Raw genomic sequence first — 128,281 nt, 5'->3', positions numbered from 1 at the left:
ACCCATAGGCTGGGTCTTGGGGCAATTCCCCGCCCTCCTGCGTGTCACCTCCATTTCCCCATCCTTGATGAGATAACAAGCTAACGTGAAAAGCACTTGGGAGATTTCTATGATCTGAGAAAAGTGACTTCTGTGCTCTAAGATGTGTATACATATGTGTGTGTGTGTGCTACGTATATATTTTTAACAAAGGAACATCTCTCTAGGATATATTTTTTAATTCCGTGGAATACATAAAAAACCAAAATGGTTTGATTCACTGACTTTGAAGCTGCATCTGACAGTTACACCCTAATGGCTTTAGTCCCCTTGAGGGCCTGGTTGCCTTTTGCAGTTTGGGTTGTGGACTCAGCTCCTGTGAGGGGTCTGGGTAGGAGAGAGCCATGTTCAGGGACAGGGAGTTTTATCACCTACCCTTTCCTTCCCCTCCCAGTCCTTCTCAGTCTTTTTTCCCTTCCCCTGAGCGCTCCACTTCTGGGGGCAGTTGGGAGCCATTCTCTTAGTTGTGCCTCACTATTGGCAGAAAAGACCCCATGTAAAACCCAGAGAACACTGGGTGGGGGGGGGGCACTCCAGTTGGTTCTTTGTCCATTTTCCTCTGTGCCAAAGGCAGACAGGCTGAGAGAGGCCGTTCCTGAGTCAAAGCAATAGCCATCTTTTGACAGACCTGGGCTGTCTGAGAAGGGGAGAGCTCCTGGAAACTGAGCTAAAGCGTCCCTTCTGAGGCTCCTGGCGGATGTGGGAGCCATACGTGCCAAGGGGTAGGGAGATGAAAAGGTCCCATGGCTCCTGGTTGCACTTTGGGGAAGGAGGGGAAGCTTGGGGCTCCTCCACATGGGATTGCTCTTGGTCCCCTGCCCCCACTGCGGAGATAGCATGGCAGGTTCCCTTCAGGCCTGGCAGACTGGTGGTGAGGAGGGGCCTCAGTTAGCTCTTAGGGTGCCTTCCCCTCCTCCCACTCCAGACAGAACCTCTGCCAAACTGGGAACCAGCGGTGCTATGTAACTACCTCAGAGCCCCAGAGGGACCGCCCGAGCTTCCCAATTCACTAAGAAGCTGGCGCCTCTAGCCACCCTCTTCCTCTCACTTCTCCTCCAGGGGTGTGTGTGGGGGTCTCTTTTCTCCCCCACCCCCAAAGTGTTTATGGGGAGATCCTAGTGGCGTTGACATTCAAACCATGCAACTGTTTTGTCTGTTGAAAACTGGCAGAAGGAGAACAGCACAGCCTGACACAGTAATTGCAGGAAGATGGAAGAAAAACCCTCAATGCCGGGGGACATAAAGCCATTTCCCTTCCAAACAATCGATGATTTAGATGCAGAACATTTCTCTTGTATTCAGACTTAAGAGCAACACCAGCTGAAAACTTCAGTTTGTTTCTTTGGATGCATAAGCCTTCTCGATCGGGGTACAGAACTGGGAGGAGGCCTCATGACCGAAGGTGGAATTGGAGGGTGAGGGCCAGAGCCCCAAGCCTGACTGACCCTCGGCCCTGTGCACCTCCTGGGGGGCACAGTCTGATGGCACCATTACTGGTGCCTTAGTATGGTTGACTCTGGACTGACAAGACAAAAGAAAGAATTTTTGTTCTGAAATGAAATAGCAGGAAGCTCCTTGGGAGCGTGTGTTTTGAGGAACAGGTGATGGATGCTACGAGTATAAATGGATTAACTACCTCAATCCTTACAGTAAGATTGGAACCAAGGGCAGGGACCCGTGCATAGGGTAGAAATCCCAGCCAGGAGGAGTGAGTTAAGGCTTGTGCCACAGAAGGTTTGTCCTTGAGCAGGCAGCCTGCCAGGATCTCCCACTCACAATTGGGTTGGGAGGGCTGGCCGTTAGGTCCCCCCTTTCTGCCTTCCTTGCCCTGAGGTCTCATGTTTTACCCCTTTCCCTCTAGCTTGTCCCTCTGTCACCTGCTATATCTTTGTTGGACCAGAGGGTGAGGAGAGGAATCGCCGCCTCTTCTACCTAAGGGGGCTGGCTGGAGGTGAAATCTGGGGCTTGGCCTGGAACCCACCACTCAGCCCCAAAGCCAGGAAGCCTGGGGAAGCCAGAGCTAAGACCTCTTCAACAGGGTTTCTTTGAGATGCTCCACCTCCACTGGATCCCCTTCTCAGTTTCCACGGGGACAGTTGGCTCTAGAAGAAGAGGTGGAGCAGGATCCTTTGTCCTGAGAGTCTGAGGGCCAGGTCCTCTGGTCACTCAGGTGTCTTTGTAGTCGGGGGAGTTCCACTGGGCGGTCCCAGCCCCTCCCCACCCTCTAATGGACCTCCTCATAGAAGCCCCATTTCACTTTTGTTTTATCTACCTCTTAGCAAGACAATAGAGATAAATTAGGTAGTGGCAACTCCACTTGCTTAGGTTAGGGGGGGAAAAAGATTTCTTTTTCCAAAGGAAAAAAATATTACCTTAAAAATACTTTCCAAAAAATTTTAAAAAACCAAAAAAAAATAAATAAATAAAATTTTAAAAAAAAAGAGGGAGACATTTTCCAGTGACTACTGGATTATTTTAATTTCCCAAACTTTTCTCTTTTTTTCCCCCGTTTTAAGTTTCACTCTTTGGCGATTTTCTCCACTTGTTTAAGGTGACGCGCTATTTTAACAGGTACTGCTTTTACAGTCGGGCCCCCTGGCCTGCCTGCCCCACACACCCCATTCTTGCCCTGTGAGTCCTACCTGTGTTTCTCACCCGTTACCCTCCCAGCCAGGTGACTTTCGTCACCCCCCACCAAGAACTAAGGCTTTGTGTGTGTTAGGGTGCTTAAGTCTTGACTCACCGTTTCCCCCTGTGGGGGTTGGGGGGGCACTGGTAACACTTCTGTGTAAATTTTATGTAACCCACTGCGATGGAAAGGTGTTCAAAATGAATTTCAGCAGATAATGAGTTAGCATCATGAATACACATCTTCTACCGCCGTTTGGATTCTCCCCTTTATTGAGCATCTTGATCCAGGTCCCAGAAACCAGAATAAGTCAAAAGCGCCCTCTCCCCTGAGGCAGTGAATGGGTATCCAGTCCTGAGAGGTTACTTACTCAGGAGAGTTTAAAATGGTGTTATGAATGCGAATCGTGGTGGGGGCTGGAGGCGGGGAATGGTGTTAGATTGTGCTACCCTATTTTGTAAATGCGGCCACTTTGAAAATTGTACTTTGCTGGAAATCTGCCAGCCATTACCACCCGGATTTTGATTGTACCCTTTCTCCCACCTTTTAATCTGGTCTTTATTTTGTCTGGGGGAGGTGGAGCAGCTGGCTCACACTTTGAAATTTGTTCTTTTGCTGGAGGAGCACTCCAGTTTCAGCCACAAACCACTTCATTCCACTGTTTCAATTTCAAAATAAAAGGAAACTTATATGGAAAACTGAGTGTGTCTGTGTCTCAGGAGGGTTTTCTGGGTGGGGAGTTGGGCTGCTTAGACCTTCAGTGGTTCGACCTCAGTGTGAGAGCCCTGGTTTCCAGGGACCAGAGTCACTCACGTGCAAACTAGGCAGATTGCTTACATTTGCAGGACAGCAACAGATGAGCGGCTTTTAAATGGTGCCTTGCTGCCTTGCGGTTAATTTCCTTTGCATATGATTAAAGCCTCCACCATTAAAGGTGATGAAAACCTGCAGAATAGTCAATAGTTCCTCTGAAATTAAGGGTGTGTTGCTCTAACTGACACCTGCCCCAAGAAAAACTGCAGACAGCTTCTATATTTTTGGCAGGAGGGCGGGGCCTTACCTGGAAAAGGAACTAGGTCACCATCTGTTGTGACCCTGCCCTCCTATTTTCCTTTTTGAAGGCTGGATTGGGGGGGGGGGGCAGACTTGTGTGACAACCTGGACTTCTGCTTGGCCAGGTGCCAAAAAAAAAAGTATACACATTTAAGAAAGGGTGTGGGGACAAAATCCCAGAGAGCAGTTTCCATGCTCTCAGCCTCATGTGGAAAGGTTCTGGCTCCGGTAGTAGATGGCCATCACTGATTAGTTGGCCATCAGCTGTTACCAATTAGCCTTTAGCCACTGATACAACTGCCGTGGCTAAGCTAGAAAGCGCAGATTGCAAGGGGTTGGTTGGTTGGTTGGCAGAGAAGTGGACAGCAGGTTGCGGATCGTGTGGCTCCTGCTTCCTGTGTCTCCAACCCAGCCACCAGCGAGACTATAGTGGTATGACTCCCCCATCTATGGCTCCGTGGGTGTTCCTTTTTGGCCTAGCCATATCCTGCGTTGTGCGTGGAGCAGGACTAGAGACCCTGCATGACACATGGCGCAGCGAGCAGGGTTCAAACATGACATACTGCATGACGAGAAAACTATTAAAATTGAAATAATATGTACTGATTACAAAAGATGAAGACAAGTCACGCTTCTGTTATTACACGAGGTGCTCAGTGGTTACCATCAGCATCCAGACATTTCTGATAACCGAGAACTACTGCTTGAGCAACGTTGACCAAAGTGTCCACTTGTACACATTTTTTTTGGCCCCCCCAGTGTGTATGTGGGTGTGTACTTTTTTTTCCTCTGCCATCTTGACTAGATCTCTGGCTTTCCTGATTCTTGGTCCAGCCCTTTCAGCTGTGTCATCTGTCTTGACTGGATGGGACTGGCCAATGCCATGCTTAAAGGAATGTTCCAGGTTATCTACGGAGTGAATAGATGTGCCAAACACCGGTTACGGCCTTCTGAAGTCTGGTGTAAGAGAAACACTATTCATCTCCCTCCATCTTAGGTTTTATGGCTGCCATGGGTACTGAGCAGAACAGTGAAATCTGCTTCCACAAGCGACAGCGGGGACTATTGGCTAAGTATTGTTTCTCTGAGCTCTGTCTTGCCTTTCCTCCTTCCCACCCTCGTTCTCTGCATCCTTTTGTTTTTTCCCCTACTTAACTCAGTCTTGTTTGAAAAAATTGAAAAGAGAATCTGGATGGGTGAAGGTCATTAGGCTATATTTAGTGTGGTTAAATATGCCTCACCAAACAATCGGATAAAAGTCGGGACATGATTTTCAAGACCTGGTGAAGCTTGGCATAGGAGATGAATGTTAATTTGTTCCCTGCCTTGTTTTGGAAATAATACAGTGGCTTTAACATGGGGACGAAACCCTGTGGATACTTTTTAAAGGAATGGTCAGAATTTATCGAGATAAATATTGTGCTTCTTGCACACCTATAAGGCATCAAAAGCCTTACATGATGAATTACTTAACCCTCAACAACAATTGTAAAATGAATATGACTCCCAATTTATAGATGAAGAAACTGAAGAGGTTATGTTACTAAAGTCACAGACTTTTGATTCTAGAACTTGTCCCTTTGATAGTACAGCTAACCAACATTCATTGGAACATGTGAGACAAGATGGAAACTCATTTCAGCTGTAGGTTTACTAGAACACATCCTTTTTACTATTAAGTTGGGGCAAAAGTAATTGCAGTTTTTGCAATTATTTTTAACCTTTTAAGCCGCAATTACTTTTGCACCAACCTAATAAGCTAAGTCTAAAAGTGGTTCTTTGTATCTAGTACTGGTCAAATCAGTCAAACCTTGGCTTTGGCCTTCCTTTGTCATGTGTGCATGAGCTTGACAAATTTGGTGCCCAAGGTGGGGCCCATAAAGTTACAGTGCCCCTTAAAGACTATTGGAGGCCACGTGGGCCAGGTTAGGGGATAACATGAATGCTCCAGAATCTGGTAGCGCAAATCTCACCTAAGTGGTGGGTGAGAGGAGAGGCGTCCTATCCACTGTCTGTGGATGGGGTCAGGTTAAGGGATAGGATTTCCTGGGATCTGATATCTAATGCCACCTGTTGGCAAACATTTGGAGGTCAAGTGATTGGAGATAGGATTGATGCCTTCAGGTGTTAAATGAGTTTGAAGCTGAGTTAAGGGCCATTTAAAAGCAAAAGTAAGTGCAAAGCTGAGCTTGCTGGTGCAAATTGCTCCCTCAGCTGCAGCTACTACATAACTCTTGCAGGGCCTGTGTTAGAAGTCCGTGGTCTGTGTTTTTGTAAAAAAAGCCCCTAATAGAGTTTGGTCAAGAAACTTGCAGTGAAGAGAGGAAAAAAAAAGATAAAGTATTATAACTTTGCAAATGAAGGGTCCAGCTGTTCATTGTATGAACTGTTGTAAAAGGTATAATTGGTTTGGAAATGTGTCACATGTTTGAATTGTTAATGTGCGTGAAGTGTTAGAGAATTCCTCTGGTGTCCAAAATTTTCACTCTATAATGATGTCTTGTTCCGCAACTTAAAGGTCTCATTCTTAGTGGCCTTGGCTGCCTGCCAGCATGGGGCGACCACAACCTGAAGCCTCAACAAGACTAGGGGCCTGCTTGCCAAGGAAAGTGCCTTGAAACAATGGATTTCTCAGACAGTTGAGGAAAAACTGCCTTTTTTTTTTTTTTTTTACACAAAGTAAATTCTATATTTCTCATTCAAAACTTGTAACTCTTGGCAGAGTTGGCCTATTCGTCTTGATGTAAAATAATTTCCTAGGGCTGCTGTAACAAATTACCCCAAAGCTGGTGGCTTAAAACAATAGTTCTGGAGGCCAGAAGTCTGAAATCAAGGTGTCAGCAGGTCAGTTCCTCTTGGAGGCCCTTAGGGACCTCCATTCCTCTCTCTTAGCTTCTGGAGTTTGAGGCAATCCATGGCCATCTTCTCAGTGGCTTTTTCTCTGTTTTCCTGTCTCTTATAAAGACAGTCATGGGATTTAGATCCCACCTTCATTCAGGATGATCTCATCTTGAGATCCTTAGATACATTTGCAAAGACCCTTATTTCAATTAAGGTGACATTCTTAAGGTCTGGGGTGGGCATATCTTTTGGGGGGATACCAACCCACTACAGAGGCCATACTACGTGGGACTTTGGGCCATCTGCCCCTGACATTTTTAGTGGAGGTTGATCACAATGCCTTTTGAAAAAAGACAGGTGAGACCCTGCAGGTTGACTAACCAGCTATGGGTCAGGATGCTCGGATGGTAGCGACCCTGGTTGCTGAAGCATTTGGTGACAAAGGGGACAAGTGGTACTTGACTGTTGCCCCACACCCCTTATTGGTTTGGATTGGTGGTTAGAGTTAGATACAAAGAGGAGAGGACTTCATAAAGGTGAAACATAACATGCTTGTTCACCCTTTTGCAGCCCTGGGGAAGCAAAACTGCTTCCCTCTGATCCGTGAGGGTGACCAGAGATAAAATACTCCCTGGTGGTCAAGGGCAGTGAGGCGGGCAGATATACTATGGTCATCTTTTACAGTGAGTGGGAAAGAGAAACATTAAAGGTGGTTTTGGGCAAAAGCAGCAAAAGCTTAGGCTGCTATAATGGGATACGATACTGTGGGGACAGAGCCAGGAGTGCACTTTCCAGGTCTCGCCCTCACATGGAAAGGTGCTCACTCGGGTGGTAAATGGCCGTCAACTGTGATTGGATGGCCATCAGCTGTGGCTAGTTGGCCCTCAGCTGTAACCAGTGAGCCATTGGCCACTAATATAACTGCCATGGCTACGCTAGCAGAAAAGGGGCTAGCAAGAAGATGGTGGCTGAGCTAGCAAGAGTGGGTTGCAGTTAGCACGGCGGATTGCAGTTAGCAAGTGGGGTTGGTGGGCAGAGAGAAGTGGACTGCAGTTTGTGGATAGTGTGGCTCCTACTTCCTGTGTCTCCAACCCAGCCGCCAGCAAGAATATAGTGGTATGACTCCCCTATCTATGGCTCCTTTTTGGCTTCACCATATGCTGTGTTCTTTTGTGGGGAGCAGGACCAGATATCCTGCATGACACCCTGCATGACACATACATTGTGTGGCTTATAAATCTTATAAACCATGGAAACCTTTTCTCACAGTTGTGGAGGCTGGGAAGTCCGGGATCAAGTTGCCCACAGATTTTGTGTCTGGTGAGGACTTCCTTCCTGGCTCATAGATGGAGGCTGTCTTTCAGCCGTGTCCCCATGGCAGAAGAGATGAGGGCAGTCTCAGGGTTGCTTTTATAAGGGCACTAGTATCATTGATGAGGGCTCTGACATCGTGGCTTCATCACCTCCCAAAGGCCCCATTTCTAACTACCATCACATTGGGGATTAGGTTTCAATATGAATTTTGGAGGGACACAAGTCTATAGCACCCAGTGAGACGAGAGGGGTTGGCTCCTTGGCTGCAGTTACAGAAGCCATACCAGTTGTGCTGGATAAAAGAGTGACAAACACTTGGTTGCCTAATGACTGACCCTGTGCTCAAAGCCAGCTGGTCACATGCACCTTGCTGGTGACATGAGCGTGGAGGAAGAACATGTAAATACTGCTCAGGACTGGTTGCAGTCTTTACCTACCTACCCTAGGTAATGCCTACCCTAGAGGAGTTTTTGTTGTCTGATAAGCCACCTGTAGGTGACAGTAGGGGGAAGCTATAATTTCCCTTTGGGTCACTATAACCTCAGCCTGGATTTATAATGGAAAATGTGAGTGCCCAGCTGATGAGATACTCAGGGTCATATTGATCAGTTTGTTCAGTTGGCATTAATTGTCGGAGACAATTCAATCCAGAAAACTATTCAGCTAATGGGCAACCAGCTCTTCAGGACAGAAGCCTGAACATAGGTCAAGGTAAACGTGCTTCAGGTTAAAGAGGAGAAAAAGAAACTGAAGGGCCAGGCTGTAGGACAGTGCGAATGTGGTATTTATGCCAAGGAGTCCCCAAAGAGGACATTGATGGTTTGCCTATGAGGGAATTCTCACTATCAGGCCATGAGAACGTCACAAAATCGAAGAATTGGGCTATAGCAGCTGAAGATGCCTGGCGCTTTGGCATTTATTTTGGACAAACAGGAAGACCAAGAGGGCTTAGAGATCCTGCTGAGGTTGGTGCTGTTCAGACGGTGTTGGTCCAGTGCCTTCGCACCACCTGTCTACTCAGACATCAAACAGGACTAGGGCAGCCGCCAAGGTCCCTTTTTCCCTAAGGAGGGCTGGAGGCCATATGTACTGGGTCAAGGTATGCCGGGCACTTGATGGCAACCAAGGGTGCCAAACCTTTTGGACACTGAGTCACTGTGGTGCCAGGAAGCACCCACAGGCAAGGTTGGAAAATTATTGCAGCTGGATTTGGAAATAGTAAGTCTGAGACTGGACAATGGACTTCTGCCACGCTGTAAGTGGGCCCTTTGAGAGCATACACACACAAATTGTCAGACTGCTTTGAACTGTAAGGGGTTTTCCCATTGGGGAAATGCCACAGTTAGAATGTGGTCAAGGGACAAGGCCATCATCAGGAGCCCAACAGGCTTCCCCTGCCTAGCTAGCCTTCTTACTGCTGTGAACCAATACAGGAGGCCAGGAGGTGGGAGAGAGGACGGGAGGTCACCGTGCTTGCCAAGAAGCTAATGGAGGCTTAAGAGATGATAGCACCTGATAAGAGTCCTGTGTAGCCAACGAAAAAGCCACTGGTACCTGGCATCTCACCATGGACTCCCGCAAGCTCAATGCTGCGTAGTTCGCCCTGCACCTACCATTCCAGGCACAACATAACAATCCAGTGTGCAGACTGAAGGAGCCTCGAACACGGCAGGGAAGATGGTGAATGTCAGCTTCAGTGTCCCACTGCATCCAGAGGATCAGGTCGATCTGCCTTCACGCAGCTGAGATTAAAATGTTTTCATCATGCTGCAGCAAGGTGACCTAACCTCTCCCACAATTTGTCCCCAGTGGATAGGCCAAGACCTAGAAAAGGCTGAAATCTCACCAGCAAAGTCCTGGTACCATTACATGGAGACTTTCTTATTGGAAAGGCTAAGGGCAGCGTACTGATGGCCTTATGATAAGATGGTTCAATCTCTGAGCAGACAGGGCTGGAAGATTAACCCCACCGTGAATCAGGGACCAGCCACACTGCAAAGTTCTTGGGAACCGTTATGGGCTGAAATGTGTCCTCTGACAATTCATATGTTGAGGCTCTCACTCCCACTACCTCAGAATGTGACTGTATTTGGAGACAGGGACTTTAAAGAGGTGATGAAGTTAAAATGAGGCTTTTAGAGTGGGTCCTAATCCAATCTGACTGGTGTCCTTATAAGAAGAGAAAATTTGGATACACAGGGAGGTATCAGGGATGCATAACAGAGGAAAAGCCATGTGAGGACACAGCGAGAAGGCAGCCATATGAAAGCCAAGGAGGGAGGCCTCAGAAGAAACCAGACCTCTGAGGCTTTGATCTTGGACTTCCAGCCTCCAGAAATGTGAGAAAATACATTTCTGTTGCTTAAGCCCTCAGTCTATTGTATTTTGTTCTGACTATCCTAGCAAATGGTTTCAAAGTGTGCTTGGACAACAGAATTCTGTTCAATGGGCAGAATTGCAGGCTGTGTGGCTTGTCCTGAAAACACTCCCCAAAATGTACCCTGTGACCTGTTCACCAGCTCATGGTAGTGTGGTCTGGTGCTTGGTTGGGGTCAACTGGATCTTCAAGTCCCAGGCTCTACAGGGACAAACATGGCAGCAGATTGTACAAGACACAGCCCCCCCTGTTAAGGACCCATGTAGATGCCTATGGAAAAGGACCCTTCAAAGATGAGCATCAATGAAATTGACCAGCCAGTCAGATCTGTACTTCCTGGGTGAAGACCACAGCTCCCTGAATATACTATCACACAGGATCTGGTCGTCCATGTACAATTCAGGCCTGGGCCCTGAAACAAGGCCTCGTGATTCCAGCACATGAGTCCAAGGAAGTCCGGAAAATGCACCCGGGCTGCCAGCCATGTGCATGAATAGAAAAGGGAACTTCAGCGTGTATGGTCCTGGCAAGTAGACTGTACATTGTACAGGCGTCTACACTCCTCTTGGGGGTACGGCTGGGCCCTGGCTTCAGTACATACAGTGTTCATTTCCTATTGCTGCTGTAGCAAATTGCCACAAACTTTGAGGCTTAAATCAACATAAATTTACTATCTTGTAATTCTGTAGTTCAGAAACCCAAAATGGGTCTCACTGGGCTAAAGTCAAGATAGGGTAGGACTGCATTTCTTTCCAGAGGGTCTAAGGGAGAACCCTTAGTCTTGCCTTTTCCAGTTTCTAGAGGCTGCTCACATTCCCTAACTCCTGGCTCCCTTCCGTTTTCAAAGCCAGCAGTGGCTTTGATACAGTGTTTCTCGCATGCATCGCTCTGACACTGACTCACCTGCCTCCCCCTTTCACTTGTAAGGACTCTTGTGATGCTATCTCCCTAATCCAGGATAATCTCCTCATCTCAAAGTCAGCTGATTAGCAAACTTAATTCTATTTACAACTCTAATTCCCCTTGCCAGGGGAATCATATACTCACAGGTTCGAGGGATTAGAATGTGGATACCTTTGGGGGCCCATGGATGTCTTTTCAGAGTGGCACTACCATCCCCGTCTGCAGAGGAGATGAGTGCCGTACTGTTCAACGGACTGTCACGTTTTTTAATTCCCTGAACACATCCAATTAGATGACGCCATTGTCTTTGCAGCACTTGGGACATTGGCTGGACCTTTCATGCCCCATATTCCTCCCAGGCAGCATGTGTCATTGACACATGGTATGGACTTTTAAAAAAGGAAAAAACTGGAAAAGATTACTAACTGGGCAACTGAAGTTCAGCTTCTAGCAGAACACACTTAAGGTAGGTAGTTTGGTCTCTGAATGTGCCAATTCCCTAGAAGGCACCTCCCACTTAAATAAATTGCTTAATTTCGAGGTTGGGGAGGAGGGGTGTAAGAGACCCAAACCACATAACCCTTCTCACTCCAACTTTCCTCCTCCCACATCTAATCCTGGGAGACTGGGCTACTGGAATTTGCAAGTGACGAAGATCTGGGGAGGGTGGTTGGCAACTTTCACCTGGTGCTTTGTGTACACCCCCTGCGCCTGGCTACGCTTGCTATATTTGGGCAATTGTGGACATTGATGATACTGATCAAACATACAAGGTGACAACTCTTGAGGTGGTCCTGGTATAGCTCATGCAGGGGGTGGGAGATAGCACTAGGATGGTACAAGGTAAATAAGAGCTGAGCCACTGAGGAATGAGACGGGTGTGGTGTGGGCAAGACACGGGAAGACTGGAGAAACTACCTCTGCAGGGATTGGCCATATAATCACGTGGCTGTGGAAAAGGGAAGAACCTTGTCAGATAGGGAGAGAATCTTAGCCCTTGGGTTAGCTCATGAGGCTACGTCAGGCAGTGTGACAAAGCCGAATGATGCAGCACTGTGGGATGAGATTTGTGGGGCTGGGTGGGCCTCCTTATTGTTTTTAACCCCACCAAGTAGGTCTTGTTCTATTGCAACGTGATGGAGTTGCAGAGAAGTCTCCTGGTCTTCAGTGAGCCTGTCCCAGGCCTGAGTCACTGCTCACTTGGCAAGGAGAGGGAAGGCCCCTAGTATGCAGATTGTGTCTCCCACCTTTCCATCTGGTAGCCTGACGCATGCAGGTATGTGATTCCAGATGCTGTGATATTTACTCCAGTTAGCTGAACTCTGCGTCTGTCCTTTCCTGACCCACGTAGAGAGAGCCCCATCTCTGCCCCACGCAGAAGGAAGCAGAATGCAGGATAAGGAAGCCCATGGCAGAGCCCTGACAGTTCAGCAGGGCAGGTGTAGGTGCTTCTGTGGGAGGCTGGGAAGAATGAGGGTGTGGCAACGTTCCCAGCAGTGATGATTTTCAGAGTGGAGGTAAATCTATCCATGTTATTGAGGGCAAAACTGAGAGTCAGGAAGGAAAAACAAGGTGATACAACACATTTTGGAAGAGTTGGGGGTGGGGGAATAAGACAGACAAGAAAATTGGTCAAGGCTGGGAACCTAATCTAGAGAAGGCAGGAAAAAGAGGAGACTCAGGATAGGTTTACATACCATGTTTCCCCGAAAATAAGACCTAGCCGGACAATCAGCTCTAATGCATCTTTTGGAGAAAAAAATTCATATAAGACCCGGACTTATTTTACTATACGACCAGGTTTTATATAATATAATTTGATATGATATGATATGATATAATGCAATATAATATAATAGTGGGTAATAAAATATAATACCGAGTAATATAATATAATACCGGGTCATATTAATTTTTGCTCCAAAAGACGCTTTAGAGCTGATTGTCCAGTTAGGTCTTATTTTCAGGGAAACACGGTATTATTGTCATTTTCCAGGAATAAGGGTCTTGTTCAGAAGGTGCTTGTTTTCTGGACATCATCTGGGGGTGAAGCCATACATTCAGATGCAAACACCTAACTCATCTGCTTTCTCTTCTCTCCTCCTTGCCAGATGGCTTGTGTGACTGGTGATCTGAAGCTAAAATTCTAACCCAGCCTCAATCCATCACTTAAAAAAAGGATCCAGAAATTGTCCAAATAGTTGTCTGCTGTGCACTGCTAGCCTGTGAGAGCATCTGCAGGCTTCTCCCTGGGACAGAACCAGCCATGGCTAAGGGGAGAACCCCTGCATCAGGAGAAGGAAAGAAGCTTTCTGGCTACAGTGTTCTTTCTGACAAGAGTGAACCGTTCCCAAGGTGAGTTGGAGCTGGTGTTGCCCCCAGGGCAGAAGCCTTGTGATTACCCCTCCCTGAAACTGGGAGGTGGGCAGAGGATCCCATCTGTTCACTCAGTAGAGGAGTTAGTTCCAGGCAGGTTCCTGAGGAAACTGCTGAGCTTAGGGGAATTATACTCTGACCCCAGCCCCATTTCCCCCCCCAAGTCTCACAGCTATCAACTAAGTTCTTGTCCAGTCTAGAAGAAATCAGCACCTGCCTAATTCTTCTCCACCTGGACTCCTGGGGTCAAAATCACCTTTACTTTCCCCATAGACTCAGCCTTGACCTTGGCTCCGTCAGACCACAGCCTCCTTCCTGCCCTGCACTAACCCTGGGTTTGCAATCACTCAAACTCTCCCCAGGTAGAGTATGGGAGCCATACAGACCTAACCTCAAAACCAGGAAAAGGGCTGTTTACTCATCTACAAGATAGTGATATGAATATTTAAGTCCCAGGACTTCTTTGATAATTAAGAAAACAAATTACCATATTTAATCAATGCTAAGGTGACATCAATTATAGGACGCAGCATTACTTCATATATTGCTGTGAAAGGAAAGTGCCATCATTGCTTCTTTTTGTTTTATTGGTAACCATTTTATTGAGATATAAATATGTAAGATATCTAGGTCTTGCAGAAAAACATGATGGTAGAAAACTGCAATGCTATGACTGAATTGTGTCCCCTCCAAATTCATAGATTGAAGCCCTAATCCCCAGTGTGATAGTATTTGGAAATGGAGCCTTTGGGAGGTAATTAAGTTTAGATGAGGCACTGAGAGTGGGGCCCTCATCGTGGGATTAGTGCTCTTATAAGAGACGCCTGTGCTCGCTCCAATTTGTGAGCACACAGCAAGAAGATGGCTGCCTGCAAGCCAGAAAGAGAGCTCTCACCAGAACCTGGCCATGCTGGCATTCTGAGCTCAGACTTCCAGGCTCCAGAACTGTGACAACATAACTTTCTTTTGTTTAAGTCACCTAGTAGTCTATGGTATTTTGTTATGGCCGCCTGAGCTAGCATACGCAACCATACTGTTCCAGAACAAAAAGGCCTGGGAATGCAGGCCAAATGATCAAAAGGTCTCATGAGAGACTCAGCCTTAAAGCCGAGTGAAATAGTTCATCTAATTTCATTTATTTATTGAACACCTACTATGTTCCAGGCCTTGTATTGGTACTGGGAACATAGCATTGAAAAAAATGAATGCAATCTCCACTCTCATGATGCTTACATTTTATGTGGAGCAGGATGTGAGGAAGCAATAAACCAAGAAGGTAATTAACAAACAGTAAATATTAGCTAGTGATAGGTGCTGTTTGAAAAATAGTGACTAGGGGAATACATGAGTCTGGAAAACTACCCCTACTTTCTGGAAGGTAACATTAAATTGAGGCTTGAGTGACAAGAAAGGGACAGTCATGTGACCTGGAAGAATATTCCAGACAGGGGAAGAACTGGTATATAAAGGCTGCATAAGGGAAGGAGCTCAATGTGTTTGAGAAAATTAGATATGGCCTGTGGAGCAGAGTGAAGGATGTGGGAAAATAGAAGATGATGTCCGAGCAGTAGCCAGAGCCCAGATCACGTAGGCCATGGTAAGAAGTCTTCATTCTACTCCAAGTCAGTGGGGAGATACTGGATGGTTTTTAAGCAAGGAAGTGTCATCATCTGATTCACCATGTGATGAAAGAATGGCTGTTACAGTAAAGTGCAGAGGCAGAGACCAATTAAGAAAATTTGTAATCAAGAAAGCAAATAAATGATGGTAATTTGGGCAAGGGTAGTAGCCGTGGCAGTGAAAAGAAGTGAACAGATCTGCAATGTGAAGGGGACTTGCTGATAGATTGGATAAGAGGGAGCGGGGAAAGAAAGGCTTCAAGGGTGATCCCCAGATTTTTGGCTTGAGAAACTTGTTGGAAAAGATAATGCTATTTACTGAATTCAGGAAGACTGGGCGATGATCAGGGTTGGGGACAATGCAGGAGTTTTGTTTTTGACTTGTTAAGCTTGAGATGGCTGTTAGACACCCAAGTGTCAAGTAGACGATTCCCTGGGTCAAGTAGACAATTGGATATGCAAGTGTTGTGTAATAAAGGATTTGGCTGGTCTTTGTCTTTGGTCCCTACGAGGTAACCTCTAAATCCTTGACCATTTCTGAGTTTGTTACTAATAAATAGGGTGCAGCCAATCTGAATATCATTTCCTTGTTAGAAATCTATTAATACTTGTCTCTTTTTTCCTGATAGTTTTCTTTTTTATAAAGTTTTTTTTTTTTTAATTGGGGAAGGGGAACAAGATTTTATTGGGGAACAGTGTGTACTTCCAGGACTTTTCTCCAAGTCAAGTTGTTGTCCTTTCAGTCTTAGTTGTGGAGGGCACAGCTCAGCTTCAGGTCCAGTTGCCCGTTGTTAGTTGCAGGGGGCGCAGCCCACCATCCCTCGAGGGATTTGAACCGGCAACCTTGTGGTTGAGAGGATGCACTCCAACCAACTGGCCATCTGGGAGCTCAGTGGCAGCTCAGCTCAAGGTGCCGTGTTCAATCTTAGTTGCAGGGGGCAGAGCCCACCATCCCTTGCGGGACTCAAGGAGTTGAACTGGCAACCTTGTGGTTGAGAGCCCACTGGCCCATGTGGGAATCAAACCAGCAGCCTTCGGAGTTAGGAGCATGGAGCTCTAACCGCCTGAGCCACCGGGCCGGGCCGGCCCCCTGATAGTTTCAAGTCTTCCATTTTAATCCTTGATCTTCACCACAGTATGTTAATTTATTTTTATTTATCTTGCTCAGAACTGTTGTGTGCTTTTCACATTTCAGAGTTAGCCATTAACTATTTGAATATTGTGACCATTTTTGTTATTCTTTTCTGGTAGAATTCTCATTAGATGTCTTTTGGACCTTCTCACTTAACCTTCATATCTCTTAACCTATTTTTCAAGTTCTTTAACTCTCTCAGCAGCATTTTGGATTTCTTCAGATCTACGAGTATCTTCTAATTCAGGGAATCTCTTTTCAGCTAGGTCCAAATTGTTTTTATCTGTCTACTGGTTTTCATTGTAATGATTTTCTTTCTTTCTTTTTTTTTTTTTTTTTTTTTTGGTAGACCTCCTATTTGAGTCTTTTTCAAATCTATCTATTGTTCTTTTTCCATAATGTTCAGACTTTGTTTTAAGGATTCAATGTCTTCTTTATTCTCTTTGAAAAATGCAAACGCACACTCATTTTAAAGTCTATTTCAAATTGTCTTATTATTTCTAGTTCACAGTTTCTTGCATTTGTTAACTATTTCTCATGTGTTGGGTTTCCTTATATACTTTATAATTTTTATTTATGAGTTTATCTTTGGAACAATCTCTCTGAGGTGTTTCGTCCTGTGGGAACCTCAGTATTACCCTGGATTATGAATATGTCCTATTATGGTGCCTTTTTATAGTTGCCTCTTTTGGAGTCATACAAGATCCGCCTGTTCTGAATCCGTTTTTACATTAGTTTGTCCACTGGGAGTTTCTGCAGATAAGAGTGCAAACTCAGTCTGTGATAGCTATTAATTAAGGAAGTTCACATAGTTGGCTTTACAGAAAAAGGGTGAGGCTCAAAAAAGGGCTCAAATTCAAGCCCTGCCTTGGGCTAAAAGTAGACACCTCCCATTAGGGGAATTAATACCAGCTCCTCCTCTTAGGTATCATATGTGTTCCCAAGACCAAGTGGCAGTCTTTTCTCGTCTTGACAGGGACTGTGGGGTGCCTCCCTATATCCATTCTCTCTTTCTTTTTTCATGGCAGAATCTCAATTTTATTCAGAGTGTCAATCAGCTAAAAAACCAAAAAAAGCAAACAAAAAAACAGCAAAAACCCCTCACATTTCCCAGCCTTTCTTAAAGCTAGGGATGGTCACGTGACACAATTCTGGCCAATGAGATGTCAGTGGAAGTCACTGGTTTATTAAGGAGATGCTGACTCCACTGGCAATCTCAGCTCTTTGTACGTGGTCCTTCCTCCCCTGTCTCCCAGGAAAGTGGAGTTGGTCGCTCCAACCTTAGCAGGCGTCATGTAAGCATGAGGATGGATCCTTACCCTAGGAATAGTAAAGTGGAGAGGTGGAGGAACCTGCGTCCTTGGTGTTAAAAAGCCGCCATCCAACTCCAGGTTATCTTCCTCTAGATTTCTTGTTATACAAGCTGAATAGAACTTCTGATTTGTTCAAGGCACAATTTTGAGAGTATCTGTTTCTTGCAGAAGATCGTAATTCTTCACAGATACTTAGTATACCTTCTTCCCGCTGCCTGGTTTGTGAACAGCTTGGTTGAGGCTCCAGCAGCTTTCTTGTAAGTGCCTGAATGCCAGAAAACGTTTAGGGTCCCAAGGATGTATGTATAAGCTAGAATCAGATATACATAACCCCGAATAATGGGACAGCTGAGCCCTGGTTTGCTAATCTGTCACAGATAAAGGTCAAAAGCTCCCAGAACTTTTCCTATGCTGCAATTGGAGAACAATGCAGAGGTCCACACCAGCTCACCACTTTTGTTTGGTCTTCCTGCTTTGTTTGGCTTAGGGTCTCACCATGCTGTCACCAGGTACCCAGCTAAACTCTGGTATCAGGTACTCTGAAGCTTACGCAGTGCCACCTGGTTAAATAAAGTACCTTTGTAAAGTACTTACAATGAACTGCAAACAAGCACTACACACCCATCACCTGGCTACCTGGGTCACCATTGAGCCTATGAATTAACTACAGGAGCACTACAACTGAGTGGCATTCCCAGAGGAGTTAGGTTACAGGCAGATAATGCCATTAGGTGTCCTTTGGAGTGGGAGGTCATTTTGTTCCATGGCACAGAAGCTCTAGAGAAGTTGGGAGCCAGTAGGGGTGCTCTGGGATGAATGGAGGCTTTTGTTCCAAGCACAAAAGCCTCCTATGCAGCTTTGGTGGGAATTGTGACTGGTTGACCTAGTACCATGTTCCCTGTATTTGCTCTAGAAAGAGGTCAGGTCCAGGTGATACAAAAGTAAACCTAACCTGTCTCGGCCCTTGCTTTCTGTCTGAGCCTGTGCCACAGGGCAGAACAGAACCACTTAAGAGAGTCCCAGCTCTGAGGAACCAAGAGATTTTTCTTAACTTGTCCGGGGACATGAGTAGAATCTGGAGTCAGTGGTATATAGAAAGCTGACGATTTATGAATGGGTGGGTATTTAATAGGTTTTCCAAATCCAGGCAATGGGCCTGAAGTTCATGGGCGTGGTGATGGCATAAAGACCATGTGGTCCCACAACACAGACCTCGAGATTGGTGAGGGAGCTGCAGGTGCTGGTTGAAGCACTATATTATGAATACTACAGTGGATCACCCCATCATAACATTTGTGTGGCTTCTTGCTACAATGAAGGCTGGGGAATGTTATTGAGCTGTGTGTCAGGAAGAAGAAAACACTGATATTGGTGAGCACCTGTGTTCTCTGACACAGGGATGATAGCCCACTGTGGTATTTAATCTCCTCTCCAGCCATGGCAGTACCATTTATATATAAAGCCAGACAATTCAAGTCCATATATATAAAGGGTACTTATTTATGAGCCAACTCAATTCTCTTTCACACTTTTTCATGTATAGGCTACAGATTAGAGGAATTTCACTAAGAAACCACACTAGCTTGGCATTACAAAGGTGGAATAATTTAGAAATAAAATTTTTATAGATGACTTAGCTCTGAAAGATGGCCAAAGCGACTGGTGTTTATGGAACTCTGGGGCCAGTGCCAGGGAGGCACATAACTCAGAAAACAATAGAAATTGTTGGAAGGGGTTTAATAATGAGCATTTAATAATGAGCATGTCATCGTTTTCAGAAGTGTAGGAAACTGTTATTTCTGGTTATAAATACCAACCAGTGGGAATGTATGATCATAAATACAAACCAAGGGCTGCCCCGGTGGCTCAGGTGGTTGGAACACCATGCTCCTAACCGAGATAACCATTTTGATTCCCACTTGGGCCAGTGAGCTGTGCCCTCTACAGCTAAGATTGTGAACAACAGCTCTCCCTGGAGCTGGGCTGCTGCATGCAGCCGGAGGTTGGTGTGTGCTGCCACAGGCTGCTGTGTGGTGCCGCGGGCTACCATGTGCTGCCAGTGGCCAGTAGCCAGCATGAGTGGCCAGCAGCCATCGTGAGCAGCCGACTGACGACCGGCGACAGACTGCCTCAGCCCCGGGGGAGCGCAAGTCTCATAATACCAGCAGGGGCCAGGGAGCTGTGTCCTACACAACTAGACTGAGAAACAATGGCTTGAACTGGAGTGGGAAGGGGGGAAGGCAGAAGAAGGGGGGGAAAAACCACACAAAAATACAACAAATACCAACCAAGAAAAAAAAATGGATACCCATTGGTAGAAAAGTGAAACAAAATCAATTATTTTAAGTTCCAGCTGGTACTTCCTGGACCAAAAAGCTGTGATAATATTTGAATACATCTCCCGTGAGGTCCAAACACACAGATCCCAGATCCCGAATTCTGGTGTGAAAATGAGGAATACTCACAAAATTCCAAGAGCTGACATGTCTTCTTCCCAGAACCTTCCATTCTTTTTCTACTTGCTAAGATATAGGAAGAGGAGAACTGGAAGAAGAGTCTTAAGTCAGCCATTAATGAACAGCTTTGATTTATAGACTAATTTTGAGGCCTGTGACTGTTTTGTGGGGAAGGCATGGTGTATCAGGCTTATATTACTCTTTCAGTGCTGCGTAACAAACAGCCCCAAATTCAGTGGTATAGAACAGTAAGCATTAGTTATCACACTCATGCTAACAGGTCAGCGGGTTGGCGGAGCAGCTCTGCGCATGTATTTGTCACTCTTCTGGAAGCAGGGCATTTCTTTCCACCCCTCCACCATGGCAATGGCAGCAATACAGCAAAGTGACTAGAAACATGCAATGCCTCTGAAGTCTTGAACTCATTCTGACACACTGTTACTTCTTCCCCTACCCCACTGACCAAAGCAAGTCACACAGCCAATCCCATCCCAGTGGAGTGGGGAATTATATTCCACCTCTATGGGAAGAACTACAAAGCCACATCCCCAAGGGCATGGATACAAGGAAGGGTGAAAAATTGGGAACAAAAGCGCAACCTACTATATGTGGTATGTTCATCAACAGTTGGTCATGAGGAAGTATATATATAACCCAACTCTCCGTATTTAGGATTGTGAAGACACTGCTGAGAGGTTGAGAAAGGTGAAGACTGAAAAGCATACATTAGACTTAGCAACATGAAGGTCATTGGTAACTTTAGCAAAAGGAATTTCTGTGACACTGGAGTGAAATGCTTAATGAGATTGAGGAGTGTGTGACAGGTGGGAGAATCGTGACAATGAGTATATACAACTCTTCAGAGAAATCTGGCTGTGCAGGGAGGAAAGAGAATATGTAATAGCTGAAGAAACAACTGGGGAAGATTTTTCTTTTTTAATGAGAGAAGTGTGGACATGTTCAAATATTGCCTGTAATGGTCCAGTAGAAAGGAAGTTGGAGATATAGGAAATAGAAGATTTACAGGACAAGGCTCTGAGAAGGGGAAAGAGAAGGACCCAGGGAACAAGCGAGGGACCTGTTCTATAGGTAGTAGGAGGGACTCAAATAGATCCCACTTGTGATTCATAATGAACTTAGAAATGACACCTACTCCCCCATCTTTTCCACAGTGGGTGCAGGTATTCTGAGTCCCTTTTCCTGTAATGAGGCATCAGTGTTTTGGATCTGAGCACCCCTCTGGGCATTTATCTCTGCCAATTTCATCAGAATAAGCTGAGTCATTACTAGATAGAGACAAATTTCCTTTGCCTTGTTTCTGTCATCTAGTTCATTAGCTACACTTCTCTATCTTTACCCTAATTCTGGTTGTTGGTGGGAGAAGTAGAGACTTTAAGTCCTGCATATGATAGGGAAAGAATGGGGCAAGAGGAGAGAGTAGAAATCGAGACCCAGAAGATGAAATGACCTTCTCAAGGACACCCCTTCCCCCTCAGCCTAAAGGTGGTAACAGCTGCTGAGGGCTTTACCATCCCATGTAGATTCCTTAGCCCTACGCACATCCCTGTAAATAGTTCCTTATTTGAACTCCTTTCAGTCAAACCCTTTTGAGTAAACCACATGATTCACCTGTGAAGTTGACATTGACTGATGCATATGATTGTTCAAGGTAGTTTACATATTAATCAACATTTCCCTTGGCATTTAGGATCAAAATGTACTGGTTTTGTTATCGATAGAAATATGTCTCAGTTGACTTTTGCCACAATCATACTGTATAACAAAGCACTCCAACAATGCTTGTAAGAAACATTTATTCTCAAATTCTTAAGTCCAAAGATCAACTATGGGGTTCAGAAGATCTAGGCTGGCCTCATCTGGGTGACTGTTCTAGGCTGCTGGTCACCTGGGCTTGGCTCCAGGACATGGGTTTGGTTTTGATCTGCTTCCTGGGTTTTCTTCTGGAGCCAAGGCTGAAGGGGCAACAGCTACCTGGGGCATGTTCTTCTAATGGCAGATCACTGGAACTCAGGAGAAAAAGCTGATCCACACAAACATTTCAACCTCTGCTAACATCTCTTTGGTTAATGCAAATGTTATGGCTGAGCCTAGGGTTGTAGGCCATGGCCCATCCTGGGGCCATGGCAAGAGTGTGATGTATAACTATTACAGGGGAGTGAGGCAGTGGAAACAATCATTTCTTCCACCACAAATAATAAGTCTGTTCACTGAATGTAGAGCTTACACTTGTGACTCACTAAATTTAATATTAACTTGAACCCTAGTCATCACAAAGAGATTTTTCAATGACAAAAGCTGCCCTTCAAATAATAATTGCTAATACTTACTATGTAAGTATTGCTTCCTAGTAATACTTAGTGTTTGAAGCACTTGTGTGCACTTTACATGTATTAACTCAATTCTTAAAACAACCTCACCGGTAGGTGCTATTATCATCTATATTTTTACAACTGAGGATACTGAGACGCAGAGATGTTAAATAACTTGTCCATGGTCAACACAGCAGGTGGGGGCAGGAGCAGAGCCAGGCTCTGGAATTCACCTTTTTCCCCCCTTATTCACTAAACTTTATTTAATGAACAGATACTATTTTCTAATCACAAAAGACTCCTATTTCATATTCAAAAGACTTGGCAGGAGGTACAGAAAGTTCGGCTGAGTGAGCCTGAACACAGGACAGATTATTCTTCTTTAGTTGAGGGTCCTGGAGGGTGTCCAGAAGAAGGCCCCAAGGAACCAGGGCCCAACTTTTAGCCAATGACACTTGGCAAGTTCAGGGCCCAGTGTGAGGGCACTCAGAATATACAGGGATAGGAAAATGAGAACCTACTACTACCAGAAATTTGCACTGATAAAGACATTGCCACCAAATATACTACAAACATACTACAGATTTCACAAGAATGATGTTTTTACTGCCTGACGCCATGAGGTAAGAACCTAAACTTGAGGAAGGCAAGGATCTGTGAACATCTCCAAAGCCTGAATGTCTGAGGGAAATGACTGCTGGGGAGATGAAAGATCTACTGAACTTTCCCGGTTCTCAGCAGTCATTTTGCATCCTGGAAAGGAGCATATTTGCGTAAGCTCCACAAACAACTTCTTATCAAGAGCCAAAAGGGAATAGAACCAAATATACGTTTATTTCCCTGATAAGTATGAGGAGGAAGAATGGCCAAGCAGTTTGGTATACAAAGCATTGAAAAGCTTATGTTCACATTTGCCTGATTAAACGACCTTGCCATCCAGCCCAGCAGCTCACATTAGTGAAAATCCTCTCAGGGTATCCAAAGGGAAGAGAAGGTAACAAGAAAGCTGTGACTTTACTAACAATTGTCACTCCAATAAACTTTAATTAAAAAAAAAATGTATATCTTAAATACAAAAAAAAAAAGAAAGAAAGAAAGCAAGCTGTGAGACTGGGGGACATGGCCACAGCTTACATTGTAATCGCTGAGATCTTCTCCTCAGTCAGGTTCAGGGGCTGGCTAAGGATGGTGATGCTATACTCCTTGGGGTTGGTCTTGGTATAGGCTGGCCTATAAAATGGCATTGTGGGCCACGTTGAGAAAACTGACCATGGCATGCCAGCCTTTGTTGTTAAACCCACATAGAGGGCAGAGATGGGCTTTATTAGGCTGTATTAGACACGACGCTAGAGGTGCTGCACTAACAACAGCTGGTAAAAAAAAACACAAAAAACGAACTCAGGAAAAAGTGAGGAGGAGGAAGGATTTGGCAGCTGGCAGACATCTCATGCTGGATTTCAATAGGAAAAAGAATGGAATTTAATTAAGCTGGGAAAATAAAAAGAAAATAACTAGCTCACGTCAACTTTTAGCTCTAGGGCAGGTTACACAGGACCAGTACCTTAACGTTATCTTCAGTTTCTAGATGTTTAAGGAAAGCAGACATTTCTTTAGAGGCCTCTCTAGTGATGGATAGGTCCCTAGAAAACCATAATGAACAAGCAAGAGGGCTTCCCCCCCCCCTTAGCACTCATGATAATTTCTGTTTCATGGCATGTTGAAAGTCCTACTCAAATCTCCAGTCTGTTTACGTACCCCTCATACATTCATTATCTGGCCAAGGTCGACTAAAAATTCACCAAGTGCTTCCCCAGTGACGGGGAGAACCGGCAGCTTTCCTCTGATGGAAATTCCTCCAAGGGAACTGACAAGGGAAGAAGTCCTCAGCTAAGTGCCATGAGCCATGTCTGTGGTGCTTCATGCTTGCCAGAAGCTCTCTCAGTTTCTGTAGGGAAATGTATACTTTTTGAGGGAATTGGCTGGACTAGTGAGCAACACAGATCCACTTTATAAACCAACTTTTAATGCTTCCTCATTGCCTCTAGATAAAATCCTGATCCCTTCTGAACTTGGTCTCTGCTTCTCTCTCCAGCCCCTCCTCATGCCTTTCCTTGAGTGGCATATTCTGGCCATGTCCAGTCACTACCAGAGCTCCCAACAGTCTGGGTCACCTTTGCAGGACTGCTAGCTTCCCGAGGGGGCCTTTCCCTTTCTTGAGCCTAAGGCCAACTCCGACTCATCTGTCACATGTCACCTTCTCTTTGAAGTCTTGCCTAACTCTCCTCCCATCCCAACAATGATTGCTTTCCTGTGCCACTTCTGTTGGAGTTCGCCTTTTAACCAGTATACTCTATTGCCTGTTGAAGGCATTCAGACAATTCAGAAGACAACTGAGAAGAAATCTGTAGCCTCTGAAGTCAGTACTCCTTTTGCCTTGGTCCACATCAACGACATACTGAAACGGAGGCTGACCAAGTCCGGGGCTCTTGCTGCCTGCGCCGCTTGGCCAATAGACTGACACAGGAGTTGGGTCAGAGAATAAGCGTTTATTATCAGAGCACCGGTGAGCTGAGAAGGCAGCGGGTTAACATCTCCAAAAACTGCCTTAACATTTTTAGACCAGCATGGGGTTTTTAAGGGAAAATCTGGGCGGTCCTCCAGAGGCTATGTGATGTGACAGCTCCAGGGGTCTGCATGGAGCCTTCCCTGCAGCCACGTGATTCTATGGGGGAGTCAGCAACCCAGGAGCGATGACGGGATTAGCTTGGTGGACCATGAGATTGTGATCAATAAGCCTAAGGGTATTAATCATAAGTTTCAGGGTAATTTTCTGAAACAGGGAACTCAGTGCGACAGGGGACATTTGGAACTCAAGTCACAGGGGGATGATCTGTTGTTAAACTATAGGTAGGTCAAGGAAAGGTGAGGCCAGGGACGTGGAGAGGCCTTTACAATGGGGGTGCCAACCCGGTCCTGTTTCAGTCGTTCCTGACTTTCTTTCTGTCTCTTTAGCATCTCCCCCGTACTACCATGTTTCCCCGAAAATAAGACCTAACCGGACCATCAGCTCTAACGTGTCTTGTGGAGCAAAAATTAATGTAAGACCCCCCCAGTCTTATTTTAATATACGACTGGGTATAATATAATATATAATATAATACAATACCAGGTCTTATATTAATTTTTGCTCCAAAAGACGCGTTAGAGCTGATGGTCTGGCTAGGTCTTATTTTCGGGGAGACACGGTACTAACCTGGACTCTCCCTACACCCAGGCAGCACACTATACTGCCTGGTAAGGAAAGTATAGGGCATTACACCCAGCAGACCTGGCTCCAACCTCTCTATGTCCTCTCACAGGTCTCTGAGTTTCACTCTCCTCATGTGAAAATGAGACAAATGCAACACTGAAGGCTCAAGATGGTTCTGAGCATCAAATAGTATAATGAAATTCATTCATTCCTTTCTCTAGCAGATAGTTTTTATTTATTTATTCTTTAAAGTTTATTGGGGTGATAATTGTTAATAAAGTTACATAGATTTTGGGTGTACAATTCTGTATTACATCATCTATAAATTCCATTGTGTGTTCACCACCCAGAGTCAATTCTCCTTCCATCACCATATATTTGATCCCCTTTGCCCTCATCTACCAGCCCCCCGATAGTTTTTAAATATCAACTGTGAGCCAGCCCCTGTGCTAGGGATACAATGGAGAGCAAAACAGAAGTAGAACTACTTTTCAGGAAACATGGGAAACAGGCAGCAAACACACACACACACACACACACACACACACACACACACACACTTTAATATACAATTACAAAACCAGAAGTAGTGGAACACCAAAAGAGAAACCTGACCTGGTCTTAAAAAAAGCCTCTTTGAGGAAGTGACATTTAACCAGAGGTTGGAGGTAAAAGCCCAACAAAAGAAGAATGAGGGTGTGGAAGCGTTGGGGAGGGGAAGCGGGCAATAGCATGTGAGAGCTTGACCAACCTTCACAGCACACTGAGATCCTAAAACAATCTGCTTAGGACCATTCCCTTTGACAGCCTATCCCTACATATCCATAGCTTAATTCTTATCTCAAGCAAATGACACCACTTCCCTTTTCCTTGACTTTATGGCAAGGCAAGTATTGGAAGAGGTAATCAAGAGGATTTGACCGCTGGTCGACCCTCAAGCTGGGCCCAGGTTCCTCACCCCCTGCCCTGTCCTTGGAATGTACCTTCCACCCCACTATTCCCACAGTGGGAGCTATTCCAAGGCTGCAGCCCTAGCAGAGTAAGGTGTTGTGAGACCATCTGGACAGTATAGGTGACTAACTGCAGTTACGGCCTCTATACAAACTTTAAGATTCTGGTATGATGGAAGGAGAACTGACTCTGGGTGATGAACACACAATGGGATTTATAGATGATGTAATACAGAATTGTACACCTGAAATCTATGTAATTTTACTAACAATTTTCACCCCAATAGATTTAATAAAATAAAATTAAAAAAAAAGATTCTGGTGGGTGAATATGAAGATCCACTCATCTTGCAGCCACCCAAGACGAGCCTTTCATGTAAGTTCCCTTGTTTATTAAACCTGCCACCTACTAATCTGGAGTGGGCTGCCTCTTTCTTTGGACTTTCCTTGCTTTCCATGTACAGGGCCAGTTTGCAAACCAACATCAGGGTGTTTTGTCCCTACTTCAGTCCTCTGAACTGTTGACCCCTCCATCTTCTTTTTTTTCAACATACATTCACTGAGCATCAGCAAGGACTGGATTAGGGGAGGAGGTGGGGCTAGTGAAGATGTGGGTTAAGAAATTAATCTCACCACCCAAGGCAATCATTCACCAAGTGAGTCAATGATTAGTGCCTCATCTGAGCAGTCATGTGTAAAGGCCTGGGAGCCGAAAAATGAATAGGACATGACCTCGTTCCTTTGGAGCTCAGAAGTGGCTATCAGGTACCAACACGTTGGTAGGGTGTCAGAAATCATTTGACTTCTTTCTTCCCCGAGTGCCCCTCCTGTTGGCTGAGAGCACTGTTTTAATTAGACCCGGATATGCAGTTGAATTCCCTGTGGGCCATTCGAAGCTTCTCCCATAAGGGACAAGTAGACAAGAGCCGATTGTCAAAGAGCTTGGCCTTTGGCTCAGTGACACCAGTGCCAGGTGGGACTGGCTGGAATGACCAAGCACAGAAGAGGTTCAAATTATGTAAGAACTGGCCGATTTGTCAAAATAGCCAGAAATGGGTCTGCAGCCAGGGAGAAGTAGAGGTCTTGTCATGGTGGTAAAATAGTAACCAGCCACAGTGAAAAAGCTTGAGGTCACCCATTGGGAGAGGCTACCCTTGGGCTGACGCCACGGCACCTGGAGTGTGATGTGCCTAGGCCTGGCCACTCTCAGGGCTCCAGGAAGTCTTAAGGGGCCATTTCTTCTCTATCTCTCATGGCAGCAACCAACAACAGCCTGCTTGGCTCTGGGTCTTGACACCCAAGGACTATAGCATGGCTTTGCTATGGGGACCTGGTGTTCGAGCTCCTGGCTGATCGAGCTGAAAAAAAGCAAGCACATCCTCACTTAACTAACATCCCCTTCCTGCCAATCACTCTCAGAGCAGGCAGAGACACTCACAGTCACAGAGAATTCACCCTGGAACTGAAATCACAGGTCACACCATTTCTGTGAGGCAGAAGTTATGGTTGAATTAACGCCATCCCCACTTGAAAGTCACAAGGAGTTTTCCCATTTTGATAGAGCTGGTGAGTTTGAGGGGTACAGTGGAGCCAGCATTGACTGGCCATAAGGATACAACTCCTCGGTGCAAGTACTAGCTCTGCTGCTGGCCACAAAAGTTTGAACAAATCATGTAATCTCTTGTAAGCTGGGTCTTCACATTTGTGAAGCAGCTCACAGTGTTATCAGGAAGTTTGAATTAAGGAGGATAATCTATGTGAAAATCCTTTGTAAGAATGAGGTCTTTTTACACGGACATGGTAAGTACAATGCTTTGCTGGTTGGTGTTGTCCAGGAAAGCGTAACATCCCTCTTAGAGCTGTTTCTAGAAGAAAGTTATCTGCAACTGCTACTTCAGTGCTCCCCTCTAGCAGGATGTCTCTTTTCTACTGGCAGCACAGAGGCTGGGACTCACCTGCCCCAAAGTTGTAGATCACTCTGGCATTTCTTTCTACTCTCTTTCCAGGCTTATTTGATTTGATTCATTTTTCTCTTCCATTTACACGACCTGTATTTTACGCATCTCTGTCTTAAATCCTTTTTGGGACACAGTAGAGTATAATTAGGGATATACTGTATACACATAGAAACACTGGTCATTTTGCATGCCATTGTTTTGCCTACTTTAAGAAAACGTTGTGTTTGTGACTTAGGCTAGGTCATAGTAAAATACAATACACACCTGAGATGAGCCACGGGAAATCTCCCAGGACCTCACCTGGCTTATGAAAAAGGGTCCTACAAATGCTACTTTCATTAGAAATTCACTAGACTCTTCCAGGCACAAAGGCATTAAGTGGCCGCGCAGGTCTGTTAGAGGATTCAACCCACTCCAGCTTTGCTCCCAGCGTCTTTTGCCAGAGCAATTCAGGTGGCGTATGGGGTGAAGCGGAGGGCGGAGGCGGGGCAAAGGCTGGACTTCTCTAACCAAGTGTGAGGGGCCAGCGAAGCAGTGAGGCTGGTTGGCAAAGCTTAGCCTTGCCAGAAAGGGAGGGTTCCTGGTAATAGGGGGACTAGAGGTGGGTGCAAGGATTTTGTTGATCTTGAAGGTGGAGAGAGAAGTCCGATTCCCAGCTGAGGGAAAGGAGAAGAGGCCCCAGATAGAGGCCGGGAGGTTTCCAGAGCAGTGCGAGAACCGGACTGCAGCCCTTGGGCAGGTGAGCACCGCTTTTTTTTTTTTTTTTAGATTTTATTGGGGAAGGGGAACAGGACTTTATTGGGGAATAGTGTGTACTTCCAGGTGTTTTTTCCAAGTCAAGTTGTTGTCCTTTCAGTCTTAGTTGTGGAGGGCGCAGTTCAGCTCCAGGTTCAGTTGCCCGTTGTTAGTTGCAGGGGGCGCTGCCCACCATCCCTTGCAGGAGTCGAACCAGCAACCTTGATGTTGGGAGCCCAGTGACCCATGTGGGAATGGAACCTGCAGCCTTCGCAGTTAGGAGCGTGGAGCTCCAACCGTCTGAGCCACCAGGCCGCCGGGGCCGGGCACCGCTTTTAAAGCACAGTGCGAAAACGGGCTCCAGCAGGCAGCCCAGGGAGAATTACCCGGGAGGGAGAAGGGAAGCGCGAGGTGACAGCCGCGGGAGTCACCTCGCGCTCCTGGTCCAACAAGGGGCTCCCGGCTGTGCTCCTGGCCAGCCTCTCCCCTGATCATTCGGAGGTTTGGGTAAACCGGTGAATCCACGGTGAGACCCCTTCTATCAACTCGGACTATTGACGCGGTCCAGACTGGCCGGCTTGAGGGTTCCTCGTCCGAGGGGCAGAGAATGCTGTACTCTCCGAAGGCTTCTGAGTCATTCCCACGCGGTTGGAATCCCAGCTTCTGCACTTTTTAGCCTGTTTTCCTGTCCTAAAAGTAGGGCTAATAGCGGGACTCACCTCTTAGGGCTGTTGTGACGAATAAATGGCACAACGTAAGTAAAGCGTTTAGCGCCCAGCCGGTACTTAGTACCATAAGCAGGGGCTGTGGTCATTACTGACAAGTCCTCCAGCGCTCCAGGGCCGGGGCCAATTGCTGGTCTATTCGCCGAGAGGTTGGGTCGTTCCCAAGCGACAATATAGGTGCTTGGACGGACTGCGCCGCTGGGCGCACCGAAAAATCCAGCAGGTGGGCGGGGGTTGGTGGTGACGTGAGACTCGGGGACCGACCCAAGCTCTCGCGTCCTCCTCCACTTGTCCTGCTCCCAGAAGATTTGTCAGGGTTGGTGCCAGGGCGGGGTGGCTGCCCAACTCGGTTTGACCATCTCCGTCCGCCTGAGGCGGCAGGATTCAGGATGGTTTCGTGCGGGTGAGTGTCGCTGTCGCTGAGAAAAGTGGGAGGTCAAATTTGGCCAACCTGACCCACCGTCGGAGAGCAGCCAGGTGCGGGGGTGGGGGTGGGAGGGAGGGGGCGTGCCCCCCCAACGCCAGGGCCCAGGGAGGCGGCGGTTGGTCTCTAAATTGAATCCAACCTGTTCCCCACGTAGGTGGTGGCAGCACATGCGGATGCTGTGGCTGCGCCCCCAGGGAACACTGATTTTCCAGTTGGAAAATTCGACGTGGTGGTTGCGTCTCGTGACCGCGAAGGTGGGAAGAGGCTTTCGGAGCACTGGGTTCGGGTCTCGCAGCTTGGAACCCGGAGACTCTAACCCAGGTCACCGGCCTCTTTCCGCGCCCGGGACCCGGCGCCTCGGGGACGTGCGTCCTCCGGGCAGGGCTCTGGATGGCGGGGGAGCTGAGGCTGCATCCCTTCCGCAGCTTCAGAAAACACCCGCACAATCAGGGACTTGGGGGAGTCGATTTCCAGGTCCCCAAGCACAGCCTGAAGAGGGAGTGAGCGTCTGTTCTGTGGTCCCGGCATAAAAGAACCTCTGCGGAGTAGCAAAATAATTAACGGGGGAAAGGAGATTTGGAGGTCTGCCTAATGTTTATAAACTACTAAGAAGGGTGAGAAATACATCATCCCCCTTTAGTATCCCCCAAAGTTTCTTTTCTTTGCATTTCTCAAAACTAGAACCATCATTTAGCACCGACGAGGAAATCATCTCGCGAAAATGTAAAAACGTGTTAATGCGATGATGTTTTCTGAACATTGAAACGAAGCGCAAGTTATACAGAGGATGTGGCTGAGCCAGGGGAAGGAGGCAGCCCTCGCACCCATCGCGTATCCCTGGCTAAGGCTTTCTTTCCAGCGGTCTCTTTCCCCAACGTTTCCACCACCTCACATTCCTTTTTGTGTAACTAAGGAGTCCTGGCACCTCTCCAAACAGGTGCCAGTGAATTTAAAGCCAGCAAATCCTGGGCAAACTGGACTTTTCCTGCACAATTGAGCAACTAGAATCATGCACAAAAGATCTGGGTTTTAATAGATGTTTGCTGACTTTGTAGCTCTGTGATCTTCAGGTTGCTGGCTAGTGTGACCTTGAGGGAATTGAAGTGCCTCCCTCGGAAGAAACTTTCTCTTTTAAACTTTTCTTTGCCTTTTAAGTTTTCTTTTACTAAAAAAAAAAAAAAAAAATGTCTGATTTTGAAAAGGGTATTTCTGCTTCTGTCCCTCTAAGATAGGGTAGCATAATAACTAACGGGAAAAAAGGAGACTTGGAGTTTTACTTTAATGTTTGTATAAACAATGAAGAAAGATCAGAAATACCATTTGTGCATTTTTATCCCCCAAGGTTTCTTTTCTTTGCATTTTTCAAAACTAGAGCCATCATTTAACACTGACAAGGAAGTTATCTCGCAAAAGTGCAAAAACATGTTCGTGAGATAATATTTTATAAGCGTTAAAATGAAGCACAGGCTGTACAGAGGATATGTCCCAACACACACTACAGCCAGGAAACGATCTTATGTGCCGTGCAGTAAGCTTAGTAAATGGCATTTGGTAAATTCCTTTCATACGCTGTGGAGTGCTTATTTGTAATGTATAGATCCCGCTCTAGATTGTCCCATTAGTGCTCACAGCAGCACCTTTTGAAGAACGTACTCTTATTATGCCCACTCTACAGTTGTGAAAATGGAGGAAGTAAGTTCCCGGAGGAAGACGATGGAAGGAGCAAATTGAAATTCAGCTCTATTTGATTCTAAAGCCAATGTGTTTTGATTATATGGGACACTTTATTCATAATATTTTATTCAATGAATATTTTGTAACCCTACTATGTGCTAGACATCGTACTAGGTGCTGGAAATACCGCTGTCAGGACCTCCTGAAGAAGTGGCGACCCTGGCATATTCGACATAATCAGCTGATCATTTGTAACGTCCCCCCTCCTCTACAGTAACCACAGCAATTACTTAGTACGTAGACCAGCAGTTCTCAGTCTTTGGTCTCAGGACAGTTTACAGTCTTAGAAATGAGTGAGGACCCCAAAGAACTTTTGTTTGTGTGGGTTGTATCTGTTCCTATTACCACGTTGGAGATTAAAGCTGAGAAAATCTAAAAATATTTATTAAGTCATTAAAAATAATAATCATAAACCTACCAGATATTAGCAAAATGTATTTGAATGAAAAATAGCTATAATGAGCTGAAGGCTTGACTAGGACTGAGGAACCCCCTGCCCAGTTTACTCACGTGCTTATTGGCTGGGGCTTTAGTTCTTCTCCTCATGGCTCTCCGGGCAACTGACAACATGGCAGCTGGCTTCACCAGAGCTAATTATCTGAGAGACTGTGTCACCAAGACAAAAGCCACAGTGTCTTTTATTATCTCATTTCAGAAATTATAATGATCTATGCTGTTTGCATATTGGTCGGCCAGATCAATGTGGGACAGGGCTTCTTTCACTTTTCTGCTGTTGCTCACACAGGCCAGTGTGATAAAGGGCTACATAGAGGTGTGACCACGTGGACTACCCTGAAGGCTGGCTACCACAGAACTTCTGCAGCTAATACCGGGGTGCCAAAAAAATGTATGCACATTTTAAGAGATGTTACCTGTGCTCAAGCAGTAGTTCGCCGTAATCAGAAGTGTCTGGGCGCTGATGGTAACCACTTTGAGCACCTCTTGTAAATGCAGAAGTCAAACGTGACTTGTATTCATCTTTTGTTATCGGTATATATTGAATATTACAATTAATACAGTTTTTCCTTTCTTAAAATGCATATACATGTTTTTGGTACCCTCTGTGTTATGAGTGAGATTGGCTGTGATTTTTTTTATTTTTTATTATCATATCCTTATCAGGTTGAAACCTTGCTGTTTCACCAAGTAAGTTGTGGAGTGTTTCTTCTTTTCCTATCCTTTGGAAGAATAGGAAATGAAATAAAAATGAAAAATTGACATTATAGGATTATTCAGAATTTTCTACTTTTGCTTGTGTCAGTGTTTGTAAGATGTATTCTTCTCTAAGAACTTGCCTATTTCCTTTACATTTTTCAAGTTTATTGGCACAAAATTGTTCATTCATATTCTCCTATAACTTCTTTAATGGCTGTAAGGTTCAAGTGATACCCCCAATATTTCTGACATTGGTGATCTGTGCCTACTTTTGTTTTTTCTTGACCCCTTCAATGAATTTGTTAATGTTATTAATTGTTTTTAAATAAATTGGCTTTTGGTTTTGATGATCCTTTTTAGTGTATATTTCTTATCTCATTAATTTCTGCTCTCATATTTGTTATTTCCTTCTGTCTACTTCATTTGAGCCTAATTTGCCAAACTTTTTCTAATTTCTGCAATAGATGTTTGGTTTCCTAACTCTCAAATTTTCTTCTTTTCTATTATAGGTATTCAAAGCCATGAATTTCTCTCTCTCTCTCTCTCTCTCTCTCTCTTTCTTCTTCTCATTCCCCAGAAATATCCAGTGGTAACAATTTGATATATTTACTTTTATTTTTACACAAGTAGGATCCTACCATATATACCATTTTGCAATCTACTTTATTTTTCTTTAATGTCCTATTGAGGATTGCTGGATGAAGGGTACATGGGATTTACTGTACTTACTGAACTATTTTACAACTTTTCATGAGTCCATAAATATTTCAGAATAACATTTTTTTAAAACCCAATATACTTTTCACTTAAAAAAATGAATCATAGTTGTAGTGCCACTTGGGTACATTACAACTACTTCATTCTGTTGACCGGATTACTAGTATTTTATTGTTAGGATATGTGGTAATTCTTTTAACAAGTCTCCTATTAGTAGGCATTTAGGTTGTTTTCTGGTTGTTTTCAATGTTACAGTAATGATGCAATGAACAAATGGTTGCACTTTTACGTCTGGTTGTGACACAGTATGACAGGCTGAGTACCTCACCTGATTCCATTGTTCTTTTATATGAGGCATGTAGTTAAACTTTACAATCTAAATGAAATGCTGTGAGCAAGAGTTTTAAAAATATCCTAGTGTCCATCATACAGAGATGTAAAGTTCTGACCAGTTATCAGGATTACCTTTGTATACGGACATTTTTCAATTTTAGAAAGTATTTCTCTCTCTCTCTCTCTCTCTCTCTCTCATCTAGTACATAGTTGTTTACACGATTAGTTCCCCCTGTTAAATTATATATTTTTTGAAGAAAGGGACTATGGTTGGTTTATTTCTATTTCTTCGCTTCCTACAAAAGTCCTGGCATAGTCAGTACTCATTGTCTGTTGAGTGAATGAAAGTTCATTATATGAAGAAAGAGATTAGAGATATAATCTTCTATTAAATGTTTCCATCAGCTCGTGTTCTACCTTCAGAAATTGTCTCTAGGACATGAGAAGTGTCATCAGCTCATTGACATGTTACCCTGTTTCTCCTGCATATTGTTCCTTCTCCTCTCCACCCCTCCCTTTTTAAACTGTCTGTGATATTTGATAAGTGGAACCAAGCTGTGTTGAGTCTAGTTTACACATTCAGCACAAAGCTGTTTTCACTTCACATGATCAAAAATTTTCCATGGTACATGTCAAAGTAGAAGAAACCTTAAGCAATAGCTTAATAATTTTAATTAATTGCAAGGTTTGGATATTTTTTAGCTGAAAACTTATTGGAAAAGAAAACAGGAAAAGCCAAATTGTAACATACCACCCAACTCAAGCCAAATGACTACTTTGGAAGCAATGAATGAATGATCTAAACCCTCTTGGGTCTTGGAAGCTATACCTACCCTTGGAAGCTATACCTACCCTTGCCAAGAAGGAGTGAGGGAGTAAGAGCATATTGTCATTTAACCACACTGAACTCCTTGAAGGCAGGATCTATTCCTGTTCTATCTTTGTATTCTAGAAAATTGTCTGGCACATAGTGAGACAGTACATTTCTACTAAATTAAATTGGAATTTTGCAAGATTTATACATATCTGTAATATATGATTATATGTGTATGTACATATATTGTATAAATATCCTATGTGGGTGAATATTCTAAAAAAGCAGGCTATGCCCCATATCTTTCCATATACAAACTGTAAAGAGCCCGTAGTACTCATTTGTGTGTGACCACTGCTAAAGTTAATTATGTTACAGAATTCCATCTACTATGTGCACACTCTGGTTAAAGCCACTCAGTCTAGCCAATCCTTTATAATACTGTCTCTGAAACATTTTCCTTAAAAAATGATGAAATGATCCATTACGATATATACTTAATGTATACTTTTACACCAAAGCCAAGACTGGAGATAGTGCTATCACACTTCAACTGGTAAGGTACCCCTATACCACAGAGCCCACCCTCTCAGCCCAGAGGGGCCTCCACGACACCATCATGAGCTCAGTATGGTTCTACACTGTGGGTTGTTACCCACAGGAACGGCCTCTTCCTGCCATTCATTTTAACCTGTGGGCAGTCCTGATCCACAAGGGCTGAGGAAGGTGGGTGTATCTGTGAAGTTGGACTTGCATAAAGAAGCTGAGGGAGGCAGAACGTGGTGCTAAAATGGTGGTTTTGTAAAGACTCAATGTGTTTCTAAGTAATGGTTGACAAAACAGGGTAGTTGGGGATTTATTGAAGTTGTACAATAGTATATGTTTCTAAATATTGCTTTTTAGCTGCTTCCCAGAGGATTTTTTTGGTTTTTTTGTTTTGTTGTTGTTGTTTTTTGCTTTTTTACTGGGGAATATTGGGGAACAATGTGTTTCTCCAGGGCCCATCAGCTCCAAGTCATTGTCCTTCAATCTAGTTGTGGAGGGCGCAGCTCAGCTCCAAGTCCAGTCACCGTTTTCAGTCTTAGTTGCACGGGATGCAGCCCACCATCCCATGTGGGAATTGAACCAGCAACCTTGTTGTTGAGAGCTCGCACTCTAACCAACTGAGCCATTATGCTGCCCCCCGGAGGTTTTGATATGTGGTATTTTCATTATCACTTAGGTCAAACTATTGTCTAATTTCCATTGTGATTTATTCTTTGGTCCATAGTTATTTAGAAGTGTATCTCTGAATTTCCAAAAACAGAGATTTCCTAGTTATATCTTTGTTGTTCACTGCCAGCTTAATTGCATGGGGGCCAGAAAATAAATATACTCTATATTATTTAAATTCTTTGAAATTTTTGACATTTGTTTTATGACCCTATTAGCTCTCTTCTCCCCTTCTCCCCTTTCTTCTCAGTTCAGGGGACCAGAATAAACTAATCAATCTCTCTGGTTCCCCATTCCTGGGAAAAAAAATTCTGGTTGATTGGCCCAGTTCAGACAAGGTGTTCATCCTTGGTCTAATCAACCATGGCCAGGAGACTGCCATGTAATACAAACTAGGCTTGTAGATGTCACCTCTGTGGGTCAGGAAAAAAAGTCTTGGAGAAGGGAGGTTATAAAGTAGGTAGCTATCCCAAAGTTGTTTGCTCAGTTAGTGCTCAGATTTAGTAATTATTCCATTTTAGGTTTTTTCTAATTCACCACTTCTACTTGCATTGTAATTAAGTTCTTGTTTCTGCTTTTCTGAGATTCATTTTGTTGTCCTTTTTCAAACATCTTACTTGATTACCTAAGTTTTTTTTTTGTCTTGTGATTAGAAATGTGTATTTAAAGCTTCAAATTTTCCTCATTACAGTTTTAGCTTGTTCCATAGTTTTTGTGAGTAGTGTCTTTATTATCTTTATAGTCTTATTGTGCTGTTGTCCTCGATTCAAGAGTTGCTTTGGAAAGCTTTTTAAAACTGTCCACGTTGTTGTGAGAGTTTGTTAGTACGTAGGTTACTGATTGTGCTGTCAGAATATGTAATCTGAATTATTTCTACTTTATTACAGTTTTCTTGGTGTCCAAATATGTGGCCAATTTTCGTAAATATTCTAAGAACCCTTTCACAGAATATGAATTCTGTCATTTAGTTGCTCTACTGTTTTATAGATTTTTGAGACTTGATTTGCTAAGGGCGGAGACATTAGATTAGATGTGAGACTTTAGAATCTATGACTATCCTTGTACTTTGAATCCTTTCTCCTTTGATATCCTGCTTTGATATCCTTCTTTGATATCATGCTTAGATATCATTGCTTTGTGTATTTTAATGCTGTTATTTAGTGGGTAAAGTTCATCTGTTTTGTGGATCATTGCATTTTTTTCCCCCTTCTTCCACCTCCCCGCCCTACTCCAGTTCAAGCCGTTGTTTCTCAGTCTAGTTGTATAGGACAGAGCTCCCTGGCCCGTGCTGGTATTAAGAGCCTTGCACTCCCACAAGCTTCTTTCTATTCAGTGGTGACCTTAGAGGTCACATGTTGAGGGTGAAGGCTTTACAAGATGGAAAGAGCCTGAGTCCCTGAATCACCCTTTGAAGGAGAGTCACCAATCACCCAACCAAGAACATCCATAATGGTCTTTACATGAATAAGAAATAAACTTTTACTGGGTTAAGCCACTAAGATTTGGGGATTGTTTCTTATAGCTATTATTGTATGCTGACTGGTCCAGTTGTGAATGAGACTGTTGTGCTGGTTATTCTCTGTTTCTCCAGACCTATCTGTCCTCCACCCTTCTCTGCCTCGTCCTGTGCTCCCGGAAGATGTCTATATAGTCTGTATGACTTGTGCTCCCTGGTCTTCCTGCTTCCAGTTGGGTTTAGTCAATGGGAGGAACTAGCAAAAGATTAGAGAATGGAGGAAGAAAGAGATCAAAGCATTTATTCCTCCATCTCCTTCCTGTGGCTTGGCAGTGGCTGTGGTTCCTCTACCCAAGGTCACAGCTTTTGCTGCATTCAGATCTTCCTGTTCCCACCCCTTGCCCCTCAGCCTAAAGGTGGTAACAGCTGCTGAGGGCTTCACCATCCCGTGTTGATTCCTTAGCCCTACGCACATCCCTGTAAATAGTTCCTTATTTGAACTCCTTTCAGTCAAACCCTTTTGAGTAAACCATAGGATTTCACCTGTGAAGTTGACATTGACTGATGCATATGATTGATTGTTCAAGGTAGTTTGCATATTAATCAACATTTCCCTTGGCATTTAGGATCAAAATGTACTGGTTTTGTTATCGATAGAAATATGTCTCAGTTGACTTTTGCCACAATCGTACTGTATAACAAAGCACTCCAACAATGCTTGTAAGAAACATTTATTCTCAAATTCTTGAGTCCAAAGATCAACTATGGGGTTCAGAAGATCTAGGCTGGCCTCAGCTGGGTGACTCTATTCTAGGCTGCTGGTCACCTGGGCTTGGCTCCAGGCCATGGGTTTGGTTTTGATCTGCTTCCTGGGTTTTCTTCTAGAGCCAAGGCTGAAAGGGCAACAGCTACCTGGGGCATGTTCTTCTGATGGCAGATCACTGGAACTCAGGAGAAAAAGCTGATCCACACAAACATTTCAACCTCTGCTAACATCTCTTTGGCTAATGCAAATGTTATGGCTGAGCCTAGGGTTGTAGGCCATGGCCCATCCTGGGGCCATGGCAAGAGTGTGATGTATAACTATTACAGGGGAGTGAGGCAGTGGAAACAATCATTTCTGCCACCACTAATAATAAATCTGTTCATTGAATATAGAGCTTATACTTGTGACTCACTAAATTTAATATTAACTTGAACCCTAGTAATCACAGAGAGATCTTTTTTCCTTCTTCCGCCTCCCCCCGCCCCACTCTGGTTCAAGCCGTTGTTTCTCAGTCTAGTTGTGTAGGGCACAGCTCCCTGGCCCACGCTGGTATTATGAGCCTTGCGCTGCTCCCGGCTGAGGGGGTCAGTCACCAGCTCACAGCAGCTCACAGCAGCTCTCTCCAGCTGCCGGCCTCTCATGCTGGCCACCTGCCACTCATGGCAGCTCACAGGCAGCCCAGCTCCAGGGAGAGCTGTTGTTCACAATCTTAACTGTAGAGGGTGCAGCTCACTGGCCCATGTGGAAATCGAACTGGCGGCCTCAGCATTAGGAGAGTGGTGCTCCAACCACCTGAGCCACCGGGCTGGTCCGGATCATTGCATTTGATCATTATGAGTGATCCTTTTTGTCATTTTTAATACTTTTTTGGCCTTGACTTCAACCATGTTGACATTAATATTACAAACTTTACTCTTTCCCCCCCTTGGAATATTTTGCCCATTCTTTTATTTGTGATTTTTCTGAGTCCCTATGTTGGAACTTGATTTTTTTTCTATTCAGAAATCAATTCTGGTAAATAGTAGAAGATACAGGTTTAACGTACATTTTTTCCTCAAGTTATGTTCCCATATATATGACACAATATGTAATCAAGAAAAAATATTTTAATGGAATTTGTTTTTTTGTGCCCCAATAGCTCTAGATTTCCATGGCTCATCAAGATGTCCATCTTAATCTTAGGACTTGGCATGGTATTATTTACATTGAAAAGTGTGTATCTTCATGAAGAGTCGAGTCTCAAACCAGAGCTCCCTCGCCCTGCTCAGGCTGTCCAGATGCCAAAGCTTCTATCTGAAGAACGCCTCAGGAACCTCTTTACCTACGATGGGATCTGGTGAGATATCACGTGTTCTCGCTCTTCCACCTTGGCCTGACAGCTCCCTTGCTCCTCCGGTGGTTTACTGTGCCCTATTAGCCCATTTTACAGATGGTTCCCTACCTTCTTGAACCTGTGCTGTTGCTAAAATGATTTCAAATGATGGGACTAGGAAATGACTTGGTTTCCAGGGCATATTATCTGTTCTCTGCAACACCCAACTAAGTCCCTTAAAACTTTGGAGGTCCCGTTTAACCAAAACTACATGAAAGATGCTGCCCTTTTTGTTCTTCCGGCCTTCTCTTCTAGTGGGGCTGAGATGCCACTGGCATTCCCATAACTCTCAAGTTTCAAGAAGTTTGGTGCAGGGGATAATTCATGAGAGGGGGACCTTCTTCCCATCCCCCTTTCCTCCCCTCCTTGCGTCTCTGTCAGGAGCCACTGCTGGGATTCCAGGGTCTCAGGCCGACTACGACAGTGGGGATGGGAAAGGCGATTCTCAGAATGACACACTGGATTAGGCCTCAGCTTCCCTCTCAGTCACCAGCCCACCCACCCAGTAATGTCCACAGTCCTCTTGCTTGTTTTAGGCTGTTCCCGAAAAATCAGTGCAAATGTGAAATCAAAAACCAGGGCTACAACTTTCAGGATGCCTATGACCAGAGAGACCTCCCTGCAGTGAAAGTGAGGAGACAAGCTGAATTTGAACACTTTCAGAGGAGGTAATGTAGCCTGTGAATGTTCTTGTGTCCTGGGGAAGAGCAAAAGCTCTTTCTACTGTGTCCTGAGGGCATGGATTTGAAGAGAGAAGGAAGAGCTCCCCTCTTGCTGGGTCCCTGGGAGGAACTATTAGAACTAAACCAAGGGAAGAAACCTGAGGAAATAGCCTTTCAAATGAAGATTTAGAAAACTTCGCATGTATAAACCATTTTATAATGAAAAAGGAACAAAGGAATGAAGACAGTTTGAAATGTCAGTGTAATGTTGGTGGCATAGCCTCCACGCACCCAGGCGATCATAGCAGGTGACTTTGTAGTCTCACCGAGTTGCACTATCTTATGCATTTATAATTGAGAACATATTATCCCCCTGCTATGTGCAAGTTTCAGAGTTAAACACTCAGGGTGTATTGACCAGGATTGTTGGTTGAAAAGAGCAGAAATGGATTCTGGCTGGTTTATATCAAAAGGGAATTTGTGGGAAGAATGGCGGGACCTCACCAAATCCATATATAGCATTGCAAAATCATTACCTACTATTATTGTTGTGGTTTATTATTAATGTCATCATTCTTATTGTTCTTCATAGGCAATACATAATACATTAAGAAATACATAGATCGCCTTAATATTAGATGGTTATAAGTGCTATGTGGAGACGTAAATTAAAACGCTACCTGATGGCATAAAATTTCACGGGTGATGAAAGAAGGTGACCTTGAATTCTGATTTGTATATCAAGCAGGAGTTCACCACAGTCCCCCATAAAAGAATAAAAGTTCTCTTGAACCAGCCCCCTCACCTGAATTCTCTTTCCTCCCTTATATGATAGTCCCTCTTGCCAACCCAGCTGAGGAATCTGCCATAATGATTTTGGTATATATTATTCCACACTATTTCTTATACTGTTACACACAGATGAACACACATAGTCACACACATATTTACGTGTATATATATCTATATAAACATATACATGTATAACTGGTACCATAAGAAAAAAAATCACCCTGAAATTTGCTTTTTTCATTCAATGATATTTTTAAAAAGCTATCAATATATCTAGTTCACTCCTTTTGATTGCTATATGGCTATGAACTTGAGTTTTATTACGCCATTCCCTTGTTGAAAGATATCAGATTAAAAACTTTTATTCTTGCATTTATATAATTTATAATAATCATATCATATTTAAATTATTTCCTTATTTCATTAAGATTTGTATAGGGATGTTCATTTCAAACAATGCTGAAATGAACCCCCTTATACATGTCTTATTGTTTACACAGGCAAGTATTTCTCCCATTACCTAGCATCTAAACTGCTCGATCATAAGATATACTTATTTCTACTTTTTTTTCCCCCAAGTCAAGTTGTTGTCCTTTCAATCTTAGTTGTGGAGGGTGCCATTCAGCTTCAAGTTGTTGTCCTTTCAGTCTTAGTTGTGGAGGGCGCAGCTCAGCTCCAGGTCCAGTTGCTGTTGCTAGTTGCTAGTTACTAGTTGCAGGGCAATTGAACTGGCAACCGCACCATCCCTTGCAGGACTTGAGGAATTGAACTAGCAACCGCAACCTTGTGGTTGAGAGCCCACTGGCCCATGTGGGAATCAAACCAGCAGCCTTCGAAGTTAGGAGCACAGAGCTCTAACCACCTGAGCCACCGGCCCGGCCCCTTATTTCTACATTTAATAAATACTACTAAATTACCCTCAACAGGACCTATATTAATTCAAAGTTTTGTGAAGAGTGAGTAAGCATAGTACCTTACATACCCCCCCACCTACTTAATACTTGCTATCATCAAAATTTAAAACTTTAATGTAAAGGTATTTCTTTTTTAAAATTGCATTTCCCTGATTAATATTGAAGCTAAGTGTGTTAATATATTTATTAACTATTTGTAGTTCCTCTTCTGTTAATTGCCTATATATGTCCTTTTTTACTTTAAAATTTTGTCTTTTTTGTATTCCCGTAAATATTCACGGCAGTAGTTTAACCTCTCTTCCAGGTAATCTAAGGGATATCCTTGGTTAAATTGGAATCCTAAAGGCTACATTTCAACCATATTATCTTAGTTCCTCAAAGAACCCGTCTTACTTGATTGTATGATGCACTTGCCCTTGACCGAAGGCTGCTACAACAACAACAAAACCACCTGAAAATCACTGTGTTTGCTCTAAAAGTATTGAGACAATAACCATTCACACATCAAGTTTCTTGTGATATATTTTATTTTTCAGTTCAGTACCAGGAAAACTTCAAATTCTCTTCAGGAGTTAGTCTGCTTTGTTATTTTGATAATAAGACCAGAGTACTGATTGTCAATCATTTTATACCCTGGCTGCCAGGAATTTCACATGTAACTTTGGTGTGCAGCTACTGTAGCTCAGTTGGCCCATGTGGTCTGATTATTTTGTTTTGTCTTTTCTGCAGGTCGTGATTTTTATTTTGTATGTGTTTTGTAGTCAACTGCCTCATTCCTTTGTGGAATTAGAGGCTGGAAATAAGTGAAGGTAAAGAGAATGGAAGGGAGATGAGGACAACCTACTTTCCATTTCTCCCCATTGGCAACACAAGGCTCTGGGCACAGGAACCACTTTAAGAACTAACCAGGGATGGGTGTCAGGGCAGCTGCTAACAATTCTGTTTCCTTGCAGAGAAGGGCTGCCCCGCCCCCCACCCCTGCTGGCTCCTCCCAACCTGCCCTTTGGGTATCCTGTCCATGGGGTGGAGGTGATGCCCCTGCACACAGTTCCCATCCCAGGTAGGTACACCTCCATCCTGAGAGGACCTGGGCGACTTTCCTAGTCCTTCTTAAGCACAAGGGGAGAACGGAAGGGAACAGTCATTCATTGAGTACCTGCTGTGTACCCAGCACAAAAAAGAAGCTTGACATAATTGCATGTAACGTTACTGTCACTGTTTCCACCGTTGGAGATTGCCCTTAGCAGCTGTGACCTCCCTGAGGCTCTGATATAATGCAGAAGATAGAAATCTGTATGCCTCAAGGCATCTTAAGACATAATTGGCTTCTTGGTGTCCTCTAGCATCATGGGAGCAGGCTAGGCATGAGCGCACATCCAGGGGGTGGAATATTTATATCGATTAAAATTCCTTTCCATGAGGGATTTTTACACACTCCTCTAGTTCAGCCTCACAGCCCTGTGAGTTCAATGTTATTTTGCCAATTTCACAGATGAGTTTAGTAAGGTATCTATAGCCACATAGGGAGGATATGTTTGAGTTAGAACTTAAATTAGTCATATTATAAGAACAGAGATGGATTCTAAAGTGATACATTTGGGGTTAATTGTTGGTGTTTTTGAATAGTCATTTAAAAAGTGATACAACACTTTGTTTTTTATTGTGGGAAAGCATACAAAATTTACTATTCTAACCATTTTGAGTGTACAGTTCTGTTAACATTGCGTACATTCACATTGTTCTGCAACCATCACCACCACCCATCTCTAGAACTTTTTCATCTTCCCAGCTGGAACTCTGTACCCATGTAATATCAACTCCCCCTTCTGCCCAGACCCTGGTAACACCATTCTACTTTCTGTTCTGATGAATTTGACTACTCTAGGGGCCTCATATAAGGATGGTTCATTATTTATCCATTGCTTCCTTCCTTTCAGTAACAGAGATACCTGGAAGGGACTGGATTGATTTACAGCACCCATCCAAAGCTGAGGGTGGGCATCAGAGGTTTTAGAACCTCTGGAGTTTGAGTAGGACTGTGGAAAGCATCTAACAGAAACTTGGGGAGAGGGGAGTGTGTCAGCAAACACCCTGGGTAGGAGGTGACACTTGAATGGCCTCTGTCTGGAGGGATATGGAGGCAGCCAGGAAAGTGACAAGTCTCAGACAACACTTGACATCCTCTCAGATGATGTTTTTTGTCTTTTCCTGTGTCTTCCAGGTCTCCAATTTGATGGACCCAACGCCCCCACCTATGAGGTAAGAGTCCCTTTTCCAGCCTCTTTGTGCTCTTGGCATCCTGTCCTTGACTCACTGTCCGTGCACCCTTCCTCCAGGGGTGGCTTGTTTCAGATTATGACAGATCTCCCATCCAGATTAAATATTAGATATGGGTCTGAGGTGGGGTGAAGGGAAGGGTGCCTAGAGAAGGCACAACTTTTCCAGCCATGGGTGTGGCTGGAGTTCCAGGGAGGACTTCCAAGACTACACCAAAGCACTGGGCCACCAGGGATGATGCCGCTTCTGCTGCAAGAGGAAGCTGCTGCCACAGCCGTGGCTTCTGTGTTGTGTTGCCTCTGGCAGGGTTAGTGCCACCAAGATGGACTTTCTGTGCCCTGCCCTGCTTTGCACACTTAACATAGCTCCAAATCAAGGTCTTCTGCAAGTATATCTGACCGGTGGGATATAACCCTAACTGAACCCTAACTGAAAAGGAGTCTGGGAAATGTAGTTTTTGTTTTTTCACTTCTGTATGCTAAACAGAGGTTAGAATAGGTGATGAGTGAGAAAACCTGCTAAGTTACTCTATTTCCCAGAAGCCTTCTCTGTCCACACCCCAGCTAAGCTCCCCACCACCTGCCTCTGTCACTTTCTCAGTACTGTTATCTTTTTCATAGCACTTATCTGTACCTGAATTACCTTATGTGTGTCATTATATGCTTATTGTCTCTCTACCCTAGTAGACTATAAGCTTCTTGAATGCAGGGAGTCTGTCTTATTCACAACTCTTTCCCCAGTGCCTGTAATTTGGATCTCAGAAAATATCCATCGACTGACTAAAGTGTTTTCAGCAGGAGTGACATAATCCAGTCTACTTTTCCTAAAGATGACTAACCGGCTGTTGCAGAAGACGAGAAGGCCGGAGAAGAGACTAGCTTAGGGAGTAGCTTAGTAGCTTAGGGAATAGAGAGGTGGACCAATTTCAGCTACATTTTGAAGGTAGAACTGACAGGACTCACTAATAGATTGTCCGGAGGGATGAGAAAAAGAGCAGAACAGCGATGACTTCCGTTTGCCGACTTGAGCAGTTGAGTGGATGAAAGTGCTATTCACAGGGCAGGGAGAACCAGGGAGATGGTGGAAAACAGGTTTCTAGAGAAAAATCAATAGTTCAGTTTTAAAGATATCAGTTTGAGTTGTTTGTGAAACTTCCTAGCAGGGGAACCACCTAAGCACCTGGATCTCAGAAAGAGATGAGCTACGGACAGACATTTGGAAAATCTTTTAGCAAAAGGTGCAGAACCATGCCCTAAAAAACTCCACTTGGAGGTTGGGTAGAGGAGGAGGAGGAGTTGCCAATCAGAAGGCGGAAGGAGTAGTCAGTGGGAATAAGAAGACTGGTATCCTGCAAGCCAAGAGATAAGAAGCTAAGAAAACAAATGGTCCTTGAAAGCATAGGCCCCAGGGCTTGATTCTCCTCTGCGGTGGCTAGAGCAGTGACACCTTGCCGAGCTGGATGCTCGCTTTCCCGGGCGCCCAGGATGCTTCTCCTCTCACCCTAGTGTGTTCTACCCCCTGCTGGCCATGCTGGGTACGTGCCTTTCCTTGCATTTAGCATCTTTCTACTTCACTCACTCTAGGTCACACTGACAGCTTCTCTGGGAACACTGAACACCCTTGTTGACAGCCCCGACAGTGTGGTGCAGGGCAGAGGCCAGAAACAGCTGACCATTTCAACCAGTGACCAGAAGCTTTTGAATTTCATTCTCCAACACGTGACCTACACCAGCACAGTGTACCAGCACCACAGGGTGGATATGGGTGAGTTCTTGTCCTTTGATGGCAAAATGCTTAGGGAGCCAGAAAACACCACTGGGCCCTCTCAAAGTCTTCCTTCTCCAGGAAGTCTGCCTACATTTAAGATTCTTCCCTTATTCCTGTTCCTAACCCTAAACACCTAACTTCCAAATTACTGTACCTAATGCTATACCCACATTGCCATTGACCCACTAGAAAGGACAAACGACATGCCTGCTCTTCTCTCTGTGAGGACAGACCATTCAGGCTGCGCACCTGGCAACCATCCAATTCTGTTCCCTATTCTCTGCAGCTCTCAAAGCTGAAGACTTCAGCTCTGCTAGACGAAGGGCCAGTCTACACATCCGTTTATTGTCCTGGGAATTAACAGGAAACAGGGATGTGGGGAACACCCAGTTCCAAGGACAGTGGCTTTTTCTTCCCCTTCCCAAGTAACCTCTGAACCCCATCCTGGAAATTTCCAGGAGAACACTTCCTACTACCCTCAGGGCCTCAATTTTTTTCTGGATGAATTAAAGTCACGCCTTTCTCTTTTGATGAGCTACACAGAATGCATTCCCAGGACACCAACACAAAGAAATGAAACATGGGACAGATTACCCACGATCATAAACTAACGAGCGAGTTATTTCCACCTTCAGGTTTTCAAACGTTTTCTTTCACAAAATGTCCCTGTGAGGGAAAATAAGGCAGGTATTATAGTCCTGGTATTGTAGCAGGAGAAGGAGATTAGGTGATTTGCCCACGGCATTTCACATAATAAATGGCAAAGTCAAACTTCATCCAGACCCTCTGCTTCCACACACACTCCACCCCACAGATTCTCACAGGAAAGCAATGTGCGTTTAGGAGGCATTCAACAGGTTGCCCCAGGGACACACAGCAAATCCGGAGCCAGAATGCCATCGACTCTCTGGGGTCCTCAATCCCAACTGTGACCTTCTCTATCAAACCTTCACTCCACCATCATGTGGGTTTCTCTGGGGCAGTGTGGAGAGCGTCTCAGACACATGCTGCCCACCCTGACCATATTTCTCCCTCCAGTGAGTCTGGAGTCCAAGTCCTCAGTGGCCAAATTTCCAGTGACCATCAGCTATCCCGTCATGCCCAGGTTATATGACCCTGGACCAGGTAAGGCTCTTGTCCCTGGGGCTGCATGGTGGGATCCTGTAGAGCTATTGGTGACATTCAGATCCCCTCTGAGATGGAGGAGGACACTTGATCAAAATAATAGCCCTGACAACAAGCTTTGTTTGGAGGAAAACAATTCTAGAATAAAGTGCCATAATATTGCTTAATCATATTTGTCTTACTGTATGGTTGTGCTTATATTGAAAAAAACCTAATGAACTATAATATTTTAATAAGTAATAGTAATAAGAACTGAGTGATAGTGGAACATGAACAGATATATCAATGCGATAACATCGGAAATCCAAATAGACACATTGGAATTTTGCCGTATAATAAAGGTAACTTTTCAAAGTAAAGGGGGAAAAGACAGATTATTTAAGACATCATGTGGGATAAGTGTAGCTATGCAGAAGATAAAAAGTTGAATACCTCTGGATGGCTCAGTTGGTTAGAGCGTGAGCTCTGAACAACAGGGTTGCCGGTTCGATTCCCACAGGGACCAGTGAGCTGCGCCCTCCACAACTAGATTGAAGGACAGTGTCTTGGAGCTGATGGGCGCTGGAGAAACACACAGTTGCCCACTTTAAAAGAAAAAAAGTTGACTATCTCTCATAGCTCATGCCAAGATAAATTCCGAATAGACCAAAATACCTAATTTTTTTAAGTACTAGGAAAAAATGGAATTTAAAAATAACCTTAGAATATAAGGCTCCTCTAAATGTAACCCAAAACCCAAAAGCCATAAAGAAAAGGCTAAAAACATAAAATACATAAAAAATTTAAATGTTTTTTATGGCAAATACCCACCATAAGCCAAGTTAGATGTCAAAGAACAAGTTGGGAAAAAATATCTTCAATGCACATTAAAGTCCAAGGTCTAATTTAGAGCAATAATTAAGCGCAGCTCATAAGTAAGGAACACCTAATAAGCCAGTGGAAAATACACAAGTCACAAAAAATTAAATTCAACACTACTTTTAGCTATTAAAACATATTGTAGCTATTAAAATATATTTACACTAAGAAAAGTTGATGCATTCGTATCAACAAGTGTTGGACAAAGAGCGCAGAAACAGCCATTCTTATAAAGTGCTGGTGGGAATGTAAATTGGCACATTTCTGGGGGCAATTGCCAATCTATTAACATTTTAAATCTGGACCAGCAATTCCATTTCTAGAAATTATCCTACAGATACTTACACTGGTGTGAAATAATATTTGTTTGAGATTATTTATTGCAGCATTGTTTGCAATGCCAAAAACCTTAAAAGTGGGGTGCGCTGGATAACTCAACTGTGGTCCATCCAATAATGAAATGTCATGTAGTGACATTCAGAAGGAGAGAGGAGGGGAAGCAGGAGGGTTAGGGCTGTTTTAGAATTCTGATACAAAATGCTCTCCAAGATAGAGCAAGGTACAGATGAGAGTGAAGAGTAAGCTACTATTTATGTAAAAGAATTAGAGGGCAAAAACATGTATGTACATAATTGCTTAATTATGGAGAACTAAACAAGAAATCGGTAATATTGGTTGTTTCCTGGGATGAAGCCAAATAGTTAGGGGACAGGGATGGAAAAAGTATTTATTTTCATGGTATTATTTTCTATATATTTAGAATTTTGAACCCCTTGGCATTTTAAAAAGTATATTACCTACATAGTCAAAATATAATCTATTCTATCCAAATAATTCTATTCAAAATATAAATTAAATTATTTTAAATAGCATTAAATATCATGGACAATGATTTAAAATATTTAATATAACTATCTCAAAAATAAAATAAATAAACACAAGAAAATTCACAAAAAATCTTTTTTGGAGGGTGCTTCAGATTTATTTTTTAAAGATAAAGTGTTTATAGACACAATGGAAATCTCCACAATCTATTCCCTTCCCTTCCTCCAGCAACCATGATCTTCTGTATCTTTCTTTTCCCTGCTTTTCTACATCTAATATGTAGATTTCTATTCCTCCAGACACACACAGAGCATACAGTGTGGTTTTGTGCATTTTTGAACTTTTCATAAAATTTACCACATTGTACAATATGACGTTCTAGATTTTGACCTTTTGTTTGTCTATGCCTTGTCTTTTGATTTTATTTCTTGGGTCTTTTGTTATGTGAAAGTTTTATCCTTTAGTAGACTAAAATTGATTGGTTGTTTTCTTTCTAGCTTTTGCTTTTTTTGCCTTGTTCAAGAATTTCTTCCCTACACTGAAGCCATAAAGATACTGTCCTGTATCTTTTTCCAAAGTTGCATATGTTTGCTTCCACATTTAGATATTTGATCCAGCTAGAAGTTATTTATTTATTTTTTTATTTAAATTTATTGGGGTGACAATTGTTAGTAAAATTACATAGATTTCAGGTGTACAATTCTGTATTACATCATCTATAAATCGCATTGTGTATTCACCACCCAGAGTCAGTTCTCCTTCCATCACCATATATTTGATCCCCTTTACCCTCATCTCCCACCCCCGTCCCCTCTTACCCTCTGGTAACCACTAAACTATTGTCTGTGTCTATGAGTTTTTGTTTCTCATTTGTTTGTCTTGTTCTTTTGTTGTTTTTGGTTTATATACCACATATCAGTGAAATCATATGGTTCTCTGCTTTTTCTGTCTGATTTATGTCGCTTAGCATTATACTCTCAAGATCCATCCATGTTGTCACAAATGTTCCTATATCATCTTTTCTTACCACCGAATAGTATTCCATTGTGTATATATACCACAACTTCTTTATCCATTCATCTATCGAAGGACATTTTGGTTGTTTCCATGTCTTGGCCACCGTAAACAAAGCTGCAATGAACATTGGAGCTCACGTATCTTTATGTATAAATGTTTTCAGATTTTTTGGGTAGATACCCAGGAGAGGGATTGCTGGGTCATAGGTAAGTCTATTCGTAATTTTTTGAGGAACCTCCACACTGCCTTCCATAACAAGTCTGCATTCCCACCAACAGTGTATGAGGGTTCCTTTTTCTCCACAGCCTCTCCAACACTTGTTACTATTTGTCTTGTTGATGATAGCCATTCTGACTGGTGTGAGGTGATATCTCATTGTGGTTTTTATTTGCATTTTTCTGATGATTAGTGATGTTGAGCATTTTTTCATATGTCTATTTGCCATTTGTATGTCCTCTTTGGAGAAATGTCTCTTCAGGTCGTCTGCCCATTTTTCAATTGGGTTGTTTTGTTGTTGTTGTTGAGTTGCATGAGTTCCTTGTATATTTTGGATATTAGCCCCTTATCGGAGGCACTGTTTGCAAAAATCTTCTCCCATTCAGTTGGTTGCCTCTTTATTTTGTTGATGGTTTCTTTTGCTGTGCAGAAGCTTTTAAGTTTCATATAGTCCCATTTGTTTATTTTAGCTTTTACTTCCCTTGATTTTGGAGTCAAATTCATAAAATGCTCTTTGAACCCAAGGTCCATAAGTTTAGTACCTATGTTTTCTTCTATGCAGTTTATTGTGTCAGGTCTTATGCTTAAGTCTTTGATCCATTTTTTTTTTTTTTTAAAGATTTTATTGGGGAAGGGGAACAGGACTTTATTGGGGAACAGTGTGTACTTCCAGGCCTTTTTTCCAAGTCAAGTTGTTGTCCTTTCAGTCTTAGTTGTGGAGGGCGCAGCTCAGCTCCAGTTGCCGGTTGCTAGTTGCAGGGGGCGCAGCCCACCATCCCTTGTGGGAATCCAACCGGCAACCTTGTGGTTGAGAGCCCCTGGCCCATGTGGGAATCGAACCAGCAGCCTTCGGAGTTAGGAGCATGGAGCTCTAACTGCCTGAGCCACCGGGCAGCCCACTAAGAAGTTTTATTATGAATGAGTATTGAATTTTATCAGGTGATATTTAAAATATCAGGAAATTTTAAAACATAATTCTATGTATTTAACGGTTATTAATCTATATGTACATTAAATCCATTTCAAAATGTTTCTATAGAAGTATCCATTTGAGGTAAAATCGCCATTTTTTTGTCATTGAGTTGTTCATAGCCTTTTCTTATGCTTTTTATAACATTTTAATACATTTCAAGTCATGTCTCCATTTAGGTTCTTAATATTGATCTTCAATAATTTTAAGTGTTTTTCATATTTAAATATTCTCATTTCATTTATACCTGTTTTTGTTTCATGTTTTCTTTTTTAATATATGTGATTCTATTATTTATTGCTTTAAAGATTTTAAACATTCACATTTTAAATAATTTTCAGATGTCTCTGTTATTTTTAGTCTCTCTGGAGTGGGTTCATCTGCACATGGTAGATGTGGTGGCTGTTGTTCTTCATACTAATTTCCTTTGAGTTTTTGGAATTTTGGTGAGCGACTCTTAAGTAGGAGAGTTTTGCTTGCTTGTTTGTTTTGTTTCTCTCTGTCTCTATCTTTCTCTCTAGACTCCTTCCTATCTCACAGCTTTACAGTTGCTTCTATTCCCAGTATCCCCAGATTCCTAGTCCGCCCTCTTATACTGGGGTCTTGAACAATCTAGTCCCAACCTTCCAATCTCCAAGTAGACCTGTTTCCACTCGTGTCTTCCTGAGCATAAAGTCCAAGTAGGTTTCTCTCTAAGCGTTTCAGCTGATGGTAGGGGCAGGTCTCAAGTCCTTTAGATCTTCTCTCCTCTCTTTGGTCCCTGTGACCTTCCATACTGATGGGCAAAGCTCTGTGCATCTCCATTCCTAGTATTAAATGGAAGCAGGATGCAAGCGAAGTGCTGACAGGCAAGTATACAATAAAGTATTCAAACTGAAAGTAGGAAATGGCATAGTGGAGCCAACAGAACCAGGAAAAGACCTCTAGAATAGAAGATAGATCAAATTTCAACCAATTGGTTACATTGGTTATGTTTTAAATATATTTATTTTCTAATCCAATGAACAAACCCTTATTAAGCACCTACTGAGGCATGAGGCCCACAAACAGAGAAGTTGTGGCATAAAGAAACCACTAGAACAATGCAAGTTAAGACAGTGAAGCTTCTTGAAACACAGAACTCTGACACCCGCCCTTTCTTGCCCAGAGAGGAAGCTCAGAGACCTGGTCACCATTGCTACCAAAACATTCCTCCGTCCCCACAAGCTCATAACCATGCTCAGGAGTGTTCGTGAGTATTACCCAGACCTGACCGTGATTGTGGCTGATGACAGCAAGGAGCCCTTGAAAATTAATGACAGCCACGTGGAGTACTACATCATGCCCTTTGGGAAGGTATGGCTCTCCCAGATGGGGAGACACTTGGATCCTGGGAAAAGAGGGCCCAGAGTCAGGTTCTACCCTGGATGAGGTGTTTCAGTGGCCTTCCCAAGGAAGCAGGGTCCTGGAGTAGGAAGGGGTGGGACTCTCCTCTGAGGTTCCTCATTGACTCCAAATTCACAGAGAAATCAGATCTCTCGCTTTTCTATGTTCATGGGATGGTTGATCTGCCTTTCTCACACTTGATGTTGATTGAGTTCCTTCTAAGTGATTTGACATCCCAAGAATTCCTGACATTTAGATCCAACAGCAGAGAAACTTCTCATCCCTAAGATCCCTAGCTCTCTCGCTGTCTCTCTCTCCCCCACACACCTTCCTTCAAGGGTACACAGAAGGAAATGGATATTATACATACCAGAATGTCTCCCACCCTCCAACATCTTCCAGGCAACATAAGAGGAAATGGAAGGAGAGTCACAGAGACTATCAGGTGAAAAAAGACTTCAATCCATCTATATTGGCCACAGGGCCAAGGAAGTCTTTCTAGTCTTTCAGTCTTTGGTCCAGAAAGTCACTGTCCTTCTTTCATTGTTTCTGAGACATGGACTCCCTTTAACCCAGTGGTTCTCAACCACTGTCTGGGGTTGAGACAGAGCAGCCTGACTATTGGGAATTGAGAAAGCTCCCCAGGTGATAATTCTAACATGTAGTCAGATCAGGCAACCACAGATCTAATCTCATTCCACCTACAGGGTTGGTTTGCTGGTAGAAACTTGGCCATATCTCAGGTCACCACCAAATATGTTCTCTGGGTGGACGATGACTTTCTCTTCAACAAGAATACCAAGATTGAGATGCTGGTGGATGTTCTGGAGAAAACTGAACTGGATGTGGTAAGGGAGAGTTGCCAGTTTTACCCTGGTTGCAATCTGTGGAGACAGCTGAGAGAGGGAAAGGGAAGAGAAGAGAAGACAGGAACATACTTGTATGTGAGGGAAGAAAATAAGAAAGAGAAGAGGAGAGGGAAGGAAGGTGAGGGAGAGGGACCTGATGTAGAAAGTGAACAGCCAGCAAAGCTCTGAGGCTGAGACCATCACACCAGGAGTCAGGAGATGGACAAGTTCTGTTTCTGCCTCCATATTTATTTTCCTTTGAGTAAGTTATACCCCTGCCCCAATTCACCATTGTTTCATCTTCAAAATGGTGTGTTAATGTATCACTTCTAACTTTCTTCCTGGAATAATGTGAGATGAAAAAGAGCAGTGTTCTGGTTCTGTCACACACCACTTGAAAAAATGAAAATGGTACAAAGCTTTAAAAGCACACATATCCCTAATGACATTTGAAAAAAAGAAAGTAATAAAAACACCAAAAGTCAATCCACATATAGAAAAGACAAGAAAAAGGTGATGATAATTAACAATACTACTTGTATTGAAATTTGGGAAGAGGATACACCTTAAATCCTCTCAACACACACACAATAGTAATTATGTAGAGGTGACAGATATGTTAATTAGCTTGATTGTGGTAATCTTTTCATAATGTATACATATATCAAAACATCAAGCCATATACCTTAAATGTATACAATTTTAATACAGCAAAGATATATAGATATAAAGCTGTTTTCAAAAAAGCAAGAAAAAGGACCAGAAGGTAAGTGGCATTGTGACCACAGTTAACTCTTACTTCAGGTGGACAGTCCCCAAAACAGATTGACTAAGAGTTCCCTTGGCTACTCTCTAAAGACCAAGTCACAATCGCATAAATGAGACAGGAGGTGTAGTTCCTGCTCATGTCAAAATCCAAGCTGGCACTTGACTCTGCTTCCAAGTTCATCCTGGACTAGCTTCCTTCACTTGTCGCTCCTCCATCCACGTGGTCCTTGGCTGCATGGCCAGAAGAAAGAGGGAGCGAGAAAGTGGAGGACAAATGGTTTTCCTTTAAGAATGTGATCTAGAAGTTGCAGACATCCATCTTAAATCAGGCACGACTTAGCCACGTGGTCAGACCTTGCAAGGGAAGTGGGGGAATTCCATCTTTAGTTGGATAGTGGGCTGTATCTTAATTTAGTTTACTTAAAACTCAGAGGGTTCATTTACTAAATGAAAGAAGGAAAGAATAGGTGATGGGGGACGATTAGCAGACTTCGCTGTGCCACCCTGATGATTATGATGGCTCAGGAATAGATGTAGTCGATTGTGCTGTTTGGCTTGGGCTCAGACATACGATAAATGCACATGTCTCCCATGAGTGCATGGATGGCTGCTCAGAGAGGTGAGCCTGGAGCAGAGAATGGGAGGGAGGCAGCTTGAGACTAACTGCAAGAAGCTACAAGAACCCCATTAGTGGAGACTCCAAGCACATACCACTGCGTACTCAGGCTGCCTCTTGCCTGCATCCAAATTGCTCCTAATGGGAGGGAGTAAGTTAGCTTCTTCTGAAAACAGTGAGCTTGCTTTGCTGTAGGGTAAGCAGAGCAGAGAAGTTCTCTGCCCTTTGGATTTGATGTCAGTGCTTTCTGTTCCCATCAAAAAGATTTTCTGGGGTAAACAGGAATGAAAGATCTAAGGAGTCAGCAGTATGTGCTGAAGGCTGTGGCTGCAACACCAAAAAGAGAGTAACTGAGGGACAGTATCAAGGGTAGATATAGAAAAGGTGTGATTCTTGTTGTAACCAAGATTCAGTCCAGTGAGGCTTCCTGGCATGGCAACATGGCTATTGTGTCTGTATTCTCTAACATGGATTTCTCTGCCCACGGGCTAGGTGGGCGGCAGTGTGCTTGGAAACGTGTTCCAGTTTAAGCTGTTTCTGGAGCAAAGTGAGAATGGGGACTGTCTTCACCGGAGGTCAGGGTCTTTCCGGCCTTTGGATGGCTTCCCCAACTGCGTGGTGACCAGTGGCGTTGTCAACTTCTTCCTGGCCCACACAGAACGACTTCAAAGGGTTGGCTTTGACCCCCGCCTGCAACGAGTGGCTCATTCAGGTGAAGAGGCTATGAAGTGACCTCAGAAGTTTGTTCTTTCAAGGGCTATGCTCCACTGATCATGGTGGCTAGTCCAGCAACAATGGGTTTCCTTCCCCTTTCACCCCAAATTAGAGAGCTCATGGTCTCTCTGAAAGCCCTCTTTACCCTCTCTTTGACTTCTTGTCTCCCACAGGCTATTCCTGAGACAAGCTTCCCCTTCCTTTCCCCACAGCTCTGTTCTCTCCATCTTTTCCCACCCTGCTTCCTATTCTTGTTTTCCAGAAATCTTTTTCTATTTAACTGCAACTGGTCAACTGCCCTCTCTCTTTTCCCTCTTATTCCTTCCGTCCTGGAGACCATAGTTCTGTCCAAAGCTAACTTGTGTCTTTCTGCCTCTCTACCCATATCTTTGTCTGAAAAATGAGCTTATTTATTTCTTTCCAACTCACCAGCATGGGCAGGTGGCTTTGCATGGGACTGACCTTCCCCAGGGGTATAAACGTTGTCTCCTCACCCAGCTCTCCTCTCAGACCTGGAATATGGCCCTGGGTCTCAGCCTGAAACTCACATTTCCTTCTTGTGCTCTTCCTCTCTTGACAGAGTTCTTTATTGATGGGCTTGGGAGCCTGCTCGTGGGGTCATGCTCAGATGTGATTATAGGTCACCAGCCCCAATCTCCAGTGACGGACTCAGAGCTGGCCACCTTGGAGAAGACCTACAGAAAATACCGGACCAACACCAATGCCCAGGTCCAGTTCAAGCTGGCTCTCCACTATTTCAAGAACCATCTCCAATGCTCCACATAAAGGTGACTGGGCATCAGAAACATGCTAGGCCGACTGATTGTGGGTATCTGAAACAGTGGGACAGGTGGTCAGACTACCAAAAAATGGACTCCTGAAAAGATGAACATTACAATAAACCAGCTAGTGGGTGGGGCATATGGGTCAGGCTCAGTTACTGGAAAGACTAATTGAAGGCTCAGGGTCATTAGAAATGGACCAATCACCAATCAGGGCAGTGGAGACATATTAATAACAATCATTATTGGTATAATTCCTTACCATTTATGAAGCATTTGCACATACTGTATCCCCTATCATTTCCTCAGATCTCACACGAAAGAGTATATGATGGGTTGGTATCCTCGATCAAAACAATGGTGGCTTGCTGGGTCCTTGAGGGTTAATTGGTGGCAATTTATCACAATCAGAAGCCTTATCTCTAGCATCACTTCATCGACAAATTTTTATTTTGTCTTACCTCGTGACTCAGATAATGTGAATAACCCAGGGTCCTTGCCTTGAGGAGGTTGCAGCCTGGTTCAGTTCAGTCCAGTAGCATCATTGGGCAGCCAGGATCAGAGGCTCAGAGGAGGGAGAAGTCACCACAGCCCAGGCAGCTGAGGAAGGCTCTGTGGAGTGAGCTCAGCTGGAGCCCAGAAGGTGGGTGGGATTCAGGCAGTCAGAGGGAGGGAGGAGAGCACTGGGTAGTCCACTGTCTACCAGAACAACTGTTGTCCTGGCATCAGACTCACTACCACAAAGACACATTCCAGAATGCCATAGATTGAACTTGGACCCCGTGCTAAAGTGCCATGACAAACAGTGTAAGTGCAGTGACAAGCCACTGAATACCAGGGACTTGAGACCAGTTGCTGACCACTCAAGACCTATGTCATCTACAGAATGGAGCCATCACATGTTGTTGAGGAAGGCTCTTTGTTATCTTAGGAGTCAGAAGGTTCTACAATAATGGATCTAGCCCTGCCTTTATGGTTTCCACTCTTTCCTAGGATCTCTGAAGATGTGTCTGTGAGATATTAATAAAACTTAATGAAAACTATTTCGGTGGTCAAATAATTTTGAAAAACGCTGCATGCTGTATTTCCCTCTTGGAAAATTGCAATTCGCATTAGCATAGTAAAGGCTCTGAGAAGTCCTGTTGTAAAGAAATTGATTTAACTTTAATTCAGTATTTCTCAGATGTGTATATAGACTGGCAATCATTTTTTATTCTCCCAAACAGGAATCGAACACACATACCTCATTCCATTGTTGTCATAAAGATTCTATTGCAAAAGCTTTTCCAGTTTCAACTAATAGCCACAATCACCTCATGCAATAGCACATGCATTTTGTGTTCAATAATGTTAGAAAGGTCTCAAGGTCTGGGCAGTTCTTACTAAATGCAATTCTTGCTACATGTTAAAATGTAGCACAGTATTTTGTAGATGTAGCTGTAACCAGATGAGCTTGACCCTAACCCAACCAAATAAGTCTAGCCAATTGCAAAGATGAAACCAACATATAATTAATTAAAGAAATAGTGTATAAGCAATGGCTAAACCTACCTTCTGGGAGACAGTGTTTTGGATGTGAATCTCCCATCTCTTTTAGTTGCTGCAAGTAAATAAAACTACCTAATGACAAAGACATCTAGTTTATTTTTTTTAAGATTTTATTGGGGAAGGGGAACAGGACTTTATTGGGGAACAGTGTGTACTTCCAGGCCTTTTTTCCAAGTCAAGTTGTTGTCCTTTCAGTCTTAGTTGTGGAGGGCGCAGCTCAGCTCCAGGTCCAGTTGCCGTTTCTAGTTACAGGGGGCGCAGCCCACCATCCCTTGAGGGACTAGAGGAGTTAAACTGGCAACCTTGTGGTTGAGCCCACTGGCCCATGTGGGAATTGAACCGCAGCCTTCGGAGTTAGGAGCATGGAACTCTAACCACCTGAGCCACCGGGCCGGCCCCACATCTAGTTCTTGAATAGAACTCCCCAAGTGGTGAACCCCTTGAGATCAGTAACATTCACAAGCCTGGGATGGCCACAGGAGTTAAAACTCACTAGCAATTATCAAACAGATTTTTAAAGAAACGGAATTACCAATTGAGATTTAAAAAACGTATGGGGTTTCTGTCACTTCCAGTCAATTCCAGACATCTTGTCTAGACATAGTCTTGGAGACTGGGAAATCCATTCGGTAACCACAGGCCTCTACACCTTGCCTGTCCTCTGGCACACAGTTAAATAGGCTCTGTCTTGAGGTTATTCAAAATAGTCATCTAAGGTACAGAGAGACCATCTATAATCTGTTCTTTGCCCCCAGGTTTTTCCTCATTGTGGGCAGAAAATGCTTAAAGCTTTGCAATGCCATAGTGGGCTGGTCTTTTTGCTCAAACTGGTCCCTGGCTAAGTCTCCTGTTTCTGCTGGTCATTTCTCTTGGGGTAGAGAATTCAACTTTTCCAGCCCTGCAAGGCTTCAAAGTATAGGACTTCCAGGAAACTTGGATTACAAGCCACTCCTAGCAAAACCATATTACACATGCTTTAAAACAGGGAGGCTCAGCCCCAAACTTGTCTCTCTTATAGGACCATACTGAAGACCACATGAAGTCACTAACGCACCAACACCCTCCTTTGTTCCTGCCATTTCCCATTCTTGAGATTCTACAGTCTTGAGAGGCACATAGTCTGTACTGCAGACACCAGCAACAGTTTCAGGATCACCAGCTTCCCAGGAGGTCACTGCTCTCTCCTCCGTCTCTTCTGCACAGCCCTACATCTAATGACTTTCACAGGATTCATATCTGTGTATAGCTTTTTCTTAATCCTTTGCTTGGATGCTCCAATCGCTTTATACCCTTCAGCCTTCCTGCTCCAGCTTCAAACAAGTCACCTATAAAATCGACATCCTCATTCCACTTTAAATTTTACCAGCAGATTATCAAATTTTTCATTATGTAACTGAATAATCTGTTTAACCACACATGCCATGCTCTTGGAGAAAGACCCCAGCTCTCTGCATGCAAGGACGCAGAAGGTATTACAACAGAAAAAGAGATGAATACATTTGACTTGATCAAAATTAAAACCTTCTGCTAATTAAAAGGCACTATTAAGAAAGTGAAAAGATAAGCCACAGACTGGAAGAAAATATCTGTAATACAAATATTTGGCAAATGATTCACATCTCGAATAGAACAAGAATTCCTATAAATTAATAAAATTAAGACAATTTTTTTTAAGTGGGCAAAATACTTGAAGAAAAACTTAGAAAAGAAGACATCCAAATGGCTAGTGAGCGTGTTTACAAAAAAAAAAAAAAGATGTTCAACTTCATTAACCATCAGGGAACTGCAAATTAAAACCACGAGGAGAGATCTTTATACACCCACTGGAATGGCTAAATTTAAAAGATTAACAATACAACCTATTAAGTATGGGAAGCAACTGAAACTCACAAGAACGGTCATAATAGCTTTATATTAGCCCCAAAGTGAAAACAACCAAAATGTCCATCAACTGGAGAATGAACCAAGAAATTGTGGTATATTCATACAATGGAATACTACTCAGCAATAAAAATCATGCTATTGTTATATAAAGTGACCTGGATGAATTTCGAAAATATTATGTTATACAAACGGTATCATTTATCTGGCTTCTTTTGCTAAACATAACGTTTACATACAAAGTTGGGCAATTAAATCCACGCACTCATCCTAGAAAAAGTGCTACGTACCTCATTGCTGAATATCACTACAGTCACCTTCCAAGTACTCCCTTTGGGAAGTTACGCACTGACACCAGTGCCTAGTCCACCCTTTGAAGCAATTTTGGAACACTTTTGTGGAATGGCCATCAGAGCTGTTGTCATATTACCCTTGATGCTCTGAATGTCATCAAAATGTCTTCCTTTCAATATTTCCTTTATCTTCGAGTAAAGAAAGAAAGGGGACCAGATCAGGTGAGTAGGGAGGGTGTTCCAATACACTTATTAGTTTACTGGCTAAAAACTCCCTCACAGACAGTGCCGTGTGAGCTGGTGCATTGTCGTGATGCAAGAGCCATGAATTATTGGTGAAAAGTTCAGGTCGTCTAACTTTTTCACGCAGCCTTTTCAGCACTTCCAAATAGTAAGCTTGGTTAACTGTTTGTCCAATAATTCTCTGATATCAAGAAAGTTTAGCAACATTGTTGCAACAAGTCCACAAACTTAATTGTCCAACTTCCTATATAAAGTGTAAATATATATTATGTAATATATAAGTGTGTATATATAAATATATATATATATATATATATATAGTGCCAAAAAGATATATACACATTGTAAGAAAGGAAAACTGCATCAAAATTGTAATACTCAATATATACTGATAACAAAAGATGAACACACATCATGTTTGACATCTGCCATGACAAGAGGTGCTCAAAGTAGTTTTACCATCAGTGTCCAGACACTTCTGATTACGGCGAACTACTGCTTGAGCAACGTTGACCAAAGTGTCCACTTGTACACATTTTTTTGGCACTCCCAGTATGTGTGTGTGTGTGTGTATGTGTATATATATATATATATATATATATATATATATATATATATGCAAATATAGGCAAAACATTTTTTGGTGATAGAAACCAGAGTAGTGATTTCAGGGGAGCAGGGTAAGTAATGACTGAAAAAGGGCACCAGGGAACTTCTGTGGTGATGAAAATGCTTGATATCTTGATGTAGGTGATGATCACACTGGTGTATACATTTGTAAAATTGTGATTTCAGTTCAGATTTTTGCGTTTTACTTTATGTAAATATCTCAATAAAATATCATTTTATTTTTAAATTTTTATTTATTAAAAATTTTTTGTTATGAGTTTCATGTGTACAAAACACTGTAATAGTTAGACATTTATCATTTATACCCCTCACAAAGTGATAACCCCCTTCCCCGATAAAATAAAATACCATTTTAAAAGAATGAGATATATTTTACATGTACTGTTATGGAACAATCCTCAAGGTATGGTGCTAAGTAAATAAAACAAGGTATATAAGAGTGTTTTGATTTTTTTAAAGAAAAGGAGTATGCATATACATGCATATTTATATAAGAATAAAATACCCCTAGAAGGAGCGTATCAGAAATTGCCTCTAAGAAAAGAAAATTATAGTCAGGAAGTTGTATTTATCAATGTGTTTCCTTTTATACCTTTTGAATTTTGTATTATGCTCATGTTTACCCACTTAAATATTTTTAAGGAAAGAAAAGCAAGAAGATTTTTAAGTAACGTGTTGTTATTATGTTAGGAGCAAAAGCAAAACATAAAATTATATATACAGTGAGACTGACTGTGTAAAAATGCATTTTAAAAAGAGAAATGAAACACATCAAATGTTAAAAGTGCTTGTTGGGATTGTGGTTATTTTAAAATCTTCTTTCTACTTTACCGCATTTTGTACATTTTTCCATCATAGGTGTTTTATGTTTATAATCTGAAAAAATGAAATAATTATTTTAAAAAGAGAAAGTGAAAACATTCAAGAAAAAATTAAAATGTGGATGCTGCTTTGTTCAAAATAAGTAAGTGGCCAGACTTTCCCATCAGAGCCTGGGGAATGCCAGGTCCAGAGTAGGGGGCTGGGCTTAAGGGCTGGGTGGGACAAGCTGGGAGACTCAGGGCATCACTTGTCTCCCTGCACCAGTAGGTGCTGACAACTTGCCTGGCATTGCTGGAGCTCCCAAGACTAAGGCGAGGATTTGTGGCAGATATTACCTGCCTGGGTGGTGAGGACGCAGAGCAAGGCAGATTCTATCCCAGATCATTTTGAGGGGCCTCAGCATGAATGAAGAAAACCAATTGACGTAACCTTGATAGTTACTTTCTTAAAGTCCCTTATCCTGCACTTTAGCCCTCTTTTCTTAACCCCTGGCATCATTGTACTTTCCGGGGTCACTCTGCTGCAGTTCAGACCTCAGGCTAACTCCCCCTCAGGCTAACCCCACCTCAGGCAGAGCCCTGGACTCCCCCACACTTCAGGGGCCACCTTGTGGAGGTTTATAGTCTATTCTCAAAAATGTCATGGGATGTCATCTTTGGGATGGCATGCACTGTGGTTTCATGTTAAAAGAAACTAGTTATGCTGGGGCAGGGAGATTATGTGTATTACCTCCCTTTTCTCTGTTATAAAAAATAATAATAAATGTGATGTTAAAGGGTCTCTGAACACAAAACTAGAAAGTTCTTCCTCCTAAGTTCACCTGGGCTCAATGAATGTGTCTGGTAAGGTACTAGCCACATTCACAATTCAGGAAGTCCTGGGCCCTATTCCTAACGGAATTCACAGCCCAGTCAAGGAGGGGAGGGAGGAAGGATGGGAGAGACTGTGCCCAGAACGCAATCACCTATAATTCCAGCAAGTAATGACAAAAGCTGTAGGGGAGATAGATAATCCTTTTATGCCACTTGAGTAACGCATGAGTAGAGGGGTTTCAGTGAGGGCCTCATTTGGGCTGGTAGGATTTTTCTCAAGCTGAGAAAGAAGGTGGTGGGAACTGCAAAAGAAAATCTACGGAATGGGAGTGTAGAGAGTGGCAGAAAGAGGAAGTTACTCCTTTACCCTCATAAAGGAGAGAAGAACTATCTCCAGGACTCTTCCAAAGGACATAATCATCACCCTTTAAGAATTCTACAGTAGCTTTTGAAATTTTAATTTCAATACACTCTCACAGAGCCCTTGTAAGAAGGAAATAGACAGAAAGCTGAGGTCCAGAGATGCTAAAGTTGATATTAAGTCACTCCAGCCTTAATGGAGGCATACCCTTATTTCACCATAGGAACTCAAGGGGAGTTTGGTTCGGTCCTCAAAATGGAAAATCGTTAATGTTTCTTCTGACAATATACAGGTTTTTCAAGCAATACAGAAAATTTTACTCATAAATTTACTCCCCAGAGATAACTGTCATCAACAGAGCTTTTTGGATTTAGGCTAAGCAGGTTCTTGACTGTATGAAACAGAAACAGACTGTGAGTACCTTAAGCAGAAAATGGACTTATTGGAAGAATGTCAGATAGCTTATAGAATCAGAGGGAAAGCCAATTACAGAAAAATGGGCATGAATAAAGGGGAAATAGGCGACCAGAAACCCAGCCAAGGTCAGGATACTGAACAGTCTGGTTAGGACTCCACTTCTGCTGCCAGTGGACATGGTATGGCTGCCATCACTGGTCCTGTGACCCTGGGTATCACAGCCACCCCAAGCAGAAGAATAAATTCTAAAACGTACCTGCTTCTGGATTCTAAATCCAACTGGCCAAGCTAAGGACACATACTTTCAGTCTGTCTGCCAGAAGCCTGAAGAGTATGTCTATCTTGGGGACAGCCCTACTGTCACCCAGACCCACACAATGTTGAATCCCTCAAGAAAGGGAGTCAGTCAGATGACACAGGGCAAATAAATGGCAAATGTTTATTACATAAGTATACAGCATTTCTGTTTGTATATAAGTGGGACTTTATTATACATACCAATTAGTAAGCAGATTTTTGTTTTTGTTTTGGTTTGTTTTGTTTAGGCCTGTATCTCTTTTCACATTTAATACAGTAACTTATCCCCTAAGTATTTATTGTATAGATATTGTCAATATTTATTTAATCAATTTTCACCGGTGGACCTATATTTTCTATTCTTACTATTATAAACAACACAGCTGAGAATATCCTGGATATTTGGCACTTGTTCTAGTAGTCTCTTAGGACGAAGTTCCAAAAGTGAAATTGCTGAGCCAAATGGCATATAAAATTTTATCTGCCGCCAGATTTACCTGGAGAAATATCCATTTACATTCTTACTAAAACGCATGCAAGTCCAAAAGGGACTCTCACTGATCTGATCGCAACCAACATGTTAAAGGCAACCAGCTACCAAGTAGCTTTTAAAGTAAAACATGGAACTGGAAATGAAACTTGTGCAGAACTCCTTTGGCTGTAGCCACATGAGGAATCAGGCTGTACTTCCTAGCCACAGTCAGCACCTGGAACAATCGGGCCTTGAACTGATGGTCTCTCACGTGCCAGTCCGCTTCCCTCCCGGGTTGGCCAAAACCTCCCTTCTAGAGTTCGCCGTATGTAAATAAATAAACAAATACGAAACCCACGAGGCGGGCGCCGAGCTTCCTGCTTCCGTGTTGGGAACCGGACTGACCCTCTCGGCCCCCAGTCCGGCTCAACATCACAGGTTGCGCGCCCCTGAAATCTCCCCCGCCAGTTTGCCGTCCTCCCGGTTTCCCGGGGTAAGGGCCAGGACCCCTGGAGGACAGCAGAGAGAGCGGCGGCCAAGATATGACACCCTTGGACTACGGTAGTAACATTCGGGACGCGGAAGCCCTTGCTGCTCGGCTTTCACCAGCTGGTGCGGCCTGGGGCTCAGACCCTTGGGCCCAAGCCAGACTAACTCGGCGTTTGCCACCGCTCTCCAAAGAGTTCGGCGCGCCTGTCGTGTGGCTTGAGGAGGCTCCCGGCCGCCTAGAGAAGCCAGCAGGTCCCATGGTGTAATGGTTAGCACTCTGGACTTTGAATCCAGCGATCCGAGTTCAAATCTCGGTGGGACCTCTGTAGACTTTTTTGGTTCTACAATTCCTGTTTTGGGGACTGCTGGCGGTAGCGGCCACCTCGGACTGTGCCGTTTCCCTTGTGACCTGAGGGACAGCCGTTTAGGGTCCTTCCCCATCTCTCAAGATACTTTCATTTCAGGGCCTGCCAGAGGGTCGCAGCGCGCATGCGTGAGAGACAGGGCACAAAAGTCAATGTGTCAGTGGGATACTGAATGTGACTTTACCACCCTGGAGGGGACAACCAGAGGAACCCGAAAGATTTCCAGGATATTGCTTCGAGCAGGCAACGATGGCAGTCTTCGGGTCTAGGAGATCCAGCCCCCCGAAAGCTGCCGGAAATCCTCGTTCCTATTGGCTAATGCGATACATTTCTGCTCTGTGAGCCAAGGGGCTGGGAAAGGAGTGACAGACAGGCTGGGGAGGAGGATGTGGTTTGGGAGTCAGCCCGGCTGTGAGTCAGTCAGATGCTAAAGTGTGTCTGTCTTGGTTGTCTGGTGTTCAGGCGGTAGGCAGTGAGGTTGTCTGTGTCTTTGTGGGGACAGAGTCCCAGAGAGCAGTTTCCAGGCTCTCGGCCTCACGTGGAAAGGTGCTGGCTCGGGTAGTAGATGGTCATCAGCTGTGATCAGATGGCCATCAGCTGTAACCAGTTAACCATTAGCCACTGATGTAACTGCCGTGGCTAGGCGGGTTGGTGGGTTGGTTGGCAAGGAAGCCGCAGGCGGGTTGCGGATGGTGTGGCTCCTGCTTCCTGTGTCTCCAACCCAGCCTCCAGCGAGAATATAGTGGTATGAACCCCTTATCCATGGCCGTTGGTGTTCCTTTTTGGCCTCACCGTATTCTGCGTTCTTATGCAGGGAGCGGGAGCTGAGACCCTGCATGACAGTCTTTCAATCAGAAAAAAATCCTTACTCAAGCTATCCGTTCATCAGCTTGTCTCTGTTGGTCAGGGCATCTCTGCTGGCTGTTTGCTCATCATATCCATGTTGTGTTTCTCCCGAGTGGAGGACGAGGATCTCAATGGGGTTCACCAACAGGGTTGAGCGAATGTCTCTGTTGGCAAACCTGTCCTGGTCTGTGTTTTGGGTGCTGACCAGGCGCACGTGATTTGCGGGAAAGGGCTACCTCTGGGATATCTGGGAAGAGACATGCAGGAGTGTTGGCTTCTTTCGATTGGTATCTGGGTTTTGAGAGCTGTCTGTCCCTCTGGGATAAGTGATCAGGGAGCCCGGTGACGCATTTGTTATCTCCCTACAGGGTGATTGGCACTGTGATTATACGTTCCCACCCCTTGGGAGGATCCCATGGAAACAGAGGATCCTGGCACTGCTCCCTGCATCTCTCCCTTGAGCACCCCTCACCCCACACACACTCTTAATAGGTTTGAGAGGATTTGTGTGTATGAGCAATCCCAGCCTCAAAAGTAGCGATGCATGAGAGGTGGGAGGACTTTACTATACCAGATATTAGAGCTTATTATCAACTCTAAACTATAGGAATTGAGATAGTGTGATACTGGTGCAAGGACAAACATATCAATGGAACAGAATAAAGAGCCCAGATACAGCCCCAAGTGCACTTTGGCAAGTGATTTATGACAAAGGCACTGTAGAAAAGGACATACTTTTCAATAAATTATTCTGGGACAATGGGTGTCCATATGGAAAAATATGAAATCATATTCCTCCCAACCTACACTAAACACAGCAATAAATTCCATGTAAACTATAAACAATGTGAAAGGAAAAGCAATAAAGCTTTTGGAAGACAACATGGGAGAATATTTTCACGACCTCAGGGCAGGGAGCCTTCTTAAACAAGACAGAAAAGGTTCTAAAAGCTTGATATATGTCACCATAGTAATATAATATTCTATGTTCTTCTTATCAAAGACTGCAATAAGAAAGTGAAAAGGTAAGGCACAGAATAGGAAAAGGTATTTTGAATGCATAACTCACAAAGAACTTGTATCTAGATTATACAAAGAACTCCTAAAATTCAATAAGAAAAAAGACAAATAACCTAATGACTTGATTATTAGCAAAAGACTTGAAATGGCATGTCACATAATGGACCTTCTGGCTGCTTGAAATGGCACTTCACAAAAAATAACTGATATACATATGAAAAGATGCAAAGCGCCCTTAGTCATCAGGAAAATGCAAATTAAAAGCTCAATGAGATACCACTGCACACTTACCAGAATGACAATGCTGCATGTTATCATGACTGTGGAATAATGTGAACGCTCATGGGAGTGTAAATTGGTGGAAAACAGGCTGACATTAACTACTAAGGTTGAAGATATTCATACCCTATGATCTAGCAATTTGACTTTTGTACATATACCCACAGAAATGTGGGCATTTGTGCACTTAGGGACATATATAAGAGTGTATTTGGCGACGTAATAGCCAAAAATTGGAAGGAACTCAAATGCCCCCCATCACAGTAAAATGGGTAAATACTTTGCAGTAAGGCCATACAGTGGAATACTATACAGCAACAAATAAATAAGTACAGGCAACAAAATGGATGAATCTTAAAAACAATAGTATTGAGCAAAAGAAGGCAGACACAAAAGAATAAATAATATGATTTATATAGAATTTCTAAACAGGCAAACTTAACTATTTTTTAGAGCTGCAAATTTAGATGGTAAAACTATTAAGCAAAACAAGGAAATAATTCACATGTAGGTAAGGATCCCTTTATCTTTGGGGGAGAGAGAGGACGTAATATGTATGTGCACTATTCTGAATTTGTATTATATTGTTCAATTTAAAAAGTCAAAAAGTACTTATCTAGAGACATGTTTCTTCCCTGGTCACAGATGAGGAAATCAAAAAATTGTCCACAGAGAGGGACTCAGGGTAAAGATCCTTTACTCTGAGCAAGTTAATTGGCATTTGGAGGGTCAGGTTCAGTTCCAGGTATCACACAAAGGCGTTGATAAATTTCATCCTGCCACTAACTGGCTGGGTGCATTTGGGTAAGCAATTTAAATGTTATGAAATTGTAACAATGTGAGGTGATGGATGTATTAACTAAACTTATTGGTGGTAATCATTTTGCAATATATATGTAGATCAAATCATATGTTGTATACCTTAATTTATACAATGTTATAAGTCAATTATATCTCAATAAAGCTGGGAAAATTTAAAATAAATATTCTGAGCCTTATCTGCAAAAGGCAATAATGGTGCCTTTTGCACAGCAATGTTGAAAGAATTAGTAAAATAGTAAAGCCTATAAATGATAGGCTATTCATTTACTCTGCGTCTGATCCACGATAGGCTTGATAATGGTAACTGCTAGAAAGACAACCAGAATGGTGAAGAAAGACTAAGGAAACTCAGATTCTTGAGAAAAGAACACATGCTTACATGGGGAAAAAAACAAACTTAGAGGGTTGCAACAGGGGCAGAGAAAGAGAATTCTATGGATGGAAGTTAGAGAGGCAAATACGAAGAACTTTCTAACAATTTGAGCTGTCCATTAACAGAACAGGCTTGAGAAATCCTGAGTTTCTGATGTCTGGAAGTCATCTGGGGGTGCTCCAAGGTCTTCACCACCTGGGGGGTGTAGGAAGATTTCTGTACTGAGATGGAGGTTGGGCTCCACAAAAGTGGCTTTGCCTTCTGCTGTGAAGTTTGATTCTACTGTGACTCATTGTACCCACGCAGGACTTTACTCACTAAGACCTTTCTCATCATTTCTCCAGTGGCTTTCACCATTTGTTTTTGTTCATTTCTACCAAGAGTCTCAGTAAGATACCTGTTTTACATCACAAAGCAGTACACACAAACGCAAAATGGAAACAAAAGACACAATATTCACCTTTACTACATGTGGAAGTACACTCTGATATTTTCTGTTTTTTATTTTTATTTTTATTTTTTAAAAGTTGGTCACAATCTACTAAATTGATTTCATAACTCACTAATGGTTCTTAAGTCACAGTAGTTAGTAAAACGAGCTCACCACCATGCCCCCCCGCCCCCAGTCCTTCCCCTCCTAGCTCAGCTTCTCTGAAACCACCTCCACATTTTCTTCTCTTTCCACCGCAGTTGCTCAGGGGAAAAACTTTCCTCCTCTCCAAAGGTCTGAGGAGACCCTTCCAATGAGGCCCCAAAGACAGCATTTTTCCGGAAGGTGGCGCCTGTAGTATGTTGTACCTGACCGGAGTCACCAGCAGAGGGCAGAGCGTCAGGACAACCAGGAAAGCCAGTTCTGTGTGTAGCCAGGCCTCTCCCTTATGCTAGATTCCCAGGGTTGGCCATTCATTATCTTCTTTGTTTATTCATTTCTATGTGACATAATGTATATACAACACTTATCACAATGTCTGGCACATAGTAAGCTTATAAATGATAGAACAGAGAGTCATTTAACACCCATTTGTTGAGCACCTACTATGTTCTAGATGCTAGAAATACAAAAATCAAAGACTTGACCCCTGCCTTCAAGGAGCTTGAACTCTTGACTATAAATCAAAGACTAAAGTAGAGTGTGAAATGACAAGCACTAAACTCAGGAGCATATGTGGACACAAAGTTAAGTGAAATCCAACTAGGAAGGTTAAAAAAAAAGAAATCCAGCTCAGAACGGCCTGTTGAGTACTACCATTTGAGTAAAAAGGGGGAGGAAGTTTATATGTATTGGCTTGTATATGCATAAAACATCTCAGAAAGGTTACATGAGAAACGATGACATTGGTTTCTGTAGGGAAGAAACTAGGGGGAGAAAGGGAGGGAGAAACTGTTTCTTTAACACCTCTTGAATTCGGAACCACGTAATTTTGAATGACCTAGTCATTCAGTCCCAGAGGAGAGAGTCAGAGAAAGCTTACTAGAAGTGATGTTTAAACCTAGTTGTGACTTTATATGAATTAGCTAGAGAAAGAAGGGGGCAGCATGATAAGGTGTTTCAACTGGAGTCCTGGAGGCAAGTGAGGTGAGCAGTGGGGCAAGCTGAGGCCCCAGAGGGTAAGTAGGGCCCCATGGATGTGGGAAGGGTGTTGGTGCTAACCCCAGAAGTCTTGACTTGGTCTTACAAAGGTTGGAGAGTCAAGAAGGGTTTAAGCAAGGGAGCCATACTAGCAGACAAGTGGAGTGTGGGCTAGAAAGGGGCCAGGTGGGAGGGTTGTTCCTTATGAGGCTGTTGAATCATGGGGTGAGAGAGGCCACAAGTCTTTCACTAAGGGAACAAAAGGATAAACAGATGAATGTGTGAGAGATGTAGAAGATAGAACATGTAGGAATTCATATCTGGTTAGATGGGATGGGGGGAGTGGGCAGGGAGAGGCAAGTCCACTGTGCTTCTTTGTTTCTCTCTTTCTTCTGGCTTCCTTGTTTTCTGTTTCCTCAGCTCTGAGGCTATAGGTGATGGATGAGTCACCCACTTCACCCATTTCTGTGGTCTGGTAGAGAATAGGAAAATCAGAGGGGACAAGGGACCACAGAGTCTCCTCCACTACCCCAGCTTCTAACCCTTAGAAATGGTAGAGGAGGGCAGGGAGTAGGATGGTTTTGGTGCTATTTTGAACTTCACCCTAAACCCTGCTCCTGGATAAGCCTCTCACTCCTCCACCAGGCCCAAACCTCTATCTCCCCTACACAGGACTAAATACAGAATAGGCGGGGCCCAGTGTAAAATAGAAATGTGCGGTCCCTGTTCAAAAATCATTAAGAAGTTCAAGATGGTGACAGTAGAATGTTAAACCAGGCACAGAGACCTTCTAAGCAGGAGGCCCTATGTGACAGCACAGATGGAACATACCCATGAAGTTGGTCTTGTCCCCAGGCCTCGAACTCGGGTAGGGAATTAGTCAGCAGGCTCTAACTTTCCTAGGGGCCCTAACATCATGGTTGGGTAATCAACCTCTGCCTAAGGCACCAAGATGCCTTAGCACACAAGATCCTATCCCTCCAGGCTGTAGGGCTGAAATATTATACAAAGGGCACTAGGGGTGGGCGGGACTGGGCTGTCTGAGCCACTAGGAAGGATTTCTGAGTTTTGGCCAGTTTCGGAGCTGAGCCCTGAATTAACCAGTCAGCTGTTCCCCTCTTCCCCTCCCCTCCTTCTAAGGACTGGGAATCCCATCCCAGGAGTCTTCAGAGAATATGGAGTGTGGAGGGAAGGGGATATAGAATTTGAACACTGAGAATTATTCAACGTGATGTTGGTTGACCAGAAAATCAGGCATGTAAGAGCATTCCCCATCTCTTCCTCCCTTTTCCTGGCTTGGCATCATTTTACTGCTCAGAGTCATCAGAATTTCAATTGTCCAGTCTCTGCTTGGTGTCCTCATATCTCTGTCCTTCCCTTCTTGACCCTTTTCATGGCCGTTTTCCTCCACCGCAGTCTAAGTTGCTGATGTTCTCCAAGTTCTATTTTTAGCCTCTTCTGGGTTTGATCCAGGCAGCCATCTTGAGCAGTGTCACCTGCTTTTCTAGTATCCGTGGCCATCTCTCAGCAATTCTCAACAGGACACAAGGGGAAGGAGGGGAAGCCTGGGGAAATGACCTGGAAGGGAGGGCTTCTCCGCTGGTGACACCAGCATTTACTCAGTAATCCCAGAAAGAAAGTTAAAGTCATCCTTGAAGTTTCCTGGCCATCCTCCAACATCCAATCTCTAAACTCTGAAATTTTTACTTTTTCATCATCTCTCCAGTTCACCATCTCTTCTCTCCTTTTACTCCACTTTCCCGATTCAGTTCCTAATCACATCTGAGGACCTGGATCCTCGTGACCCCCCTTTCTCTGGGAACTGCCCTTCTGAAAGGGCACTGAAAGTCCTCAGGGGAAGGCTTTTCTTTCTCTCTGATTCCTGGGAAACAATTAAAACTCAGACAATCAGGTTTCAGAGCAAAGTTGAAGGACTGAAGACAAGGATATCTGGAAGAGCTATGTGGCTGGTTCCCTTAGGGTGAGCTCAGAAACTGAAAATATTCACATGTTACCAACAGGTTTACCAGAAGCCCCCCTGTAAAAGAGGCTCTTTATAATCCCACTGGGCTGACTAGGGCTCATGAAACAAAGCATCCAGAGAGACAGGAATAGAGCTTACGCATGAGTGGAACAGCATGGGCGTCCCTTCATTAAGGCCAGTGTAACTCCACCAATGAGCCAGCAATGGTGACAACCCTCATATAACACCAGACATCAAGGCAACCAGACAGTTCTCTGGAGGCAGGTCAGTGCAGGGGACAGAGACTTGTCACTGGAATAGGCACTTATTTAGGAATTGGCTTTATGTTCCTTGCCGGTCATGTCCCTGCCATCTGTGGACTTATGGACTGTCTTCTAGATGGCCACGGTATCCTAGACCATGACTATCTCCAACCCAGAAACTCTTCCCAGCAAAAATAAGTAAGATGCTACGTGTAATGTGGATCCAGGAACAGAAAAATGACACTGGTGCAAAAGCTGGGGAAATCCAAATAAAATCTGGAGCTTAACTAATAGTATTGCACCAATGTTAATTTCTTAGTTTTAATAAAAGTATCATGGTTATGTAAGGTGTTAACATTAGGAGAAGCTAATGGGTGAAAGGCACCTGGGAATTGTGTGCTATCTTTGCACATCTGTACATCTAACATTATTTCAAAATGAAACCACTGAATTTGAAAAAAGAAGTTAAGGCAAGGGGCTAATGTTGACAGGATTTGCTGATCTCACCATGTGTCCATCATCTGGAAGCTGATAACTTTACTGAGTGATGGACTGGCCTGGTAAAGAAGTTTGGAGACGCTAGGAGACACCACTTTGCAAAGATGAGGTGCTGTCAGAAGTCTGCTGGATGTGTTCTGAACCGAACCAGTAACAACATACAGTGCTTTTCTTTCAGGGCTAAAAAAACTCAAGGATGGGATAGAGGTGGGGATGGATGGCTTAGATTACATCTACAATGACCACTTTCAGAATGATATTTTTTCTTTTTTCTTTTTTTAAGGAGGGCACAGCTTACAGTGGCCCATGCTGGGGATCGAACTGGCAACCTTGGTGTTATCAGCACCACACTCTAACCAACTGAGCTAACCAGCCACCCCCAAAGAACAGTATTTCTCATCCTCTCAACTTGCTAATGTAAAGGTTTGAGCATGCAAGGAATGCTGACACCGGGGCACAAAACAGTGATGCCTTTGAGGTGGAAGGTGAGACTGCCCTCAGCCATTTGAGGCTCCTTCTGGCACTAGGAAGACAGACAGAAAAGGGGGTCAGAGTGTTGGGCTCATGACTGGCCTTGAGGCTCAGAGGTCCTAGGATTGTTATCACACCTTGGGGTGGCCAGGGAGGGTAAGGGAGGAGCCAGGAGAACAGCTGGGGTGCCATGCCCTGAGTAAAGGTGAGCATAAGAAACTGCTGCCCTACTCAGAGCCCGGCCAAAGGTTCAAACTCCTTGGGAATAAAGGTTAGATTCACTCCCCTGGAGCAAACACTCCAATCAGTAAGATTCTGCCTGAAGGTAGAAGAACAAGGGTTGGCGGTGGAAGCAGGAAGCCGTAGCCACATGGCCCATAGCTCTGTGACCGTAGCCCCTGTCTGTTTTTCTTTTCTTACTGCTGGAACCATGTGGAGTATTTCCCCTTCCCCCATTTGAAAAAATAAGAATTATTGTATTTCACTGTTTTCTCATTCCCCCGTTCCTTCTCTTCAGTGCAGGATATTGAGAGTGGCTGAATTTACTGTAAGTTGCAGAATGGTGAAGTGGGGTCCGGATGGAACTGGGAAAGGAGTGGACACTCCTCGGGAGATCCTGGACTCTGACCAGGGAGTGGCCTGTGACTTCACCAGCAGGAGCAGGACATGCCCTTGGGCTGTGATCCTCTGTTGAGGGGAGGCTGAGTGAGTTTGCAGCTCTATATTATCACTATGTTAGCTCTGTTTTCAAATACTTGCTTTCAAACCTAGCTAGTCATCCCCAAGCCAGAAACACGGACTTCATCCTTGACAACGTCGTTTCCCTCACCCATCATTCCATGAGAGGTCAAGATCTAAAACTTCATTTCTCAAAGAACTCTTCACCCCCATCTCCTGCTCCAAACTTATGGCCACTGTCTTAATTCATCTCTCCCGATTTAATAATCATTTCCTTAATTGTTTCTCTGCCTCCACTTTCCCCTTTCAATCTTATCAAAAGTCAATTTCCTTCTAAATGCAAACAGGACCGAATCACTCCCAACATGTAGGGTTGTTTAGTACAGCAAACAAGACCCCTCTGATCACCTTGAACCCCACCTCTCTAAGCAGTGAATCCTAAGGATCTAGGCTTATATCTCCTGACATGCCAACAACTCCAGTCTGATTGGTGTTTGCAATCAAATCCTGGTTCCTTTTTTCCCTTTCTCATATCTGTGTTTCTGTTTTATACTGTGCCTTTAACCAGATTTGCCATCTATTTACCCACCCATTTACAACTTAACCCTTTAGGACTCAGCTCAGAATATCACCTCCTTCTAGAGGCCTGTCCTGTCAGCTGTCCCAGGATGCAACACACACCCATTCAGCCGGATGAGGTAACCCTCCTATGGGGATTCCCAACATACGCCGTGCAGACCTCTGACGGTGCATTAAAGGCATTGTATCATGAGTGTCTGTCTGTAGCTCCTTTAGACAGTAACTGTCCTGCTAACAAGACCCAGGAATCAGTCTCTCCTTCATTGCACCCCCAGACCTTAGCCGGATCAAGACTCCCTCCTGCTAATCAAAGTCTGTCCCTCAGCTACTTACTTAAATATCTTTCTAGGCTTTGTATTGCCCTGAGGGTGAACAAGAAAGTTCTTTCCTGAGCTTCAACAAGGTCCTTTATCACTTAACCCCCTCTCCCTCTCCAGCCTCATGTTTTATCACTACCTGTTCTGCCTTTGCCCCCACTGGCCTGCGACAGTTCACAGTGACCTTGTTCATTGCCCTGAAATGTCTACCTGCCTGCTATGTGCGCCTACACTGCCCTTGACTTTCCTTTCCCCATAGTAAACTTACTGATTTAACTGTAAACTCTGTTCCATGTCTTCTCTGCTAAATTCCATGAAAATAGGAGCCACATTAGTCTTGCTACCTCTTCTGTCCCTAGTACGCAGCACACAATAGACCCACAATCATATTAAATAAATCATGAAATCATGGCTTTACAAACTCTTTTTGTCATTGGGTCATCTGGGGTGATCTAAATGAGTAGGAAGAGGACCATAAGATCAGACATGAGATGGGGGAAAAAGGGCCTTCCAACTCTGGCCCTCGACCCAAACTACTCTGATGGAAAGGCTTGTTCCTAGGAACAGAGTGTGGGGGGGAATAGGAGGGGTTCTAAGGAGGCACAAATGTCTCCTAAGGTCTGCCCTCTGGGATCTCAGGGTATTGCAGGCTCTTCAGAACCCACCACGCACAGGGCCAACTGCTAAGCTAGGAAAGATCCAAGTGTTTCCAAGCGGGGTCAACAGGGACCCAGCAGGTGGAGGAGACAGTGGAGAGAAAAGAGTTGAAAGTGGGGTTGGGGAATGAATTCACAGTGCATGCAGCCAGATACCTTTACCTACTCATTTTGTGACTTAAGAGAAGATGGAAATTTCCTGGTTCCCTGGGAGACCCGGGACACTTGGTTCTGGGTGAGGAGTGGGGCTAAGGAGGGACAGACATTCAGGGTGACGGGCTCCGTTGCCATCAGCTTATCATACAAGCGCCTTTCTCCTTGAAGGGATTCTTGTCCTCAGGGATGCCTTTGAGAAGAGGGTCGTTTCCTGCTTGGGCCTCCACATAATCCTTGATTTCTTTTCCCGTCTTAGAAATCTGTGAAAAATAAAGTCTGGTTCCAGCCCTTGTTTGTTGTTTAGGAGCCATGACTTGGTCAGTCCCAAGAAAACAGGCTTCTGGACAGGGTGGAGGCGGCGGCCAGAGAGGAGAATGACGAAAGGGACAGGCAGGTGTGAGAGGGGTGTGAGTTCCTTGCCCAGAACCCAAAGTCTGATTCTTACCTGTGAGGGACACTGGGCCAGGCCCAGGCCGAGACAGGGCTGGACACGCTGAACTTGCCAGGTGCAAAGGTTGTCTCCTGTGCACCTCCGTGGGGTCAAACCCCAGCCTCCTTCCACATCCTACCCCATCCCAGAGGTACCTCCTGCTCCTTCTAGTGCCCTGAAGTGGTCCCCCACCCCATTGTTTTTCCTGTCCGGCTCCATGAGGAACAGGAAGGGATGAGAAAGGGAAGAGGAGACTCACCGGGGCTCTTGGGTTCCTCACTTCCTTCTTCAGCTGTTCCACCTCCATCCTCAATAGCTCCTTCTCGCTGAGCTCCTGGGCCATCCTGCCCTGGAGAGACCTGGTCCTGGAAAGGATTCCGCAGCCGGAATTGCAGATCTCCTGGACTCCCCAGCTCCCTCCTCTGCACTCTCCACACCTCAACGTCTACCCTCTTCTCTGCCTTGTCCCTCATTGCTCATCATCTGTTCCCCGCTGCTCCCCATCCCTCCTCTGTCATGAGTCTAAGCTCAGGAAGAGAGGACACTTCCAGTCTGATGCGGGTGGCACCAACTCTGCCCTTGGATAAGAACCTGTCTGTGGAGGAAACAGGAATCAGAGCATGGAGAAGGGAGACAAAAGGAGTTTCTTTCAGTGGGGAAGATTTGGGAAGCAAAGTTATTGTTCCACATACAACACAGAAGTTTTCAGAAAATCCCCGGTCCTGTCAAGGGAGAGTGTCCCCTAATGGTTAAGAAAAGCGCTCTGGAGCCTGCCAGACTCTAGCTTTGATCCCGGCTCTGCTGTTTCCAAGCTGTGTGGCTTTAGGCAAGTCACTCAACCTCCTGGAGTCTGTTTCCCCATCGGCAAAATGGGCATTATAATAATAGTACCTACGTTATACATTTATTGTGAGTACTGAAAACTAATGCTTATACGAGTAAAATATTTTAATATACTGCCTGGCACACAGTGAACACCTAACACCACCATCATCATCCATCCATCACTACACGGTTATCAGGAAGTCCTGTCTGATACCTAACCTCCATAATTCTAAGACTATATCCAGCTCAGTACCACCTCAGCCCCTCTCACCTGCCAAGAAAAAAGCATGCACTTCAAGTCCCCGACTCAGACAAGATGATGTTTGAGTATCCCAGCTCCTCATCAGCTGAAAATCTTTGGATAAAGCAGATGGTCTGGAAGCCCCAATCTCTGACGCCTAAGCGGATCATAGGCTCATGGTTCTGAGCCCATCCTTCGGCCTGAGCCTCCAAGCCCTCACTGCCACCAGAGCAGACCCCCTGCCCCTGCATCAGCCCCACTCCTTTAGTGATCCTTCTGGCTTAGAGCCTATTTCCCCACTTCTCACACCCCTCTAGCCCTACACGCTCTCCTCCCCCTGCCTTCTGTCCCACGCCCTTCCCTCCCTTACCTCTGAGGGGGCGCTGAGGCTGTTCTTCCCAAAGAGGCAACTCCTAGACCATCTCCTAACTTCCCTCACCAATAAGCCTTTGTGCCCCCCATTGGAGCCCCACAATTTCACCTTACAAGGTTTTCCCAGCTCACTCTTCACTCACTCATCCAATAAAAATGTACTCACATAGGCTGCTGTGCTATTTAGCACTTGGGGCCATGGCCACCTCTAACGCCTGTGTCCGTGCTTCTTTGCCTCCACGCCTCCCTCTGGCTCCAGGGCGTGGGTCTCCCTCAGCAGTCCCCAGCACAGGGCCTATATCCTGATCTTTCTCTTGGTGTCCTCCCAGGACCACCCACGATGACAGACACTGAGCTCCTGTGCAAGCGGATGCCTGTCCAATGACAAGGGGACCCTCTCAAGGAGCAGGTGTTAAGGGACCGATATGGTCACTGAGTGATCCTCTTTTTCTCCTGCCTCTGTGATGACAGACAGCAGTGGGAGGGCCCAGCGTCCACCCTAACTTCCCGTGCTCGGGATCTGAGTCCCACTCACAGCTGTGAGCTCTAAGAATTTGAGATCAGGACAGGACCCCGGAGGTCATCTAGTCCAGCTCCCCTGTTAATGCAGGAAATAGAGCACCTACCTCCTAAGGCCAGCTCAGGGCTCGATCATACACCGCTGCTTCCTAAACCTGACCAGCTCATCCGGAAACTGAACCTGCTGCTTCTCAAAGCCAAGTCCTTCCTGTTGTCTAGTCTGAGTCTCTCACAACACACTCGGTCCATTCCACCTTGTCCTGCCTCCATCGGGCACAGAGCTTGCACACCAGATCTTCTCCACACGGAACCCTTCCGAGGCTTGATAACACTTCTCAGGGGCGCTCTGGCTGCCTCTTCCTGGTATCCGGGTTCTTCTTGCTGCGGCATTGTCTGTTTTCCATTGTGGCTACTCCCTTACTCCACAGCCCCAAGCCTGACTGGTCTCCATATCCTTTCCACCCTCCACTCTCCTGTCCCTTGGTGACTCATCCCTGGGCTTCCCAAGGAAGCCCCCACCCTCTGCCCTTTCCTCCTTTTCCATGAGTGGAAAATCCACCTCCACCCCCCCACCCCCCGCCCCAGCAGGCCAGCCCCCTTCCTCCTGGTCTCCCACCCCACCCCCCTGCCAAACATTTCCTCTCCAGGCCCAGGGAGCGATCACAACTGCCCAGACCTTGGCTTCCTCTGTTGGGAGAGATTGGGGGGCTGGGCCCCCAAAGGGGCACCTGGCTTCCCCCCTTCCTTTGGGCAGGGGACAGAGAGGCACAGGCCTAGGCAGCAGGGACTAACTTCCTCTTGTCCCGGAATGAGCACGACTGCCCTTTGCAAGCAGGTTTGGGTCTCTCACGAAGAGGAAACCAAAAGCAGCAAGAGGGAGGGAAGGCAGAGCAACCAATCAAGGGCAGAGTGAGGCACAAAACCAGCAGCTCCCTGGGGAGCCTGTCAGAGGCTGGGGGCGATGGAGGAGCTGCAGCAGCTGCAGGAGTTTGAGATCCCCACGGGCCGGGAGGCTCTGCGGGGCAACCACAGCGCCCTGTTGCGAGTGGCCGATTACTGCGAGGACAACTACGTGCAGGTAGGCAGAGCCTGTACAGGCCCCGTCACCCCAGCCCCTCCAGGGGCCCAGAGCCCATCTCCAGGGTGAGGCTGTGGGAGCCATTCTGACAGGTGCTTGTCCTGGGCTTTGGCGGAGAAATCCTCCCCCTCCAGGCCTCAGCTTCAACCCAGTCCCCGGAGACCTCTTGCTACCCACGCCCCCACTGTGCCCCGTACTCTGCCCCAAAGCCTCAGAGATGTTTGGGCAGGCAGTGCTATTCCATCCCGTTATCAGGCCTCACCCTAGGTTCATCTCCTTCCTTCCCAGCCTCTCATGCAAATCCTCAGGCCCAAAGCCTCGTCCTCACACAGATGGTGGTGCCATCATTTCATTTTCAGGCTGGCTCTAGGTAAGACTTCAGAACTTCCCAAACATTGTAGTGAACTTGTAGAGAAAGAGAGGGAGAGTGGAGAGACAGCAGACTAGTCTGGGTTAAAGAGAGGGGGTGGGGGGGATGGAGAACCTGACTGCTGGAAGCAGGCTACCAATGAAAGACCGGGATATTGGCATTTTAGAACAGTTTTCTAATTTGTGTGGTTGTCCCAGGACTCAGCATGTGGATGGATTCTTGAATCAAGGAAAGAGGGACGAGAAAAACGTAATACCAACTGAGCACCTCTGTTAGTTCATTAATCCTCATGAGCACGTTGTGAGACAAATGTTATTATTCCTATTTTATTGATGAGGACATACCAGCACCGGGAGGTGAGGTGACTTGCCCAAGGTCACACAGCTTGGCAATAGCAGAGTCAGGCATCAGCCCAGGCCTTCTGACTTCTGAAACCGATCTCTCTCCTCTCCACCTTCCTGCCTCCCTGACATGCTGTATGACGCGTCCTCAGTTTCCTCTGCTCCCGTAAGAGCTACAGGATAACCTTGTTATCCCTTGGGCAAAACTTTACTTTTCTAAGTATTCTAACCAAACTGTGGGGAGAGGCACCAGGGACCTCCTAGAGCAGTAGGAGTGTTGAAAAATAAATAAATAAAAGGAGCAAGTGCTTATGGGACAATGGCAGATTAAAGAGTATCAGTGATAACAACAGTTCAAAAGCTCTGCACCCTTCCTTGGGGCAGGGGCCTCCTTTCATCCTCACCCCTGTCCTGTGATAAGAGAACCAATCCCATTTCACAACCTGGAGGCTGAGGTTAAGAAAGGTTAACTCCCTTTCCCAGGTCTCCAAGCTAGTGGCAGAACCTGGATTTGCACCCGTAATTTTGATTCCAGACTACACCCACCAAACCTCTAGTTGAAAATGCTACCCAGGGTACAATTTCTGTCTGTGTAGATATTGAATGACCAACTTGTAGATGAGATGGAACAGGGCTTGTACGTCAGCTCCATTCTCAGAGCACTGGCAGCCATTCTTGTCCACGAGAATGGAAGTGCTCCTTCCCAATCCTTCAATAACCTCTGCATGTCCAAAGCACTTCCGGGTGGGTTCTCATTTGCACAGTGTGCACACAGGATTTGAGGGCACAAAGACCTGAATCCAATTTCCAACTTTGTCATCTACCAACTACAGGACCTGTGGCAAGTTTCCCCTCTATTCTTATACCTTCCTTCACAGGGCTCACATGGGTTAAGTGTGATAACGTATTGAAGCAGTTAGCCCAGTGTCTGCCCCTTAAGAAGACAAGGATAAATGATAGCTGTCACCATTATTATTCTTAGTATGATGATCACCATTCATCAGAAGAATGAGAGATACGTATAGATAACAAAAGTCAATTCTAGGGAGGTGAAGTAGCCCTTGCAAAACACCCAGGGCATAAGAAGCTCTGACCCAGGTCAGAATCCCTGGACTCCTGCTTCCTTCATGCAGAACACTACTAGACCACACAACCAGTGACCTTTCCTGGCCTCTCTGAGGGTCTTTGGGGAGCAAATCCCTAGGAAGGGTTTAGACGACTTCTCAGAACTGCTCTTTAACAGGGCCTGGTTCCCAGGCTCTCCATATTTCCCCCACCCCTTTCCTCCACCCCAACCAGGTGTCAGGAAACCCTTGGGCAATGGTAGAGGGCAGGCTAGGGTCAACGGCAGAGTTCTTGGTCAGGGTCCATTGAGTTTACAAACAGAGTAATTTGCATGATAAATAAGCAGTCAGCCATGAAGATGGATCCCAAACCTTTGATCTCCAGACTTAACTTTGGTCCAAGACCAAAACGGATCTTGCCGCCCAGAGCTGGGCCCAAGCAGACATTTTTCCTATTTGGGCTGATAGGAAAATCCAGTGATGAATTCCACATGCCAGTCCAGGTGGAAACAGTATAGGAGAGTTGAGCTAAGAAATATGGGTGGAGATCAAATGCTCCATCAGAGCCTTCATTTCCTCACCCACCAAAGGAAGGTCTTGAACTAGAACAAGCCCTGCTATCCTTTCTGGTTTTAACATCCTGGGTTGATGGTTTACCTTTTTAAGGCACTTGGTTACATATGCGATGAAATATAAATTGCATGCAAATGAGCACCTCTTAACTGCTGGTGGAATAGAAAGGAAGGGAGGAGTAACACAGGAGGGTCAGCTCAGAAGATTCTGGGTCGCCCTTTGGCTCTAGCCTGGCTCGGGCTACTTTGGAGGCACCCAGGTTTCTCTGGGTACCCTGCTCTGATAGGTTCCACGTCTCTTCTCCACTGACTGGCCTTGAGTGCTGTTAGCAAGGAGACCCCATGGTGCCACCTTGCTGTCAGTCCACTGGCCTTCCTGCAGGGTTGCCCTGGTATTACCCCTTACCCGCCTAGAGAAAGGTACAGGTTAGAGCGCAGCAATTTCATGACCCCACCAGAGATGAGGAAGCTGCCTGAGGAACCAAATGACCAGAGAAGTTTTGTCCCAGCTCACATGGTCTGATCTGGGACTGAAAAAAACTTCTTCTGCCTTCAGCCACTCCCTGCCCACCCCTCCACCACTGACTGGCAGTGTGACACTGCCCAGCCCCTGGCATAGTATCTTGCATGCAATGGGAAGATGCCCAGCAAATATTTGGGTTTGCATCCAATCCAGTAATTAACTTACAAATGCATATTTATTAAATATCATCTGTGTGTGGGGGGCACTATTCCAGGATGGGATCCAGAATACAACACACAGGCTCCCTGCCCTCACTGTGCTTACATTTGTGTGTGTGTGTGTGTGTGTGTGTGTGTGTGTGTAGATAATAAAGTAAATAAATAATTGCTGATAGTGCTAAGAGCTTTGAAGAAAAGAGAACAGGGTAAATGTGTTAGAGAGTCAATACAGAAGTGGGCTGGGGTAAATTGTAGGGTGGTGAGGGAAGGTGTCTCTGAGGAGCTGAGACTTAAGGATTCTAGAAAGTACAGCAAGTGCAAATGCCCTGAGGTAGAAACGATCTTAGCTTGATCAGAAACAGAAATCCAATGGCCAATGTGGTTGGAGGGAAGTAAGAGACAGGGGGAGTGGTAGAGGATGAGGGTGAAGAGAAAAGCAGGATCCAGCCTTGCGGGGTCTTATATAGGCTTATATAGGTTAGAAGTTTGGATTATATTCCCCATGTACTGGAAAGCTACTGGGGGGAATGAATAAATGAGGTCACTCTCCTCTGGGCCTCAATTTCCTTATCTATAAAATGGACCGGATCATTGGTTCCCAAACACCCACCTGCAGACTGGAGCTAAACAAAGAGCACAAGAGTTACGTAGGGAGCTTTTAAAGGCATAGGCTCATCAGCCTCATTCCCAGGGGATGCTGGTTTAGAAGGTCTGGAGAGGGGGCCTGACATTGGTTGGTTGGTTTTAAATTTGAGACCTCTGCCAGCCAGTATTGCCTTCCTCTCTCCTTCTTACTATTCACTCTTTATGCCCCAAGAGGTCCTCAAGAGGGTGGTAGGGTCAATCCTAAGCTTGACTTTTTGAGCAGGGATATCTCTCCCTCCCCTTGTACTCATTTCTTCGGGCTGCAGATTTGCTTTCCTGATGTTCTCTGAGTCTCTCTTACTGTAACATCATTCATACGGAAACCACTTCAAACATAGGGTCGCTGCTTTCTCCCAATTCAGCCCCCACCTCCCCTATACTCTCTCCCATCCCACCTACCCAGCCAAGGCTCAGTGGGAGGTACTGGCCTCTGACCAGGACTGTGTGTATTTCAGGCTACAGACAAACGGAAGGCGCTGGAGGAGACCATGTCCTTTACCACGCAGGCCCTGGCCAGCGTAGCCTACCAGGTCGGCAACCTGGCTGGGCACACTCTGCGCATGTTGGACCTGCAGGCAGCCTCTTTGCGGCAGGTGGAAGCCCATGTGAGCACGCTGGGCCAGGTAAGGGGTGTGGGAAGTCTTGCATCCGTCCCCAACTCTTCAGCTCCACTTGGGCATTCTCTCCAGCAAAACTTCTTTCATGCCTTCCTTCAGGTCCTAATGCCCACTCCACCACAGGAGACTGACACTTCCCAAGCTTGTGGAGTCTCCTTATCTCTGTGCCTGTGCCTTAGTGCTGGGCCTTGCTGTCCCATCAGACTAGGAAGGTCCTGAAGGCAGAGCTTTCTTTCTCTGAATTCTACCCTGCTGGGTCAAAAGCAGGTTCTACCAATCATGGTAGCTGCACAGTCCAGGAAAGAGGCAAGTGGACCCTTTTTCCATCTAAACACAGGCAGTGACTGAATAAATTTCCTAGACCCAGAGTGCTTGCTTGGCAATATCATCTTCAGCCCTGGAAGTACTGCCACCACCACACAGTGTCCCCCGCCCATCTGTTATACACACCCGCCTCCTTCCTTCCTGGATCCTTGGCTGAGAAATTAATTGCCCCATTCACCATACGCACAGATGCAGTTACACATCAGCCTGGCCTGTGCATGTCTGCCATGTTCAGTGTGGGGTGTGTCTTTTCCTGTCACCCCAGCACACTGGAGTTCCCACCCTCTCAGTACTGTAGGTTCCTCCACAGAACATCCCCAAAGGAAGTTAATTTACTTATTCATCCCCCGAAAGGGAGAGCTGGTCCTGCCGTTATTCTCAGCCACCTCCACGTTATCCCCCTCTGCTCCCAAGCCTGCCAGGGCTCCAATCTCTTTCTGGCACCATCAGGGATGCTGTGTTTTCTCTTTTCCTCTGGTTCCTGTTCGGCTAATAATAACCCTCGTTCTCTTCTACCAGGAAGTTGCTCCAAAGTGGCTCCATCCTCCCCTGGCATCTCTCTCCTCAAATGCTGTGTGGCTTTGGGGACAAAACTCACTCTTTGTCTGGATCTCACTGCCTCCCAACGTCCCTACCTCCACCCCAAAGTCTCTGTCCTCTTCCTCCCTGAAGGGCAAGGGCGCAGTACAGAGGCTGCCCCACTGTCGCTTTAAAACCCTGTCACGCAGATGGTGAACATGCATATGGAGAAGGTGGCCCGAAGGGAGATTGGCACCTTAGCCACGGTCCAGCGGCTGCTCCCCAGCCAGAAAGTCATCGCTCCTGAGAGCCTACCTCCCCTCACGCCCTACTACAGAAAACCCCTCAACTTTGGGTGCCTGGATGACATTGGCCATGGGATCAAGGTAGAGAGAAGGGATCCTCCTCTTTCTTCACAACCCCCGCCTCTTTAGCCTCACGGCTCCCTTCTCTCCAGGCCCCCAGTTCTCTTCCACATCCATGTTCTTGCCTCAACCCGCAGCCCTTTTCTTTCCTCAATCCCTAAAGCCATCACCCTAAGTGGCCCCCCTAATTCCCCAAGTCTTCCTTACGGGAGGAGCCTTCTTCCTTAAAAATCTTTCATGACCCCTCCCTCCAGAACTGGCCTTTACCCTATATTCAGATGATCTGCTGAGAGTGACATTTGCGCAGTGGGTGCTCGGTGTATGTGTGAAGGGGAAGAGGGGGAAGGGAGGTTGTCAGGGTGTGCATGAGAATTGTTCCCTAGCCACATGAGAACAGCAACTTCCTCTGTCTGGAGGTTTGAGGTCACCACACTGAGAAGTCACCTCAGAGCTGCTGTTGGGTGAGAAGGGGCGGGGATATAGCCACTCCAGGGGAACATGACCCTGGTATTTGCTTCTTAGCTCATCTCCTTCTGTGAGGTGGGAGGACACATACCCCTATCCCATTTTATCAATTCCTGTCCCCACATTCCAACATTCCTGGTTAGATTAAAGCTCCTCTGTGTCTAAATGACCTCTTGGTATCCTTACTATACCTTCTCCCCCCCAAAAGGGGAATCTGCACTCTCCCCTTCAGTCAGCAGGCCTCACTCACCACCAGTAAGTTCTTATTGTCCAACTTAAATTCTTTAGGCTTTAGCTCCAGTCCCTTTGTTTTGTCCCTAATGAAGGAGAGCAGAGGCCATCATTCCCTGTGTACCCATTCTTGGGGGAACCCTATCAGTCACAGAGGGGCTCCCTTGCATGTGGATTTCCACCTTGTCATTTGTACACTCTCCTTTAAATTTCTGCTCCTCTCTGCTCTGAACGTCCCAAAGCCAGTTCCACAGGCCTGCCAAAATGACAGGTGGGACATGTCTAAGTGTGATGGTTCTGTCCTTACCCATCCTCAGAGGAACCTCCACTCTGGGCGCCCAGATGCTTTGAGGGAGGGGTGGGAAGATGGGCCCACTTAGCTGGTGAGGCCATGCAGAGGAAGTGGCCTTCAGGCTGTCTGTGCTCTGAGGTTTCCGTGGGGCCTGTGGCAGACATGGCACCCAGGCCGAGAGGAGCAAGAGGGGGAGGGGTGGGCGAGGGGGCTGGGAAGTGGAAGTAACAACTTGCTGTGCCCGTGTTTTCTCTCCCAGTTCTCGTCCTCCCCTCCCCCATTTTCTGTCTGGGATGAGAGGGGCTACTGCCCCCATCCCCCATCGATGTGAGCCCCACCACCCTGCTTCCCTGCAGGATCTGAGCACGCAGCTGTCGCGGACTGGGACCCTGTCTCGAAAGAGCATCAAGGCGCCTACGGCACCCGCCTCCGCCACCCTGGGGTGAGGCCTCGCCTCGACCCAAACCAACCCCACTGGAACCTGAAACTCTACTCCCCCACCCTCGCCTCCACTCTGGGTGCCAAACTTCCTCCTCAGCCAGCTGCCCCCACCTCCCCACACCTGACTCCTGCTTGTCACCAGAAGCCTTCCTCCCCTCACGATGACACCCCTCCCCTCACCCCATCCCCAGGAGACCTCCCCGGATCCCCGAGCCAGTGCAGCTCCCGGTGGTGCCCGACGGCAAACTCTCCGCCGCCTCATCTGCCTCTTCCCTGGCCTCGGCCAGGTGAGCCCCACAAATCCAAGTTAGGGGTGGCCGTGGCAGGGGGCACTGAGAGGGGCCTCCAGCCAGTTATCACAGTGACTACAGGGGTTGAGAGGACTCAGGATCATAGGGGCGGGGCCAGTTGGGGATCCTGAGTTGGGGACGGTGTCCCCCAACCTAGCTGAGCCACAATTTCTCTGATCTTCAGCAGCGTTGAAGGTGTTGGTGGGGTCTCCGTGACCAAGGGGCAGGCAGCGCCCCCACCTCTCTCCAGCACCATGACCCCACCTCCTCCACCAGCCTCGGATAGCTGCCTGCTGCCCCCTCCGATGGAGGAGCTGTCCCTGCCTCCTCTAGGTAAGGAGCTCTGCCCTCTCCTTCTAGAACATCTGTGGGGTCAGTCTCTCAGCTCCTCCTCACCCCTCTTGGATCTAACTGGGCCCACCTCAGTGAACATTTTGGTAAGGTAGGGGTAAGAGGAGAGAGAAGGCGGAGGAAGTGAACATAACTTAGCGCCTGCTTTATAACCAGGCCCTGGATTCGAAGCTTCTCATCATCCATTTTCTCACTTTAACAATCCTAAGAGGATCTTCACACTCCCATTTAACAAAGGAAGCTGAGGCTGAGAGGTTTAATTAAGTGACTTGCCCAACAGTCATCCAGCTAAGTGGTAGGGCCTGACTACCCTACTCTACTCAATAAATACTGTCCAAAGGTTCAGTATTTCCTGAGCACCTACTATATGCTAGAGGCATTGTGGGAGGACCATGGAGTAGGTATGGAGGAAGATTATATAAGATGGGTGGATCCTGTGCCCTACTCAAAGTTTCCTGGAGGGAATGGAGGGGGTTTCCTGTGCCACACTTACACTCTCTCTGCCTTCCCTCCCAGACCCAGAACTGCTCCAGCCCTTGGACCTGCCCCCTCCTCCACCCCTGGATGTAGATGAATTGGAACTGCCGCCTCCACCTCCTCCAGGCTTTGGGCCAGAAGAGCCTAGCGGGGTCCCTGCTTCATACTTGGCAAAAGGTACCTGATTCCTAGGACTGAAGGGTACCAGATCCCACCACCAGGATCCCCCCAACTCTTCAACCCCAGATGAATTATGGTCTTATTGCCTCCTTCTCCCCCTCCGACCCCCCACCCATATTCTGATGAACTGAGCAATGTTCACCCAGGAGTCCTCCAGAACCAAGTTGGGAAGACAGCAGCTGGCCTGGTATTGTTATTAACTAAGGAGGAGTCTCCAGGGCTTGGGAGAAGGCACCCCCTGCAGCCTTCTCCCCCAGATGCTTGCATGTGGGCCCCTGCATCTCCATGGTGGGGCAGGAGGCACATCTCACAGCACCCTCTCCTCCTGCTCTGCAGTGGTGACACTGTACCCATACACCCACCAGAAGGACAACAAGCTGTCCTCTGAGGGCACCACTATCTGCATCACCCGCCGCTACTCCAATGGCTGGTGTGAGGGCATCAGCTCAGAGGGGACTGGATTCTTCCCAGGGAACTATGTGGAACCCAGCTGCTGACAGCCTTGGGGCCTCTGGGCTGCTGACCCAGGCTTTGCCCTGAGTGAGCCTTAAGTCCAGGCCAAAGCCAGCTCCAAGGTCAAGGCTGGACTAGGACTGCCCACCTCTTGGGCTGTGAGCTATCTGCACCTTCTCCCCACTGTGATGGGAAGGAGTTCCTGGGGAGAGGTGACCAGAGGTCTGTTGCAGACAGGAAAGAACTGGAAGTCAAGGAGTTTGGTGATTTGTCCACAGAGGATGGGTGGGGTCTCCAGCTGCAAGTGCCAACTCTGAATGAAATCCTGATGACCTCCTGATGATTGCCCTGCAGGGCTAGGGGTTGGGCAGAGAGAAGATGGACTAAAAGGCATTTCAGTTCTAAGGCTCCTGCTAATTATTGAGCCCCTGCCCCCACCCCTAGCAGCAGCATCTCTCCCATCTCATTGGTCCCCATTACGTGCCCTCTATACTAGACCAGATGCCCTCTGCAACCATTGACTGCACCATGTTCCTTTGCCTGTTGTCTCCTGTGTTGTGTTCAGTCTTGGTTCCTCAAGCTGGGCATTCCGCCAGTCGTGGGGACCAACTCCCTCACTTAAGTGGGGCTCTCTGAGAGCAGAGATAACATCATCTTCATCCCTCAGATTGCGGCGCCATAGATCTCAGTCACCTCTTCACCTGCTTTATAGTTCTACAACACCAGAGAGTGAGGAGGGGTTTGGGTTTCGCTGGCTCTGATTTAAAACATCATGGCTTTCTGGTCCATTCGGGAAAAGGGAGGGGGGCGCAGAGGGCCCAGCCAGCGGGGGTTACTTTGGTAAGTCCCTGGTCTCTTGCTGCATAGACGAGGCTGGGGTGCGAGGAGACACCGTTGCACGCTGCGAGGTCCCTGGCTGGCTGTACCTGAGGTGAACAGTGTGCTATCTTGTTCCACCAGCAGGAGGCGACTTCTCATCTGGCTTTTTCACCTTTGGGCATGCTGGTGGGTGGGTGGTGGAAGGGAGGCAAGAAGGGATGTAGTTTGGAGTCCTGGTCGGTAAAGCAAGATCTAGGCCTGGGGCAGGCGGGAGAGCGCTGTCTCTCCCCGCGGGGAGTCCAGGGCTGTCGGGAGGATTTTAGGACCTGGATCTCCATGACCCAAGACTGGGGGAGGGGAGGTAACTGCAGCTTGAGGCAGCAGTTAAAGCCCTGGGAGATGTTCCTTCTCTGCCTTGCCAGGGAACCCCCTCCTCCCAAGTCGAAAGACGAAGTGTTTGGAAACGCTGCTGCCTTCCCAGGTATATACACCACCCAGGTTGGGCCAGACTCCAGAATTTAACTGTTTGCCCTGGATCTGGGAGAGGCAGCGGAGCTGGGTTAACTGCATAGCTAGGGACAGGTCTGAACTCCCTCCCCAGCCCCCAAATGGACGAGCCTGGAATTCTAGAAATTCCTGGAGAGACATACCAAAGCGAAAGGGGAAAGGGAGTTATAAAATTAGGTTGTCTTTCCCGATCTCCCCGCTTCCTCGCCCCCACCTCCGCCCGGGCGCCCCCTGCAGGCTGCCGTCTCAACAAGTCTTCAGCACCTGCTGCAGATGGAGGCGCACGTCGGTGGCGGTCTCCCAGGGCACCACGCTGGCGCGGAAGGAGCTGGGCTCGGCCTTCTGCGCCTCCTGAATGAGGCGGTGCATGGGGTAGCCGCGGCGCGGGAAGGCCACGTCGCCGCCGGCCAGCAGCCCCATGGGGCAGAAGTCGTTAGCGCCGTCGCCCACGTAGAACAGGCGCTCGAAGTGCACGCCGTCGTGGGCCCGTTCGCGCAGGTAGTCGCTGAGCACCTTGTGCTTACACATGTTGGCGGGGCAGCGCGCGCAGCTGTGCGTGTGGAAGGGTCGCAGCGCCAGCAAGCCCCGCGCATCGGGCCCGGACGGGTTGCTGAGGATGCGACGGAACAGGCCGAGGTGGCCCGCGGCGCGCAGCGCACTCTCCACGCCGAACGTGTTGGCATCCGAGATGAGAATCACCTCGAAGCAGGCACCTTGCTTGGCCACAAACTGCAGCAGGTCGCCCATGCCCGGGGACAGGGGGATGGCCTCGTAGATTGCGCGCAGGTCCCGAGGCCGCACTCCCTGCTCACCCAGGTACTTGAAGACGCGCTGCATGTATTCATTGTAGAAGCCCTCACGGTAGGTGGCGCGCAGGCTCTCTGGCAGCCTCTGGCCGGGCGCAGCGCGCACAATAGAGTCGTCGCTGTTTTCATCCACGATAGTTTCGTCAAAGTCGAAGGTCAGGAGGAAGCGTGGCGCGCCCTGCGCAGCCATCCCGCCGTCCTGGGAGCAGAGGGGAGAGGAGCAGGAGGAGGAGGAGGGAGCAAGCGAGAGCGGGCAGGGCGGGTGCCGGCCCGGGAGAGGCTGGTTAGCGGGCCATGGCCAGAGGCGCTGGCATATCCAAGACCTGAGGAGGACCCAAGGCTGGTTAAGCTGGGGGAGTACCCAACGCCGCCGCCACCACCCCCAGCTCCCTGCCCACCCCCTTGGCACCTCTGTTAACTGCACTGGGGTTTATCCTCAGAGGATCATTCTCCTCCTGGACCCAGAAGGGCTTCTTTGGCACCTGTTTCTGCTACTCTCATCAGGGCCACTGGGCCTTAACAAGTCAGCTTAAAAGAGAGGAAGAGCAGCTTCCAAGGGGTGACCCTTTGGGACAGGTTTCTGAACTAAGCCTTCTAGAGAAGTGCTGTGACCCCAGTTGTTGGTGTGGATAAAGGGAGGGCAGAGGGGACGCTCCAGTCCCTTCTTCCCTAACAAACAGTCAGGCTTGAAACCACCCATTCACCCAACAGGAGCAGCCTCCACAGTCCCCTTCTGGGCAGTAGGCTGATGGCTATGGACTGTGGTGCACAATAAGGAGCCAGGCTCCAGGAAAAACTTGTGAACACCATCCAAATTATGTGGACAAGGAGCGCCCAGCCTCAGGTCTGGAGAATAGGTGCCTGGGCCTCTGCACTGGCTGGAGAACTGGATTTTAGTTCTCGGAATAACCAGATAGGTAGATTGACTGCACAAGACCCGGGAAGGCTCTCTGGGAGCTGCTTCTAGCCAGATGGCTCTGGGCAGGGGCCCAGGGATGGGACTCAGCTCTTTGGGGGAGTTTTAGGGCCCTGTGTTGACAGCTTATCACTAGTCACTTGCCAATTCCCCTGGAGGGCCTTGTCAGTGGATGGGGTTCCTGCCAGAGTCCGAAGCAAGCGGGCAGCAGGAGAAGCAGTGGGGCTTGGGGAGGTAGGAGCCTCCCGTGCCAGGCCACGACATACCTGGGAAACAGGTAAGGGAGAGGAAAGAGAGCAGCGGTGGCTGAAAAGGCAGAGGAGGAGGGAGCAGATGGGGGGGTAGTAGGAGGCAGTGGTAGGGAAGGAGGGAGCTAGGAGGAAGTCATGCTGGGGTAGCATGGAGACAGACTGGACAGGAAGACAATGGGGGTGGGAAGTTCCAGAAAGTGGAGACCTTGGGCCAGAGTCATGTTGACGGGAACATGGGAGAGGATGGAGACAACAGGGCAAGTGTGAGGGCACAAAGAAACGCAAGCAAATGGAGACAGCAGAAGCCCTCGGCAGCCTCTATACCACCTCTATATGCCAACAGCTGTATGGGCCAGAGAGTCAGAGTGAGCAGGTCATGCAGAGCTTCAGAATATCCACCACACTGCCTTTCTCCCTCCCAACCTCCCACCCGTGAGTCCAGACGGAGCTATTCCTCCTTCTGTTGTCTTCCTCACTCCCTCTTTAATATTCCTGTGATATTTACAGCCTGGCACACCTTGTGAAACAGAAGTCCAGGCTCCTAATTTCAGAGCTGGGATTTGAACCTGGCTATCTGCCTCCCTAATAGAAGTGTTCCTTTGACCTCATCCTAGAGTCATCCATCCACTGGTCTCAGTAACATCCATCTGGCACTCTTCAGTGGCCCAGAGTCCCTGGAGTTAAGGATGTAAAAGCATCAGGACCCCTCAACTGGGATGGAAGCTTCTCGGGGTTAATGGAGGCCCAGTAGAAATGAGAGCAAGCCTGAAAGAGGCTGGATAGTGTTCCTCCCACCCCATGATGGGAACATGGGGGCTGAGACCTCATCCTAAGAGACCCCTGGAGGGACTTACTTACCCTAGACAGGCATCGGAGGCCAGCAACTGGAAAACACCCGCTCATTGTTGGTACATCACCCTGAGCACCACCTGTAGGGACTCCGTTGGCCTCTAGCCGTCGTCCAGAGCTCCTGACAACCACACAAGTTCCATTTGAGGGTGCCTAGTAAGCTAGCTTTGCTTCCACCACTAATGCCACCTGGCCTATCCCCTCTGCTGAGCCCCAGGAACCACTCCCAGGGGCTCAATAAAAACAACCCCTCAGATAAGCAGAACACTTACAGATCACAAAGCCCTTGCTAGGCATACTCTTAGCAATCCACTAAGATGCTGGAGAGGTTACAGATATTATTGGAGACTCAGAGAGGTTAGCTGACTTGCAGAGACCGATCTCAAAACCAGATCTGAGTCTCGGACCAGTGCTCTTCTCTAGTATGATCACTGCCCCTTTCTCGTGTACAGTACATCACAGTTTACAAATCACCTTCACTCATATTCTCTCACTGCTCATCACAGTGCCCTGAATTCAGCAGATGAGAAGGACTTGGAGAGGTTGAATAACTTGCCTGTGGCCATGCTGTTTCCATGGAGCAGAGCTTGGCTCCTGAACACCTGGCCACAGCTTTGCCTGCCCTTTCTTCACAAGGGAAGGGGCAGATAAACAGGCTCATTGTACCACAGCTGGGGGACCCAGACCCCTGGGAACCATAGGAGATTTGGGACTGGCTTCTCTGGTGCCTTCAGGGACCCTGTAGTCAGACTGGAGAGTCAGATTGAAATTTCTGCAGGCTGGACTTTGCTACATGGCTTTGGGGACAGGTTTTGGCTTTGTGGGGCCTTCACCAACACAGCTACAAAGGACACCACCTACAACTCCCAGTGCCCCCCTTTACACACACACACCCCCTCCACCCTGGGGTTGAGTAAGAGGCCAGAGGCAGCTGGGACAGATCTGGAAAGACATTGAGAGCCAGGAGACAAGACAGGGAAAGGAGCAAAGATCTGGCTGGCTGCTGCCCTCTGGCGGTGACAATGGATGACACTGGAAACCCTTCTGACTTTGTCAAGGTGACACTCTCCCCAGACCATCCCAGGACAGCAGGGAAAAGCTATTGCCCCCAAGACAGAGACTGGGACATCCCAGGAGCAGGGCACGGGTCAGAGGGAGGGGATCTATCACCCTCCATTTTGAGGTGCCCCATTCCTCCCCACTCCCTGACCACACATACATTAAACCCTTTCAGTTGGGATGAGATGTGGGTCTCAGTTCTTTTGCAGAGGAGACACAAGATCAAGATGATGGGAGAGAAGAGGAGGGAGGCACAGGAACAAGGGAATGGCAGGTTTTGGGTTGGAGGGCTGTCCCCAGGCCTTATCTGGAGGGAATTCCAGACTTTCAGAATCCTAGCTGATAACATACGGGGCCAGAGAAAGGTCAGGGGATTCCACTCCGGTTGTAAAAGCAAACAGGAACAGACACGCCAGTCACATGGAGAAGCAAGGGTTTAGATACAAAGATACAGAGGGTCTCTAGCAGCCATCCAGAGCCCTACTTTCATTCCATAGAAAAGGGTCTCCTTACTTTGCCCTTGTTTCTTTTTCTACTTTGGTGGAATATTCTCCCAACTTTTAATCATCCTCAAAACTTCTCATTTCTCATAGCAAAAGACATCGTTATTTTTTTTCATATACTAATAAAAGTATTTAGGGATATTGGTTAAACGTTTATTGTTTGGTAAGTTGCTCTTGTTTCTTTCAGTCCCCAGAGCAGAAAGCCAGGCATCCTGGGTTTCTTCCCCTGGAAACTGAGAAGATCGTACTGTGACACCCCACCCCTACCCACAGTCCCACAGTTGTCAGAGGGACTCCGGGCCCCATTGGAATGTGGCTCCCGTGATGTTCAAAGAAGTTACTCACCTCTAGCAGCTTTGTCCTGAGTGATCAAATCATTTTGTGGTCACCAAAAGGAGTCCCTCAAAGAAAAGGGGGACAGGATCTCTGAGCTTCTTCCACAGGCTATAGCAGAGAGAGGAAAGAAGGGTTTCTTCAGGGTGGCAGGGGGCCCATAATTAGTCCCATCTAAAAGTGGTGCCTGCTTCCTGATTCCACACCAGGTCACCAGATTCCTCCCAGCTTGCCCCTACTTTTTATACGAATGCTCTTAGATGACATCTGTGGGAATGGGTGGGAGGGTCCCCTGGGGATGGGGGAAGAAAACAGGCCCCTCTTTGGCAGAGCCCTAAGATTGAAGTTCCCCTCTTAATGGATGGATGGAGCCCACAGGCTCCTGTTTGGGACAGTTTCCCACAGGAAGTGTGCAGGATGGGGATGGGGGGAGGGCAAGGACCCCAGAGATACCACAGTCACAAGACCAAATCTCCTTGTATCAATCGTTAGAAACCAGATTCAGCCACTAAGTTGGAATTCTTTTCCTTCCCCAGACAGCACTCCAACTTCACCATGTTCTCTTCTTCGCTCACCACCGCCAGCAGCAAATAGGTGAAAGGGGCCCAGAGAGGTCAAGCTAACATCCTGGGCCACACAGTATCAGAATCAGGATTAGAACTCAGGAGGCTCTGGTGGCTCTTGGGAAAATTGCAGCCAAAGCTTCCCTTACTGCCCTGGAGACCCCGTTGGGCTGTGAGCTTCCTGTCCTGACTAGCTGGAGGTGATGACCTGGAGCCCTGGTGCCAATGAGGAAGCTGGCACCTGGAGTCACCTCTGGGCTTGCCCTGCTGGGAGGGGATCCTCACTGGGCAGGGAGGTGGCAGCTGCTGGTGGAATGGGGGGAGAGATATTTTTAGAGGTGGCTGGAAGACAGGCACTCTGGCACACCCCCAGCTGGCGATTCTTCGCTTCAATGCAGGGCGGGGGGGTGCGCAGCTCGGGGAGACTAGGGGACTAGTGGGTGGCGGGGAGAAAGGGGCACCGACTCTTTCGATTTTCCCGAGTCGGGGACAGAGGGATACCCGGCAGCACGTTCCTGGGGCAGGAGAAAGAAGGGGGACTCATTCCTCCCCTCCAGGGACTCCCCCACTGACGCGTATAGGAGCGCCCTCAAACTCCACACAGCCCCCACTCTACACTGGGACCCCAGCCCTCCCCTACCTAGGGAATCCCAGGACTCACGTGGGGAGCGGCAGCGGCAGAGGTCTGTCCCGGCTGAGTTTGGAGTGTAAAGAGTGGGGAGAGGGTCTGGTTGAGGTATTTGGGCTCAGATGGAGTCAGGGTGCTTACGGGTATCGGAGGGGACGCGGTGTCTTATCCACCCCCGGATTTCTGGGCTCCGGCTCACGAGTCCCTCCGGTCCCGAGGGGCCGTGGATGATGTGCGGCTGGGCCGTCCCCTCCACCTGCCCTCCATCCCCCCCGGCCCGCCGCCGCGTCCCCTTTAAATGCCCGGGAGCTGGAGCCCGGAGCCGCGGCTGGCGCTGCGGCTGCCGCAGCACCCGGGCCCACCGCAGTCCCCACACGTCACAAATGACTGTCCAATCACAGCGACGCCGGCGCACATCAAAGGGGCGGGTTTCCAGCGGGTCACGCCTCCCGGCTGCCCCGAAGGCGCCCGGAGCAACTACAAAGGTGGGATTGGGCGCCGCTGGAAAGGGCAGGAGGGTGGAGAGGGAGTGGAGCCCCTTCGGAGGAGCGTGGATTGCGGGCACCCTTATTAGAGCGGCTGCAGGCCTTTTGGTAAGTCCCCGCCCGCACACCCAGGAGTGCTAGGGCTATGGACTCTCAACCGCCGCACGCAGGGCTCTAATCCCTGACATGGGCAGAAATGCACCCCCACCTTCATCTTTCATTTGGTGGTTCTTCGCCTCTAAGCCCCAGTGGTAGGCACGGGTTGACCCAACCCAGGAAAAGCAGTTCCTCTGTTCCCTTCCCACGTGTGCATAGTTAGGTGCTCTTTGCCCTGCAGGCGGAGTCACAGCACCCAGTCCCGGCCTTTGGGACCCTTTCCCCGTTACAGTTTACCCGGGATTGCCAGGAAAGACTCTCGCGCTCTCCCACCCTGTAAACACTTGAATTAGGGACTGGACAGTTTGCCCCTTTGCGAGTGGTGTTGTAAATAAAAGAGCCCCTTTCTCCTCTGCTTCCTAAGAGTCTGTTCCCAGCCGCACTCCCCCCCCCCCCCCCCCCGTTTCTGCGCTCACCGTCTGATGGTGAGGAGGAGAGAAAGTTCTGTTTAGCGAGGAAAGAGGTGAAACTTATATTTACTGAGAACATACTACGAACAGGGCCGTGGACTCGGTTGCTGCATTCATGGTTGAATGTTCACAACACTCAGGAGAAATTACTTGCGGGAGTTCAAGCCCAGGCACACCTGACTCGTGGACTCCCAAGGAGGCTGTGTGGGTGGGAAGAATATAGGTGTCCCCAGGCCTGGGTCTAACTGCAGTCCTCCCTAAGTCTCTCCTGCTCCACTCCTTGAAGACAGCCAGCAAATGTAAAGGCTCTGAGTGATCTGAAAGTCCTGGGGTTGGAATCCAGAGAGGGAGGGAGGGTCAGCAAGGAATTACCCTAATCTCGGTGCCAGGGGCTGGGGGTACATTAATGAACAGGACATGTGTGCTGTGATGAATGCTTTAGAACTGCCAACCTGATCCTTAAAACCCTTGACAGTAACTGCTAGTGCCCCAACTCCTGAAACTGGCTTGCTGTTCCACTTCATCTCACCCCTACCTTCACGCCTCACCCTTCCAGCTCTCCAGCACACCTTGCTTTTTCCTTGGAACCTCCCTCCTCAGGAACACACCTGTTCCATTTGCTGGGCCAGCTCAGCCTTGACATTATCTCTTGCCCTGTTGCACGTCCCACAGCTCCATTTATTACACTGGTCACATGTGTGCTGCCGGAGCACGTAGTAGGTACTGTAAGTATTTTCCCATTTGTCAATTCATGTAATCCTCACTACACTATGACCTGGGTGCATGGCTCATTTTACTATTGGGGAATCAAGGCACAGAAAATTGAACGGTAGACCTGGGTTTCCAACCTGGTTGCATTAACTGTTATCTATCCCACACCATCTCTCTCACTCAGTGCCTGCCACCTCTACTCTCCTGCAAGCAACAAGACAGTAGAGACCATGTTTGTCTTATATATTAATGTTCCCCTAGTTCCTAGCATATAGACTCTGGCACACAGTAGTCCTTAGATGTTTGCTGTTGAATGAAACAAGTCCCCTGCTCTGTTCCATTTGTGTTCCCTCATTAATCTTCACATTAATGAGTCACTCCAGAATTATCCCCATTTTACAACAAGGAAATTGAGATTCAGAGATCAAATGACTTACCCAGGGTCACTTGCCCCCAGGAGGCACTAGTCAAATCCTGACTCTTTGATGCAATTAGCATCCCTTTTCAACCTTGTTTCCAAGTTCCTGATGGGACTGGGGAAGGGGTGGGCAGATGACTTTGTGTGGCTGCCTATAGCAATCTAGTGAATTCTTACTGCCCAACTTTGCCTTCCAGCAAAGTGCCTTTGTGAAAGAAATGTAGACACTCCTAGTTCTCCATATACTAAAAATTTCAGTACACAATCTTATCTTTTTAAACTTTCCCCTTTTATTGTGAAAGTAGGTAAGCAAGTTGAATGATCAGTCATGCGCCTAAAGATAGGGACAAAAATGAAATGGGAATCCCACCTCCCACTCCCACCGCAGACCCCAGCAGGTTGAGGCCTCTGCCCAGCGCTCAGGCTGCAGAACTTCCTCTCCTCCTGTGGGGTTGACCTTAGAACTCAGGACTGTCATTCAGGACTGGAGTCATCTGAGGTGACAGGGACAAGAGTCCCTGGTGAACCCTGACTCAGGCAGCCAGGGATGGAGCTCTCCAGCTGGTCTTCACAGACGATGTGACTCTTGCCCAAGGTTTGAGTGTTAGAGGCAGGAAGGTCAGGAATCCAGGAACTTGGCTCCCTGCTTTCCAATTGGCTTGGTGGGGGGAGGAACAGGGTGAGAGGAAGGGGCAGGTCTGGCCAAGTTCCACACCTGAGGAAGGACCAACTGGGTGCCAGGCATATAATCCCCACAACACTAACAGAAGGGTTTCAGCATTCCCATTGTTACAAATGAGAAAGCAGAAGCTTGGGGACATTAGGAAAGCACCTTGCCCAAGGAGGCTGTGTAGCAAGTGGCGGTCAGCCCAGATGTTGAGGTCTGTACTTCTCTGTGTGCAGAAGGCAAAGTACCTTGGGTGATCTGGCGGCTGACGTGGGCAGACTTAGTGGAAGAGGCCATTGGGAGTGTCCCCGTTCAGGCAAGATCTGTAGAGCGCTCCAGGTCTAAGGTATTGTGCTGGGGGTTGGGACTGAGGCTGAACAAATCCCTTTCCGGGTCTCTCATCGCCTGCCTAGACAACAATCGCTAGCACTGATGGAGTATGTGCCAAGTAGTGTTCTAAAAGGCTCAGTTCTCTTCATTCTTACCTCAACCCTATCATCGATTAGTTCTCCCATTTTACAGATGAGAAAAGTGAGGCACAGAGTGGTAATGTGATTCATCCAAGGTTACAGAGCTAGGAAGCTGCAGAGCTACATTTTTAACCAGAACATCACATGGCCTGCCATAAATTTTCTGAGTTTTGAGATATCCTTCTATGGATCAGAATGCTGCCCTACCCCCACCCTGGTCCTTGGAAGAATCTGACAAGAATGTAGATCAAGGCTCATATCTTCAGAGCTGGATCCCATCAGTAGCTGTGGACAGTCTCCTGCTCTCCAAATCAATATTCATTTGTTTGTGCTTTCATTCATTGAACAAGTATTATCTGCATCAGGTACTAAGGGATATGATATTGAACAAGACACAGACCCTGCCCTCAAGGAGCTTATAGTCTGGAGAGGGGACCAGACAATCAAGCAGGCCTTCCCAAAAGAGGGTTAGACAGGAACAGTGGGCAACTCTGTCTCATCCTTCAGCAGCTAAGGCAGCTGGCACTTGCGGTCCCTCCAGCATAAAGGGGAGGCTCCTAGTCACCTGGAGATGTCCCATCCTGACCAGTCCCCTTCATGTCCCATCTCAACTCCTATTCTTGGCTGTGCTGGCTGTCCCCTCCCCTCTCCTCGCCACCTCCTCTGTGCAGCCTAAAGACAACCCTGGACAACCTTCTCCTCACCCTTATCTGCGTCTTTCCCTCCCTGCCTTCCTCACTTCCAGCCCTTTTCCATACAACAGACTTACTCTGACAGAGCTGTTAGAGAGAAAATCCACAGCCCAAAATGGCCTCATACCTGATCTAATTGCAGTTTCAACCTTCCCCAGAAATGTAATCTTAATCAGTCTAGAATTTTCTGGTCAAGCATCAGGAAGATAATCTGTCACATGGGCCTTCTCCATCCTGCATAGAAAGAAGAGGTGATCTGTGTGATAAAAGCACTTTCCTTTCTCTTCCCCACAAAAAAGATGTCCCAGCCCAAAAATAATCCTTTTCTTTTGTCAATAGCTCCCTTGCCCCACCCTTCTTCCTATAAACTTTCCATGCCCTTCTAGTTGCTAGGTGGGAAGCTGCCTGATTCATGAATTGCTTAATAAAGCCAATTAGATCTTCAAATTTACTTGGCAGAATTTTGTTTTTTAAATAGAGCTGTCCACTGTCCTCCCTCAATAAGCAGTAGGGGTGGGGAGTAATATGGCCGAGGGAATGGGACAGAGAAGTGAATGAGCAAATAAACAAACCCCCTTTCTGCTACCTGGCAGACACAACAGGTGAAGTAGAGAAAGCAAGCTCCCAGAGTCCTCTCTGGGCCAGGAAGTCCTTTCTCTCTGACTCAAATCCCACTTGCTGGGGTATTTTCTCTCATTTGGCTTCTGAGTGTGAAAAGAACTCAGAAAGAGTCTGGAGGCTTTGTTCCGAAGAAGGAAGAAAAGCTGAGTTCTCACAGTAAAAAACACATTGTTGAGAAGAATCAGTTCTGCATTCTTAGCTTCTAGATTGGTCTGAGATGGTAAGCCTTTAGATGATTGGTGGTCTGGATAATGAATGTCAGGTAGTCTGGATACCTGAACCTTTTTCCTTAGTTCTTCAGGAGGGTAGGGCTATCTGGAGATGTGATGTAAATCCAGGCACTTACATAGGACTGGAAGGTTGATAAATTTAAGTTTCTGGTTAAAACAAGAATCGTTTCCTCATGCCTCAATCTACTTGATTTTGGTAATTTAGCAGCTTGAGTCCAGTGACTTCATTTTATTTCTTCACTCTGTTCCTCATTAGGCACCCTCCCGTGTAACACTATTCAGCGACTTGAAATCTGCCACTCTAGTCCCTTTGTCTTTGCAAATACCACATGAAAGAGAACAAGGTGATTTAGTCTCTGCCTGCCTGACTTCCCTGATAAAATCCCTCTGCTCCTCACCGTGTACTCTACCCACACCAGCCTTCTTTCAGATTTTCATCTGTGCTACCACAGGCCCTTTGCACTTGCTGTGTGTGTCAGACATTGTGACACGCTCTGCCCAGAGTACTTCCACCCCACCCATTGCCTCTCATGGAGTTCCAGGCTCAACTCATATGTCACTTCTAAAATGACACTTTCCTGCCCTCCCATCCCCCCATCACAACCTCCCATAACAGATCTGCACAGCACCCTGTGCTTCTGGCTGATGGACTACCATCTGCCTCCATCAGATTGTCAGCTCCAAGAGGATGGGGACCATGGTGGGTTTGCTCCCATGGTATCCTCAGCACCTAGAACAGGACTTAACCTAGAGTAGCTGCCCAATAAATATTTGTTACCCAAGTGATGGCAGAATTCTCAGTCTAGTCTATTTGGGTAGGGTGTGGTCTTATGCCTGGAATGAGACCAGAGCCAGCGGTACCCAGCCTCAGTTCTTAGCTTGGCCAACTGACTGTTGATATGCTAACGACAGCCCTGGTAGCTCCGCCTGATTTTTCCTTTCTTCCAGCAAACTGCCCCACCCAGGAATCTTCCCATCCCCAAGGCAGGTCTGTGCTGATGGAAGGTGGAGGGACTTGAGGGCAGGTTGATAGGAACATTCCATTCCTTTTGCCTAAATCCAGATGTTCCCACCAGAATAAGAGTACAACCAAAATAAGAGTCCCTCATGCTTTTAGTAGGCTTTGTAGCTTACGAAACACTCTGTAATTCACATTATTTTCCTGACGAGACAAATGAGGCTGAGCGAGGTTAGGTGACAAGTCCAAGGTCATATAGTTAGTAAGGTGGCTAAGGCAAAACTGGAATGCAGGTTTTTGAAGCCAGTCAGTTTTCTGGAGGCAGTTACTCAAGGGGAGAAGATATGCAGCTAACCAGCAAAGATTCCAAGATTCTGGCCTTTTTGCCAGTTATTTGATTTGTTTCTTCTTTTTTCATTCATTCATTCCTACATGCATTCATGCATTTGTTCAGGAGACACAAGCTCTAGTCGTTGCCTTCAAGGAGGCCACAGTCCAGTGCTAGCATTTTGAAGCATGGTGCATCGTGAATGTCCAGAGCTTATTATGCATACTTTTTTGTTTATGTACAAATGTGTGCTTTTCATGTAAACTTCCAAAAGTTTCTGTGACATGGGTTGCCTTCTCTTCCCCTTCCAGCAAAAAGTTTTAGAAGCATTGCTGTAACACATACTACTTAGTGTCACTTGACAGCAGCCCAGGAGCTCATCAGTCTTTCCTGCCTGTTTGGGTGACTAAGGCCCCAGCACGTGACCATTTCTGGCCCAAGTGATAAACCTGGTGTCTGGACCACATGACCCAACCAAGGCACTGCCCACCTTGGACAGCTCCTCAGCCACTGCTCTCAGAAGATCAAACATATAGAAACACACACATACACCCATTCACACCAACATCCTACCTCTAAAACTGCTCCTGACTCCAGGAAGATACTTGGTTTTCCCCTCCAGTATTAATAATAAACAGTACCGCCCAGGACGGAGGGCTTGTGTGAGTCAGACCCCGTGAGTGATGCTTACACCTTCATTCCTTTAATCCCTACAACAAGCCTGCGAGTTTGGGAACTTTCCAAAGCTTATACAGCTGGGAAGAGGTGTTGCTGAATGAATTATAAGAGGACCTCTTGGGGACAGGTTGTGGCGTTGGGGAAAGCTGAATGTGTCTAAGGTCCTTCTGGGCTGGTGCGGTGGTCAGGGCGATTATAATAGTTCCCCATGAGAACTGAAGCCCGCACTAGGCGTTCTGTTGAAATCATTCCTTCTTTCATTCAACAGCTGTTTCTTGAGCATCTTTTGTGTGCCAGATACATGTTGGGGATTGTGGTAGCCAGCCTCCAAGATGGACACCTCAATGTCCATACCTGGTGTCCACACCTTCGTGTAGTCCCCTGCCGCACTGTATCAGGGGTGTCTGTGTGAAGGTGGCATTGTGCAGAAGCCCAGGTACATCTCTTCAGTGACCATATTTTCCCAGCCTCCAGGTGATCTGGGAAAAATTCAAGTGAAAGTGCAAGATGAGGGAAACGATTAAAAAAATGCAATTTGGATGCAGAAAGACTCACATTTCAGAAGTCCTCCAATAATTTATAGGGATAACAGGTAGAATAATCTAACTGAGGCTTGTTGCTAGAGTTGTAGGTTATTCTTTGTAGTTTCCGCTTTTGAACAAGCAAAATACACAGTGTATCTATATCACGGCAAAAAGTGCCAAAATAAGAACCTGACCTGACTGCCCATTGGGGATGCACACCAGCCTTGTCTCCAGTAACAGACTTGTTGCTTGTAAGTGACCCCATAGCCTGAGGACTCCCTCTTTCTCTGCCCTCCTCCCCTCTCTCAAACCAAGGACCGTTGCTCTACACTGCATCCTGAGAGCTCTTTGGGGCTCCCCACTGCAGGCCCATGGCCATAGCAACCATATTTTCCAGATCAGGATGAGCAGACAGTGCAGCAAGCCTGAAGTTATATTTAGAGGACACAGGGACTGAAGCTGAGGCTTTGTGGGAAAATGAAGGGCACAAACTAGCAAATACCCACCCAAAAGACCCACTCATCCTGAAGGGGCAGAGGAGTCATTCATTTATTCATTCATACATTCTTTCAACAAATTTTCCTTGAGCACCTGCTGTATGCCAGGACTGAGCTAGGTGCTGGAGAAACGACATGAGCAGACAGAGTTCCTGCCCTGGGAGTGTTTATAGTCAGCTAGGGAGACAGACAGGTGCATGGACAAGAGCCTGGAGCTTCTGGTAAACATGGGAGGGACACCCATCCCAGTCAAAGGGGAGGACCAGGATGAGTGTGTGTGTGTGTGGTGATGGCAGGGGAAGATTCCATGAGCAGTGACTTCTAAGCCAAGACCTGCAGGATGAGTAGGAGTTAGATGAAGAGGAAAACTTTGTCCAGGCACAGGGAAAACTTGTGCAAAGGTCCTGAGGTGAGAGCAGTGGTAGAAAGGGCAGAAGAAGCGGGTCTTAGGAGCATTATCCCTAAGGGCCATGGGGAACCAACTGAAGGTTTGGAGCAAGGGACTGACACAATCACATTTGCATTTTAGAAACATCACTTTTGTTGCTGTTACTGACTGACCACACCCCTTTTCGTGGCCCAATGGCTATGCATGCCTAGCTGAGGCAGGGGCCTTTGGAGAAACTACGACCCAGGCTGACCCAGTCCCCAGGGTGTTGGGGGGATAATAACAGGCTCTCCTCTTTTTCATAACCCGCCCCAGCAGACTTCAAGGTCAGCTTCTGAGGGCTGCTATATTGGGCTCTCGTGGGTGAGGGTTCCATCCCGCCTCTGCCCACATCAGGCCAGCTTCCCCCAGGATTGAGGGGTCATTTGTATCTCCAGGGTGGCAGGTCCTCCTCCCCAGAGCCACGGCGCCCAAGATAACAGGGCAGCCTGGGAGCTGTTTATGAAAAGGCAGTGTAGTAGGGGGTGGGCAGGGCCCTCAGGAACGGTGACTGGTGCCACAGATAGCAATTGGGGCGGGGAAGACTGTCTAAATTACAGCTCCCAGAATAGAGGGGCCAGAGGGAGTGGCGGGGCATCCTACCAAGGAAGCACTGGCAGCCTGCCAAACACGTCAGGGCTCCAGGCCCTGCCGCAGGCAGAGACTGGGTGACCACATGCCAGTGGGGCATGGGGGTGCCATTCATCATTGGCCAAAGCAGCTGGGCAGCTGTGAGGTGGGGTCAGGCAGTAGCAGGGAGTCTCCTGGGGGTTGGGAGAGAACTAGCCTGTTGTGATCTTCTGAAAGGGGTGAGGGTGATGAGGGGAGGAAAAGGCTGAGAGGAGGTGACATCTCGCCTGTCCCTAAAGGAGATCCTCTGTCACATGTCCCTGTGGATTTTTCATGTAAGGATTGTGAGATACTGTGAAGATAATAAGACTGAGAAGCATAATAATAGCAGCTATGTGTCAGGCAGGTCTCTAAGCAGTAACATACATCACTTCAGTTCACCCTCACAGCTCTGCCTGACGTAGTTGGTATTATCCCCATTTTATAGATGAGGAAACCGAGGCCCATAGAGGTCAAGTACGTGCCAAGTAGAGCTAGTGAGCAGTAAACCTAGGATGAGAGTCTAGGTTTGTCTGACTCAAGCCTGGCCTCCAAGTCAGGGAACACTTGTGGAGCCTTCAACTCGCTGGGTCTTCAGTTTTCTCATCTACCTCACAGATCATAGTCTCTTGCTCTATGTGAGCCTCTGAGAGCTGTTGTTGGAATCACACAGGACAGCATCATGTGCTGGGAAGATCAAGTCTGAAGACCTGGCTGAACTGTGTGACTTACCCACTCCAGGCCTCTGTTTTCTCATCTACACAATGGGGAGCATTATAGATACCTCCTAGGGTCGTCTGAGAAACTGATGAGAATATACATATATATGCGTGAAAGTATTCGTATCTTTGAAGGCAGATTATATATCAGAAAGTGTCACATTTCAAATGATTATTATGTTGAAGCTGAATATTTATAAAGGCAATGATTTCCAGTTGACTGGGGGAGCTCACAAATGCACAGCGTCCCCAAGGAGCAGTCTTCTTTAAGCTGTGAATGACCCCTTTGTCTGGCCTTGGTAGATATTCAGTTTTCTCCTAAGTGGCCGCTTAAAGCAAGGCACACCTGCATTCATTTTCTATGAGGATTTGCTGCCTTGAAACTGTATTTCTTCAATTGCTTGTTCTGAGGTGCTGATTTTCAGCTGAGGCTGGGGACCCCTCAGCCCCAAGTTCCCAGCACCAGCTGTTTCCTGGACTGGGGCTCTCCATACAGAGAGCCAGGCTTGGCTCTGGATGACCCTTGTCCCAGACTGCTGCTGGCTTACTGAGCTTCGTGCCCTCCCAGGTATGTGACTTCATGTTGTGCAAGATCCTCCAGTCTGCCCCAGGCGAGTGCTGCAATGAACCCCAGAGGCTGGAACTTGCTGATTCATCTGGGGTGCCAAGGGCAGGTTGAGGGCACTGAGTCCCGGGGAAGGAGGAGACCGCATGCCTGGCAGCCTAACTGACACTCCCATCATGCATGGCTGCCTTCACTCTCTCTTGTTCCCCAGCTCATGTCTGTCAGTGACCAAGCACCATGCGGGGAGCAGGGAACCACACCTTCCACTTGCTCCTCCCAAGCCCTATGGTCCCTTTCCAAGGCCAGGTCTTCCCCTCTCCCCCTAGGATCCTGGTTATTCACTGTGAGCAGGTGCCGGTTCACCTCCGCACCTGTACCTCCCAGTGAGATGTATAATCGCGGGGTTAGTTCTGCTTGCAGCGCGCACAGTGCACTTGCGCCAGGACGTACTACTGGCTCCTACCGTTGCCTACGAAATCCAAGCTCCTGGCCGGTGTGAGCACCCCTCTCTATCCTAGGGAGGATTCTATGGAGGCTCATTAACACGGAGTCACTCATGCACTCATTCATTCAATGAATGGTTAGTGTGTACCTACTATGTGTCTGGTGCTATTCTAGGTACCAGGGGCACAGACGATTTTTGACCTCATGGAGCTCACCTCTAATGGGAGCGGTAACCAAGTAAATACACAGAATGCCAGACAGTGATCTATGCGACGGAGAACATAAAGCAGGGAGGGTATTGAGAGTGGGGGCAGAGGTGATCCGTAATCAAGGGCAGTTGGAGAAAGCCTCACGGAGAAGGTGTGGGCACCGTGAGGGATCCAGCTGGGCAGCTATCTGGGGGACAGCCTTCAGGCAGAGAGAGCAAGCAGCAAGAGGCCAGCGTGTGGATGGAGTGGAGGGAGCCAGGGGGCCACTGGAGAGTTATTTGGAGAAGCAGCTTTGAAGGATGAAAGTTTTTGCTGCGAAGATCTTCCCAAACTCTAACTCAAGTCCCTCAAGCGAGTGAGTTTAATTAAGCTGGGGATAAGGGTTCAGATCCCGATTTGCTGCTTCTTGCAGTCTGACCACATGTCTAACCACATCTCAAGGGACAGTGGCCAAGCCTCCCCTAGAAGTCAGTGTCTCCTGCAGTTCCTTTCCGCTCCAGCCTTCCCCTGCCTTTCCATCCCAGGCCTTCTCCTGCTCCCCGTATCCAGAGACGACTTACCTGCCTGCCCACCTGCCTTTACCCCTCACCCCGCACATACCTGCCTAATGTTGTTATCACTTCTTTTTATATCTTCTCTCTCCAGCTATAATGAGAGCCATGGGAGGGCAGGACTAGTTTTAAACCGCTTGGGGTTTATTGTGTTGGGCCTATGGGAGGTCTCCATAAATACTCTTGAACTGGTCAGGATGTGGATGCTCAAAGGAGGCCACCTGTCTTCCTGGGGACACGTGGGCTCCACACAGTCTTCTTCATACCATAGCCCTCCGTGGGCCTGAGGAATGCGAGGAGGACTGGGGTTTACCAGTCCTGGGGGACCCAGGCCTCACTCATATCTAGAGAATTGAGCTGGAACTTCAGGTTCCTTCGCCCACCTTGGATTTGACCATTTCAATATGAAATTCCTGTTACCTCTAGGATGTCACCAAAGATGAGATTGTAGTCTTTCAACGCCAGGGTTCCAAGGAGGTGCCACAGGGGCTGACATAAGGCAGGGGAGGCTCAGTGAGTTCCCTCTACCCCACCCTGACTTCAACAGGAGGAGGAGCTCTGCTTTCATTTCACATGTGTGTTTCCAGGTATGATTTCAGTTTGAAAAAGGATTTGCTTCGAAGGACACACACACACACACACACACACACAGTCTGCAAAACATTGCTGTAGCTGAAAGTGTTGGAAGCTCTGGTTCTAGACCTGGCGTTATTTGACCAGTTCTGGACTCAGTCTCCTCACCTAGAAATAGATATTTGGAAATATCTTTCCAACCACAGGATGGTAGCTGTCAAATTCTTCAAAGCAGTGTTCTCTGGCTTTGATGTTTGTGACCTGGGGAGTGATTCTGACGTAGGTGGCCTATAGACCACGTCTTGACAAACATTGCTTTTCAAAAAATTCCTAAAAGAGAGCATTTGATTTCTGGAAGGCTATTTAAGAAACTAGTAAGAGTGGTTTCCTCTGGAAGGGAATTGGGAGGCTTGAGGCATGGGAGCATGGAAGACTTACCTTTCACTGTATTCTCTTGTACCTTTTGGATTTTGTACCATATGCATGTGTATTTGGACCATATACATGTATACATAAATATACATTTATTTGAGAAAATAAATGTTAAACATTTAGAGCATTATTCAAGTACAAGGTCAAAAAACCCCAAACACCCAAATATGACCACTTGCTGTATTCCCACTGCAGATTGAAGCTGAACCACAGGGAAAGCCAGAAAACCTATTCCTGAGGCCTTTGGGAAGAGTCACACAGGGTGACCCAGAGACCCACCAAGAGAAGGGGACAGGGGAGTGACCCAACAGACCTCTCTCTTAGGTGTGTCACTCAAGCTGGGTGAAGGGTGGCAGGTCTTAAACTGCACATGGTTCCCTTAAGGGAGATACCAAGGATGCCAGAGTAGTTAAAACAAAGTAAAGCAAAACAAACTTAGTACACCGGGCAGTGCCTCCCCACCCCCACCCCAGCTCCCACAGCACAGCTGTACACTTTATGAAAACCGCCTCGAGGTGTTGTGCTAATCTGGTTACTTGGTGGTCCCCTACCTCCAGTGTCAATTCCTCCAAGGCAAAGACCATATCTTGTTCATCCTGTGTGTCCAGGGCCTATGCCCAGCCCTGTTTACAGATTACATGCAAGTGCCTAAGGAAAGAAAGCTTCTCATTGCCCCACGTCAGGCATCAGTGCAATTGTTACTACTGCACCAACCAACCGCAGCAGTTTACAGCAACCAAACAGCCTTCCCTTCTATTCCAGCCGAGCTTCCTACAATCCTGTAAAACAGACATTATTATTACCTTCATTGAACAAAAGAGGAAACGGTCTTATTTCTACCATCTCGTATTTTGTGGCGTTGTCTTGGCCAAGTCATTTCACTTTGGTTTTGTCATCTGTAAAATGGAAGCCATTGTTGCTGATATATCCACAGGCCAGGGAACACCTGAGAATGCAAGTGTTCAAAAAGGTGACTAGCCAGAAGCAGTAAGGGAGGGGCAGAGGTCAAATATAAACCTAGGCTTTTGAAATGAAATATTTCTGCTGCCCCACCAAACTCAGGTAGTAGCTATTAGCTCCTTATTATATAAGATGGTGCAGAAATACTTAGAAAGTATTTTTCTTTTTTCTAAAAGATATTTTATTGGGGAAGGGGAACAGGACTTTATTGGGGAACAGTGTGTACTTCCAGGATTTTTTCCAAGTCAAGTTGTTGCCCTTTCAATCTTAGTTGTGGAGGGCGCAGCTCAGCTCCAAGTCCAGTTGCCATTGTTAGTTGCAGGGGGCGCAGCTCACCATCCCTTGTGGGACTCGAGGAGTTGAACCGTCAGCCTTGTGGTTGAGAGCCCACTGGCCCATGTGGGAATCGAACCGGCAGCCTTCGGGCATTAGGAGCATGGAGCTCTAAACACCTGAGCCACCGGGCCAGGCCCCAGAAAGTATTTTTCTCTTCTTGCTTTTAGTCGTTAGGAATTTGTTAGGAGAGAGGGGACAGACAAAGGTATACTTTTATACTTATTTAGTAACCTTTTATTGAGTAATGCTATGTACACAGGTGCTGGGGAGGCAAGTACAATTATGATACAGACAAAAAGAAGAAATTTTTAACTTCTTATTGCAGGCTGTTGCCTGTAGGGAAAGTATGTGAATCAGAATCCTGGAATATTAGTGCTGGAAGGATTCTTAGGGGTGAATATAGACCTTCTTACATAGATGGGAAAACTGAAGCCCAGAATGGGGAAAGGGCTTGACCAAGCTGCACAAGTTAGAACATTCAAGTGGTTTTTAATGAGATTTATTAGTGAGAAAATAGTATTGGTCCTTAGCTTCTGATCCAAATGGAGGGAAGCAGGGAAAGGTGGAGTGCGTGAGGAGAAGACAGGAGGGGGAGGGTGGAGTCATCCTGCAAAAGGAAGCCAGGGAGCCCAGAACAGGATCCAGGACCTCGATCCTCTCTCTTCCCCCTGGTGGGGAGATCCTTGAAGCCTTCCATTCCCTCAACAGAGGATGTAAGCAGAAAAAGAGGAAGACTGGCGCATCAAACTCTGAGCCCAGCCTCGGAGCGTTTTCCAGAGCCTCACTCCAGGGACTGACAGTGGAAGGATAGGAATTCTCTCTTTTCTGCCAGTTGTATCTCGCGATGTGCTTTTTCCAAGTCACTTCACCCCTCAGTTTTGTCATCTGTAAGATGGGGCCATTGTCCCTGCCACATCGCAGGCCAGGACGGTTTAAGAGGATCAAACGAGAGGAGAGTAAAGCCGAGATTATTCGTGCCTGGCTTTTCCTGCAAACAGTCTACCCCCTCCCCCAGGACCTGTCCCAAAGAGGCGTCTGGAAATTCAACAGAGCCAGTCAGTCTGGGAGTTAAACAATCAGCAGCCCTACGCGGAGATCCGCCGAGACAGAACAGCTATTCAGACGGCGGGGGCGGTGAGTGGGGGCCTGAGCAGCGAAATGTGGAGAAAGAAGCGTTTCACACGCGTCCCCTCTCGGCCCACGCTCGTTGCCATGGTCGCCCCCCTCCCCGCTTCGCTCGCAGCCCGCACGGAACCCCGGGCTCGCACGGGCCTCGGCGCCCGCAGGGCGTTCCCCTGGGCTTTCTGGTTTGTGGTGGAGGGAGCGCGGAGCGGGTCACGTCCAGGAAGGACGAGTCGCCCGCGGCGAGGACCCGGCGTCCGGCGGGCAGCGGCCCCCGCCCAGCCCGGCCACGCCTCTGCAGGCGCCACGTCCCGGGAAGCGAGCAGTCGCTTGGAGCGACGCCCTCTCGGGGCAGCGCTGGGCCGCGGCGGGGCGGGGCCGGGGAGCCCCGCGACAGTGACCCAGGAGCCCGCGTCCTCGCCGCGCCCGCGTCCCCGCCACGCCCGCGTCCCCGCCGCGCCTGTGACTCGGGAGCCCCGCGCCCCTGCCACGCCCGTGACACAATGGCCGTGGGTCTGCCCTCCCCACAACCCAGGAGCGCCGCGCCCGCGCCTCTTCCCAGCCAGACGTGACGCTTTCCGGAGTGCGGAGCGTCAGCTCGCAGTTGGAGGCGTACTGTCGCTCACCGACCTCCTTTGTCAGCTCCGGATACTTGCTCAATTGAGAGTTGGCAACTTGGGGTCCGAAAGCCACCCGGAGAAGGAGCTCAAAGAACTTTCGCGGGGTCCTCGCCTCTGCTGCCTGGGGTCAGGTCTGGGAGCATTCCTTCTGCGCTTGGCTAACACGCTGTAGGAGCCAATGGGGAACTATAGGATGATAACCGGTGGCAGAGAGGGATGTAGAGCGCCTATGGGGCAACCCTGTGCGTTTTACTGATGAGAAAACCGAGGGGCAGTGAGGGGGCTGACTTATTCAAGGTCAAGGTCCCACTGTAAGTTACGGCACAGCCAGAATGGGAGCCCATGTTTGTGTAGCACAGCCCAGTGCGTTTCTCCAACACTCCCATACCCTACCTCAAATTAAATCAAATCCACCCTGAGGCTAAGGACAACCAGACTTTTTGCCAAGAGTGGTTTGGCTCAATTAGTGAAATGCCTGAAAAAATGGAAGGTTTCTATTAAAAGCTGTCTCCACGGGCTCAGAGTATTATAGGCGCTCACCCACTGGCTCCACAAATCACCTGCACAACTTCCTCTACATTGGCAGCCAGGCCGCTCTAGACCTCCCTGCAACTCCCCACCCCCCAACCCCTTGGCATTTTCTTCTCTGGCACCTGGAAGGGGCAGAGATGCCCAGAGACCTGGTTTGACCCCTACCTCCTGTGTTTCTTTGTCTTAAAAACATGCCCAAGGCTGGGAAAGGAGGTAGGGGAACGGGAGGTGGATTTGAGTTTTCTGCTATCGTATACCTCCAGTTGGGGTTCTTCCACTCTACCACAGGCCGTTCTCAAACTGTGTCCTAGCTCTATTTAGACATCCCTGCATTCCTGGTCTTTATGGAGTGCTAATTTAGCCGTTATCCAAACACACCGTGGCAGTGTTTCAGACCACACCAAGGAGGACCCACCACATCAAATGTGGCTCTTCCTAGATCACTGTCCTGCCCCCAAACATTTCAGAAAGGAAATGGCCAGCTACTGCCATTGTGGTAGATTGCAAACCTTAGCCTGGCCAAGACTTGCTTTGGTCAGGATAACCCAGAGGGGGAGCGGAGAAAGCCAGCTGAGAATCTGGATCACTCCCTCAACCTGTGGGTGCTTTAATCAGACTTATTAATGAGAAAATAGGGGTGTTGGTCCTTAGCCTCCTTAGCCACCCAACCCCTCTAGACATTCTGTGCCTCTCTCCCCATTCCCTTGGAGAACTCCTCCATCTTCTCACTTATTGAGAAACACTACCTCATGGGACACTGGGATGACACCTCAAAATGCTTTCAGATGACTGACCTATGCCCAAAGAAGGAAGAGAGGCATGTCTAACCCCCAAGTTCTCTTCATACCTGAGTACATAATGGATACACATAATTTCTTTGTGTCCCAGGGACCAACTAGGTTGGGACACTTGGATCAAGCGCCTCTTGATTTGAGGGTTTAGGAATCCTGGGCCTTTTAGGTCTCTGTGCCTCTCCTGCATTAGGGCCCAATCCTGGAAGTGAGGTTGAGGTCATTACATACTTTTTTTTAAATATTTCCCCCCCACCCTTCACCAGGCTCCTCCCCCCCTCCAGATCAAGCTGTTGTTTCTCAGTCTAGTTGTGTAGGATAGCTCCCTGGCCCCTGGCCCATGCTGGTATTATGAGCCTTGCGTTCCCCCCTGCTGAGGCAGTTGGTCACAAGTTGGTCACCAGTCGTCGCTTACAGCAGCTCATGACAACTCTCACCAGCTGCCAGCCACTCATGCTGGCTGCTGGCCACTCACGCTGGCCACCAGCTACCCATGGCGGCACACAGTAGCCCATGGCGGCACACAGCAGCCCATGGTGGCACACAGCAGCCAGCTGCAGCACACCACAGCTTAGGCCAACCTCCAGCTGCTCATGGCAGCCCAGCTCCAAGGAGAGCTGTTGTTCACAATCTTAGCTGTAGAGGGCGCAGCTCACTGGCCCATGTGGGAATCGAACCAGCTGCCTTCCGTGTGAGGAGCACCGCGCTCCAACCGCCTGAGCCACTGGGCCGGCCTCATCATAGACTCTTCAGTAAGGAAGCCACTGTCAAGATCCACTGGCCTGACCCTCTCATTTTGTTGTGACTCCATAATTATTTATTTGTATATTGAGTACCTGCCATGTGCTATAGTTAGATGAAATGATCAAGACAACTCTCTTCCCTCGAGGAGCTCATAGTAGGAGCAGAAGACAAATAAGTCTGCCACTAATTACAAACAATGTGATAAGAATTGTGACAATTATGTGCAAAGTGCAGGAGTGACTGAGGAGGGAACAGCTTTGCTTGGGGAAGAATCAAATATACAGAGGATGTAATGCCTGAACTGGGTTTTGAAAGATGAATGTTGGCCCAGAAAGGTGGGTTGGGATAGAGGCTAAGTTAGGACTAAAACCTCGTTTTCTAGGCTGGTGTTCTTTCCATAAAACGTCACTCTTTCTATGATCTTGAGATGATTTGCTGGGGAAGCTGGAGGCCTGAATTCTTCGCTGCCTGAAGTGGGGCATCAATGCAGCAGCCTGGGAAAGGCCGTTGCTATGTTCAGCCTTGACCCAGTATCCATCAGCAAGACCAGACCTGCCTGGGCAGTTGAGGGAGGAAATGCGAGACAACCTTTCAGGCAGACAGCAGTGAAGATTTGAATCCTTCAAAATCTTGGCATGGCCTGGAAGGACGGCAGGGTCTAGTTGTTTCATTTATCCTAGGCAAGGAGAGGAGAGGTAGTTTCCATTTCTCTCTCCATTTGTAAGCACCAGACACATAGCCTGGTGCATTTGATTCTTGATTATCTGTGTGTGGCTTATCCACTGGTGAAGAAATTGTTTCCCAGACTTTTTGGTCCCTGCTATCTGGCTTGTGGTGCTCAGAGGATGCAAATGTCTCAGCACAAGACAAACCCAACTCCGAATGGCAACTTACTACATCACATGTGCAATTAATTATAGCATGAATGTCCAATAAAAGTGAAGTTACGTTCCATTTTTTTTATCAGTCTCTATATTGCTTCCACTCCTTTAAAATATGAATAAATTGGAATGTTTATATTATTTTGAAAGACTGGAATAAGAGAAATATCAATATGCAAGTGAAAGGATGAGAAAGGAGTGCTACAGGAGGTCCTGAGACTAACTTCCTGAGGGATGGAGCCTCAGCTCTGCCATGAACTTGCAGTATGGCCTTCGGTGGTCACCTCACTCCAGGAGTCAGTTTCTTCACCTATAAAATGAGGGATGAGTGTGGGGACAGAGTCCCAGAGAGCAGTTTCCAGGCTCTCGGCCTCATGTGGAAAGATGTGGGCTCACATAGTAGATGGCCATCAGCTGGAACTAGTTGGCCATCAGCTGTAACCAGTTAGCCATTGGCCACTGATACAACTGCCGTGGCTGAGCCAGTAAGTGCGGATTACAGTTTGCAAGGGGTTGGTTGGTTGGTTGGTAGGCAGAGAAGCAGACGGCAGATTGTGGATCGTGTGGCTCCTGCTTCCTGTGTCTCCAACCCAGCCGCCAGCGAGAATATAGTGGAATGACTCCCCTACCTATGGCTCCGTGGGTGTTCCTTTTTGGCCTCACCATATCCTGCGTTCTTGGGTGGGGAGTGGGAGCTGAGACCCTGCATGCCAGTGAGATGTCAAGGAATGTAGCACATGGTGTTTGACTTAGAGAGTTTTGACTCTTGACCCTAAAGCCCATCTGCCTGACTTGATCCCTACGTCACGTGGAAAACAGTGTCTCCTGGTGATTATCTAGCACATCAGTCCAGAACAACAAAGTGAAGGAACATACCTAGGATTGAGAAGCAAATGCACGTAGCCCAGGCCTGGGCGAGCACATGGAGAGGGAAGTCTGGGAGGTGGGCTCAGGGACAGGCACAAGGACCGGATGCTGGTGACAGGGCTGGCTTTGAGGAAAACCAAGGAGGCAGAAGTGGCTGTACACAGTCCTTCCAGTTATTAGTCAGGCGGCCTTGAGGGAGCCTGCACTCCTGCCATTCCCCCACCAATGGTTTAATTTAGGGGGCAGCTCTTGGGATTCATTCAAATGGTCCCTGATTTCGGTGGAGGTTTCAGACGTTCCACCATAGGTGTCTCCTGAGCTGGAATCCCCGGCTGTCTCCCTGATGTGTCTCTAGGGTCTGCAGACTTGGATCATAAAGAGATGGAAAAAACCAAATCCTTTGAAAAGGGCCCTGTTCTTTCACTCAAGACAGTGGGTGTGGGTCTTAATAGACCCAAACCAAACATGTCACATCATCCCCAAATACCTAATTCTATTTATTCTCCTTGTGGTAGCGACTTGGGCAGAAAGATATGGCTCCCTGAGGACAAGAAAGGTAAATAAGGGAGTCTTAATTTGTAACTAGCTAATGTTTGAAGTTCTAATTCTGTAACTTTCCAGGGTGAGCACTATTTTGTGGTCTAAGATTGTCTGGGATATTATTTGCCAGCCCAGGCCACCATCCTTCACCTCAGCTGGCCTACATTCCTCTTCTTCAGCGCTTCTGCTGCTCCAGGTCTGCACTGGGCTGGCATCTTCCCAATGAGTTCGCTGGGTTTTAATCCACCACCGTGCTGGCTTACAGGAATGAATATCTTCTCACCTGGGCCCAGTGTGAGGCGAAATGAAAAACCCAGCTGTGGAATCAGCGCACCAGTCAAAGCAGCTCAGTGGCTTCCTAAACTGATTTTTGCAAAGTCACAACCAGAAAGCCAGCAAAGTAATTTCTACAGGCTGAATACCGACTGTTCTCATTTTTCAGTTCAATATTCCTGACTCCAAGGGGCATCCCTCATTACTCTGACTGGTCGATCTCTATTCCTCTGCTTCTGGCCCTTTCAAGGCTTGACCTGGTCTCCTCACACATGAGGGACTGTGCTTCTGCATTCATCCTCCAGGGACCCCTGACTCCCACCCCACATCAACACCCATCCATTTACACCAGGAGGAGCCTTCTCTGCAAAAGTCTTCTTTGGATTAATCGGTACCCACCCACTCAGGGTGGCCACACTCTGTGGTTACCATTCCGGCCATCCACTGACAACATTACATAGTGTGATTTACCACTTTACATGGTTATTAACACTTCCTGGGCACCAGTGGGCAACACAGAATCCCAGCCCAGAACACAAGGTCCTGCAGCATTTTCTTCCTCCCTGTCTTGTCTCTAACATCACGTCCAGGTGCTTGGGACAGTGGCATGGCCTTAAGTCGGGTTCCCTGGAAACTGATGATTTGGGCGTGGAAGTCTTTACTGCCCACTCCCACTCCTCCTTTTTAAAATGAGCCTTCAGATAGTGTTGTTGGCACAGGCCTTATATCAGTCAGAGCTCTACCAGAAGAAACAGAACCAGCAGGAGATGTGTGTGCGTGTGTGTATGTGTGTTTTATATATAGAAATAGTTTTAGATATAGATAGATATAATTGATGTATTGCAAGGAACTACACAATTGTGGGGGGCTGTCTAGACGAGTCTGAAATCTCTTAGACAGGTTAGTAGGTTGGAACTCTCAGGTAGGAGCTGCTGCAGCAGTCCACAGCGGAATTTCTTCTTCCTCAGGGAAAACTCAGTGTAGATCTTAAAGCCTTTCAACTGATTAGATGAGGCCCCCCCAAATTATTGAGGAGGATCTCCTTTACTTGCAGCCAACTGGCTGTAGCTGTTGAATACCATCACAGCAACACCTAGATTTGCGTTTGATTGAATAAGGGTACTGTCGCCTGGCCAAGCTGACACACAGAATGAACCATCATTGGCCCAATGGCAGGAAAGTCAATCCCATACCCCAAATTTGTGTTGATTTCAGTCAAGATGAGTTGTTGCCTCATCCAGAGTGGAAGGGATCCAATGTAATCATCTCATCTGCAAGTGGCTAGTTGATCTCTGAGGAATGGTGGCGCCGTTATCAGGGGCATGGCATTGCTCTCTTACCAGCAAGCAGGTCGGTTGGCAGTAGCTAGATGAATCTTGGTGAGTGGCCGCCCATGCTATTCGGTCCAGTTATAGCTTTCATTCCCTACCTCCGTGGATCTCCATGCAGCCAGAGTGAGTACTGGGGTGACAGGGGCTGGCTAATGTCTACTGACCCAGTTATTCGGTCTGCGTGGTGTGTAGTGCATCTTCTGCTGGGTGCACTGATGTGTAATGTGAAGATCTTCGCATTGCATGCCCCTTCCCATAGGCCCGTCCGCATGTCTCTTTCCCATGCCTCTTTGTTCCTGATCTTCCAAACTTTATTTCTCAAGTCCCTAGACAACTAGTCAAGCTATCTGCCACTGCTCATGTCTCTGGTATAGTCTTACCTTGAACGACTTCTCTTTCCATACGTAGTGAATGTCCAGGTGCACTGCCAAAGCTCGGCCCACTGGGAGGATTTTCCTCGCTGCTGTTTTTCAGGACTACTCAGAATAGGACTGTAGTGCAACAACAGTCTGTTCCCAGCTGGCATCCAGCAAGCCAACCCATCTGTGAACCAGGCTCTGCTTTTTTTCCCTCTTCCTTCTGATGATCACAGTGAACTACCCCACCCCCACTCCCATGTAGCCACCACACGCGTATGCAAAGGGAGAGGCACTGGGCCGGCCGGTGGCTCAGGTGGTTAGAGCTCCATGCTACTAATTCCGAAGGCTGCTGGTTCGATTCCCACATGGGCCAGTGGGCTCTCAACCACAAGGTTGCCAGTTCGATTCCTCGAGTCCCACAAGGGATGGTGGGCAGCGCCCCCTGCAACTAAGATTGAACACGGCACCTTGAGCTGAGCTGCCAATGAGCTCCCAGATGGCTCAGTTGGTTGGAGCGTGTCCTCTCAACCACAAGGTTGCTGGTTTCGGCTCCCGCAAGGGATGGTGGGCTGTGCCCCCTGCAACTAGCAACGGCAACTGGACCTGGAGCTGAGCTGCGCCCTCCACAACTAAAATTGAAAGGACAACAACTTGAAGCTGAATGGCACCCTCCATAACTAAGACTGAAAGGACAACTTGAAGCTGAACGGCACCCTCCACAACTAAGATTGAAAGGACAACAACTTGACTTGGAAAAAAGTCCTGGAAGTACACACTGTTCCCCAATAAAATCCTGTTAAAAAAAAAGGAGAGGCACTGATGTAATGGTGGCGGATGACATAGGAGTCTGGGCCACATGCTTGTGTAGCTTATTTGTACGTCTTGTGTCCTCTCTTCATTTGTCAAGTTCAATCCTGGATCTATTCCTTGCATCTTAGAGTGCTACCTGACCTTATGCATTGGTGGGTCTGACAGAATCAAGCTCAAGATGGGCAGTTCCAGCTGCATGAACTCTGATGGCCATGGTCAGGTGTTCTGTTTCTATCAGGGTCCAGTGGCATTCCAGAAGCTGTTTTGCAAAAGGTTTATAATGATCTTATGCAAATGGCATGGACCTGCTCCAGATCCTATGTGTCTACATAATTCTCTTATTGGGACTTGCCATAAATCCCACATCATTTTTTCACCAATCCCTCTAATGCTGTACTTGTATGGCCCTTATGTACAGATGGTAGGCCTGTTTGCAGCATGGCCTGGATCTGGTACTCCACTCCAAAGATTTGTCCTTTATTTTGGATGCCCTAGATCACTGGACATCGAAACATTTCACCAATGGGGCAGGCCCTCAAATCTTCCTAAGGCTTATTTTCCACCCTCTAGAATACACGTCTTAGCAAAGCCTCCAAAATACTTGCCACTTCTCGTCTATCTAGTCTGCTTAATATAATGTCATCAGTGTAGTGGATCAGTGTCATGCTCTTCAGGATGTCCAGCCAAGTCCGGTCCCTTTGGACTGTATTATAGCAGAGGATGGGAGAGATGACACAGGTGGGAGGTAGGGGGAATAAGACCAATATGTAAACTTTAATCTATCTAACGTGAATGTAAATTTTTTCTGACTTTCCTTGATAGCGGTGGGAAAGAAAGCATTCACTAGATCAATGGCCACAAACTATGTACCCAAGCCTGTGTTCATCAGCTTTAGCAGAGATACCACATCTGACACAGCATCTTTCAGTGGGGCTATTACTTACTGAGTTTGCAGTTGTCCATTTTAACCCCCTAGTCTCTGTCTGGCTTTTGCAGGGGCCAAACTGGCCTCTATTCTGCAAGCATCCGATCATCCCCATTGTTACTGGGGAGTGTAGTTGTGTAATGTGGGCTCTGGCCTACAGAGAACAGGCACTTGGAGCTTCTCAGTGACGATGGAGGCCCTCTCACCAGATATTTCTTATCCCTTTGATAAAAGGGGGTATTCTCCAGGCTGTCCTGCAGGATACGGTTCGCTGTTCAATTTTCCAGCTTTTCTTAGTATACCCACTCTAGCATGCCCACTTCTCTGAGCCTCTACTTACTTGTCTTCTATAGCAGTTTTCACTTTCTGCTTCTCTTAGCGTAGGCCATTGCTTTCTTCCAACTTCCAACAGCCATCCCGGCAGCATGTTAGCACCAGCTCCTGGGATCTTTGTTAGAGGCCATTATCAGAAGGCTCCCATATTAATAAACTCTCACTTATCCAACCTTACACCACCCTACACCCTTGGGCCAGTCCCATAATACTGGCTTCTGTCCGTTCATGCTGATTAGGTCCTGCGACTTCAGGATATGGAACCTGGTCAGAATCCAGTCAGGAGACAGAAACCACACAGTAATTTGAACAGGAAATGTTTAAAATGTAGAAAAATGAAGTATAACAGGGGCCTGGAGTAATGAAGGCTTGGCTAATAAAAAAACAAAAAGAACTCAAAAGAGTGTAGGGATAGTAGATAAAAGGAATGGTCACTACCCCTATACTGAGACAGATCACCCAGGGAAGAGGCCACCTTGGGGCTGACACCCAGATCTCGTTGAGAGGACAGTCAGGACTCATTGGATGGCAGAAAAGTCACTGTGCTGCTGAGCAGCTAGGACCTTCTGGAAATCTGCAATGCAGAACTCGCCAAAATCTGTCCTTGAGGATGCCTGGGAAAGCCATGCACGAGGTGTGTCATTGGAGGCGGTCCACTATGAAACTGCGGGAGAAGGCTGCTGGCTGCTGCCGGCTGCACACGACACACTGGGCAAAGGAGAAGCTGCCTGTGCTGCAGCAGGCTGCCAAGAGTAGCACCCCAGACCTGGGAAGGAAAACCCCTTTCTCCTGAAGTTTCTCCATGGCCTGCTAGTGACAAAGCTTAACGCTGTGCCAGCTGGCAAAGGAGAACTATTTGAGGGGCTCAGATCCATTCTCACCAACAGGCAATGAAGGATATGTGGGCGCTAAGAGACAAAAATTGACAACTGGCAGAGTCCTTCTCTTCCTGGGAATGCTAGCACTTCCCTGGCTCGTGTGTTGTGACTTGAGCCTCGTTATTGGTCTGGGGCCAGGAGAGAGGTGGGGTAGATCCAGAGAGGGGTGCAGTATTGCAAGGCAGAGGCCTCTGCACCCTCTTTAAGCAAGAGGGGAACATCAGCATCTTACAGGGAGGAACGAATCACATGTTCACTCCTCCCAGAGGGTTCAGGGAGCTCTGGGATTTCATGGACTCAGACGTCCCCATTAAAAATCTCAGGGTCCCACCATTTCCCAAGCAGGGCCCTGACCTTGTCACAGAAGGCTTGCAGTGGATGAGAATTGAACTCTACCAGCTCTGCCTCTTCTATCATTAGTCATGGGCCTCACCCTCAGTTTTCTTAAATTCTGGGTGCAGAAGGTGAGAGTTTCTCTCTAGACGCTGCCAAGGCAATAACTTTACTGTGGCGGCATAACAAACTATCACAGATGCCTGAAAGCAATTCTGTAGGTAGGGCATCTGGGCAGGCTGAACTGGGTCAACTGTGTCATATATCGTGTTTCCCCAAAAATAAGACTAGGGCTTATATTAATTTTTGCTCCAAAAGATGCATTAGGACTTATTTTCAGGGGCTGTCATCCTGAAAAATCATGCTAGGGCTTATTTTCCGGTTAGGTCTTATTTTCGGGGAAACACGGTAACATAACATAACCATAGGAGTAGTAGCTCATGGTATTAACAAGTTCCCGGGATTAGGGTGTGGCATCTTGAGGGGCTATTTTTAGAGTTCTGCCTACTGCAGTTCCCCTCTGGCTTCCAAAGATTCATGTCCCTCCCAAATGCAAAATACATTCACCTCTTTCCACGGTTCTCAAGCTTCTCATCCTATATTATGGCATCAATTCCAAAGTCCAAAATCTCATCTAAACATCATCAGCTCAAAAATCCAAAATTTCATCATTTAAGTCAAGTGCAGATGAGTCCCGAGTATAACCCTTTAAGTACAGCTCCTGGACACCATTGCTCTCCAATTACGGACCCGTGACACTGAAGAAATAAGTTCTATGCCCCCAACACTCCCCACATGCAATGGTGGGACAGGCATAGGACAACAATTATATTATGGTTCAACAACTATATTTTAGGAAAGGTCACCAGTCCAGAGCTGTGTTTAAATCCAGTCGAGCAACTCCATTAAGCTTCAGGCCTGGAAATAACCCTTCATGCCTCTTGACTCCACCCTCTGGGCAGTCAGATCCACCCTGAGTCACTCACTCTTCCTTTTTCATGAAAGATGATGGCACATGTTTGTAGCTGAGTTTTGTGAACCGGCTTCCTGCCAGTAAAATGTGGGGGACCCAAAGCCTTCTTTCATTTTCTACTCTTGTCTCTTCCAGTCCAAGCTCACAGTGTTTCTGCAGGTCTGAAGTTCTCAAGAACCTTGTGGACTTTGCATGGGCACAGGGATTCGCTCCATTCGGCAAAAGGTTCTCCCCATGGGTCTTTCTGGGATAATACCTCAGAATTCAGCTTCTGCTGAGAAGGCTAAGGGGAAAATACCCTCAGCTTCCTAGAGGTGCCCTCATTTTGATGGAGATCTAAAGAATTCCCTTGCTAAGGGTTAAACTGTGTCCCTTGCCCCAATTCATATGGTGAGATCCTAACCCCTACTGTCTCAGAATGTGGCCTTATTTGGAAATGGGGTTGTTGCAAAAGTAATTAGTTAAGATGAAGTCAACATAAACAGGGCGAACCCACAATCCAATATGACTGGTGTCCTTATAAAAGGAGAAAGTTGGATACAGACATGCACACAGGGAGAACACCATGTGAAGATGGAGGCAGAGATTCAGCTGATGCTTCTACAAGCCAAGGAGTGCCAAAGATTGCCAGCAAACCACCAGAAGCTGGGGCACAGGCCTGAGACAGGCAGATGTTCAGTCTTCAGAAGGAACCAAACCAACCCTGCTGACACTTTGACCTTGGTTTTGTAACCTGAAGAACTGTGAGACAATACATTTTTGTTGTTTAAGCCACTTAGTTTGTGGTACTTCAGTGTGGCGAACCTAGCAAACTAATACAACCTTGAATCTCGTGACTGACTGGTCTTTGGGTCTTTCTGGAGTTTCAGCTGAAGGTTGAACAGCCACGCACCCGGGCTTTCCTCTATGCCAGTTCTGACAGCCATTTCTGGGTTTTAGTATCTTTTGCAATCAGGATAGGCTGAGAATTTCCCAAATCACCAAGTCCTGGTTGCTTTTTGTTGAATAGTTCTTCCCTTAATTTCTTTCTCTCCTCTTGTATTTTACCATAAGCAGTGTGGGGGCGGAGCCCCAGAGGGAAGTTTCCAGGCTCTCGGCCTCACATAGACAGGTGCTGGCTCAGGTAGTAAATGGCCAACTGTGATTGCATGGCCAGCAGCTGTGGCTAGTTGACCGTCAGCTGTAACCAGTGAGCCATTGGCCACAATATAACTGCTGTGGCTACGGAAGGAAGAGAAGGAGAAAAAAGAATGGGGCTAGCAAGAAGACGGCGGCTGGGCTGGCAAGCGTGGATGGCGGTTTGCGGACAGTGTGTATCCAGCCTCCAGTGAGAGTATAGTGCCGCCAGAGAGAATAAAGTGGTATGACTCCCCTACCTATGGCTCCGTGGGTGTTCCTTTTTGGCCTCACCATATCCTGCGTTCTTGTATGGGGAGCGGGAGCAGAGACCCCGCAGGCCGCCCCGCACGACAAATGGCGCAGCGAGCAGGGTCTCCTGCACGACACATGGCGTAGTCGGCAGGATACGGTGCCGGCCAAAGCTCTCCAAAGGACGGTGGAGCAGTTTGTGTGCATGAACACTCAGTCTCAGGAAGACCAGGAGGAGCAGCTGCCGGAGAGCTGGACCCCCGTGGAGGGGTGGGAGGACGTGGACGGTTCTCCCACCAGCACAGGAAAAGCCATGCAGCTGCTGGAGAGATGGAGCCCCGTGGAGAGGTGGAAAGATGTGGACGGTTCCCCAACCAGCACAGGCCGGAGAAAGCGAAGGTCGTTGCAGCCCTGTGGGCCGGGGAAGTTCCTGCTCAGGCAGCCCGGATGCAGGACTTATAGTCCCAGGAGGTAACGCTTGCTGAGTCCTCCGTGGGAGATGAGGGTGAGGTCAAGGTCATCCCTCACCCCCAGGACAGCCCTGGTGAATGACTATGGACTATGGGGAATTGCCTTCCATCCCTAATTTAATGGACCGCTTGACTGTTTGTTTGGGAATTGTTGTTAGTGGAACTGGGGGATATTTGCTTTTGTTTCTTGACTGGCCGCCATTGAGAATATGTAAGCACCTTGATTGTGAGTCGCTGTTGTTCCAGCAGGGTACCCTGAGAGGCACAGAGAGAGTGGCAGTGCCCTGAGAGCCCTGGCTGAGTCCAGGAAGTCTGGCTGAGCCCTGAAGATACCCTGGCTGTGCCCAGGAAGTCGGGCTGTTCCCAGAGAGAGTAGAGCCCTGGCTGAGTCCAGGAAGTTTGGCTGAGCCCTGAAGATACCCTGGCTGTGCCCAGGAAGTCGGGCTGTTCCCAGAGAGAGTAGTAGAGCCCTGAAGGTACCCTGGCTGTGCCCAGGAAGTCGGGCTGTTCCCAGAGAGAGTGGCGGTGCCCTGAGAGCCCTGGCTGTGTCCAGGAAGTGTGGCTGTGCCCACAGAGAGTGGCGGTGCCCTGAGAAGCCCTGGCTGAGTCCAGGAAGTGTGGCTGTGCCCACAGAGAGTGGTGGTGCCCTGAGAAGCCCTGGCTGTGTCCAGGAAGTGTGGCTGTTCCCAGAGAAAGTGGCAGTGCCCTGAGAAATCCTAGCTGTGCCCAGGGAAACTAGTGGTACCCTAAGAAGTCCAGGAAGTCTGGCTGTGCCCAGGAGTACTGGTGGTGCCCTGAGAAACCCTGGCTGTGTCCGGGAAGACAGGTGGTACCCTAAGAAGTCCAGGAAGTCTGGCAGTGCCCAGGAGTACTGGTGGTGCCCTGAGAAACCCTGGCTGTGTCCGGGAAGACAGGTGGTACCCTAAGAAGTCCAGGAAGTCTGGCTGTGCCCAGGAGTACTGGTGGTGCCCTGAGAAACCCTGGCTGTGTCCGGGAAGACAGGTGGTACCCTAAGAAGTCCAGGAAGTCTGGCAGTGCCCAGGAGTACTGGTGGTGCCCTGAGAAACCCTGGCTGTGTCCGGGAAGACAGGTGGTACCCTAAGAAGTCCAGGAAGTCTGGCTGTGCCCAGAAGCACTGGTGGTGCCCTGAGAAACCCTGGCTGTGCCCAGAGAGCCTGGCTGTGTCCAGGATATTGCATTCACCCCCAGGCTCCTCGCACAGGTCCCTCATGGAAGACGCTTGTAGCTGAGTTTTGTGAACCGGCTTCCTGCCAGTAAAATGTGGGGGACCCAAAGCCTTCTTTCATTTTCTACTCTTGTCTCTTCCAGTCCAAGCTCACAGTGTTTCTGCAGGTCTGAAGTTCTCAAGAACCTTGTGGACTTTGCATGGGCACAGGGATTCGCTCCATTCGGCAAAAGGTTCTCCCCATGGGTCTTTCTGGGATAATACCTCAGAATTCAGCTTCTGCTGAGAAGGCTAAGGGGAAAATACCCTCAGCTTCCTAGAGGTGCCCTCATTTTGATGGAGATCTAAAGAATTCCCTTGCTAAGGGTTAAACTGTGTCCCTTGCCCCAATTCATATGGTGAGATCCTAACCCCTACTGTCTCAGAATGTGGCCTTATTTGGAAATGGGGTTGTTGCAAAAGTAATTAGTTAAGATGAAGTCAACATAAACAGGGCGAACCCACAATCCAATATGACTGGTGTCCTTATAAAAGGAGAAAGTTGGATACAGACATGCACACAGGGAGAACACCATGTGAAGATGGAGGCAGAGATTCAGCTGATGCTTCTACAAGCCAAGGAGTGCCAAAGATTGCCAGCAAACCACCAGAAGCTGGGGCACAGGCCTGAGACAGGCAGATGTTCAGTCTTCAGAAGGAACCAAACCAACCCTGCTGACACTTTGACCTTGGTTTTGTAACCTGAAGAACTGTGAGACAATACATTTTTGTTGTTTAAGCCACTTAGTTTGTGGTACTTCAGTGTGGCGAACCTAGCAAACTAATACAACCTTGAATCTCGTGACTGACTGGTCTTTGGGTCTTTCTGGAGTTTCAGCTGAAGGTTGAACAGCCACGCACCCGGGCTTTCCTCTATGCCAGTTCTGACAGCCATTTCTGGGTTTTAGTATCTTTTGCAATCAGGATAGGCTGAGAATTTCCCAAATCACCAAGTCCTGGTTGCTTTTTGTTGAATAGTTCTTCCCTTAATTTCTTTCTCTCCTCTTGTATTTTACCATAAGCAGCAAACAGAAACCAGGCTTTGCCTAGAAAGTCTCGACTAAATATCCGGGCTCATTGCTTGTAAGTTCTGTTTTCCACATAACTGCCAGACACAATTCTGCTAAGCTTTCTACCTCTACATAACAAAATTACCCTTCCTTCAGTTCCAATAACATATTCACTTCCTTCTGAGCCCATTAAGTGTCTTAAAGTCCAGGTTTCTACTAATGGTCTGTTCATGGAGATTGAGGCTTTCTCTAAGGCAATTTAAGATCTTTCTATAATTTTCCTCATTTCTGACCAGCATCTTGAACATTGTATTTCTACCAAAGTTCTGTTCAAGGCAACCTAGGCTTTTTTCATCATACTCCTCAAAATTCTTCCAGCCTCCACCCACTGCCCAATTCCAAAGCAATCCCACGTTTTTAGGTATTTGTTACGGCATCCCACCTCTAGATACTCACATCTGTTTTAGTTTTCTATTGCTGCATAATGACTATCACAAATGTAGTGGCTCTAAACAACACAAGCCCTCTGACTTTCACACTTGGCCTTCAGTTGGTGATTGAACACGTCTGGCCTTTCATCTTTCCTTAATGTAGCAAAGGCATTCACCAAAAGCCTTCAGATTCAATGTCTTCAGAATTAGTACCTCCCCAACCTCTCAAAGGCCTGTGATATTACCACCTCCCTGCCGTTCCTTCCCTTCTATGGTTCACCACTAGTTGAGTTTGAAGAATTGTCCCACTTCAGCATCAGAAGGCTGTCAGTTCCACCTATCACTAGTGTGGGGGCAGAGCCCCAGAAAGTAGTTTACAGTCTCTCGGCCTCACGTGGAGGGGTGCTGGCTCGGGTAGTAGATGGCCATCAGCTGGGGCTGGTTGGCCGTCAGCTGTAGCCATTGAGCCATTAGCCACTAATATAACTGCTGTGGCTACGAAGGAGAGCCGAGGAGAGTGGAGGAGAGTGAGAGAGAGTCGTCGGTGGGTTGCAGACAAAACGGACAGCAGGTCGCACGTCCAGTGAACCCAGCCTCCAGTGAGACCGTAGTGGTATGACTCCCCTACCTATGGCTCCGTGGGTGTTCCTTTTTGGCCTCACCATATCCTGCGTTATGTGGGGAGCGGGACCAGAGACCCTGCAGGCCTCCCCGCACGACAACTAGTGATGGAGTCTTCACTACCAGCTGCCCAGCATGGGTCCAAAATCCCATTTTACAGTCAGCTTCCCTGAACCAGTCCTGGCACCAACTGTATGAGATCAGGTTCCCTGGGAACTGTCTCGAGTGTTGAGAATCAACCTGGAGAGACTTCAAGGTAGCAGGATTGGACAGAAGTCAGGATGGGCAGAGCTGAATTGTGATGCTTTCACAACAAAGGCCTCAGCTGACCTCACAGGGGGTTCGGGAAAGAGTGGCTCTTCAAAATTGCTCCACCTGGAGACAATAGGTCCGGGTCTTTATACCTCTGCACCAACCAGTCATTGGATGTGGGCCGCCCCTGGGGAGGGGAGGAAGTGTGACTTTGGGGGAGGTGGCTGTCTTCAGCTGGGAGCAATTCCTGGAGAGAGACAGCTGAGAGCTGTTAGCACAAACACAAGCAGCAGGGAACGTGAGGGCCTCAGTCCTGAGTGGGAGAATCTGGGTGGCATACCACCGCAACCCCTGCGACTACTGTTTTTTCTATCTCCTAAGAGCCTGTCTATTGCTGCACAATAATTTATCTCCAAACTTAGTGGCTTAAAACAACAAACACTTATTATCCCATAGTTTTCTGTTGGTCATGAATCTGAGCTCAGCTTAGACAGTGTCTCTGGTTCAGGGTCTTTCATGAGGTCATCAAGCTATGGGCGTGGGCTACAGTCACACTTGGAAGTGGGCTACAGAGCCCCCTTCCAAGTTCACTCATACGGTTGCTGGCAGACTGTTCCCGGTCATGTTCTCCACAGGTTGCCTAAGTGTTTTCATGATGTGGCAGCTGGTGAGTGGAGCGAGACCACGCCCAAGTGTTTTTGTAACGAGCCTTAGTAGTGACGTCACATCACTTCTGTTATATTCTTTTCTGTACAAGCAAGTCACTGAATCCAGCCCAACTGAAGAGGAGAGGAGAGGATGAGAGTAACAGGAGGTAAAGATCACTGGGGCCATCTTAGAGCTGTCTGTCACAAATACTCCCTGACAAAGACTGAGCTGAGCATTTTACCTGCATTGCTTTGTTTATTTATTTATTTATTTATTTATTTATTTATTTATTAATTTTCGTCTGGCGCGGCTTAGGCCCGGCCCGGGAGAGCGCGACGTCACCACATCGATCGGAACATGCATTGCTTTCTTTAATCCTCACAATAACCTTAAGGGAGTTGCTATTAATATCCTCTTTTTCAGATGTGGAAACAGGCTCAGAGTGGTTAAATAACTTGCTCATGGCCACACAAATTACCGTGTAGGAGAGAAAATTGAGCCCAGTTTTGTCTGTGAACAAGGCTGTGTTTCTAACTCCTTTATTATACCGTCTCCCTCAACATCTTGGGAAGCCTCAAAATTGTTGCAAAATATAGAAGCTAAATAGGGTGCTACTATGCTTTCGGTGCAGGGACTGAGGGACCTGTCAGAGGGCTCTAAAATCAGGCATTTCCTAACTCGGAAAGTTCAGGAATAAGGCTGGGAATGCAGAAAAGCAGGCTAGAAGACTGGGTGGAGGGGAATTCTGAAATGGTTGTTACTGGTGAGATCAGCTGCGGACATGAGAAAACCCTCCCTCCTTTCCAATTCATAGCTGCTAAGTATGGATTGGAAAAAGGAGTAGCAGGGACCTAGAAATGAATCAGCTAAAAGTATTATTCATTTATGACCAAAAAAGTTAACCTTTTTGCCTACAGGACTGTGCAGTTACAAGCTCCTAGTAACTGAGATGTAAATCTGAGGGCTGTTCCAAGTCATCTACTGCTGTGTAACAAACCACACTAAGTCTTAGTGGCTCATACAGTAATTTATTTCTAGCACTTCTGTGGGTTGGCTGGGCAGTTATTCCGCCGGTGTCACCTGGGCTCCTCGCCTAAGCACGCATCTAGTTGGAGTGTCAGCTAAGCTGAAAGGCCTGAAATGTCCTTCCCCACGTTGGGAGCCTTGGCAGGAACAGCTGGGACCTCTCCATGCAGTCTCTGGTCTTTCAGTGCTCTAGCCTTAACTTCTTCCCTCGGCAGTCGTGTTCCAAGAGAATAAAGCAGAAGCTGCACA

The 128,281-nt window shown here is 46.8% G+C and overlaps 4 protein-coding genes, 1 long non-coding RNA gene and 1 other non-coding gene across 20 annotated transcripts; 4 read left to right on the top strand and 2 right to left on the bottom strand.

Annotated features, from left to right (window-relative positions):
* Positions 1-29,055: 29,055 nt before the first annotated feature.
* Positions 29,056-59,201, top strand: B4GALNT2 (beta-1,4-N-acetyl-galactosaminyltransferase 2 (SID blood group)). Of its 5 annotated transcripts, XM_019740560.2 has the most exons (12): positions 30,247-30,403; positions 39,753-39,950; positions 40,523-40,654; positions 43,308-43,414; positions 44,576-44,613; positions 46,215-46,395; positions 47,437-47,523; positions 52,557-52,744; positions 53,482-53,622; positions 55,499-55,718; positions 56,301-56,508; positions 59,069-59,201. In XM_019740560.2, the coding sequence occupies exons 1-11, from the start codon at positions 30,390-30,392 to the stop codon at positions 56,504-56,506; spliced, it is 1,512 nt and encodes a 503-aa protein (XP_019596119.2). In that variant the 5' UTR covers positions 30,247-30,389; the 3' UTR covers positions 56,507-56,508; positions 59,069-59,201. The 5 variants fall into 5 exon arrangements, with proteins under 5 accessions (XP_019596120.2, XP_074176114.1, XP_019596118.2 ...); XM_019740561.2 differs by lacking the exons at positions 30,247-30,403; positions 59,069-59,201 and adding an exon at positions 29,056-29,279 and having other exon boundaries at positions 56,301-57,545; XM_074320013.1 differs by lacking the exons at positions 30,247-30,403; positions 59,069-59,201 and adding an exon at positions 29,150-29,279 and having other exon boundaries at positions 39,797-39,950; positions 56,301-56,646.
* A 5,431-nt stretch (positions 59,202-64,632) lies between these two features.
* LOC141568992 (uncharacterized) lies at positions 64,633-73,889 on the top strand. Its single transcript, XR_012492345.1, has 3 exons — positions 64,633-65,877; positions 73,050-73,251; positions 73,755-73,889. It is a non-coding gene; the product is annotated as an uncharacterized LOC141568992 (long non-coding RNA).
* Positions 65,019-65,090, top strand: TRNAQ-UUG (transfer RNA glutamine (anticodon UUG)). Its single transcript has one exon. It is a non-coding gene; the product is annotated as a tRNA-Gln (tRNA).
* A 1,331-nt stretch (positions 73,890-75,220) lies between the features above and the next one.
* On the bottom strand, positions 75,221-78,821 carry GNGT2 (G protein subunit gamma transducin 2). 5 transcript variants are annotated; one of them, XM_019740615.2, is made up of 4 exons: positions 78,118-78,553; positions 77,150-77,276; positions 76,313-76,418; positions 75,221-75,883 (listed from the first exon to the last, which is right to left on the bottom strand). In XM_019740615.2, exons 3-4 carry the CDS (start codon positions 76,394-76,396, stop codon positions 75,758-75,760), a joined length of 210 nt encoding a protein of 69 aa, XP_019596174.1. In that variant the 5' UTR covers positions 76,397-76,418; positions 77,150-77,276; positions 78,118-78,553; the 3' UTR covers positions 75,221-75,757. The 5 variants fall into 5 exon arrangements, with proteins under 5 accessions (XP_019596174.1, XP_074176754.1, XP_019596176.1 ...); XM_074320653.1 differs by lacking the exon at positions 78,118-78,553 and adding an exon at positions 77,658-78,096; XM_019740617.2 differs by lacking the exons at positions 77,150-77,276; positions 78,118-78,553 and adding an exon at positions 78,687-78,821.
* A 129-nt stretch (positions 78,822-78,950) lies between these two features.
* ABI3 (ABI family member 3) lies at positions 78,951-88,305 on the top strand. Of its 3 annotated transcripts, XM_074320649.1 has the most exons (8): positions 78,951-79,088; positions 79,377-79,458; positions 83,217-83,384; positions 84,431-84,607; positions 85,931-86,016; positions 86,207-86,302; positions 86,490-86,638; positions 87,173-87,491. In XM_074320649.1, the coding sequence occupies exons 3-8, from the start codon at positions 83,250-83,252 to the stop codon at positions 87,316-87,318; spliced, it is 789 nt and encodes a 262-aa protein (XP_074176750.1). In that variant the 5' UTR covers positions 78,951-79,088; positions 79,377-79,458; positions 83,217-83,249; the 3' UTR covers positions 87,319-87,491. The 3 variants fall into 3 exon arrangements, with proteins under 3 accessions (XP_074176750.1, XP_074176749.1, XP_074176748.1); XM_074320648.1 differs by lacking the exon at positions 79,377-79,458 and having other exon boundaries at positions 78,957-79,088; positions 86,493-86,638; positions 87,173-88,305; XM_074320647.1 differs by lacking the exon at positions 79,377-79,458 and having other exon boundaries at positions 78,957-79,088; positions 87,173-88,305.
* A 150-nt stretch (positions 88,306-88,455) lies between these two features.
* Positions 88,456-95,367, bottom strand: PHOSPHO1 (phosphoethanolamine/phosphocholine phosphatase 1). 5 transcript variants are annotated; one of them, XM_019740608.2, is made up of 4 exons: positions 95,034-95,367; positions 93,822-93,920; positions 91,924-92,035; positions 88,456-90,097 (listed from the first exon to the last, which is right to left on the bottom strand). In XM_019740608.2, the coding sequence occupies exons 3-4, from the start codon at positions 91,966-91,968 to the stop codon at positions 89,339-89,341; spliced, it is 804 nt and encodes a 267-aa protein (XP_019596167.1). In that variant the 5' UTR covers positions 91,969-92,035; positions 93,822-93,920; positions 95,034-95,367; the 3' UTR covers positions 88,456-89,338. The 5 variants fall into 5 exon arrangements, with proteins under 5 accessions (XP_019596167.1, XP_019596168.1, XP_019596169.1 ...); XM_019740609.2 differs by having other exon boundaries at positions 95,142-95,363; XM_019740610.2 differs by having other exon boundaries at positions 88,456-90,221; positions 95,034-95,362.
* Between the last annotated feature and the right edge of the window lie 32,914 nt (positions 95,368-128,281).

The sequence above is a fragment of the Rhinolophus sinicus genome, linkage group LG15, assembly GCF_036562045.2.
Source record: "Rhinolophus sinicus isolate RSC01 linkage group LG15, ASM3656204v1, whole genome shotgun sequence".
Lineage (NCBI taxonomy): Eukaryota > Metazoa > Chordata > Mammalia > Chiroptera > Rhinolophidae > Rhinolophus > Rhinolophus sinicus.
The sequence above is the reverse complement of the archived record's forward strand: the minus strand, read 5'-3'. Positions and strand labels throughout refer to the sequence as shown.

Bases quoted from the DNA above. Each gene is read 5' to 3' on its own strand.
- B4GALNT2 (XM_019740560.2), top strand. The intron at 40,655-43,307 runs GTAATGTAGCCT...GTTTCCTTGCAG, and splicing joins TTTGAACACTTTCAGAGGAG to AGAAGGGCTGCCCCGCCCCC. The intron at 47,524-52,556 runs GTAAGGCTCTTG...TTTCTTGCCCAG, and splicing joins GTTATATGACCCTGGACCAG to AGAGGAAGCTCAGAGACCTG.
- GNGT2 (XM_019740611.2), bottom strand. The intron at 75,884-76,312 runs GTGAGTCTCCTC...TATTTTTCACAG, and splicing joins TGAGGAACCCAAGAGCCCCG to ATTTCTAAGACGGGAAAAGA.
- ABI3 (XM_074320647.1), top strand. From the start codon at position 78,972: ATGGAGGAGCTGCAGCAGCTGCAGGAGTTTGAGATCCCCACGGGCCGG. The intron at 84,608-85,930 runs GTAGAGAGAAGG...GCTTCCCTGCAG, and splicing joins ACATTGGCCATGGGATCAAG to GATCTGAGCACGCAGCTGTC. The intron at 86,639-87,172 runs GTAAGGAGCTCT...CTTCCCTCCCAG, and splicing joins GCTGTCCCTGCCTCCTCTAG to ACCCAGAACTGCTCCAGCCC.
- PHOSPHO1 (XM_019740608.2), bottom strand. From the start codon at position 91,968: ATGAGCGGGTGTTTTCCAGTTGCTGGCCTCCGATGCCTGTCTAGG. The intron at 90,098-91,923 runs GTAAGTAAGTCC...CTCTGCTCCCAG, and splicing joins GCCTCCGATGCCTGTCTAGG to GACGGCGGGATGGCTGCGCA.